Source organism: Suncus etruscus, chromosome 7, assembly GCF_024139225.1.
Source record: "Suncus etruscus isolate mSunEtr1 chromosome 7, mSunEtr1.pri.cur, whole genome shotgun sequence".
NCBI lineage: Eukaryota > Metazoa > Chordata > Mammalia > Eulipotyphla > Soricidae > Suncus > Suncus etruscus.
The window spans coordinates 14,770,726-14,909,889 of record NC_064854.1 but is presented as its reverse complement, the minus strand read 5'-3'; the positions used below and the strand labels follow the sequence as shown (position 1 = coordinate 14,909,889).

The following is a 139,164-nucleotide window of genomic DNA, read 5'->3' as shown; positions in this document are numbered from 1 at the left end:
GGGCCACAAAACACCATAGTCCTCTTACTCAACAAACAGGAACTTAAACCTCCTTTTCCTTCTAGAGAATATGGGATTTCCTAGAGTCCAATTTTCTGGCCATTCTTAATCAGATATTACAGTAACCTGAGCACCCATATCTAGCATACCATCAAAGGGTTGCCCTTCCAAGTGAAGGTTGATCATTGGGTTTTCATCTTTAAATGTAGTAACCAGAGCCACAAGTGGGTTTTGAGCAGCACCCGGATCTGTGCTACCAAAACCTCCAATTCTTTTCTTATCTGTGTTCCCAGGTTTGACATAAGGCATTATCACAATCTGGACAATTGCTTCCCCTTTTTGAAAGATCATGTAACTGTTATGGTAATAACTACAATGATTTCTCTCATTGAATCTGAATCAATGACACCAGTGGTTTTTGATATACCCTTTATGTTGAGGGAACTTCTGACAAGAATCAAACCCATAGTATCTGGGGGTGCTGGGCCCACAATGCCAGTTTCTAACATGTAAGGGCATGCTCCTGGATAAATTGTAATGTCCTCTGGGCATAATATATCTAATCTGGTGCTCCCTAATGTAGCATGAATTAATTCCCTAATCATGATAAATTTTCTTGGGCTGGGCTTGGAAAGATTATGGTTTGAGGAGTTTGCCCCTGTTTTGTTAGGGCCTGGGTGGAGGCCCTGTGGGTGTTTCCCTGCATTGTGTCTGTGTGTGCCCGAGGAGTTGAATTTAAAAGGAGTCTGCAATGTCTTTGGACATGCCCAGGCTTCCCACAATATTAACAGTTGATTTGCCTCCTAGGGTTTGTGCTGAAACCTCTCCTCAGATTATTATCAATGAGGTTTCTGGATCTACAGTGTTTTGTCCAGTGACGGCCTTTTCCACATTTTGGGCAAAACCTTGGTTTACAGAAAGTGCTTTGTCCTCGAGGGGAGTAAGGCATCATTCCCTTGGTAACTGCGAAGGTTTGTACCGAGTAAGTGGGGTAGGGGTAGACATTCCAACAGGCATAAGGGAAATCATTCACATCTGCCTTTTCATTTAATGTATTCAATACTAATCTACAGGCCAAATTTGAATTATAATAAGCCAAAGATTTTACTAGGAAGTTTCTCACCTCCTCATCTTCGATTTGTAACTTCAGAGCATCTTTAAGCTTACCCACAAACTCTACATATGGCTCCTAAGGGCCTTGGGTAATTTTTAAAAAGTTTCCTCTACCAATGCTGTTAGAATCAATTTTTTCCCATGAAGACAATGCAATATCCCTAATTATATTTAGGATTTCTTTAGGTAAAGCAGCTTGTGTCTGAATATTTGCAAATTGATTTTCTGCCATCAATAATTCATACAAGAGGGCCAGAGAGACAGCACAGCGCCATTTGCCTTGCAAGCAGCCAATCCAGGACCTAAGGTGGTTGGTTTGAATCCCGGTGTACCATATGGTCCCCCGTGCCTGCCAGGAGCTATTTCTGAGCAGATAGCCAGGAGTAACCCCTGAGCACCGCCTGGTGTGGCCCAAAAACCAAAAAATAATTAATAATAATAATAATTCATACAAGAGAGTAACCCCTGCCACTTGTTTTTTCGTACCATCCAGGCTATATAATTTGGCTTTTACACCTTCTGAATAGAACATTTCCCATTCAGTTCACTGTTTAGACAACAAGCATATATCAGCAATTGTTTTAAAATCATACAAAGTCCAAGAAGAGTTATGACTCCAAAGTTTTAGTAACTTCACACTGTATGGTGATGTTGGACCATAATCTTTACATGCTTCTCTAAACCTATCTAATTCTTCCATCTGAAAGGGTACATAGTTATAAACATTTACGCCGGGCCCGGAGAGATAGCAAAGCGGTGTTTGCCTTGCAAGCAGCCGATCCAGGACCAAAGGTGGTTGGTTCGAATCCCAGTGTCCCATATGGTCCCCCATGCCTGCCAAGAGCTATTTCTGAGCAGACAGCCAGGAGTAACCCCTGAGCAATGCCAGGTGTGGCCCAAAAACCAAAAAAAAAAAAAAAAAAAAAAAGAAAGAAAGAAACATTTACCCCATGTAAAGGGGATCAGGCTGGATTAGCAAAATTACTCTGAATAGAGCTCTGAGGCCATGTGTGTGGTTCATCCTCTAATCTGCACTGTTGTATGATTCAATTTTGTGAATAGTATCAGGCCTCACTCGTGTAGTTAGCACTGGAGGTTGATCATTGTCTGAGTCACTACTGTCATGTAATTTACTAGAATCAGGCTTCAACTTGTGGAGTTAGGACTGGAGGTTGGTCATTCGTGTTAAGATTTGGATTTGGATCGTGAGTTTCTAAATTATTTTTCCAAGTTGTATTCTTTCCAGAAAAAATTCCTATTGTGTATGTAAACATTTTAAAGGGATTATTATGTTACTGACCCTATCCTAATCGGTGATTGTGCCCTACCCCAGGGTATGACATGGCATTCTGCCCCCACCCTAGGGTGGTACCTGATTCTGCTCCCACCATTGGGTGGTACCTGATCCCACCATTGGGTGGTACCTGATCCCACCATTGGGTGGTACCTGATTCTGGGGCATAAAAACAATGGTCTGTGGAAGGTGAGAGGTTGTTTTCCTGGCCTATTTTTAGGCCTTTTGGCTTTGGCCTCTTCACGAAATAAAGACCTGTTTTCTTCAGAAGCTTGACTGCCTGTTGGCTTTCTTCCTGCCGCATTCACCTCAGAACCGCCGACTGAACAGGGTAACAGAAGTGTCGTCTGAGCTGGAGGAGAAAGGCCTCATCCTCCATCCCTCCATCAGTCAACCTCTTCAGGGGCTGACTTGCAACAAATTCCTACATTTTTGATGGTGGGGATAGATTTGTCAGCCTGCACCTTGGTCTGAATTTTCATTGGATAGATTTCCTTATTATCCATACTGGTTTTAGCCTCACCATTTCTACACTTTCAATTTCCTAAATACCAGCCAATACCTAGGCTCACAATAACATTAGCAAACACAGAAGTTCCACAAACTATGACAGCTGGAGACAATGCAATTTTCATTTGAAATATAGACCACAATCATCCAATGACATTGATTTTCCTTAGATCCAAACCAATTAGTTCAAAACAAGATGGAATAATCCACTTGACTAATATAAAACCAATGTGTATGAAAAAAAAAAGGTGGCAGAATCCACATGACTAACTACAGAAACCATCTAATGGTCAGCAGAGGAAATTTCCAATAAAGCATTCCACTTACAGTTATTGAGGGTCCAGGTTCAGCTTGTTAGAGTATGTTCCACTAAGTGGAGCCAGGCTTGGTCATTGCTCAGCTAAGAGCAGGAGAAAGGGATGGAAAAAAAACTCATAAAGGATGTTGGTAGAGTGGTCTATCTCTGTGGCAGATTCTCCAGGGCCTGGCACTGTGCCCTTCACATAGGCTCTGCCTATGGGGACTAGAATCCCATTTGGAGAAAGGGATGGGCAGAGGTGCAGAACAACCATGCTTCTGCTCTCACTCGTGTAGGAGCTCTGTTGCCTGTGGAGTTCCTGGGGGCACTGGAGATCTGGGACGCTTGTCATAGCAGTAGACTTAGCATACACAGATCCTGTTTGATCCACTTCTTCTTTGTAGATGGTGAAGAAGGCCAAGACGATGATGAAGAAAGCTCAGAGGAAAATGAACCATCTGGGGAAGAAGGGGGAGGCTGACAGGCATGTGTTCGACATGAAGCCCAAAAACCTGCTGTCAGGAAAGAGGAAAGCAGGAAAGAAGGGCCGCAGATAGGGACAGCATGACACAGTGGCTTGGCCAGCTGCAGGAAGAGCTACAGCAGCCAGAACCCCATCACAAGCTGGTGCTAGGCCTTCAGCGAACTAGGACAGACACTTTGAACTCATGCTGTTATCTGCATCTAATAGTTTTAATCAGGTTTATAAAACTGGAAAGATTTGATGATACAGTTGTTTTTAATGGAAAAATTAAAAGCAACACATTGATGGGGTTGGAGTTTTGGCACAGTGGTAGGGCGTTTGCCATGCACATGGCTGACCCAGGACAGAACACGGTTCAATCCCCTGGCGGCCCGTATGGTCCCCTTATCTGCATCTAATAGTTTTAATCAAGATTATAAAACCAGAAAGATTTGATGATACAAGTTTTTTTTTCATGGGAAAATAAAAATATGGTCTCCCAAGCCAGGAATGATTTCTGAGCACATACCCAGGAATAACTCCTAAGTGTTACTGGGTGTGGCCCCCTAAAAACAAAAACAAAAACAACAACAATAACACTTTGACCATGCAAGATTAGACCTTTTGAAAGCAACAACCTAAGGCCAGAGACATCGTATGAGGCATATGGTACTTGACTTGCTTGCAGCAGACACTGGTTCTATCCCTGCCACCCTGTATGGACCCTGAGCACAGAGCCAAGTGTGGCTTCAAAACTCTCCTCTATGGGCTGAAACAATAGCACAATAGTAAGGCTTTTGCCTTTCATATTGCTCACCTGGGACTGATGAGGGTTCAATCCCCTGCAACCCATATGGTCCCCCGAGCCTGCCCGTGAGTGCTGCCAGATGTGAGTCCCTAGGAAAAAAACTTTCCTCCAAACTCAAAAATGTGGGCTGCAGTGTGTGGATGATACTTCTCACTGCTAGTCCAGTCAGCATCAGACTGCTCATGGTCCCCGAACACAGTCAGAAGCTGCCCCTCACTTCCCTGATTCCTATCAGGTGTGGCCAAAAATAAGAGTAAAAACACCTAGGAGGCAGCCTGGCAGTAGACCCCAGACTTCACAACTTACCTGGCATAAGAATAAATGTACTCTGGATAGAGCTTATTTAGCATGCAGCTGACCTGGGTTTGATCCCCAGCACCACATGTGGTCTCCCCCAAGCCTACCAAGAGTGATTCCTGAGTACAGAGTACAGAGCCAGGAGCTTTGCCAGAAGATCCTGAGCTCTGCCAGGTGTGACTCAAACCAAAACAAAACAACACATCTGTTACTCCCATCCTCATTCTTCCTGTGTAACCTTACCTGGTGGTAAGACCTGCCCATTTCTTGGAGGGGTCCTTGGTAGGTAACAAAAGGATTGCCTCAGGGGCAGAAAGGGGATTGATTCAAGGATGGGGAGATTGAGGGAGAAGCAGGATGGAGGAAGAAGAGACCGGTTAAATGCAGGGCTGAATATGAATACCCTGGGCCTATTCTTTCTGTGCATGGAAGTAACTGTGGCCCAGGTATGAGAGGTTTGGGCCATTTGAGGGCAGAAACCATGATGGCCTTCACTGGTCTGTATCTCCCCGATGCTGTCAGGCTGGTCTGGGTGCCTCCAGGGATTCTCCAATCATGGGCTATGCAGAAGCCAGAGTGACACATTCACTGTGCTGAGTCATAGCCCAACTGGAAACTGTCTGCATCTGTTGGCCAAGATCTGCCTATAGGGGTCACTGCCCCTCCTTTCAAGCAGGGCTAGCTGTATTACATAAAACTCAGCTGGCACTGCTGCACCAGGCCTTAGGTGGCCCATCTCAAGTCCCATGGTCTCTGAGGACACAAGTTAGTCCTGCTCCTGTTGCCCTTCTGCCCAGTTTCTATCGGCCTCCACAGCCTCCAGAGAACTGTCTTATGGTATCTATAATGGGGTTGGTCTCTATCCTAAGCTGGGATAACATTTCACCCTTGGCACAGGCTCAGTCAGAAGGTAATTGCTGATGTGTCACAGAGATGCCTGGCCTTCCATCAAGACACACAGCTGTGTTTTTTCACCTCAGATATGTCCTTGTGGTCCCCCAACTTCACCTGGAGTGATAGCCAAGTTTTAAAGGAAAGGGTCTGAATGGACAATACAGTAGTTTCTTTGGCAATGTTGAAGGTAGAGGGATCTCTCCACATTCCTGCACAGCTTTTTCTGTTATTGATACCAGAAGCGAAATCTTCTCACTCTATAGCTCTCTACCTTGGTTTGGTTGATTTGATTTTTTGGGCCATACTGGAAGTGTTCAGGGTTCACTCCTGGTGGACTTAGGGTATCATATGTGGTGCCAGAAGTTGAATCTGGGCTGTACATATACAAGGCAAACTCCCTTCTCATTGTCTTATTACTTCAGCCCAAAAATTTGTGAAGGGTATGGTTAGATTATTTAGGCCGAATTAAACCTCATTCAGCTAATAACTAAATGTTACTAGTATTCCTCAGAAAAAACTTTTCCTGGGATAGATTGATCGCACAGTGTAGGGTATTTGCCTTGCACGTGGCTGACACAGGACAGACCTGGGTTTGATCCCCGGCATCCCAGAGCCAGGAGTGATTTCTGAGAGCATAGCCAGGAGGAGTAACCCCTGAGCGTCAAAGGGTGTGCCCTCTCCTGAAAAAAAAAACCAACATTTTCTTCACAGAGGGCGAAAACACGTACATCATACTGTTTAGCATGGCAGTTGGTATACTCAAGTTTGGGGTCAGTAGAAATGACCACATGCTGGCCATCTCTTTGCCTGCTTGGCCCTGCTGTGAACCCAAAGAACAGCAGAGCCTGGTGCGCTTGATTGGTTTTTATTTTCAAGGAAGCAATTCCATTCATTATAAGTGATAGAAAATTGCGACAAGCATCAAAGCAAAAAAAGTTTCACCCTAGAGTTACTCAGCATGTTTATGAATTAAAATAGTGATTTTTCATTTTCTGGTTAATTGATGTTTGAATCTGAACACAGTTTTAATAATAATCGAGTGTAGATCTTTTAATCATTTTGGTTTTTGGACCATGCCTGCTGGTGCTCGGGTTGCCCCTAGCTCTGCATTCAGGGATCGTTCCTGGGCAACTAGGGACCACATGGGATACTGGGGTTCGCACCTGCCTGCAAGGCAGCTCCCTCTCCACTATACTATCAAAGCCTCTATTTGATGTGACCTGGTCAGTATATCATGGTTAAGTGCTGGCATGAGCTTATAAGCTGTTTTCTAGCTGAGCTGGCATCTGCCACCATCTCCTCACAACCTTCACTGGCTCTGTCTCTTATAGCAGAGCTCCCTAGTGCAGGCAGAGGAGTGTGGGCTGAAGGTCAAGGCACCTGACTGCACGGCATTCCAGAATAGGTTGGGGGGGGCTGGTGACCCCTGTCTAGGCTGGACCCCCACAAGAATACAGTGGGAGAAGAGTTATGAGGACTGAGTTGTAGGGGTGGGAACATGAAGTTGTCAGCTGAGAGACCCCCACCTAGTGCAGAAAAGGCTATTTTGGAGTTGACAGCTGAGCTGTGGTGGGGGAGGCAGGTATAAAGCAGGCTTAGGCTGTGTCAGGGGGCAAGGACCCCACTTTGCCCTCCATCAGGCACTGGCAGAGGCTGCATGTGCCCTTCGGCCTGTGGATGGTGTCAGGCTCCACAAACTGAGACACATCCTTCAGGTGTTCCCACCAACGGAACAGTTAGCCCTCAGCAATGGTACGGAGCCAGGGTGTGACCCGCTCCTGGCCCTTCGCTGCCCTGTTCAGGAGCTTGGCCAGCTGCTCCCTGCTCATGTAGTGGTAGCTCTTGACTTCCCGGGGGTCGGGCTTCACTGTGAGGTTCTTCCTCACCAACAGGAGGTAGCCCACTTCGTGGTCCACCCAGACCTCGTCTGAGGGACTGTGGTGATACATCCGAGACATGAAGATGATGTCCTGCAGGCAGATTTGGGGGGACAGGGTTGTGTGAGCAGGCGAGTGCAGGTGCCAGCGAGAGTTCAGGACAGAATCACCCCATTTCACAAGCACTGCATGCAGGGACAGTGTCCTAGAACCCACAGTCTGGCAGGGCAGGTACCTGGTCAGGGGGAATTCCCAGCTCTGCCAGCAGCTGGTGTAGGGCTGCTCGCCCCACTCCCAGCTTGTCCTTGTCCTCAGACTCTTCTGGGGTGAACAGTGAGTGGCTGGAGCATGAGTCTGAGAAGTGGCCTGTGGAGGGGGTGTTTGCATGAACATGCGCAGAGGTCACCTCTCAGGACTGTCCCATGCCACCCGCTTATCCCACTACCCTGCTCAGGGGCTCTGGCAGCTTCTCTCATCTGAGCCCTGGCGATGGGTGGGTGGTGTGTGGCCTCCCTGTCAGGGCCTCTGGCGACACCCACCTGGGAATGTGTACTTGGCATCCGATCTCTGCTGAACCAGGAGCTCATCAAACATGTTGAAGAGAACCTCAGAGAAGCCTCAGTGCAGCAGTGGCAGAGGGTGGAGGTCACACTCCAGGGCCTGAAAGGACTGACTGCAGGGGGTGTCACCCCCACTGATAATGGAGTGAGTACCCATCCACCCATGCCCAGACTAGTGACTACTGTCCCTGCTGCCAGGGGCAGCGATAGCCTCCTGCTGGGCTCAGTCTACAGATACCACAGTGGGCACTGCCTGAGAGGCCCCCGGAGGCATTCACAGCCCAGTGCCCCCATCAATTCCCTTATCCCGGAGACCCTTGAGGCCATGCCTTTATTGATGTTCTCCCGCAGATGGCAGTTCTTTTTGGTCTCAGCCACAAGGATGTGGTCATTTTCATCAATGACAATGCACATCTCCTCCAGCTGCCGCAACTGCAGCTTGTCCAGGTGGCCAGCAGCTGACATTCCTACAGATGGCGTGGGGTGTGTCCCGGGTGCTGCTGGCAGAGAAGTTGCCCACCTACAAGTGCTACATAATGTTCAGGGAATCCCCAGTCACCACCCATATAGCCAAGTTGGGAGAACCCATGAGACCACTGTTGGTGGCTCCAGTCCCTTCTCTCAGTCCTCATGGCTGAGCCTGTCCAACAGTATCTATGGCCCAGCCAGCTGTGCTGCAGGCTCCCCGGGCTGGGGCCACTGGTTTCGCTTTTTTTTTTTTTTTTTTTTTGTCACATCTAGCCGCACTTGGGTAACTCCTGGCTCTGTACTCGGAAATCACTTCTGCGGGGTCAGGAGACAATATGAGCCGTGGGAAATCAAAGCAGGGTCCCACCTGTGTTGGCCACATGCAAGGCAAATGCCTTACTGCTGTGCTATCACTCCAGCCCATGGGCCACTGATTTTTATGGTCTTGGGAATCCTGGGTAGCTACATGGAGGTGAGCTCTCCAGGTTTGAGCTGGTACCCGGACCCATGTTCTCTGTTCAGAGCAACTCTCATACTCCTGTGGTGACACAGAAGCACAAATGAACTCCCAACCTCCCCCTCACCTCTCCCAGAGCCTCTGACAGGAAAGCAGATCTTCCTGGACAGTACCCACAGATTCACCAAAACCAAGTCCTGAGTGCAGATGCCTTGGTGCAGGACTGGGTTGAGGCTCCCTATTTATGAGCTACAGAAGGTACATACCCACCCATGCCTCCGAGCTCCTTTGGAGTAAATGTTTCCCAATATCTGATATCAGTGGCTTTACCCTAATCCTGTGTGTTCTGAGCCCCACCTCAGGGACAGGGACAGAAATGACAGTTGGGATCCAGTGGCCAATGGATTTCAGTGGTTTTACAAAATGCTGGCCTGGCAGCTCAGAGCAAGGACCCTGCAATATGGGGTGTGACCCAGCCTGCCCCAGGCAGTGCTCAGCGAACCATCTGGTATAAGAACAAATCCAAGTCAGGGGCAGGCAAATGTCATAATCCCTATACCATCCCTATACCCCCAGTGACATACTTGGGGGGTTTAGGTCACATCTGCTAGTTTTCAGGATTTACCCCTGGTTCTATACTCAGGCATCACTTCTGCTGAAGCTTGGACAACTCTGTGATGCTGGGGATCAGGCCCTGGTTGGCCAGGTGCCAGGCCAGCACCCTTCTCTCCACTGTCACTTAAATCAGCCATCACCCCATAAAATTCCCTGGTGGCAGAGGCTGCAGGCTCAAGACCCGTTCAAAGAGCCCACATTGTCCAGAGACCAACTTTAAAACAACATGGGAAAACTCAACTAAAGACAAATGAATGTTTTAGAAAGGGGCTGGAGGGCTGGAGAAATATCACAGCAGTAAGGTGTTTGCCTTGCATGCAGCCTACTTGGGTCCAGGTCTGGGTTTAATTCCCCAAAGGCTGCCAGGAGCGATTTCTGTGTGTGTGTGTGTGTGTGTGTGTGTGTGTGTGTGTGTGTGTGTGTGTGTGTCCAGTTTTATTTTTTAATATATTTATTTAAACACCTTGATTACAAACATGATTGTGGTTGGATTTCAGTCACGTAAAGAACATTCCCCTTCACCAGTGCAACATTCCCATCACCAATGTCCCAGATCTCCCTCTTCCCCATCCCACCCTCGCTTGTACTCTAGACAGGCTTTCTACTTCCCTCATTCATTCAAATTTTTTGTTGGTGGTGGTGGTGGTGGTGTTTTTGGTTTTTGGGTCACACCCGGCAGTGCTCAGGAGTTACTCCTGGCTCTATGCTCAGATCGCTCCTGGCAGGCTCAGGGGACCATATGGGATGCTGGGATTTGAATCATCGACCTTCTTCATAGAAGGCAAACGCCTTACCTCCATGCTATCTCTCCGGCCCCCATTCATTCACATTGTTATGATAGTTCTCAATGTAGTTATTTCTCTAACTGCACTCACCACTCTTTGTGATAAGCTTCATGTAGTATGCTGGAACTTCTAGCCCTCCTCTGCCAGGAGTGATTTCTGACCAAAGAGCTAAGAGTAACCCCTGAGGGGTGCCAGGTATGACCCAAATCCAAAAAAACAGGGGGTGGAAGTGATAGCACAGTGGTAGGGATTTGCCTTGCAGCTGGCCAACCCCGGATGGACCCCGGTTTGATCCCCAGCCTCCCATTTGATCCCTGAGCCTGCCAGAAGTAATTTCTGAGTTTGAGCCAATAGACCTGAACAAAATCACAACAAAAATAATGCTAATGCTTAAAAAAAAATGCAAGTGTGGTACCATGTTGGAGCTGAAAGCTTTCAATTTGATGAAATAAAATTCCATGAAACAGACTTCTATGCAAAACCTGAGGACTGTAACTCAGGCCCACCCTAACACCCACCCTTGGGATTAGGTGGAGAGGTGAGCAGGGTGCAGCAAGTAGGGGCCCTGTGAGGGAGCATGCCTGTGTCTGTGTTTGTACCCCGTGTTCAATGCAGCAGTGTTCACAGATGCTAAAACATGGACCCCACTCATGAGTCCCTCCCTGCTGGAGGAAGGGACTGAGAAAACGTGGTCTCTGTATATGGACAACGCAAGAGCTGTTTAGCCTTAAACTCGAAAGGAAAGGCTGCCACTGGGGATGACATGGGAGGACTCTGAAGCATTCTGCTTCACAGGAAGACAAATATAGTGTGATCTTACTTTCTCTGGGATCTACATGAACACAGGGAGGGCTAGGGAGGAGCAGAGTCAGTGATAGGGCAACCTCCGCATCAGAAGAGAGTTGGGAATCAGAGTGGTCAGGCATTTGCCTTGCACGCAGTCAATCCAGAACAAACAGTGCTTCAAGTCCCAGCATCCCATATGATCCCCGAGCCTGCCGGAGTGATTTCTGAGCTCAGAGGCAAAAGTAACCCCTGAGCACTCCGGGTGTGGCCCAAAAACAAACAAATAAAGAAAGAGTGGGGGCAGAGCAGAGGCCCAAGCGAGAGGGCATCTGCCTTGCACAAGCTAACAATTTAGGAAGGACTGCTGTTCAATCCCCAGGTGTCCTATATGTTCCCCCAAGCCAGGAGTGATTTCTTACTGACTAGCCAGGAATAACCCCTGAGTGTCTCTGGGTGGGGCCCAAAAAAGCAAAAAAAAAAAAAAGAGTTGGGGTGGTCGGAGTGAGGTGTGGGCAGCTCCCAAAATCCCCCACTGAGCTCACTGCTAATTGGTTCTCAGGGGAGGTGGTAGAAGGGCTGGGAGCTGGTTCTGTCCCAGGTTGCAAGATATGGGGATCACTGCTGCCCCAGAGGACACAGCCCAGAACTCTGCTGTTTGCTCCAGGCCCAGAAAAGCATTTCATAACCCTTTGTCTGGACTGAACAGAGGGACTAGGGCACATGAGGCTCCCCAGCTCCTCCTACATGGAGAGGGAAGCCATCTAAGGAAGCCAGGTGTTAGCAAGGCCCAGCCTCATAGCAAAGGGATCATAACTGGGAATGATAGATCTGAGTCTAAATTTCCCAGGTGACAGTGCTGCTTGGGCATATGGAATGACATCGTATAATGTGTAATCTTTTTGGAAGCTGTAGGCCCTGAGCTTGGAGGTTGGCAGTTTGGTTTCTGCCTTGCCTGGATGGCTGCAAATAGTCTCACTGGCTGAGTGCATTAGTTTGAAAGGAGAAGAGAATAGGGTATCTCCTGACAAAGTAAACTGAGGATCCCTTTCCAGAATCTTCCAAAGAGGAATTTCTCTGTGGGTGATGACAGTGCTTGACCCAGGAGTGAGGTAACTTGTACATGCCTGTCTACAGTGGGCTTTGAGAATATGCCTGGAGAAGGACGGAGAGATAGTATAGTGGTAGGGCATTTGCCTTGCAAGCAGCCAACCCAGGACCAATGGTGGTTCGAATCCCAGCATTCCATATGGTTTCTTGTGCCTGCCAGGAGCGATTTCTGAGCAGAGAGCCAGGAGTAACCTCTGAGCACTGCTGGGTGTGGCCCAAAGCAAAGCAAATTAAAAAAAAAAGAAGAACATCCTGAAGCTGCGGTTCATGTGAGGACAGCTGCTCCCAGGAGTGTGACAGTGTGTGTTCCCACTGCTGCCCCAACCACCAGGCCAGCCCACAGGGAGCTGTGTTTCTCCTACCCCCCATCCCACCACCTGGCTTGGCAGAGATGCCTGGGTGTGCCCCATGCTGTGCAGTGCTCACAGAGAGGCTAGAGCTCCCCACACTAAGCCCAGGTCTTACTGATATAGAGATCAAGCAGTTTCCTCCTGGCTCCCAGGCCCTTCCCTGCCTCCTGGTGCTTATTCCTGGGCCCTGTGGGGTGCATGACACACAGGAATACTCTGCCCACCCCATGCTTCACTGTGAGCTTCGTCATCAGCCATGTCACCCAATGAGGAGACTGACGCCTCATGTCCCAGATAAGCAAGTTTTTTCTCGTGAGCTTTGGGGGATATTCCCACCCTTTGTGGGAACAGTGTGACAGTAGGTTCTCATGGATGTTACTTGCGGGGTCACTTTATTTTTGCTCCTGAGTCTTCCTCAACAAGTGTAACTAAGACTATCCCATGCCACATTTAAAAATATTTTTTATTCAATTACAGTGATTTACAAAGTCATCCAAGTTTCAGGCATATAATTTCCCAACACCAATCCTATCACCAGTATCAGGGATCATTCTTGGACAGACTTGGGGGAACATATGTGGTGATGGGGATTGAACCTGGGTCAGCCACATGCAAGGCAAGTGTATCCTTACTGTGCTATCTCTCAGGCTCTGTATACAGCATTTTTCCTGGTGCAGGGGCTGGGGAGGCTTCCCCACAGGCCACTCCTGTGATATCAGCCAGTGGTCTGGCCAGGTGAGTAAGTGCTTGGGCTGGTGAGCGGGGCCTGCCACAGCCCATGCTCTGCTGCAACCACAGTGTGCCTCTTCTTCCGCTCCCAGAGCCTGGGGAACATGGGGAAAAGAGCTCTTATGTTTCCTGGGCTAGGTCTTAGAATACCATGTTCCAGAAGCTCCTTTGAAAAGAGGTTAGACAATAGCACAGCTTGGCTTTATGGGAGTGACCAGCCAGGCCTCCATACCTGACATCTCATATGGTCCTGAGTCCTGCCAGGAATGGTACCCGAGTGCAGGGCTAGGGATAATGCTGACCATTGCTGGGGCTGGTCCACCAGAAATCAGGAGATTCCTTTGGATGGCTGGGAAGGATGCCTGAAAGAATGGGTAGGAGGGACAGATGGAAGGACACTTGGGAGGGACTAATGGAAGAACAATTGGGGGTACTTCCTCCTTGAGGACTTGGGTTGGAGAACATGGACTGGCTTGCAGATGAGCTTGAGCAAGGTTGGGGTGAAGGCATCTTTGAAACGGGGGTTTGGGTTAAAGCAGGAGGCCACAGAGCTGGACAGAGGAGGCCAGCGGGTGGCTAATAGAAGAACCAGAGACTCAGGCTAAAGAGAATGTGACTGAGATGGGGTGAGTTCCAAGTACTGTGACCCAGATGGTCAGAGAGGGTGCCAGGCAGGTGATATAGAGCCCTGACAAAGGAGAAGGGATCAGTGTGGACCTCAAGCCGGGGTACAGTAGGCAGGGGTGTCTCAGCATAGTAGATGTGGTTTCCTGGCATAAAAGATGGAGAAGCCTGTTGGCTGTGCACCCACCAGCTGCCCCTAGATGCCTGTGTGTAACTGAGCTCCAGACCTTTCTGCTTCCAGGGCCCACCAGTCCCTTTGCTGTTTGATGCCACCCTGTATGCCTAGTCCTGGGGGGTTGGATCACTGTGGTCTTCTTGGGCAGTTCTCTGAATTTCCTGATTGACCCACCTTGCTGATATTGGCATGTCTGTCACCACACAGCAGGACAGGCTGATGTGACAGGGAGGTAGCAGAGACCAGCCCATTCCTTGAAAGCTGGCTTCTCCAGGGTACCTGTGATGTGTTTGTTTGTTTAACAAAGAGCAAAGCAGGCCCGGAGAGATAGCACAGCGGCGTTTGCCTTGCAAGCAGCCGATCCAGGACCAAAGGTGGTTGGTTCGAATCCTGGTGTCCCATATGGTCCCCCGTGCCTGCCAGGAGCTATTTCTGAGCAGACAGCCAGGAATAACCCCTGAGCACCGCCGGGTGTGGCCCAAAAAAAAAAAAAAAAAGAGCAAAGCATTAGCAGCTGTCACTGCTCCAATATGAGTACTGGTTTGCCTGGCTCGTCCTTCCCTTCCATGGATTTGGTGTTTCTAAAGTTTTGATATAGTACTATTGTGATATTAATCTTTATAAATTCATGAGAATATATTCACGAATTCTGTGGGGGAAATATTCCCTTTTTTTTTTTTTTTTTTTTTTGGTTTTTGGGCCACACCCTGTGACGCTCAGGGGTTACTCCTGGCTATGCACTCAGAAGTTGCTCCTGGCTTCTTGGGGGACCATATGGGACGCCGGGGGATCGAACCGTGGTCCGTCCTAGGCTAGCGCAGGCAAGGCAGGCACCTTACCTCCAGCGCCACCGCCCGGCCCCCCCTTTTTTTTTTGAGGCAAGGACTATTTGGGGGCCACACCAAGCAATACTCAAGAGTTATTATCGAATCTTCTCTGGGGGAATCACTCCTGTACTTAGGAGACCATATGGGATGCTAAGGATTGAACCCAGCTCAGGTGTATGCAAGGCAAATGCCCACCTTAATGTTTATTGCTTGGGTCCTGGCGGGGGGGGGGGGGAATATTCTAAATGTGAGAATTGGTTACTCTTTAAGACTTCCTTCTCCCTTGAATTTGTACCTGACTTGTTTATTTCTTTGTTACCTGTGTTCTCTGAATATATTTTCTCTATTTATATTCCCACTTTTTTCTAAGTTAATTTCATTCAATAAAAGCTACCTTGCAGGGCTGGAGAGATAGTATGGAGGTAAAGTGTTTGCCTTGCATGCATAAGGTCAGTGGTTTGAAACCTGGCATCCCGTATGGTCCCCTGAGCCTGACAGGAGGGATTTCTGAGTGTAGAGCCAGGAGTAACCTCTGAGCACTCCTGGGTGTGACACGCCCCCCCCCCAAAAAAAAGCTACCTTGCAGGGCTGGAGCAATAGCACAGCGGTAGGGCATTTGCCTTGCATGCAGTCAACAGAGAACGGACCACTGGTTTGATTCCTGGCATCCCATATTGTCCTCTGAGCCTGCAAGGAGTGAAATTTGAGTGCAGTGCCAGAAATCCCCTGAGCACCGCTGGGTGTGACCCAAAACCAAAACAAAGCAAAAAAGCTATACACGAAAACTCTGGGTCACAGATAGGTGAAGTAACATCTTGTACATTTTTTTCAAAATGCCCTTCATTTGATGTGGAGGAGTATTTTCCCTAATTCCTGTCCTGAAGCATGTATTTTCGTGGCCCATGTGCTTAGCAGGACCATCACCCCACTGAGGACCTGACTGACCAGGCCCATTTTTATCTGCTGCTGTGTCCTCAGGACTATTATGCGGTCCCCCAGCTCCACCTGGAGTGATCTTTTAGTCTTTAAAGAAAAGGGTCTCAATGAGGTTTCGCAGCATCACCAGAAAATGAAAAGAATTAATGACCAGCATGGAGAGGAAGTGAGAAGAATCTGTCCCACCATCTTCTATCCCTGCACTAGAAAAAAATAGAGCCAGAGAGGTAGCACAGCAAGGAGAGCACTTGCCTTGCATGTGGCTGACCCAGGTTCAATCCCCATTACCACATATGGTCCCTAGCCTGTCCAAGAATGATCCCTGATACTGGTGATTGGACTGGTGTTAAGAAATTGTGGCGAGTGAGTAAGAAATGGCTGGCTGTGGGGGTTGCCAGGTGGAGTGCTGATTACTCTACCTTCGGAGACTCCGTCGTGCTTTGCTTCTTCTGAGGAAACTGAGGACCTGAAGGGAGCTCTGTCCTGTGCTTCTCTGTCTTTCCTGAATTCTTGAAGCTCTCCTCAGAGCCCTGGGAAGCAAACCCCCAAAAACTGTCACCTAGAGGCCCCAGAAGAGCGGCTCCGCTTCGCTTTGCGGCCACGCACTCTTTCTAACCAATAAATCCCACCACAACACGCAGGAAAAACCACACTACAAGCGTGATAATGGGGAAAACTCGCCGGCAAAAACCATGCACAGAGAATGAAGACAATAGCTTGGTTGACCTAAAAAAATTCCAACCATCTGATTAACCTCTCGAATAAGGAACTTAAAATAGCAATATGGAAGGTGTTTGTAGAACTCAAAGAAAGCATAGATCGATCTGAGCAGAACACAAAAACAGAAATCAGAAAACTCCAAACTGAAATAGCAGATCTAAAAAACACAGTAGCTCAACTGAAAACCTCAGTGGATGGCCTCGACAGCAGGGTAACAGCAGCTGAGGACAGAATCGGAGTACTGGAAGATGAGATGCAAAAAAACTCAACACAGCAGAACAAACTGGAAAAGAACCTTAGGACAAATGATCAGGCAATGGAAAAAGTACTCAAGGAATGTGAACAGATGAAAATAGAAGTCTTTGATAAACACAACAGAATCAACATAAGAATCATCGGAGTCCCAGGTAGGAGATCTCCAGGAAGAATCAACTGTCAAAGACATCATCAAAGAGATACTCCCAGATTTAATCAAATCCTGCATCAATCAAATCCTGCATGCCTGAAGAGTACCAGCTAAAAGAGACCCAAAGAAAAACACCCCAAGACACATCCTCGTTACAATGACAAATCCCACAGATAGAGATAGAATACTAAAAGCAGCAAGATCAAAAAGGAAAATTACATTTAAAGGAGCATCCCTAAGACTTACAGCAGACATGTCACAAGAAACTCTCAAGGCCTGAAGACAGTGGTGGGATATTGTGACAAGACTGAATGAAATGGATGCCTCACTGAGAATACTGCACCCAGCCTGACTCACATTCAGATTTGAAGGAAGGATACATAGCTTCATGGATAAACAACAGCTCAGAAACTTCATAACTCAGATGAAAAACCAGCCTTAAAGGAAAAACTGACAGGTCTACTTTAAGACAAGAGAGATCAACAAACACAGCAAACTTATCTACAAAGATGACATTAAATCCTATGACAATTATCTCCCTCAATGTCAATGGACTAAATTCACCAATTAAAAGACACAGAGTGGCAAAATGGGTCAAAAAGATAAATCCAACCTTCTGCTGCCTACAAGAAACACACCTGAATAGTCAGAACAAACATAGACTCAAAATCAAAGGCTGGAGGAAAATCATCCAAGCAAACAACACCCTTAAAAAAGCTGGGGTGGCCATATTAATAGCTGATGTCACCAACTTTATACTCAGAAAAGTGGTAAGGGACAAAGATGGACACTATGTACTAATCAAGGGATATGTACAACAGGAAGAAATCAGACTATTAAACATATATGCACCCAGTGAGAGACCAGCAAATTATCTAATACAGTTACTGACAACTCTGAAAGAAGACATCAATAACAACACAATAATTATGGGAGACCTCAACACAGCCCTATCAACTCTTGATAGGTCAACTAGACTGAAACCCAACAAAAACATACTAGCCCTGAAAAGACTAATGGAAGAAAGAGGACTAGTAGATATATATAGGACACTCCACCCCAAAAAACCTGGATACACATTCTTCTCCAATGTACATGGGTCATTCTCCAGGATAGACTACATGCTGACACATAAAACATACCTCTATAAAATCAAGAGAATAGAAATCTTGCAGGCTACCTTTGCTGACCACAAGGCTCTGAAATTAGATGTGAACTACAAAGGCACACAAAAGAAAAACTTTAACAATTGAAAATTAAACACCCTGCTACTGAACAACCAGTGGGTCAGAGATGAAATCAAAGAGGAAAACAAAACTTTCCTGGAAACAAATGACAATAAAGACACAAACTGCCAGAATCTATGGGACACAGCAAAAGCGATCCTGAGAGGAAAATTTATAGCTCTACAAGCACACATCAGGAAGAAAGAAGGGGCATACCTGAATAATTTAATGACGCAGCTCATAAAATTAGAAAATGACCAACAAAAGAACCCAAAAATAGGGAGACAGAAGGAAATAACAAAGCTGAAAACAGAAATCAATGAAGTGGAAAACCAAAATGCAATTTGAAAGATCAACAAAAGCAGAAGTTGGTTCTTTGAAAAAATTAACAAGATTGAAAGACCATTGGCAAAACCCACAAAGAGAGAGAAACCTGATAACCCGTATTAGAAATGAAAAGGGGGAGATCACAGCAGATATTGCAGAGATCCAAAGGGTAATCAGAGACTACTTTGAGAAACTTTATGTTACTAAACATGAGAACCTAGAAGAAATGGAAAAATTCTTGGACACTTATAACCTTCCACAGTTAAGTAAGGAGGATGTAGCATATCTAATCACCCCCATCACTATGGAGGAAATTGAAACTGTAATCAAACATCTACCCAAAAAGAAAAGCCCAGGCCCAGATGGATTTCCTAATGAATCTTTCAAATCTTTCAAGAGGAGCTACTACCAATCCTAGCCAGGCTCTTCCATGAAATTGAAAAAATGGGAACACTCCCAAACAGCTTTTATGAAGCCAACATCACCTTGATACCAAAACCAGACAGAGATGCTGCCAAAAAAGAAAATTACAGACCAATATTCCTGATGAATGCAGATGCAAAGATCTTCAACAAAATCCTGGCAAATAGGATCCAATGCATCATCAAGAAGATCATACACTATGACCAAGTAGGTTTCATCCCAGGAATGCAAGGATGGTTTAACATCCGTAAATCTATCAACATCATACACAACATCAACAACAAGAAAATTAAAAATCGGGCCCAGAGAGATAGCACAGTGGTGTTTGCCTTGCAAGCAGCCGATCCAGGACCAAAGGTGGTTGGTTCGAATCCCGGTGTCCCATATGGTCCCCCGTGCCTGCCAAGAGCTATTTCTGAGCAGACAGCCAGGAGTAACCCCTGAGCATCGCCGGGTGTGCCCCCCCCCAAAAAAAAAGAAAATAAAGAAAAATAAAGAAAAATAAAAATCACATGATCATATCAATAGACGCAGAGAAAGCATTTGATAAGGTCCAATACCCATTCTTGATCAAAACTCTCAGCAAGATGGGAATGAAAGGAACCTTTCTCAATCTAGTTGAAGCCATCTACCACAAGCCAATGGCAAATATTATCCTCAATGGAGAAAAACTAAAACCCTTTCCTCTAAATTCGGGTACAAGACAAGGCTGTCTGCTCTCACCACTCCTCTTCAACATAGTACTGGAAGTGCTTGCTATAGTGATCAGGCAAGAAAAAGATATCAAGGGAATCCAGATAGGAAAGGAAGAAGTCAAGCTCTCATTGTTTGCAAATGACATGATACTCTACTTAGAAAACCCCAAAGACTCTACCAAAAAGCTTCTAGAAACAATAGATTCATATAGCAATGTGGCAGGCTACAAAATTAACACACAGAAATCAATGGCCTTTTTATACACCAATAATGATAGGTAAAAGATGGACGTCAAGAAGGCAATCCCATTCACATTAGTGCCACACAAACTCAAATACCTTGGAGTCAACTTGACCAAAGACGTGAAGAACCTCTACAAAGAAAACTATAAAGCCCTGCTCCAAGAAATAAGAGAGGACACACGGAAATGGAAACACATACCCTGTTCATGGATTGGCAAAATTAACATCATTAAAATGGCAATACTCCCCAAAGCATTATACAGATTTAATGAGATCCCCTTAAAAATACTCATGACATTCTTTAAAAAAAGTGGATCAAACACTTATGAAATTCATCTGGAACAATAAACACCTTCAAATAGCTAAAGCACTCCTAGGGAAAAGGAAAATGGGAGACATTACTTTCCCCAACTTTAAACTGTACTACAAAACAATAGTTATCAAAACCGCATGGTATTGGAATAAAGACAGACCCTCAGATCAGTGGCATAGGCTTGAGTTCTCAGACAATGTTCCCCAGACATACAATCACCTAATTTTTGACAAAGGAGCAAGAAATCCTAAATAGAGCAGGGCAAACCTCTTCAACAAGTGGTGCTGGCAGAACTGGTTAGCCATTTGCAAAAAAGCGAACATAGACCCCCAGTTAACATCATGTACGAAGGTAAAATCCAAATGGATTAAAGACCTTGATGTCAGACCTGATACTATAAGGTATATAGAACAACACGTCGGTAAAACACTCCATGACATTGAGACTAAAGGCATCTTCAAGGAGGAAACTGCACTTTCCAAACAAGTGGAAGCAGAGATCAACAGATGGGAATACATTAAGCTGAGAAGCTTCTGTACCTCAAAAGAAATAGTGCCCAGGATACAAGAGCCCCCACCGTGTGGGAGAAACTATTCACCCAACACCCATCAGATAAGGGGCTAATATCCAAAATATTCAGGGCACTGACAGAACTTTACAAGAAAAAAACATCTAATCCCATCAAAAAATGGGGAGAAGAAATGAATAGACACTTTGATAAAAAAAAAAAAAAAAAAGAGGGCCCGGAGAGATAGCACAGCGTGTTTGCCTTGCAAGCAGCCGATCCAGGACCAAAGGTGGTTGGTTCGAATCCCGGTGTCCCATATGGTCCCCCGTGCCTGCCAGGAGCTATTTCTGAGCAGACAGCCAGGAGTAACCCCTGAGCACCGCCGGGTGTGGCCCAAAAAAACCAAAAAAAAAAAAAAAAAAAAAAAAAAAGAAATACAAATGGCCAAATGGCACATGAAAAAATGCTCCTCATCACTAATCATCAGGGAGATGCAAATCAAAATAATGATGAGATACCATCTCACACCACAGAGATTGGCATATATCACAAAGAATGAGAACAATCAGTGCTGGCTGTGATGTGGAGAGAAAGGAACTCTTATCCACTGCTGGTGGGAATGCCATCTAGTCCAACCTCTATGGAAAGTGATATGGAGATTCCTCCAAAATTTGGAAATTGAGCTCCCATTTGACCCAGCTATTCCACTCCTAGGGATAAACCCTAAGAACACAAGAATGAAACACAAAAACTCCTTCCTCACACCTATATTTATTGCAGCACTATTCACAATAGCTAGGCTCTGGGAAAAAACAAGATGCCCTTCAACAGACGAATGGCTAAAGAAACTCTGGTACATATACACAATGGAATATTATGCAGCCTTCAGGAGAGATGAAGTCATGAAATTTTCCTATACATGGATGTACATGGAATCTATCATGCTGAGTGAAGTAAGTCAGAGGGAGAGAGAGAAACGCAGAATAGTCTCACTCATCTACAAGTTTTAAGAAAAATAAAAGTCATTTTTGCAACAATCCTCAGGGACAATGAGAGGAGGGCTGGAACTTCCAGCTCACTTCATGAAGCTCACCACAAAGAGTGGTGAGTGCAGTTATAGAAATAACTACACAGAGAACTACCATAATCATGTGAATGAATGAGGGAACTGGAAAGCCTGTCTGGAGTACAGGTGGGGGTGGGGTGGGATGGAGGTAGATTTGGGACATTGGTGGTGGGAATGTTGCACTGGTGAAGGGAGGTGTTCTTTACATGACTGACACCTAATCACAATCATATTTGTAATCAAGATGTTTAAATAAAGAAAAAAAGAAAAAAAAGAAATTGTATGCCTGAAACATGAATGACTTTGTATATCAGCGTATTTGAATAAAAAATATATTTTTTAAATGTGGCATGAAATAGTCTCAGTTACACTTGCTGAGGAAGACTCAGGAGCAAAAATGAAGCAATCCCATGAGTGACATCCATGAGAACCTACTGTCACACAGTTCCAAAAAGGGTGGGAATATCGCCCAAAGCTCACAAGGAAGAACTTTCTTATCTGGAACATGAGGCGTCCGTCTCCTCAGTGGGTGACATGGCTGATGACGCAGGTCACAGTGAAGTCTGGGGTGTGTCATGCACCCCACCAGGCCCAGGAACAAGCACAGGAGGCAGGGAAGGGCCTGGGAGCCAGGAGGAAACTGCTTGGTCTCTATAACAGTAAGGCCTGGGCTTAGTGTGGGGAGCTCTAGCCTCTCTGTGAGCACTGCATAGCACGGGGCACACCCAGGCCTCTCTCCCTGCCAAGCAAGGTGGAGGGGTGGGGCAGGAGAAATACAGCTCCCTGTGGGCCTGCCTGGGGGTTGGGGCAGCAGTGGGAACACACACTGTCAACTCCTGGGAGCAGCTGTCCTCACATGAACCTCAGCTCCAGGCATGTTCTTGTTTTGTTTCGTATGGGGGCCACACCGACAGCGCTCAGGAGTTACTCCTGGCTCTCTGCTCAGAAATCGCACCTGGCAGGCACGGGGACCATATGAAATACTGGGATTCGAATCACTATTGGTCCTGAATTGGCCGCTTGCAAGGCAAACGCCCTACCACTATGCTATGCTATCTCTCTGGCCTTCTTCAGGCCTGTTCTTTTTTTTTTTTTTTTGGTTTTGGTTTTGGTTTTTAGGCCACGCCCGGCGGTGCTCAGGGGTTACTCCTAGCTGTCTGCTCAGAAATAGCTCCTGGCAGGCACAGAGAACCATATGGGACACCGGGATTCGAATCAACCACCTTTGGTCCTGGATCGGCTGCTTGCAAGGCAAATGCCACTGTGCTATTCTCTCCGGGCCCAGGCCTGTTCTTAAAGCCCCGCTGCAGGCAGGCCTGGTACCAGGTGCCTCACTCCTGGATCAGGCACTGTCATCACCCAACAGAAAAATGCCTCTTTGGAAGATTCTGGAAGGGGATCCTTAGTTTACCTGGTCAGGAGATACTCCATTCTCTTCTCCTTTCAAACTAGCGCACTCAGCCAGTGAGACTATTTGCAACCATCCAGGCAAGGCAAAAACCAAACTGCCAACCTCTAGGCTCAGGACCTACAGCTTTCAAAAAGATTACACATTATCCGATGCTATCCCATATGCCCAGAGCCGCACTGTTCACCTGGAGAGTCTAGACCAGGATCCATCATTCCCAGTTAATCTTTGCAATTAGGCTGGGCCTTGCTAACACCTGGCTTCCTTCCTTAGATGGCTTCCCTCTCCATGCAGGAGGAGCTGGGGAGCCTCACGTGCCCTAGTCCCTCTGCTTAATCCAAACAAAAGGTGACAAAATGCTTTCCTGGGCTTTGGAAGGGCAAACCCAGAGCAACCCAGCAGAGTCCTGGGCTGTGTCCTCTGAGACAGCAGTTGCCCCCACATCCTGCAACCTGGGACAGAGCCAGCTCCCAGTTCTTCTACCACCGCTCCTGAGAACCCATCAGCTGTGAGCTCAGTGGAGGGTCTGGGAGCTGCCCACATCCCACTCCGAGGACCTCAACTCTTTTTTGTTTTTGTTTTTTGCTTTTTGGGCCACACCAGGAGACACTCAGGGGTTATTCCTGGTTATGCACTAAGAAATTGCTCCTGGTTTTGGAGGAACATATGGGACAACTGGGGATCGAACTGCAATCCATCCTAAATTAGCATGTGCAAGGCAGGTGCCCTACGCTTGTGCCACTGCTCTCCCCCCACCCCCACTCTTTTATTGTTTGTTTTTGGGTCACACCCGGAGTGCTCAAGTGTTAATACTGGCTCTGAACTCAGAAATCGTTCCTGGCAGGCTCCGGGAATCATATGGGATGCTGGGATTTGAACCACCTTTTGTTCTGGATTGACTGTATGCAAGGCAAACGCCAGACCACTCTGATTTCCCCAACTCTCTTCTGATGGGGAGGTTGCCCTTTCACTGACTCTGCTCCTCCCCAGCCCTCCCTGTGTTCACGTAGATTCCAGAGAAAGTAAGATCACACTACATTTGTCTTCCCGTGAAGCAGAATGCTTCAGAGTCCTTCCATGTCATCTCCAGTGGCAGCATTTTCTTCCAAGTTTAAGGCCAAACAGCTCTTTCATTGTCCATATACAGAGACCACTTATCAATCCCTTCCTCCAGCAGGGAAGGACTCATGAGTGAGGTCCATGTTTTAGCAGCTGTGGACACTGCTGCATTGAACACGGGTGCAAACACAGACACAGGCGTGCTCCCCCACAGGGCCCCCACTTGCTAAGCCCTGCTCACCTAATCCCACCTAATCATCTCTCCACCTAATCCCAAGAGTGGGTGTTAGGGTGGGCCTGAGTTGCAGTCCTGGGGTTTTGCATAGAAGTCTATTTCATGGAATTTTATTCCATCAAATCAAAAGCTTTCAGCTGACATGTTACCACACTTGAATTAATTTTTTTAGCATTAGCATTCTTTTTGTTGTGTTTCTGGGTCACACCCAGTGTTGCTCAGGTCTACTGGCTCAAACTCAGAAATTACTTCTGGCAGGCTCAGAGATCATATGAGAGGATGGGAATCAAACTGGGGTCCATCCTGGGTTGGCCATTTGCAAGGCAAATGCCCTACCACTGTGATATCACTCTCCCTCCCTTTTTTTGGTTTTTGGGTCACATCCGGCGGCACTCAGGGGTTAGTCCTAGGTCTTCGCTCAGAAATCGCTCCTGGCAGACTACGGGGACTATATGGGATGCCAGGAATTAAACCCAGATCCGGACCCGAGTAGGCTGCATGCAAGGCAAACACCCTACTGCTGTGCTATTTCTCCGGCCCTCAGGCCCCTTTCTAAAACATTCTTTTGCCTTTCGTTGAGTTTTCCCGTGTTGTTTTAAAAGTTGGTCTCTGGACAATGTGGGCTCTTTGAACGGGTCTTGAGTCTGCAACCTCTGCCACTATCTCAGTGCACCTTGTCCAGGGAATTTTTATAAGGTTATGGCTTATTTAAGTGACAGTGGAGAGAAGGGTGCTGGCCTGGCACCTGACCGACCAGGGCCTGATATCCAGCACAACACAGAGTTGTCCAAGCCCCTCCAGAAGTGATGGTGAGTGTAGAACCAGGGGTAAACCCTGAGAACCAGCAGGTGTGACCCAAACCCCCCAAGTATGTCACTGGGGGTTTAGGGATGGTATAGGGATTAGGACACTTGCCTGCCCCTGACTTGGATTTGTCTGACACCACATGGATCCCTGAGCCACTTCTGGGGCACCTGGTTCACCACCCATATTGCAGGGTCAGAGCAGACCATGTCCCTGAGTCCTTGCTCTAACTGCCAAGCTAGCATTTTGTGAAACCACTGAAATCCATTGGCCACTGGATCCCAGCTGTCATTTCTGTCCCTGTCCCTGAGGTGGGGCTCAGAACACACAGGATTAGGGTAAAGCCACTGATATCAGATATTGGGAAACATTTACTTCAAAGGAGCTCGGAGGCATGGGTGGGTATGTACCCTCTGTAGCTCATAAATAGGGAGCCTCAACCCAATCCTGCACCCAGGCATCCGCACTCGGGATTTGGCTTTGGTGAGTCTGTGGGTACTGCCCAGGGAGACCTGTTTTCCCATTAGAGGCTCTGGGAGAGGTGAGGGGGAAGTTGGGAGTGGGGAGCTCATTTGGGCTTCTGTGTCACCACAGGAGTCTGAGAGTTGCTCTGAACAGAGAGCATGGGTCCTGGTACTGCTCAAAGCTGGAGAGCTCACTTCCGTGTAGCTACCTAAGATTCCTGAGTTCTTGAAAACCAGTGGCCCATGGGGCCAGAGCGATAGCACAGCAGTAGGGTGTTTGCCTTGCACATGGCCAACACAGGACAGACTCCTGGTTTGATTCCAGGCATCCCAATTGGTCCCCCAAGCCTGCCAGGAGAGATTTCTGAGTAGAACCAAAAGTAACCTGAGTGCAGCCGGATGTGTCCAATAAATAAATAAATAATACATAAATAAATAAATACTAGTGGCCCAGCCCTGGTGCCTCCAGCACAGATGGCTGGGCCATAGATACTGCTGGACAGACTCAGCCATGGGTACTGAGAGAAGGAACAGGAGCCACCAACTGTGGTCTCATGGGGACTCCCAGCTTGGCTATATGGGTGGTCACTGGGGAGTCCCTGGGCATCATGTAGCACTTGTAGGTTGGCAGCTGCACTGCCAGCAGCACCCAGGACACACCACATGCCATCTGCAGGAATGTCGGCTGCCAGCCACCTGGATGAGCTGCAGTTGCAGCGGCTGGATGAGATGTGCATTGTCATTGATGAAAATGACCGCATCCTCGGGGCTGAGACCAAGAAGAACTGCCATCTTCGGGAGAACATCGACAAAGGCAGGTCCTTGGGGGGCTATGGGTAGCACTGGGCTGTGAGTTCCTTCGGGGGCCTGTCTCAGGCAGTGCCCACTATAGTGTCTGTAGACTGAGCCCAGCAAGAGGTCATCTTGGTTTGAATCCCGGTGTCCCATATGGTCCCCCGTGCCTGCCAGGAGCTATTTCTGAGCAGACAGCCAGGAGTAACCTCTGAGCACTGCCGGGTGTGACCTAAAAAAAAAAAAAAAAGAGGTCATCACTGCCCTGGGCAGCAGAAACAGCAGTCACTAGGCTGGGCGCAGGAAGATGGAGACTCACTCCTGTCCCAGTGGGAATAACACCCTCTGCAGACAGTCCTTCCAGGACTGGAGTGTGACCTCTGATGACCTGGTGACCCTCTGCCACCAGGACTGCTGCACCGAGGCTTCTCCGTGGTTATCTTCAACACAGATGATGAGCTCCTGGTTCAGCAGAGATCGGACGCCAAGTACACGTTCCCAGGTGGGTGTCGCCAGAGGCCCTGACAGGGAGGCCACACACCACCCACCCATCACCAGGGCTCAGGAGATGAGAGAAGCTGCCAGAGCTCCTGAGCAGGGTAGTGGGATACATGGGTAGCATGGGACACTCCTGAGGGATGACCTCTGGGACTGCTCATGCAAACAGCCCCCTCCCATAGGCCACTTCTCCGACTCATGCTCCAGTCACCCACTGTTCACCCCAGAAGAGTGTGAGGACAAGGACAAGCTGGGAGTGCGGCGAGCAGCCCTACGCCGGCTGCTGGCAGAACTGGGAATTCCCCCAGATCAGGTACCTGTTCTGTGGGTTCTAGGACACTGTCCCTGCATGCAGTGCTTGTGAAATGGGGTTATACTGCCCTGAACTCTCGCTGGTACCTGGGTACAGGATAGAAGTGATGGCCTAGCACCTGCCTAGATGGTTCTCACACAGCCCTGTCCCCCCAGATCTGCCTGCAGGACATCATCTTCATGTCTCGGATGTATCACCACAGCCCGTCTGACGAGGTCTGGGGGGACCACGAAGTGGGCTACCTCCTGTTCGTGAGGAAGAACCTCACAGTGAAGCCCGATCCCCGGGAAGTCAAGAGCTACCACTACATGAACAAGGAGCAGCTGGCCGAGCTCCTGGACAGGGCAGCGAAGGGCCAGGAGCGGGTCACACCCTGGTTCCGTACCATTGTTGAGGGCTACCTGTTCCGTTGGTGGGAACACCTGAAGGATGTGTCCCAGTTTGTGGAGCCTGACACCATCCACAGGCCGGAAGGCACACGCAGCCCTGGCCAGCCCCCGATGGAGGGCGGAGTGGGGTCCCTGCCCCCTGACACAGTCTAAGCCTGCTTCACACCTGCCTCCCCCACCACAGCTCAGTCGCCAGCTCCAAAATAGCCTTTTCTGCACTTATTGGGGGTCTTTCAGCTGACAGCTCCATGCTCCTGCCCTTACAGCTTAGCTCTGGCAATTCTCCTCCCACTGTGCTGTTGAGGGATCCAGCCTAAATAGGGATAACCAGGTCCCCCAACCTCTCCCGGGATACTGTACAGTCAGATGCCCTGACCTTGAGCCCCTACTTTCTGCTGCCTCACTAGAGAGATCTGCCATGAAATAACAGCCTGAGAAGGTTGAGAGGAGATGGTGGCAGATGCCAGCTCAGCTAGAAAACAGCTTATAACCTCATGCCAGTACTTAACCAAGATATACCTACCTGGTCACATCAAATAGAGGCTTTGATAGTATAGTGGGGAGGGAGCTGCCTTGCATGCGGCCAAAACCAGTGTGAACTCCAGTATCCCATATGGTCCCGAGTTGCCTAGGTGCAGTCCCTGGACCCAGAGCTAGCACCAGCAGGCATGGTCCAAAAACCAAAATGATTAAAAGATCTACATTCAATTATTATTATTAAAACTGTGTTCAGATTCAAACAGCAATTAACCAGGAAAAGAAAAATCACTATTTTAATTCATGAACATGCTGAGTAACTCTAGGGTGAAACTCTTTTGCTTCAATGCTTGTCTCAATTTTCTATCGTATGTATGAAATTGCTTCCTTGAAAATAAAAACCAATCAAATGCACCAGGCTCAGCCAATCTTTGGGTTCTGGACAGGGCCAAGCAGGCAGGGAGATGGCCAGCACGAGGTCATTTCTACTGACCCCAAACTTGAGTCTTAATACCTACTTCCATGCTAAAGAGCAGGATGAACATGTTTTTGCTGGCTGTGAGGTAAAGTGTTTTCTGAGGAATACTAGTAGCATTTAGTTATTAACAGGATGAGCCCCAATTCAGCCTCAATAATTCCACCATATCTTTCAAAAAATTTTGAGCTGGAGTAATAGGACAGTGAGTAGGGAATTTGCCTTGCACATGTCCAACACAGGTTCAACCCCTGGCACCACATATGCTACCTTTAGCCCACCTGAACATTTCCAGTATGGCCCGAAAATCAAGCCAACCAAATCAAGGTAGAGAACTATAGTGTCAGAAGATTCCGCTTCAGGTACCAATAACGGAAAAAGCTGTGCATGAATGTGGAGAGGTTCCTCTGCCTTCAACACTGCCACAGAAACCAGTGTATTGTCCATTGAGACCCTTTCCTTTAAGGACTTGGGGATCACTCCAGGTGGAGCTGGGGGACCACAGGGATACATCAGCGGTAAACAAAGAAAAGCACAGCTGTGTGTCTTGATGAAAGGCCAGGCATCTCTGTGACAGATCAGCAATTACCTTCTGACTGAGCCTGTGCCAATGGTGAAATGTCGTCCCAGCTCATGATGGAGACTGACTCCATTGTAGATACCATGAGATGGTTCTCTGCAGGCTGTGGAGGCCAATAGAAACTGGGCAGAAGGGCAACAGGAGCTAGTCCTCAGAGACCATAGGACTCGAGATGGGACTCCCAAGGTCTGGTGGAGCAGTGCCAGCTGAGTTTTGTTTCAAGCAGCTAGCCCTGCTTGAAAGGAGGAGCAGCACCCCCTAGAGGCAGATCTTGGCCAACAGGTGCAGACACGGTTTCCGGTGCGGCTACTACTCAGCACCAGAGAATGTGTCACTCTGGCTTCTGCATGAGCCCATGCGTGAAGAACTCCCTAGACTAGAGGCACCCAAGCCAGTCTGACAGCAGCAGGGGAGATGCAGACCAGTGAAGGCCATTGTGGTTTCTGCCCCCAAGTTTCATCGTGGTTTTTGCCCAAGCCTTTCACACCCCAGGCCAGTTACTTCCAGGCACAAAATAGGCCCAGGGTATAGGCAAAACACCTAAACGATAAGGACAAGAGTGACGTCCGCAGTGTTGGAGACATTTTATTTTCTGCCTTAGAAACAACAAATTGGGGGACCGGAGATAGAGCACAATGGCGTTTGCCTTGCAAGCAGCTGATCCAGGACCTAAGGTGGTTGGTTCAAATCCCCGTGTCTCATATGGTTCCCCGTGCCTGCCAGGAGCAATTTCTGAGCAGATAGCCAGGAGTAACCCCTGAGCACCGCCGGGTGTGGCTCAAAAACAAAAAGAAAAAGAAAAAAGAAGAAACAACAAATTATTTTTTCCCAATTACCCAAGCTGACCACAATTTATAACACAAGAGGAAGAAATTGAAAAGAATTAATGACCCTCGTCTTCTAGACTTCTCTTCCATCTAAAGCAGCCCAAGGCAATCACTAGTAAAAGCTCAGGGACAGAAGCTGAAAGCGCCTCTGCGTCCACTCAAGCACATAAACCTTGCTTTTTTATTGCTCACTATTTTCGGGGGGGGGGGCCACACCTGGCAGCACTTGGCAAGATAGGGGACAATATGGAACTCAGGAATCATCCCAGGGGCCAGACAGATAGCATGGAGGTAAGGCGTTTGTCTTGCATGCAGAAGGATGGTGATTCGAATCCCGGCATCCCATATGGACCCCCGAGCCTGCCAGGAGCGATTTCTGAGCGTAGAGCCAGGAGGAACCCCTGAGCACTGCCAGGTGTGACCCAAAAACAAAACAAACAAAAAAAATTTCAGGAATCATACCAATTGGCCATGTGCAAGACAAACACCCTACCTGCTATGCTATTGCTCTGGCCCCAACTATTTCTTCTTTCTCTTAGTTTTGGAGCCAATTTTTAAAGATCTGTTGTTTGGTTTTGGTTTTGAGTTGCACCTGGCAGTGCTCAGGACCTTCTGATCCTTCTAGCGGTGCTCCTGACTCTGGACTCTGGACTCATGAATTACTCTTGGTAGACTTAGGGGACCACATGTAGTGAGACTCAAACCCAGGTCAGCTGCATGCTAAATAAGCTACCCAGAGTGCATTCTTTCTTATGCCAGGGATAAAACCCCAAGCAAGTAGTGAGGCCTGGGGTCTACTGCCAAGCTGCCTTCTCAATGTTTTTACTCTTATTTTTGGCCACACCTAATAGGAATCACGGAATTGAGGGGCAACTTCTGGCTGTGTTCTGGGGACCATGAGCAGTCAGATGTTGACTGGACTAGCAGTGAGAAGTATTATCCATACTTTGCAGCTCACTTTTTTGAGTTTGGAGGAAATTTTTTTTTGGGGGGGGGCCACATCCAGCAGAGCTTAGGGGTTACTCCTGGCTCTGTGCTCAGAAGTCACCTGAAAAGCTTGGGATACCATATGGGTTGCCGGGCATCAAACCCACTTCAGTTCCAGGTTGGTCACATGCAAGGCACAAGCCTTACCATTGTGCTATCACTCTGGCCCATGAAGGGAAGTTTTGAGGCCATACTTGGCTCAGTGCTCAGGCTCCATACAGGATGGCAGGGATAGAAGCAGCGTCTGTTGCAAGCAAGGCAAGTGCTATGCCCTCATATAATGTCTCTGGTCTCAGGTTGTTGCTTTCAAAAGGTCTTATTTTGCATGGTCCAAGTATTGCTTTTTCTTTTCCCATTAAAAAACCTGTATCGCGGGGCCGGGTAGGTGGCGCTGGAGGTAAGGTGTCTGCCTTGCAAGCGCTAGCCAAGGAAGGACCGCGGTTCGATCCCCCGGCGTCCCATATGGTCCCCCCAAGCCAGGGGCAATTTCTGAGCACATAGCCAGGAGTAACCCCTGAGCGTCAAACGGGTGTGGCCCAAAAACCAAAAAAAAAAAAAAAAAACCTGTATCGGGGCCGGGAAGGTGGCGCTAGAGGTAAGGTGTCTGCCTTGCAAGCGCTACCATAGGACTGACAGTGGTTCGATCCCCTGGCATCCCATATGGTCCCTCCAAGCCAGGGGCAATTTCTGAGCGTATAGCCAGGAGTAATCCCTGAGCATCAAAGGGATGTGGCCCAAAAACAAAAAAAAAAAAAAAAAAAAAACCTGTATCAAGTGCTCGCTTCGGCAGCACATATACTAAAATTGGAACAATACAGAGAAGATTAGCATGGCCCCTGAGTCAAAGGTGACAGGCTAATTCGTGAAGCATTCCATATTTAAAAAATAAAAACTGGTTCCAGAGAGATAGCACAGCGGTGTTTGCCTTGCAAGCAGCCGATCCAGGACCAAAGGTGGTTGTTTCGAATCCCGGTGTCCCATATGGTCCCCCGTGCCTGCCAGGAGCTATTTCTGAGCAGACAGCCAGGAGTAACCCCTGAGCACTGCCGGGTGTGGCCCAAAAAAAAAAAAAAACAAAAACAAAAACAAAAAATAAAATAAAAACTGTATCAAGCTGGCTGGAGAGATAGCATGGTGGTAGGGCATTTACCTTGCAGGCAGAAGGTCGGTGGTTCTAATCCCAGCATCCCATATGGTCCCCTGTGCCTGCCAGGAGCAATTTCTGAGCGTAGAGCCAGAAGTAACCCCTGAGTGCTGCTGGGAGTGACCCAAAACCCAAAAGAAAAAAAAAAACAAACCTGTATCATCAAATCTTTCTTGTTTTATAAACCCAATTAGAACTATTAGATGCAAATAACAGCACAGCTTCGAAGTGTCTGTCCTAGTTTGTTGAGGGCCAAGCACCAGCTTGTGACGGGGTTCTGGCTGCTGTAGCTCTTCCTGCAGCTGGTCAAGCCACTGTGTCATGGCAGCCCTATCTGCTGTCATTTTCTCCCGCTTTCCTCTTTCCTGACAGTTAAGTGTTTGGGCTTCATGTGGAACACGTGCCTGTCAGCCTCCCCCTACTTCCCCAAATGGTTCATCTTCCTCTGAGCTTTCTTCATCATTGTCTTGGCCTTCTTCACCATCTACAAAGGACAAGTCAGTCAAACAGGGGTTCTTCTGTTGAGTCAAGTCAACTGCTATGATAAGTGCCCCAGTAGCCTCATTTCCCCCAGGAACTCCAAAGGCAACAGAGATTCTACACCAATGAGAGAAGAAGCATGGTTGTTCTGCACCTTTGCCCATCCCTTCCTTCAAATGGGGTTCTGGCCTCCACCTGGGCACTCAATAGGCAGGGCCTACACTAAGACCACAGAGGGCACGGTTCCAGGCCTGGAGAATCTGCCACAGACCTCTCTATCAACACATTTCTGGTTTCTCCCCATCCCTTTCCTCTGTTCTTAGCTTAATGATGACCAGGGATGGTCCCACTTAGTAGAACACACTGCAAAGCTCTCCTAGACTTCCCTTTTCACAAGGTCTTTATAAACTAAGTTTCAGCAAGGGAGTGTGCCCATCCAAATGACAGGGAGAAGCCGCCAACATGAGAACACTCGCTGACTACATAACAGCCTCACCTAGACGTCTTGAAGACCTGACACGTCCCATAGAGTTCGAGAGCTACTTTGGCTTCGGGCCAAAGAAGAGGGTGGGATAGATTCTTCTCGATTCCTCTTCCTAGTGGTGCTGCAAGACCTCCTGGCCTGGACCATATAATAGGCCTGGGAACACAGCAGCAGATGAAAATGGGCCCGGTCAGTTAGGTCTCCAGTGGGGTGATGGTCCTACCTACCAGGACAGGCTGATAGCTCCTCCCACCACGTACAGCAGCAGCTTTCCCTGACCAAAAGGCTCCCTCTATACTTAGAGGACTCTCTCCCACCAACAATTCGAGGTCAAAACACACTGACAAAAAATAAAATAAACACACACACACACACACACACTGACAACCACTACAAGTTCAAACTCGAGGCTCAGACACAGACTGAAGGACAAACACAATAAGAGGCCTTCACCATCTGGAGAGGAGCACTGCCAGAAAGGATGGCTGAAAGAGAAGATGCTCGCCCACCCTAACAGGAAGTACAGTCGAGGGATGGGGAGAACACAGTGGGAAGACACTGGTCTTGCACACAGCCTCCCCGAGTTTGAACTCCAGCACCCTTGGTCCCTGAACCCACCAAAAGTGATTCCTCAGTACAGTCAGGAGTAAGCCTTGAGTATTGCCAGGTATGGTCGAACAAAGAAAGAAAAAGAAGGGTTGGAGCCTTCACACCGTCAACCTGGGACAATCACAAGTTCAATCCTGGCAACCCACATGGTCACCAGAGCCTGCCAAGAGCAATTTCTGAGTGCAGAGTCAGGAGTAACAATCCCTGAACACTGACAGGTGTGGCCCAAAAACAAAAACAAAAGCAAAAATAAAAGAAGGGCTAGAGAGATAAGACCAGCTGTAAGCCACTTGCCTTGCTACGTAGTTTGAACCCCCAAAACCACATGTGGGTCCCTGAGCACAGAATCAGTATTAGTTCTGAGTTCCACTGGTGGCCCCCAAAACAACAAAAGAAGATCAAAGTATTCAGAGTACATGAAAGGCTCCTACATTGTGTCCTTTTTGCTAGAAACACAACTTTTCTTTTCTTTAGTCTTTGGTATTTCACTAACTTCCTTTTCTTTAGTCTTTGGTATTTTCACTAACTTCTTCACCTGAAAAGAGATGTTTCCATCATAATATGCAATAAGCAAATAGACAAAACATACAGGGAACCAGAACCAGAGAGATAGCATGGCAGTAGGGTGTTTGCCTTGCATGCAGAAGGACGGCATCCCATATGGTCCCCTGAGCCTGCTAGGAGGGATTTCTGAGCATAGAGCCAGAAGTAATCCCTGAGTTCTGCCGGGTGTGAAAACTACCCGGAACTTGTAGTGAAAACTACAAGGAACCTTGACAAGCCCAAAGAGTCACAGGACACAGAGTGCAGCCCACAGCTCCCTGATGGGTAAAGAGAAGACAGTGTGTGGCTCCGGAGCTGCTCAAGTTCTGAGGACCAACACTCAAAGGTGCTCCCACCAGCTGCATCAAGTTCAAGCCTGATTTTGAAGCCCCAGCTCTGCAGCCCACAGGGTCTGGACCAGACATCCCTGACCACTCACATTATCCTTGTCATCCATGTCAACGCCAAGGAGATGCATCTCACTCTCCATGACGTTTTGCTTGACATGGAAGGGGCAAGAAAATCTGCTGTGAGCAAGTGAATCTTGTAAGACATGACAGTCAGTACTGAGCCAAACAGGTCTACCATGACCCAGACCAGCACCAAAGTTCACCTGGTCACATGCTCACAGGTCTACACAGCTCACTTGATCCCATAAAGAATACACGCTTCCTGTATGTCTACCATCTCATTGAGGAGCCTTCCCAGCCTCTGGGGAGCTTGTGGGTGCAATAGACAGTGTGGACAGGGAGGGCTCAGCGATCCAGGGACCCAGAGCAAAGCTTTGACAGTCTGCAGGGCTCCCTGCTCCCCTGTGGCCAACACAGCTTCCTTACCTTTCACCTGGAGGTGATCATAGGACTGTCCTGTGACAGTGGGAGTGTGGCCAAGGACAGACAGAATCAGGGAGTCAGACCAAAGGGGAAGGTACTTTCTGTGTGCAAAGCCAATCCTAGCACCATGTATGCCCCTGCCCCCACACCACCAGGAATGAGCCCTAATCCCAAACAAAACAAAAGCAACTGAGGAGAGAAGCTGCCAGAGCTGAAGCTGATGGCTGAAGACCCACCAATGCAGGGGTCAGGTTCAGCCCTGATCACATCTCGATGCTCCACATCCACTAACTTGATATACTATTAGGAACCTGCAGCTCTGCAGCATAGCAGAACCCAACAGAGAGGACACAGAGAGACCCCAGAGAGACCCAGCTAGAGAGGACACAGAAGCCACAAGAGGCCAGCATGACACTGCAGCGGGAAAGGCATCTACCTGTCTTGTACATGGCTGACCCAGGTTTGAGCACTGGCATCCTATAAGGTCCCCTATCACTGTCAGGAGCAGTGATTCCTTAACACTGCTGGGTGTTGGGGAGCTCTCCAAAAAAGGAGTAACTCCTGAGGGCAAAGCCAGGGTTAAGTGCTGAGTACTGCTAGGTATGTCTCAAAACTAAAACCACAAGGATCCCAGCTGACCAGCAGGAGCTCAACTCGTGCCGTTTTCGGCATCAGTGGCCTTTGCATGTTCTTCTCCTTAGACTCCAAGATTTTTAGCTTCCTCTTCTCTTGGATCTACTTGGCCAGCTGCCAGATATTTGCAGTCTCCTTGTCGTCACTCTCAGACTCACTGCAGTCACTCACTCTGGGCTCTTCTTCCTTCTTCAGCTCTTCCCATTTCTTTAAGTCACAATGGAACCAAGACAAGCCCAGCTCTTGAGGGACTGGAGCTCCCTGCAGCCTGGCAGGATGTGGTGTGGGGTGGGCTCACTGTCAGTGCTCATTCCTGGACATGGTCTGAGAGGACAGGCATGGAGGAGCCAGCATAGCAAGCTCACTTGCACCCGGCAAGTGCCACAGATCCAGGGCTCCTTAGAACTTATTGCAGATGAGTCGGACTCAGAGGGCCACCACCATTTCACACCCCAGTCTTCTGAACTGTCCCACCCCACAGAGAGCCCAGAACACAAAAAAAAAAAGCATGCACAGAGCAGCATATCCAAAACAAGAAGCCCAATAGGGACTACCAATGAGGGACAGTGGGAGTCTGAGGAAAGGGAGAAGCAATAAAAAGGCAGAGGGTGCCTAGACAGACGAACTCCAAAAAGGAACAAAAGCGAAGGACAGCCAAGTAAACAGACCCCATACAAGAAGCAAGGCATGGAGTAGGAGTGATAGCACAGCAATAGGGCATTTGGCTTGCACATAGCCAATGCAGGACAAAACCAGGTTTTATCCCCAGCTTTCCCAGAGCCTGCCACAAGTGTTTTCTCAGTGTAGAGCCAGGAGTAACCTGAGTGCCTGAGGGTGTACCTCCTCCAAAAAAGATGCCAGGCATGGGGGCCTGAGAGATAGCATGGAAGTAGGGCATTTGCATTGCATGCAGAAGGACAGTGGTTTGAATCCCGACACTCTATATGGTCCCCTGAGCCTGCCAGGAGCGATTTATGAGCATAGAGCCAGGAGTAACCTCTGAGCACTGCCGGGTGTAACACAAAAACAAAAACAAAAACAAAAAGATGCAAGGCAAATGATGCCTAGAGAGATGGACCCCATGAAAAGGGAGGGTGCCCAGACAGACAGACTAAACCCAATAAAGGAGCACACACACAGGAGTGATGGGCCCTCAAGGACAAGACCTGACACTGGCAGGAGACCTGAGGTAAGACTTACACATCAGGGTCCATGCCAACGGCTAGTGCCTACCCCAGGAAACCCTCTTCATGAAGGTTAGCCCAACAAGACTCAGAGGCTCGAAACTGCATGATGTCTGAATCAATGTAGTCAGCCACATTGTGCCTTTCCCAGACCTCAGGTATCTTGTCGTGCTTCTCAGAGGAATTCAAGAAGTCCCAGTACTCTGCAGGGGAAGATACAGCACTGTCAGTGCTACATGTCCTCAAAGGCCCTCAGAGGCCACCCTGGATCTCTCACACAACAGAGCACATGTGCCAGTCAACAGGATTCAAGCAACACACATGGAGCTTGTGTCTCTGGAGGGCGAGAGCACTCACAAGAGATCCACCTCAGGAGCAGGAGGCTGTGTAGCCTGCCTAGCTTGGTGGCCCCACCATGTCCCACTCCTCCAGTACTTACTCTGGAGACCCAAAATGTAATGTAATGTAATATAATGTAATGTGTTATATATGAAAACATTTCCATAAGATTGTTATCTCGAGCCCGGAGAGATAGCACAGCGGTGTTTGCCTTGCAAGCAGCCAATCCAGGACCTAGGGTGGTTGGTTCGAATCCGGGCGTCCCATATGGTTCCCCGTGCCTGCCAGGAGCTATTTCTGAACAGACAGCCAGGAGTAACCCCTGAGCACCGCCAAGTGTGGCCCAAAAACCAAAAAAAAAAAAAAAAAAAAGATTGTTATCTCACTGATCTTACCCTAATCAATTCTTGTACCCACCTTAGGGTGTGACCTGGTGATAGAAAATTGGATTGTTCCTTGCTTGATATTCGGCTCCCACCCTGGAGTGATACCTGAGTCTTGTCTATTTAAACAAGGGTGAGGAAGGTGGGGGTGGGGGCTTTCCCCCCCCCACCCCCGCTTTAGCCTTATTCACTGAATAAAGCTGATAGCTCCTGAAGCCTAACATCCTGTGAGTTTTCTACCCACCGCTATCACCTCAGAACTGCAGGCTGAACAAGATAGCAGATGCAAGGTCTGAGCTGGAGGAGAAAAATCTCATCCTCCATCCCACCATCATCCAGCCCCATCCAGGGCTGATTTGCAACAGTAATGTTTTGTGGGGTTTTTTAGTTGCTGTTTGTTTTGGGTTTTTTTTTTTGAGGGGGTCACACCCGGCAGCGCTCAGGAGCTACTCCTGGTTCTGCGCTCAGAAATCGCTCCTGGCAGGCTCGGGGGACCATATGGGATGCCCAGATTCGAACCACCATCCTTCTGCATGCAAGGCAAACGCCTTACCTCCATGCTGTCTCTCCAGCCCACTGATTTGTAACAGTAATGTAATGTAATGTAATGTAATGTAATGTAATCCAGAATGTAATCTCCACTTACAGATCCCGTTCCTGCAGGAACAGACAGACTGTGGTCAGTCGCCCAAGCACACCAGGCACCCTCCCAGGACCACAGCAGTGCCCTTTCTGCCCCGTGCTCCATCAGGAGAACCTACCCTTTCCCTTTTGGGCTCTCCAGTATCCATTTTCCTCCTGCGTGCCACCACCCCTTTTGGGATGAAGAGGGGCCTCTCCTGAAAGGAAGATGGAGGACAGGTAAGAAATGCCTGTTCAACGGACAACTCTCCTCCTCTCCAGATCACAGCTGGACCATCCCAACCCCTCAAGACCCTAGCAGGAAGGAAGTAAGAAGCTAGGAAGACCTCAAACACAAGGCCTAAGTGAACATTAAAAGTAGTGAGGAAGGCAATAGCAGCCATCAGTAAGCCAAGATGGGCACTTTCTTTTTTTTTTTTTTTTTTTTTGTGGTTTTTGGGTCACACCCGGCAGTGCTCAGGGGTTATTCCTGGCTCCAGGCTCAGAAATCGCTCCTGGCAGGCACGGGGACCATATGGGACGCCGGGATTCGAACCGATGACCTCCTGCATGAAAGGCAAACGCCTTACCTCCATGCTATCTCTCCGGCCCCAAGATGGGCACTTTCAAGTACATTCAGGAGCTCTGGAGGAAGAAGCAGTCTGATGTGATGTGATTTCTCTTATGCATGTGCTGCTGGCAGAACTGCCAGCTCTCAGCTTTGCAATTGGCTCCATGGCCCACCTGGCTGGATAAAGCACACAGAGTAGGATACAAGGCCAAGCAAGTTTGTTATCTACCATATTGGGTGCGCTGTGGTGACTGCAAACGTCTAGCAGGGGTCTCAAACTCGAGGCCCGTGGTCCGTTTGCAGCCCTCCGTACAACATTTTGTGGCCCTGCCCCAGAGGAATCTTTTTTTTGTTTTGTTTTGTTTTGTTTTGTTTTAGTTGTTTGGGTCACACACCCCAATGTTCAAGGCGTACTACTGACTTTGCACTCAAGTATCACCCCGACTTTGCCTCCTGTGGCCCCCAGGAAATTGAGTTTGAGACCTCTGGTCTAGTGCCTAAGGGAGCAACCTATGGCTGGTGTTAGCCAGCTCAAGTTTGCCTGAAGTCTTCAGTCTGTGGCTGAGGAAAGAGCTGGACCTACTGTGGGGCTCTGAGAGTACTCAATTCTCACTGGGTGGTGAAGATTTCACATATAAATTCCTTGATGTTATCTTCATCAACCCATTCCATAAAGCTATTAGAAGAAATCCTGATATCCAGTGGATTACAAAACCAATCCACAAGCACAGGGAGATGTGAGGGCTGACATTTGCAGGCTGCAAGAGCTGTATTCTCAGAAAGGGTCACAAGTTCCAGCACACTATTGACTCTCGCCATGCAGCTTGGAGAAGGTACCACTAATAAGTAATATTTGTAAAATTCTGTTCTAATAAATACCTTAGGACAGACATGTCTGCTTACAGATTCTTTGTTAATTAGTCTTCAGATTATTTCTTGAATGTAATGTCAAATTAGGAAAGTTAAGAGCAATAATTTTTTTATTTAAACAACTTTATTACATACATGATTGTGTTTGGGTTTCAGTCATGTAAAGAACACCACCCATCACCAGTGCAACATTCCCATCACCAATGTCCCAAATCTCCCTCCTCCCCACCCAAATCCCGCCTGTACTCTAGACAGGCTTTCTATTTCCCGCGTAAGAACAATAATTTTTGAAGACTATGTGATTTGTATATGTAGTTTCCAATAAAATAAATGCTTTAGTCTTTGCTTTATCTAATTAGGGAGATATTGTTAAGGTCGGGAATTCCACACGCACTCCTCTAATGACTCCAAGAGGCAGAGACCATGCAAAAGCAAGGGGTTTTATTCAGCATATGCCAGGCTCCCAACTTGGCTTAGCAGAAGCCAGAGGATGAGCACCCCGAACCAGATTTAACAAACCTTTATATAACTTTTCAGTGGAAAGTTACAGTAGGGTAGTTGGGTGGTACACTTGACATTTGCTCAGTTACATTTTTGCAAGATTTAGATAACCATGGGTCATAAGGTTTGCAGCAGTTAAAATGTCAAGGGCAAGTCCTTGGAATTTAGGAAGGGGTAGGGTCCTCGTGAAGCTCAACAATTAAAATGTATCTTTTGGTTAAGGGCAAGGTTTTTAGGATTTAGGAAGGGGTGGGGTCTAGGGTGTTAAGGGCGAGTCCTCAGTGAGCTGTGGAGAAAAAAATTAATATTTCTTTTACCTTTCAGTATATCTATTTAAAATGTTGTTTGGGGCCAGAAAGATAGCATGGAGGTAGGGTAAGTGAAGGACGGTGTTTCAAACCCCAGTATCCAATATGATCCGGTAGCCTGCAAGGAGGGATTTCTGAGCGCTGCCTGGTGTGACCCAAAAAAAAAAATTTTTTTTTGGTAAGGTTGAAGCGGTGGCACGAGCAGTAGGGCATTTGCCTTGCATGCACTAACCTAAGACAGACCACAGTTCCATCCCCCAGCGTCCCATATGTCCCCCAAGCCAGGAATGATTTCTGAGCACATAGCCAAGAGGAGCCTGAGTGTCACCGGATATGACCCAAACACACACACACACACACACACACACACACACACACACACACACAAGATAGACACTCCTGGAGCCTCTAAAGCAGCAACATTGGTGACTGCTAAACTCACAGCCATGAAAATATATGCTTCAGAACAGGAATTTGGGACAATATTCCTCCACATCAAATGAAGGGCATTTTGATAAAATGTACAAGATGTTACTTGCACCTATCTGTGACCCAGAGTTTTCATGTGTGTGTGTGTGTGTGTGTGTGTGTGTGTGTGTGTGTGTGTGTGTGTGTGTGTGTGTGTGTGTGTGAAGGGAGAAGGCAAACTTGAAGAATAACCAATTCTCACATTTAGAATTATCCTCCCACAACCCAAGCCATAAGCATTGGGAGGGCATTTGCCTTGCACATAGCTGACCTGGGTTCAATTCCTAGCATCCGATATGGTCTCCTAAGTATAGGAGTGATTCCCTAGTGCAGAGTCAGGAATAACGCTTGAGTATTTCTTGTGGCCTCAAAATAGGACCCAGAATAGTCTTTGTCTCAAAAATAGGAATATTTCTTCCACAGAATTCATGAATGTATTCTCTTGAGTTTATAAAGATTAATATCGGGCCCGGAGAGATAGCACAGCGGTGTTTGCCTTGCAATCGGCTGATCCAGGACCAAAGGTGGTTGGTTCGAATCCCGGTGTCCCATATGGTCCCCCGTGCCTGCCAGGAGCTATTTCTGAGTAGACAGCCAGGAGTAACCCCTGAGCACTGCCGGGTGTGACCCAAAAACCAAAATAAAATAAAATAAAATAAAAATTAAAGATTAATATTACAATTATACTACATCCAAACTTTAGAAACACCAATTCTACCATGGAAGGGAAGGACTAGCCAGGCAAACCAGCACTCACATACTGGAGCAGTGACAGTTGCTAATGTTTTGCTCTTTGTTAAACACACAAACACATTCCAGGTACCCTGGAGAAGCCAGCTTTCAAGGAATGGGTGGGTCTCTACCACCTCCCTCCATTATCCTGTCCTGATGTGTAGTGACAGACATGCCAATATAAGCAAGGTGAGTCAATAAGGAAATTCAGAGAACTGCCCAAGAAGACCACAGTAATCCAACCCCCCAGGACTAGGCATAAAGGGTGGCAGCAAACTGCAGAGGGACTGGTGGGCCCTGGAAGCAGAGAGGTCTGGAGCTCAGTGACACACAGGCATCTAGGAGCAGCTGGTGGGTGCACAACCAACAGGCTTCTCCATCTTTCATGCCAGAAAACCACATCTCCTATGCTGAGACACACCTGCCTACTGTACCCCGGCTTAAGGTCCACACTGATCCCTTCTCCTTTGTCAGGGCTCTATATTTCACCTGCCTGGCACACTCTCTTATCATCTGAGCCACAGTACTGGGAACTCACCCCAGCTCAGTCACATTCTCTTCAGCCTGAGTCTATGGTTCTTTAATCAGTTACCCACTGGACTCCTCTGTCCAGCTCTGTGGCTTCCTGCTGTAGCCCAGACCCCCATTTCAAGACGCCTTCACCCTAAACTTGCTCAAGTTCCTCTGCAAGCCAGGCAATATTCTCCAAACCATGACCTCAAGGATGTTCTTCAATTAGTCCCTCCCAAGTGCCCTTTCATCCGTCCCTCCTAGCCATCCTTCAGGCTTCCTTTACAGCCATCCAAAAAATCAATTATTGGTCAGCATTATTCCTAGCCCTGCACTCAGGTACCATTCCTGGCAAGACTCGGAACCACATGGATGTCATGGATGGAGGCCTGCCTGGTTACTCCCATAAAGCCAACAGTCTTATTAGCTGTGCTATTGTCTAACCTCCTCCCAAAGGAGCTTTTGGAACTTGGTATTAATAAGACAAAGCCCAGGAAACATAAGAGCTCTTTCCCCATGTCCCCCAGATTCTGGGAGAGAAAGACGATGCACACTGTGGCTGCAACAGAACATGGGCTATGGCAGGCCCCATTCACCAGCCTGAGCACTCACTCACTGGGCCAGACCAGTGGCTGATATCACAGGAGTGGCCTGTGGGAAAGCCGTCCCTGCCCCTGCACAGAAATAATGCTATATATGGAGCCAGAGAGAAAACACAGCAAGGATACACTTGTCTTCATGTGGCTAACCCAGGTTCAGTCCCGTTACCACATATGATCCCCCGAGCCTGTCCAAGAATGATCGCTGATACTGATAGGATTGATGATGCAAAATTATATGTCTGAAATTTGGATGACTTTCTAAATCACTGTCTTTGAATAAAAAAAAAAAACGTTTTAAATGTGGCATAGGATAGTCTCAGCTACATTTGCTGAGAAAGACTCAGAGCAAAAATAAAGAGACCTCGCGAGTGACATCCATGAGAACCTATGGTCACACTGTTCCCACAAAGGGTGGGAATATCCCCCAAAGCTCATGAGAAAGAACCAGCTTTTCTGGGACATGAGGCATCACCCTCCTGAATGGGTGACATGGCTGATGACGCAGGTCACAGTGAAGCATGGGGTGGGGTAGAACACTCCTGTGTGTCTTGCACCCCACCAGGCTGAGGGACAGACACCAGGAGGCAGGGAAGGGCCTGGGAGCCAGGAGGAAACTGCTTGGCCTCTATGGCAGTGAGGCCAGGGCTGGGCTTCGGGGAGCTCTAGCCTCTCTGTGAGCACTGCACAGCATGAGGCACACCCAAGCCTCCCTGCCAAGCCAGGTGGAGGGGTGGGGGCAGGAGAAAATCAGCCCCCTGTGGGCGGGCGTGGTGGTTCAGGCAGCAGTAGGAACACACACTGTCACACTTCTGGGAACAGCTGTCCTCACAGGAGCCGCAGCTCCAGGCATGTTCTCAGAGCTCGGCTTTGGGCAGGCCTGATACAAGGTGCCTCACTCCTGGGTCAGGCACTGTCATCACCCAACAGAGAACTGCCTCTTTGGAAGATTCTGGAAGGGGATCCTTAGTTTACCTGGTCAGGAGATATTCTATTTTCTTCTCCCTTCAAACTAGCGCATTCAGCCAGTGAGACTATTTGCAACCATCTAGGCAAGGCAGAAACCAAACTGCCAACCTCCAGGCTCAGGGCCCACAGCTTCCAAAAATATTACACATTGTTGAATGTTATCCCATATGCCCAGAGCTACACTGTTCATCTGGAGAGTCTAGACGAGGACATTATTCCCAGTCATGATTCCTTTGCGATCAGGCTGGGCCTTGATAATACCTTGTGGAAATAGAATTTGCAATATGTGTGTGTGTGTGTGTGTGTGTGTGTGTGTGTGTGTGTGTGTGTAAAATTACGGCCCGGAGAGATATCACAGCGAGTTTGCCTTGCAAGCAGCCGATCCAGGACCAAAGGTGGTTGGTTCGAATCCCGGTGACCCATATGGTCCCCCGTGCGTGCCAGGAACTATTACTGAGCAGACAGCCAGGAGTAACCCCTGAGCACCGCTGAGTGTGACCCAAAAAAACAAAAATAAATAAATAAATAAAGTTAGGTAAAAGTATGTTTAGAATATAGTAATTAAGGCCTAGCAATAATGTAATGGTTGATCCAAACTCCTGTTCAACTTAAACTTTTGCTAAACTTTTGCTTAAGTCAAACTTTTGCTAAACTCTTGCTAAAGTTCTGTTATTTGTCAAAGCCCCCTAAGGTGTGTGATGTGCCAACAGAATGTTCCTGGCACGGGGTGCAGATGAGCCAACAGGATGTTCCTAACACAAGATGGTTCTCCTTTATCATAAGATGTCTGATGTGCCAACAAAATATTCCTGACACAAGGTGGTTCACACCCCAATCAGCCGATCATCAAACGTCTGGCAGGATGGGTAAACCTACGTCAGCAAAGTCAGAATGTGCGATAACGAACTTGCTTCACAGCTCGCTGCCCCCCACCCTGAACCCTGAACCCTGAGCCGTAATTGGAGAAGAAAGCTAAATTGAACTCTTCATTGGACATTGCCTACCCCATGCCCTATAGGCTTTAACCCTACAGCCTAAACCCTATACAAACCATTTTGGTGGGCTGTTGGGGGCTCGGGTCCTCTGTCTTTTGACATGATTCGCAGCCCTGGCTAGTCAGTCAATAAACCTGCCCTTGCTAATGGCATTCTTGTAGTTGTTGTGGTCTCTAATTGAGTAGCGAACAGCCCCTTTCAACCTGACTTCCTTAGATGGCTTCCTTCCTCATGCAAGAGGAGCTGGGGAGCCTCAAGTGTCCTATCCCTTGGTTCAGTCCAGACATAGGGTCACAAATTGCTTTCCTGGGCCTTGGGAGGGCAAGGACCATTCCTGGAGCAGACCCAGCAGACTTCTGGGCTGTGTTCTTTGGGGCAGCAGTGGCCCCGAAAGCCTGCAACCTGGGACAGATCCAGCTCCCAGCCCTTCTACTGCCTACCCTGAGGACTGGCCTCATCCACACCAGCTGTGAGCTCAGGGGGGGGGGGGGGCTTTGGGGACTGCCCACACCCCACTCCAATGATCCCAACTCTTTTTTTGTTTGGTTTTTGCTTTTGGGCCACACCTGGGTACTTCTGGCTATGTGCTCAGAAATCACTCCTGGCTTGGGAGACTATATAGGACACCCAGGAATCAAACCTCAGTCCATCCTAAGTTAGTTAGCGTGTGCACTGCCTGGGGCAGCCTGGGTCACCCCCCATACTGCAGGGACTGAGCAGCACATGTCCTTGTTCTAAGCAGCCAAATGCTAGCATTTTGCGAAATCACTGAAATCCAATGGCCCCTGAATCCCAGCTGTCATTTCTGTCCCTGTTCCTGAGGTGGGGCTCAGAACACACAGGATTAGGGTAAAGCCACTGATCTCAGATATTGGGAAACCTTTACTCCAAAGGCGCTCGGAGGCATGGGTGGGTATGTACCCTTTCTACCTCATAAATAGGAGCCTCAACCCAGTCTTGTACCCAGGCATACACACTCGGGACTTGGATTTGATGAGTCTGTGAGTACTGCCCAGAGAGAACTGTTTTCCTGTCACAGGCTCTGGGAGAGTTGGTGGGTGGGGGAGCTTTTGTGTCATCACAGGATTATGTAAGTTGCTCTGAACAAAAAAAAAAAAAAAAAAAAAAAACATGGGTCCGGTACCAGCTCAAAGCTGGGGAGCTCACCTCCACGTAGTTACCCAAGATTCTCAAGATCATGAAAACCAGTGGCAATGGGGCCGAAGTGATAGCACAGCAGGAGGGCATTTGCCTTGCACGTGGCCAACACAGGAGGGACCCTGCTTTGATTTCAGGGATCCCACATGGTCCCCCGAGCCTGCCAGGAGTGATTTCTGAGCACAGAGCCAAAAGTAACCCTAGAACAGCTAGATATAAAAAAAGTAAAGACAAAGAAAAAAAACAGTGGCCTCTAGCACAGGTGGATGAGACATAGACACTGCTGAAAAGGCTCAGCAATGGGGATCGAGAGAAGGGACAGAATCCACCAACAGTGGTCTCATGGATCCTCCCAGCTTGGCTATATGGGTGGTCACTGAGGAGTCCATGGGCATCACGTAGCACTTATAGGTGGGCAGCTGCTCTGCCAGTAGCACCAGGACACACCCCATGTCATCTGCAGAAATGTCGGCTGCCGGCCACCTGGATGAGCTGCAGGTGCAGCGGTTAGAGGAGATGTGCATTGTCATTGATGAAAATGACCGCATCCTCGGGGCTGAGACCAAGAAGAACTGCCATCTTCGGGAGAACATCGACAAAGGCAGGACCTGGGGGTGGGGGTGGGGGGCTCCGGGCTAGGGGGGCTGATGGTGGCACTGGGCTGTGAGTTCCTCCGGGGAGCTATCTCGGCGCCCACAGTGGTGTCTGTAGACTGAGCCCAGCAGGAGGCCATCCCTTCCCTGGGCAGTAGGGACAGCAGTCATTAGGCTGGGCATGGATAGATGGATGCTCAGTCCTGTCCCAGTAGCGGTCACACCCCCTACACACAGTCCTTCTGGGCCCTGGAGTGTGACCTCCACCCTCTGCCACCAGGACTGCTACACCGAGGCTTCTCCGTGCTTATCTTCAACACGGATGATGAGCTCCTGGTTCAGCAGAGATCGGATGCCAAGTACACGTTCCCAGGTGGGTGTCGCCAGAGGCCCTGACAGGGAGGCCACATACCACCCACCATCGCCAGGGCTCAGATGAGAGAAGCTGCCAGAGCTCCTGAGCAGGGCAGTGGGATACATGGGTAGCATGGGACACTCCCCAGGGATGACCTCTGGGATTGCTCATGCAAACAGCCCCCTCCCATAGGCCACTTCTCAGACTCATGCTCCAGCCACCCATTGTTCACCCCAGAAGAGTGTGAGGACAAGGACAAGCTGGGAGTGCGGCGAGCAGCCCTACGCCGGCTGCTGGCAGAGCTGGGAATTCCCCCTGACCAGGTACCTGCCCTGCCAGACTGTGGGTTCTAGGACACTGTCCCTGCATGCAGTGCTTGTGAAATGGGCTCATACTGCCCTGAACTCTCTCTGGCACCTGGGCACAGGGCAGAAGTGATGCCCTGCACCTGCGTGCTCACACAGCCTTGTCCCCCCAGATCTGCCTGCAGGACATCATCTTCATGACTCGATTTACCACCACAGCCCGTCTGACGAGGTCTGGGGGGACCACGAAGTGGGCTACCTCCTGTTGGTGAGGAAGAACCTCACAGTGAAGCCCGACCCCCGGGAAGTCAAGAGCTACCACTACATGAGCAGGGAGAAGCTGGCCGAGCTCCTGAACAGGGCGACAAGGGGCCAGGAGCGGGTCACACCCTGGTTCCGTACCATTGTTGAGGGCTTTCTGTTTCGTTGGTGGGAACACCTGAAGGATGTGTCCCAGTTTGTGGAGCCTGACACCATCCACAGGCCGGAGGGCACACGCAGCCCTGGCAGCCCCCAATGGAGGGTGGAGTGGGGTCCCTGCCCCCTGACACAGCCTAAGCCTGCTTCACACCTGCTTCCCCAACCACAGCTCAGCCGCCATTCCAAAATAGCCTTTTCTGCACTAGGTGGGGGGTCTCTCAGCTGACAGCTTCATATCCCTACCTCTAGAGCTCAGCCCTGGGAACTCTTCTCCCACTGTGCTCTTATGGGGATTCAGCCTAGACAGGGGTAACCAGGCCCCCGAACTCTTCCGGGATACCATATAGTCAGGTGCCTTTACCCCCAGCCCCTCACTTCTGCTGCCTACACTAGGGAGCTCTGCTTTGAGGGACAGGGCCTGTGAAGGCTGTGAGGAGACAGTGGCAGGTGGCAGCTCAGCTAGAAAACACCTTATAACCTCATGCCAGCACTTAGATATTCCTACTTGGTCACATAAAATAGAGGCTTTGATAGTATAGTGGGGAGGGAGCTTGCCTTGCACGTGGCCAAACAGGGTGTGAACCCCAGTATCCCATATGATCCCAAGTAGCCCAGGAGCAACCCTAGTACCAGCAGGGATGGTCCAAAAACCAACATGGTTAAAAGATCTACACTCTATTATTATTAAAACTGTATTCAGATTCAAACATCAGTTAAGCAGGAAATGAAAAATCACTATTTTAATTCATGAACATGCTGAGTAACTTAGGGTGAAACTCTCTTGCTTCAATGCTGTCCCAATTTTCTATCGCTAGTAATGTATGAAAATGCTTCCTGGAAAATAAAAGCCAATCAAACGCACCAGTCTCAGCCATTCTTTGGGTCACGACAGGGCCAAGCAGGCAGGGAGAATGCCAGCACGAGGTCATTTCTACTGACTCCAAACTTGAGTCTTAATACCAACTTAATACGAACTTTCATGCGGTTCTGAGGTAAATGCGGTGGGTATAAACCTAACAGCCAGTCAGGCTTCTAAAGGTGACAGCTTTAGGGGCCAGGAAGGTGGCACTAGAGGTAAGGTGTCTGCCTTGCAAGCGCTAGCCTAGTACAGACTTCGGATCGATCCCCCGGTGTCCCATATGTTTCTCCCAAGCCAGGAGTAAACCCTGAGCGTTAAATGGTTGTGGCCCAAAAACCAAAAAAAAAGGGTAACAGCTTTATTCCGTGCATCAGGCTGAAGCCAAAAGCCTCAGAATCAGCCCCTGGTAAAAAGCCCTTTCCTTCCACAGACCCTTCCTTTTATACATCATAGTCAGGTACCACCCTATGGTGGGAGCAGAATCAGGTCACACCTCGGGTAAGTCAAAATCACCGATCAGGATAGGATCAGTAACATAATAATCCCATAGAAATGTTTACATACATAACAATTCCCCTGTTTTTAGTAAACAAACAATAATATACTCAAGTAATATTGTCTATAATTTTAAAGGAAAAACTACACAATAATAAAAGAGCACCTGTTTGCATAAGCAAACAAAAAATGTAAAGAAAAAATTCTAACTTAAGTACAGGGTGTCTAAAACCAGAAACATGTGTCTAGGAATCAACTACAAGCTCCAGAGATGATAAATATACGATGTAAAAGATGAAGAATTCCAAGTAAGTTCTTCCTTGGAAAAGCAGATGGAGAATCTGAAATTCAGTGATCAAGGATCTAGTAGGCAATGGGGAGCTCCCAGGGCAATCAGAAAGCCCAGATGTAATCCGTAGACAGAGATCCTTCATAGAGATGCTAGAAAGGCTGAGTAGCAGGCAAATGAAGCACATTTGTTGTTGTTGTTGTTGTTGTTGTTGTTGTTGTTGTTGTTGTTGCTGGTGGTGGTGGTGGTGGTGGGTTTTGGGTCACACCTGGCAGCTCTCAAAGGTTACTCCTGGCTCTATGCTCAGAAATAGCTCCTGGCAAGCTCAGGGAATCATATGGGATGTGAACCACCAACCTTCTGCATGAAAGGCAAACGCCTTACCTCCATGCTATCTCTTCGTCCTCGAAGCACATTTTCCATTCAAGTCCAGGTAGACCAGAAAGCCCATCTTTGAGGACAGTAAATTAGGCCCTTATTTTGCTGGAAGAGGCACATACAGGGGCCTTGTAATGATGATCAATAGGTACCTGAACTTAATCCAAGTTCTTAGTCCAGGCAAAAGTCCATATGAGGTCCGAAATTGATATGCCAAGTATGGCCGATTTTTTATAGATGGGAGCTTAAGTCACAAACCAAAACAAAATGTTTAAGGCAGAGAACCTCCCTGTGTAAATAAACAAATTGAGGGTCCATCCTAAACAGATAGAACCTCCTTTTAAACCTAGTATTTTTGTAAGGGTTTATCACTACTGTCAGTCTCACTCAAAGTATGGTGTGTGAAAGCTAAATCCTTGTTCCCTGCCCCAGAGACCTCAGCAATATTACTGTTGTTAGTGTCTTGAGTATTTTGTTTTTGATCTGAAGGGGAGTTTATACTCTGAACATGATCATTTGTGCTAGCCTGATATCTAACAAGGTGTAATGAGACCCAAAATTTCTTGGGAGGGTTGTCATTTATAGAAACATAGGCATAACCCCTTCCTCTTAGGAGAAGATATCCAGCTATCCATTTTTCATCCTCCTTGATCCAAATGGGTATATGAATTGTCTCTTGTCTCTGAATATCTTCTTTAAAATGTCTTTCCCCTGCTGTGTAACTTTCCCCTTGGGGTAAGTTTAAGTAATTTAATGTGATGAGAGTCAAAGATAGCAACTCAGTTGGCGATAAGCCTCTTTTTCTATTTTTTTGTAATTGAGTTTTTAAGGTTCTGTGAGCCCTTTCTACAATGGCCTGTCCCAGACAATTGTGAGGAATTCCCTTCAAATGTCTTATCTGCCATTCTTTACAAAAAATTCAAAAGTTTTGCTAATATAGGCTGGCCCATTATCAGTTTTTATAGAACACGGAATACCCATCACAGAAAAACATTGTAAAAGAAAACTACAAACAGCCTTAGACAGATTGAGAAGACATAAGAATTGCCCACAGAAACCGAGAATAAGGGTCCACCACAACATAGAAGATAAGGTTTTCTTGGAAATAAATCTGTTTGAGTTATATCCGTTTGCAAAAGTTCGTTAGACTGTAAGCCTCTTGGGTTTGCTCCTGCTATGTGAGTCTTTTTGTTAACGGTGCACATATGTTGCAGTTCTCTACAATTTCTCTAGCTTGCCTCCATGGAATTTGGTAATTCACATGTAAACGATGTACATTTGTGTATAGGGCAGAATGTTCCTATACAGGTGATTCAAATATAGGCAATGCTAACAAGTCAGCAGTTTTATTTCCCTGAGCCATTGGTCCTGGAGGACCTCAGTAGGCTCTAATATGCATGATGAAGATGGGCTCAGTTTGTTTTTGAAGAAGCTGTTGTAATCGTTTAAGTAAGTGGCTATTACAGGACATAAATTTACCACATACAAAGAATCAGAAACTATATTCATGGCTTCAGATACATTTTCTAATAGGTAAATTAACGTTGCTATTTCAACTTTCTGTGCAGATTTATATTTGGTATCTATGGTCATATTAATGTTGTCTCTGGTTATTCCTCCTTTTCCATTTTGGGATCCATCAATGTAAAAAACCTTGGCATTGGGAATAGGGGAATCCCAAACCATTGAAGAAATAACAAACTAAGTTTTCTTTTAAAAGTCCCAAGTTTTTCATGATGGATAATGGGAGGATATTTCTCCTATGAAATCTGAGAGGGCCCTTTGTAGAGATTGGTTAAGATGCAATATTGACTCAATTACTTTCTTGGTATTGGCAAAACTATTATATATGGGTCTAAACCTAGTAGAAATATACCATATTTTCCAGCATATAAGACGACTTTTGAAACAAAAAAGTCAACCGAAAATCGGGAGTCATCTTATACGCCGAGTATATCTCAAAAAATGTTTCAATATGCCGCTAAATGAAAATTGTCTGAATATTGCCACAAAATAAATTTTCCAACTCAATTCTGCACCAATCACTGCCAGGCTGCTCGGACCACTTCTCTAACTCAGCCAATCCGAGCAGGCTTTTATGCATGAAAATTAGACAATGTTCTGTACCGAATCTACACAGTAAAAAGCCTGCTCAGATTGGCCAGTCAGAGAGGAAGTCTATGACAGTATAACCTTTGAACCTTTGCTTGTTGTGATTGGCTCACTGTGGTACATGAGAACAGGAACACATGCAGCACAGGAACAATCTGTCTGATACAGTGAATATAGGCCTAAACCAATATTTTAACTGCAAAATTAGGGGGTCGTCTTATACGACGGCAAATACGGTAGATCTGAGTCTCACTTTGATAATCAGTTTTGAAATCAGTTCCAAGTAAGAGACTACAGAGCGAGGATGTTTTTTATGTAAATACACCCATTCCAATTAGGTAATTGTATGTCTGGGGAATGTTCTCTGAGAACTCAAGCCTATTCCACTGATCTGAGGGTCTGTCTTTATTCCAATACCATGCTGTTTTGATAACTATTGCTTTGTAGTACAGTTTAAAGTTGGGGAAAGTAATGCCTCCCATTTTCCTTTTCCCTAGGAGTGCTTTAGCTATTTGAGGGTGTTTCTTGTTCCAGATGAACTTCCTAAGTGTTTGATCCACTTCTTTGAAAAATGTCATGGGTATTTTTAAGGGGATCGCATTAAATCTGTATAATGCTTTGGGGAGTATTGCCATTTTAATGATGTTAATCAGGCCAAACCATGAGCAGGGCAATTGTTTCCATTTCCGTGTGTCCTCTCTTATTTCTTGGAGCAGGGCTTTATAGTTTTCTTTGTATAGGTCCTTCACATCTTTGGTCAAGTTGACTCCAAGATATTTGAGTTTGTGTGGCACTATTGTGAATGGGATTGCCTTCCTGACTTCCATCTCTTCCCTGTCATTATTGGTGTATAAAAAGGCCATTGATTTCTGTAGGTTGATTTTGTAGCCTACTACCTTGCTATATGAATCTATTGTTTCTAGAAGCTTTTTGGGAGAGTCTTTAGGGTTTTCTAAGTAGAGTATCATGTCATCTGCAAACAATAAGAGCTTGACTTCTTCCTTTCCTATCTGGATTCCCTTGATATCTTTTTCTTGCCTGATCGCTATAGCAAGAACTTCCAGTACTATGTTGAAGAGGAGTGGTGAGAGAGGACAGCCTTGTCTTGTACCAGAATTTAGAGGAAAGGCTTTTAGTTTTTCTTCATTGAGGATAATATTTGCCATTGGCTTGTGGTACATGGCTTCAACTAGATTGAGAAAGGTTCCTTCCATTCCCATCTTGCTGAGAGTTTTGATGAAGAATGGGTGTTGGACCTTATCAAATGCTTTCTCTGCATCTATTGATATGATCATGTGATTTTTATTTTTCTTGTTGTTGATGTTGTGTATGATGTTGATAGATTTACAGATGTTAAACCATCCTTGCATTCCTGGGATGAAACCTACTTGGTCGTAGTGTATGATCTTCTTGATGATGCATTGGATCCTATTTGCCAGGATTTTGTTGAAGATCTTTGCATCAGCATTCATCAGGGATATTGGTCTGTAATTTTCTTTTTTGGCAGCGTCTCTGTCTGGTTTTGGTATCAAGGTGATGTTGGCTTCATAAAAGCTGTTTGGGAGTGTTCCCGTTTTTTCAATTTCATGGAAGAGCTTGGCTAGGATTGGTAGTAGGTCCTCTTGAAAGATTTTAAAAAATTCATTAGGAAAACCATCTGGGCCTGGGCTTTTCTTTTGGGGCAGATGTTTGATTACAGTTTCGATTTCCTCCATAGTGGTGGGGGTGTTTAAATATGCTACATCCTCCTTACTTAAATGTGGAAGGTTATAAGTGTCCAAGAATTTTTCCATTTCTTTTAGATTCTCATTTTTTGTAGCATAAAGTTTCTCAAAGTAGTCTCTGATTATCCTTTGGATCTCTGCAATTTCTGTCATGATCTCCCCCTTTTCATTTCTAATACGGGTTATCAGATTTCTCTCTCTTTCTTTGTGAGTTTTGCCAATGGTCTATCAATCTTGTTTATTTTTTCAAAAAACCAGCTTCTGCTTTCGTTGATTTTTCGAATTGCTTTTTGGTTTTTCACTTCATTGAGTTCTACTTTCAGCTTTGTTATTTCCTTCTGTCTCCCTATTATTGGTTCCTTTTGTTGGTCATTTTCTAATTTTTTAAGCTGCGCCATTAAGTTATTCAGGTAAGCTCCTTCTTCCTTCCTGATGTGTACTTGTAGAGCTATAAATTTTCCTCTCAGGATCGCTTTTGCTGTGTCCCATAGATTCTGGCAGTTTGTGTCTTCATTATCATTTGTTTCCAGGAAAGTTTTGATTTCCTTTTTGATTTCATCTCTGACCCACTGGTTGTTCAGTGGCAGAGTGTTTAATTTCCAATTGTTAAAGTTTTTCTTCTGTGTGGCTTTGTAGTTCACATCTAATTTCAGAGCCTTGTGGTCAGCAAAGGTAGCCTGCAAGATTTCTATCCTCTTGATTTTATGCAGGTATGTTTTATGTGTCAGCATGTAATCTATTCTGGAGAATGACCCACGTACATTGGAAAAGAATGTGTATCCAGGTTTTTTGGGATGGAGTGTCCTGTATATATCTACTAGTCCTCTTTCTTCCATAACTCTTTTCAGGGCTAGTATGTTTTTGTTGGGTTTCAGTGTGGTTGAACTATCAAGTGTTGATAGGGCTGTGTTGAAGTCTCCCACAATGATTGTTTTATTATTGATTTCTTCTTTCAGATTTGTCAGGAACTGTATTAGATAATTTGCTGGTCTCTCATTGGGTGCATATATGTTTAATAGTCTGATTTCTTCCTGTTGCACATATCTCTTGATTAGTACATAGTGTCCATCTTTGTCCCTTACCACTTTTCTGAGTATAAAGTTGGTGTCATCAGATATTAATATTGCCACCCCAGCTTTTTTGAGGGTGTTGTTTGCTTGGATAATTTTCTTCCAGCCTTTGATTTTTGAGTCTATGTTTCTTCTGACTATTGAGATGTGTTTCTTGGAGGCAGCAGAAGGTTGAATTCATCTTTTTGACCCATTTTGCCACTCTGTGTCTTTTAATTGGTGAATTTAGTCCATTGACATTGAGGGAGATGATTGTCGTAGGATTTAATGTTATCTTTGTAGATAAGTTTGCTGTGTTTGTTAGTCTCTCTTGTCTTAGAGTAGACCTGTCAGTTTTTCCTTTAAGGCTGGTTTTTCATCTGTGAAGTTTCTGAGCTGTTGTTTATCCATGAAGCTGTGTATTCTTCCTCCAAACCTGAACGTGAGTCAGGCTGGGTGCAGTATTCTCAGTGAGGCATTCATTTCATTCAGTCTTGTCACAATATCCCACCACTGTCTTCTGGCCTTGAGAGTTTCTTGTGAAATGTCTGCTGTAAGTCTTAGGGATTCTCCTTTGAATGTAATTTCCCTTTTTGATCTTGCTGCTTTCAGTATTCTATCCCTATCTATGGGATTTGTCACTGTAACGAGGATATGTCTTGGAGTGTTTTTCTTTAGGTCTCTTTTAGCTGGTATTCTTCGGGCATGCAGGATTTGATTGCATATAGTCTTTAACTCTGGGTGTATCTCTTTGATGATGTCTTTGACAGTTGATTCTTCTTGGAGATCTCCTTCCTAGTTTCTGGGACTCCAATGATTCTTATGTTGTTTCTGTTGAGTTTATCAAAGACTTCTATTTTCATCTGTTCACATTCCTTGAGTACATTTTCCATTGCCTGTTCGTTTGTCTTAAGGTTCTTTTTTTTGTTTTTGTTTTTTGTTTTTTGTTTTTGGGCCACACCCTGTGACGCTCAGGGGTTACTCCTGGCTATGTGCTCAGAAGTTGCTCCTGGCTTCTTGGGGGACCATATGGGATGCCGGAGGATCGAACCGCGGTCCGTCCTAGGCTAGCGCAGGCAAGGCAGGCACCTTACCTCCAGCGCCACCGCCCGGCCTCTTAAGGTTCTTTTTCAATTTTTTCTGTTGTGGAGTTTTTCTGCATCACATCTTCCAGTACTCCAATTCTCTCCTCAGCTGCTGATATCCTGTTGGCGAGGCTATCCATTGTGGTTTTCAGTTGAGCAACCGTATTATTCAAATCTGTTATTTCAGTTTGGAGTTTTCTGATTTCTGTCTTTGTGTTCTCTTCAGATAGATCTATGCTCTTTTTGAGTTCTACAAACATATTCCATATTTCTATTCTAAACTCCTTATCTGAAAGGTTAATCAGGTGGTTGGAATTTATTAGGTCAACTAAGCTTTCATCTTCATTCTCTATAGATGGTCTTTGCCTGCGAGGTTTTCCCATTGTCACGCTGGTAGTGTGGTTTATCCTGCATGTTGTAGTGGGGTTCATTAATTAGAAAGATTGCACGGTGGCTGCGCTCTTCTGCTGCTTCTAGTTGACAGTCCTCAGAGTGAACAAAGGCACAGCAGGGCAGAGCAATCCCGCAGCCACAGAATGTAGGCACTCACCAGCTTCAAAATGCAGTTTTTTGGGGGTGTGCTCTTTAGGCCTCTGAGGAAACCTTCAGGAGATTCAGAAGCACAGTTTCAGGCAGACAGAGATAGGAGTTTCTTCTGAAGTCCTCAGAGTGAACAAAGGCATAGCAGGGCAGAGCGATCCCGCAACCCAGAATGTAGGCACTCACCAGCTTCAAAAAATCAAATTTAAGATTTCTTTAGGTAAAGCCACTTGTGTCTGAATATTTGCAAATTGATTTTCTGCCATCAATAATTCATACAAGAGAGTAACCCCTGCCACTTGTTTTTTTTGTACCATCCGGGCTATATAATTTGGCTTTTACACCTTCTGAATAGAACATTTCCCATTTAGTTTGCTGTTTAGACGACAGGCATATATCAACGATTGTTTTAAAATCATACAAAGTCCAAGATGAGTTATGACTCCAAAGTTTTAGTAACTCCACACTGTGGCGTGATGTTGGGCCATAATCTTTACACACTTTTCTAAACCGATCTAATTCCTCCATCTGAAAGGTTACATACTTAGAAACATTTACCCCGTGTAAAGGGAATGAGGCCAGATTAGCAAAATTACTCTGAATAGAGCTCTGAGGCCATGCGCATGGTTCATCGTCTGAATCTGCACTGTTGTGCAATTCAGTTTTGTGAATAGAATCAGGCCTCATCGTGGATTTAGCACCAGAGGTAGATTATTGACTGAGTCACTACTGTCATGCAATTCACTAAAATCAGGCTTAACTTGTGGAGTTAGCACTGGAGGTTGGTCATTCGTGTTAATATTTGGATTCAGATTATTATTCCGAGTTGTTTTTCTTCCAGAAAAAAATGCCTATATTTTTGATGGTGGGGCTGGGTTCGTCAGCCTGCACTTTGTTCTGAATTTTCATTGGATAGATTTTCTTATTATTTATACTGGTTTTAGCCTCACTATTTCTATACTTTCTATTTCCTAAACACCAGCCAATAACGATGCTCACAATAAAAATATTAGCCAACACAGAAATTCCACAAACTATGGCTAGTAGTGACAATGCAGGAGAGGCAAGTATTGGAGTATAAATTTTCATTTGAAATATAGACCACAACCATCCAACAGCAATGATTTTTCTTTTTTTTTTCTTTTTTTTTTATTTAAACACCTTGATTACATACTGTGTTTGGGTTTCAGTCATGTAAAGAACACCACCCATCTTTACACACCATCCATCACCACCCATCACCAGTGCATCATTCCCATCACCAATGTCCCAAGTCTCCCTCCTCCCCCACTCGACCCCCGCCTGTACTCTAAACAGGCTCTCCATTTCCCTCATACATTCTCATTATTAGGACAGTTCAAAATGTAGTTATTTCTCTGACTAAACCCACCCATCACCAGTGCAACATTCCCATCACCAATGTCCCAAGTCTCCCTCCTCCCCCACTCGACCCCCGCCTGTACTCTAAACAGGCTCTCCATTTCCCTCATACATTCTCATTATTAGGACAGTTCAAAATGTAGTTATTTCTCTGACTAAACTCATCACTCTTTGTGGTGAGCTTCCTGAGGTGAGCTGGAACTTCCAGCTCTTTTCTCTTTTGTGTCTGAAAATTATTATTGCAAGAATGTCTTTCATTTTTCTTAAAACCCATAGATGAGTGAGACCATTCTATGTTTTTCTTTCTCTCTCTCTGACTTATTTCACTCAGCATAATAGATTTCGTGTACATCCATGTATAGGAAAATTTCATGACTTCATCTCTCCTGACAGCTGCATAATATTCCATTGTGTATATGTACCACAGTTTCTTTAGCCATTCGTCTGTTGAAGGGCATCTTGGTTGTTTCCATAGTCTTGCTATGGTAAATAGTGTTGCAATGAATATAGGTGTAAGGAAGGGGTTTTTGTATTGTATTTTTGTGTTCCTAGGGTATATTCCTAGGAGTGGTATAGCTGGGTCATATGGGAGCTCGATTTCCAGTTTTTGGAGGAATCTCCATATTGCTTTCCATAAAGGTTGTACTAGATGGCATTCCCACCAGCAGAGAATAAGAGTTCCTTTCTCTCCACATCCCCACCAACACTGTTTATTCTCATTCTTTGTGATGTGTGCCATTCTCTGTGGTGTGAGGTGGTATCTCATCATTGTTTTGATTTTCATGTCCCTGATGATTAGTGATGTGGAGCATTTTTTCATGTGTCTTTTGGCCATTTGTATTTCTTCTTTGTCAAAGTGTCTGTTCATTTCTTCTCCCCATTTTTTGATGGGACTAGATGTTTTTTTCTTGTAAAGTTCTGTCAGTGCCTTGCATATTTTGGAGATTAGCCCCTTAGCTGATGGGTATTGGGTGAATAGTTTCTCCCACTCAGTGGGTGGCTCTTGTATCTTGGGCACTATTTCCTTTGAGGTGCAGAAGCTTCTCAGCTTAATATATTCCCATCTGTTAATCTCTGCTTTCACTTGCTTGGAAGCAATGATTTTTTTCTTAGATCCAAAACAATTAGTTCAAAACAAGACAGAATAATCCACTTGACTAATATAGAACCAATGTGTATGCAAAAGGGTGGCAGAGTTTACATGAGTAACCACAAAAACCATCTAATGGTCAGCAGAACAAATTTTGGGGGGCCACACTCGGCAGTGCTCAGGGGTTACTCCTGGCTGTCTGCTCAGAAATAGCTCCTGGCAGGCTCGGGGAACCATATGGGACATCGGGATTCGAACCAACCACCTTTGGTCCTGAATCGGCTACTTGCAAGGCAAACGCCGCTGTGCTATCTCTCCGGGCCCAGCAGAACAAATTATCAATAAAGCATTTCACTTACAGTTATTGAGGGTCCAGGTTCAGCTTGTTCAGGCTCCATTATGTTGCAGAACAACCCTTAATGGGGTTGACTGATGGAGGGATGGAGAATGAGGTCTTTCTCCTCCAGCTAGACCACAGGTCTGCTACCCTGTTCCCTGTTCAGCCGGCAGTTCTCAGGTGAATGCGCCTGGTATAAAGCTAACAGGCAGTCAGGCTTCTGAAGGTAACAGCTTTATTCAGTGCATAAGGCTGAAGCCAAAGGCCTCAGAATTAGCCCCTGAAAAAAAGCCCTTTCCTTCCACAGACCCTTGCTTTTATACATCCTAATCAGGTACCATCCTACGGTGGGAGCAGAATCAGGTCACAGTCTAGGGTAGGGCACAATCACCATTCAGGATAGTATCAGTAACATATATCCCATGAAAATGTTTACCTACACATCAATAGAACAGTGAGTAGGGAATTTGCATTGCACATGTCCAACCCAGGTTCAACCCTGGCACCACAACCCACCAGGAGTGATCCTGAACACCTCTAGTTTGGCCCAAAAATCAAACCAACCAAATCAAGGTAGAGCTATAACATGAGAAGATCCTGCTTCAGGTACCAATAACAGAAAAGGCCATGCAGGAACGTGGAGAGCTTCCTCCAACCTTCAAAAAGCTGCCATAGAAACCACTGTATTGTCCATTAAGACCCTTTCCTTTAATGACTTGGGGATCATCCAGTGGAGCTGGGGGACTACAGGGACACGTCAGAGGTGAAAAATCACAGCTGTGTGTCTTGATGAAAGTCAAGGCATCTCTGTGACACATCAGCAATTACCTTCTGACTGACCCCTGCCAATGATGAAATGTCATCCCAGCTCAGGATAGTGTAGATCGGCCCCATGGCCCCAGATGCCATGAGAAAGTTCTCTGCAGGCTGTGGAGGCCGATAGAAACTGGGCAGGAGGGCAACAGGAGCAGGACTAGCCTGTGTCCTCAGAGACCACGGAACTCGAGATGGGACACCCAAAGCCTGGTGCTGCAGTGCCAGCTGAGTTTTGGGTAATGCAGCTAGTCCTGCTTGAAAGGAGGGATAGCGACCCCTAGAGGCAGACCTTGGCCAACAGATGCAGACACAGTTTCCGGTGCAGCTACCACTTAGCACCATGATTGTGTCACTCTGGCCTCCGCATGAGCTCATGCGTGGAGAACCCCTGGAGTCACCCAGGCTGTCTGACACAGCAGGGGAGATGCAAACCTGTAAAGGCCATTATGGTTTCTCCCCTCAAGTGGCCCAAAGCTCTCATACCCAAGGCCAGATTACTTCCAGGCACAGGAAGAATAGGCCCATGGTATGAGCAAAACATCAGCAATGCTAAGGACAAGAATGACATCTTGGGGCCGGTGAGGTGGTGCTAGAGGTAAAGTGTCTGCCTTGCAAGCGCTAGCTAAGGAAGGACCGCAGTTTGATTCACCCGCATCCCATATGGTCCCCCCAAGCCAGGGGCAATTTCTGAGCGCTTAGCCAGAAGTAACCCCTGAGCATCTAACGGGTGTGGCCCAAACCAAAAAAAAAAAAAAAAGAATGACATCTTGAGTGTTGGAGACATTTTATTTTATGCTTTAAAAATAACAAATTATCAGGGTTTTTTGTTTTTGTTTGTTTGTTTATTTGTTTACTATTACCCAAGCTGATCACTATTATAACATAGGAAGAAAATGACAAGAACTGGGGCTGGAGAGATAGCATGGAGGTAGTTCGATTGCCTTGTATGTAGAAGGATGGTGGTTAGAATCCCAGCATCTGATAAGGTCCCCCGAGCCTGCCAGGAGTGATTTCTGATTGTAGAGCCAGGAGTAATTGCTGAGCGCTGCTGGGTGTGACCAAAAAAATAATTAAAAAAACAAAGAAAAAGAAGGACTGGGGTTGGAGTCAGTAGGGCATTTGCCTTGGACATGGCCAACCTGGGACTGGTCAAGCTCAGCTCTTGATGGACTGGAGCTCCCTGAAGCCTGGCAGGATGTGGTGTGGGGTGGGCTCACTGTCAGTGCTCATTCCTGGACATAGTCTGAGAGGATAGGCATGGAGGAGCCAGCATCGCAGGCTCACTTGCACCCAGCAGGTGCCACAGATCCAGGGCTCCTGAGAACTTACTACAGATGAGTCGGACACATGGGATCACCACAATTTCACACCTCAGTCTTCTGGTTTTTCTTTGTGGCTTTTTTTTTTTTTTTGGCCCTAAAGAAAAATGACAATTCAAAAATATTAAAAAAAAAAAACACAACAACCAATAGTAAAGGATATATGGAGCACCCAGTCTTCTGACTGTCCCACCCCACAGCAAGCCCAGAGCACAGAAAAGCATGCACAGAGCAGCATATTCAACACAAGAAGCCCAACAGGGACCGCCAATGAGGGACAGTGAAGGAAAGGGAGAAACAATAAAAAGGCAGAGGGTGACTAGACAGAAGGATCTCATAAAGGAACCAAAGCAGAGGTCACCCAAAGAGACAGACCCCATAAAAGAAGCAAGGCATAGGACCAGAGTGATAGCACAGCAATAGGGCACTTGCCTTGCACACTGCCAATGAGAGACGGAACCAGGTTCGATCCTCAGCTTCCCCTGATCCTGCCTGGAATGATTTCTCAGTGCAGAGCCAAGAGTAACCCAAGTGCCACAGGTTGTGCCCCCCCCAAAAAAAAAGAAAAAATGCAAAGATGTCTAGAAAGATGGACCCCATAAAGGGGGCATGCCCAGAGAGACAGATCAAAACCAATAAAGGAGCACGCGCACAAGAGTGATGGGCCCTACAGGGACAAGATCCGACTCTGGCAGGACCTGGGGTAAGGCTCACACATAAGAGGCTGAGCCAGCGGCTGGTGCCTGCCCCAGGAAACCCTCTTCATGAACAATATCCCAACGGGACTCAGAATCTCGCACCTGTATGATGTCTGGATCAATGTAGTCAGCCACTTTGTGCCCTTTCCAAACCTCAGGAATCTTGTCATGCTCCTCAGAGGAATTCATAAGGTCCCAGTACTCTACACTGTCCACGGCCCTCAGAGAGGCCAAACTGGGTCCCACACCCCTCACACAACAGAGCACATGTGCCAGTCAACAGGATTCAACCAACGCACATGGAGCTTGTGTCTCCGGAGGGCGAGAGCATTGATGAGAGCCCCATGCAAAAACCAGCTTGCGAGCGGCAGACACCCACCTCAGGAGCAAGAGGCCTGTAGCAGGAATGGCTTGGTGGCTCCACTTGTCCAATTCCTCCAGCACTTACCCTGGAGATCCAAAATGTAATCATCCCCCATCTCCCCTTCCAGATCGCGTTCCTGCAGGGCTTCAAGAGCTGTAGTCTTGGAAAGGGTCACAAGTTCCAGCACACTATTGGCTCTTGCCATGCAGCTTGGAGAAGCTGCTAAACTCTCCAGCTCCACCGGTACCACTAATAAGTAACATTTGTCAAATTCTGTTCTAATAAACATCTTAGGACAGTCATTTCTGCTTACAGATTCTTTGTTAATAGTCTGCAGATTATTTCTTGAATGCATTGTCAAATTAGGAAAGTTAGGTGCAATACTATTTGAAGACTATGTGATTGGTATATGTAGTTTCCAGTAAGATAAGTGCTTTTGTCTTTGCTTTATCTTATTAGGGAGATATGCCTGTTTAAAATGTTGTTTGGTGGGGCTGGAGTGGTGGCACAAGCAGTAGGGCATTTGCCTTGCACATGCTAGCCTAGGACAAACCACTGTTCAATCCCCCGGCGTCCCATATGGTCCTCCAAGCCAAGAGCGATTTCTGAAAGCATAGCCAGGAGCATTACCCGATGTGGCCCAAACACAAACAAACAAAAAAAAGATAAACACTCCTGGAGCCTCTAAAGCAGAAACATTGGTCACTGCTAACCACCCAGGCCATGAAAATACATGCTTCACAACAGGAATTTGGGAAAATACTTCTCCACATTAAATAAAGGGCATTTTGATGAAATGTAAAAGATGTTACTTACACCTCTCTGTGGCCCAGATTTTTCGAGTCTGTGTGTGTGTGTGTGTGTGTGTGTGTGTGTGTGTGTGTGTGTGTGTAAAGCTAGAAACAAGATAGCTTTTTGTTTGGTTTTGGTTTTGGGGTCACATCCAGCAGCTCTCAGAGGTTACTCCTGGCACTGCACTCAAAAATCATTCCTGGCAGGCTCAGGGTACCATACGGGATGCCGGGAATCAAACCAGAGTCTGTATGTGTTGGCTACAATGCAGTGTAAGCAAATGCCCTATTGGAGCTATTGCTCCAACCTGCGAGGTAGCTTTTATTGAATGAAATTTACTTAGAAAAAAGTGAGAACATAAATAGAGGAAATATATTCAGAGAACACAGTAGCAAAGAAACAAGCAAGTCAGGTACAAAGTCAAGGGAGAAGGAAGACTTGAAGAGCAATCAATTCTCACATTTAGAATATTCCCCCACAGCCCGAACAATAAACATTAGGGAGAGCGTTTGCCTTGCACACACCTGAGCTGGGTTCGATTGCTAGCATCCCATATGGTCTCCTAAGTACAGGAGTGATTCCCAAGAGAATATTCAATAATAACCCTTGAGTATTGCTTGGTGTGGCCCCAAAATAGGCCTGGCCTCAAAAAAGGGAATATTTCCCCACACAGAATTCAAGAATGTACCCTAATGAATTTATAAAGATTAATATCACTGGGGCCGGCGAGGTGGCGCTAGAGGTAAGGTCCTTCCAAGGAAGGACCGCAGTTCAACTCCCTGGCGTCCCATATGGTCCCCCCAAGCCAGGGGCAATTTTGAGTGCTTAGCCAGGAGTAACCCCTGAGCATCAAACGGTGTGGCCCAAAAAAACAAAAAAACAAAACAAAAAAAAAGGATTAATATCACAATTGTACTACATCCAAACTTTAGAAACACCAAATCTTCCATGGAAAGGAAGGACTAGACAGGCAAACCAGCAGTCACATATTGGAGCAGTGACAGCTCCTAATGCTTTTGCTCTTTGTTAAACACACAAACACATTCTAGGTACCCTGGAGAAGCCAGGTTGCAAGGAATGGGCGGGTCTCTGCCACCTCCTCTATCAGCCTGTCCTGCTGTGTGGTGACAGACATGCCCCCTCAGCAAGGTATGTCACTCAGGGAATTCAGAGAACTGCCCAAGAAGGCCACAGTGATGCAAGCCACCAGGACTAAGCACATAGGGTGGCAGCCAACTGCAGAGGAGCAGAGAAGAGGAGGGGAGCTCAGTGACACACAAGCGTCTAGGGGCAGCTGGTGGGTGCACAACCAACAGCTTCTCCATGTTTCATGCCAGGAATCTCCATCAACTATGCTACCTGTCTACTGTACCCCAACTTGAGGTCCACGCTGATCCCCTCTCCTTTGTCAGGGCTCTATATTTCACCTGCCTGGCACCCTCTGTTATCATCTGGGCCACAGCACTGGGAACTCACCCCAGCTCAGTCACATTCTTTTCAGCCTGAGTCTATGGTTCTTCAATCAGCTATCCGCTGAACTCCTCTGTATATCTCTGCAGTCTCCTGCTTTAACCCAGACCCCCATTTCAAAGACGCCTTCACCCCAACCTTGCTCAAGTTCCTCTGCAAGCCAGTCCATGTTCTCCAACCTAAGACCTCAAGGAGGAAGCACCTCCCAAATGTTCTTCCATTAGTTCCTCCCAAGTGCCCTTTCATCCGTCCCTCCTAGCCATCCTTTCAGGCATCCTTTCCAGCCATCCAAAAAATCAATTATTGGTCAACATTATCCCTAACCCTGCACTCAGGCACCATTCCTGGCAAGACTCGGAACCACATGGATATCAGGGATGGAGTCCTGGCTGGTTACTCCCATAAAGCCAATAGTCTTACCAGCTGTGGTATTGTCTAACCTCCTCCCAAAGGAGCTTTTGGAACTTGGTATTCTTAGACAAAGCCCAGGAAACATAAGAGCTCTTTCCCCATGTCCCCAGGCTCTGGGAGAGGAAGAAGATGCACACTGTGGTTGCAACAGAGCATGGGCTGTGGCAGGCCCCATTCACCAGCCTGAGCACTCACTCACCAGGCCAGACCAGTGGCTGCTATCACAGGAGTGGCCTGTGGGGAAGCCTTCCCTGCCCCTGCACATATATAATGCTATATATGGAGCCAGAGAGAAAACACAGCAAGGATACACTTGCCTTGCATGTGGCTATCCCAGGTTCAATCCCATTACCACATATGATCCCCCAAGCCTGTCCAAGAATGATTGCTGATACTAATAGGATTGATGTTGCAAAATTGTATGCCTGAAATTTGGATGACTTTCTAAATCACTGTATTTGAATAAAAAAAAAAAAACATTTTAAATGTGGCATAGGATAGTCTCAGCTACATTTGCTGAGAAAGACTCAGAGCAAAAATAAAGTGACCTCGCGAGTGACATCCGTGAGAACCTATGGTCACACTGTTCCCACAAAGGGTGGGAATATCCCCCAAAGCTCATGAGAAAGAACCAGCTTTTCTGGGACATGAGGTGTCACCCTCCTCAGTGGGTGACATGGCTGATGACGCAGGTCACAGTGAAGCATGGGGTGGGGTAGAACACTCCTGTGTGTCTTGCACCCCACCAGGCTGAGGGACAGACACCAGGAGGCAGGGAAGGGCCTGTGAGCCAGGAGGAAACTGCTTGGCCTCTATGGCAGTGAGGCCAGGGCTGGGCTTCGGGGAGCTCTAGCCTCTCTGTGAGCACTGCACAGCATGAGGCACACCCAAGCCTCCCTGCCAAGCCAGGTGGAGGGGTGGGGGCAGGAGAAAATCAGCCCCCTGTGGGCGGGCGTGGTGGTTCAGGCAGCAGTAGGAACACACACTGTCACACTTCTGGGAACAGCTGTCCTCACAGGAGCCGCAGCTCCAGGCATGTTCTCAGAGCTCCGCTTTGGGCAGGCCTGATACAAGATGCCTCATTCCTGGGACAGGCACTGTCATCACCCAACAGAGAACTGCCTCTTTGGAAGATTCTGGAAGGAGATCCTTAGTTTACCTGGTCAGGAGATATTCTATTATCTTCTCCCTTCAAACTAGCGCATTCAGCCAGTGAGACTATTTGCAACCATCCAGGCAAGGCAGAAACCAAACTGCCAACCTCCAGGCTCAGGGCCCACAGCTTCCAAAAATATTACACATTATCAAATGTTATCCCATATGCCCAGAGCCACACTGTTCACCTGGAGAGTCTAGACCAGGACATCATTCCCAGTCATGATTCCTTTGCGATCAGGCTGGGCGTTAATAATACCTTGTGGAAATAGAATTTGCAATATATATATATATATATATATATATATGTGTGTGTGTGTGTGTGTGTGTGTGTGTGTGTGTGTGTGTGTATGTATGTATGTGTGTATGTATGTATGTATAAAGTTAAAGGCCCGGAGAGATAGCACATTGGTGTTTGCCTTGCAAGCAGCCGATCCAGGACCAAAGGTGGTTGATTTCGAATCCCAGTGTCCCATATGGTTCCCCGTGCCTGCCAGGAGCTATTTCTGAGCACACAGCCAGGAGTAACCCCTGAGCAACGCCGGGTGTGACCCAAAAACCAAAAAAAATAAATAAATAAAGTTAGGTAAAAGCATGTTTAGAATATAGTAATTAAGGCCTAGCAATAATTTGTAATGCTTGATCAAGACTCCTGATCAATTTAAAATTTTGCTAAACTTTTGCTTAAGTCAAACTTTTGCTAAACTCTTGCTAAAGTTCTGTTATTTGTCAAAGCCCCCTGAGGTGTGTGATGTGCCAACAGAATGTTCCTGCCACGGGGTGCAGATGAGCCAACAGGATGTTCCTAACACAAGATGGTTCTCCTTTATCATAAGATGTCTGATGTGCCAACAAAATATTCCTGACACAGGTGGTTCACACCCCAATCAGCCGATCATCAAATGTCTGGCAGGATGGGTAAACCTACGTCAGCAAAGTCAGAATGTGCGATAATGAAGTTGCTTCACAGCCCGCCGCCCCCCACCCCGAACCCTGAACCCTGAGCCGTAATTGGAGAAGAAAGCTAAATTGAACTCTTCATTGAACATTGCCTACCCCCCTGCCCTATAGGCTTTAACCCTACGGCCTAAACCCTATACAAACCCTCTTGGTGGGCTGTTGGGGGCTCAGGTCCTCTGTCTTTTGACATGATTCGCAGCCCTGGCTAGTCAGTCAATAAACCTGCCCTTGCTAATTGCATTCTTGTAGTTGTCATGGTCTCTAATTGAGTAGCAGAACAGCCCCCTTTCAACCTGACTTCCTTGGATGGCTTCCCTCCTCATGCAAGAGGAGCTGGGGACCCTCAAGTGTCCTATCCCTTGGTTCAGTCCAGATAAAGGGTCACAAATTGCTTTCCTGGGCCTTGGGAGGGCAAGGACCATTCCTGGAGCAGACCCAGCAGACTTCTGGGCTGTGTTCTTTGGGGCAGCAGTGGCCCTAAACCCTGCAACCTGGGACAGATCCAGCTCCCAACCCTTCTGCCTACCCTGAGGACTGGCCTCATCCACACCAGCTGTGAGCTCAGTGGGGGCGGGGGGCTTTGGGGACTGCCCACACCCCACTCCAATGATCCCAACTTTTTTTGTTTTGTTTTTGCTTTTAAACCACACCCGGGTACTTCTGGTTATGCACTCAGAAATCGCTCCTGGCTTGGGAGACTATATAGGACACCCAGGAATCGAACCTCAGTCCGTCCTAAGTTAGTTAGCATGTGCACTGCCTGGGGCAGCCTGGGTCACCCCCCATACTGCAGGGTCTGAGCAGCACATGTCCCTGTTCTAAGCAGCCAAATGCTAGCATTTTGCGAAATCACTGAAATCCAATGGCCCCTGAATCCCAGCTGTCATTTCTGTCCCTGTTCCTGAGGTGGGGCTCAGAACACACAGGATTAGGGTAAAGCCACTGATCTCAGATATTGGGAAACCTTTACTCCAAAGGTGCTCGGAGGCATGGGTGGGTATGTACCCTTTCTACCTCATAAATAGGAGCCTCAACCCAGTCTTGTACCCAGGCATACACACTCGGGACTTGGATTTGGTGAGTCTGTGGGTACTGCCCAGAGAGACCTGTTTTCCAGTCAGAGTCTCTGGGAGAGTTGGTGGGTGGGGGAGCTTCTGTGTCACCACAGGATTCTGTAAGTTGCTCTGAACAAAAAAAAACATGGGTCCGGGTACCAGCTCAAAGTTGGGGAGCTCACCTCCATGTAGTTACCCAAGATTCTCAAGATCATGAAAACCAGTGGCAATGGGGCCGAAGTGATAGCACAGCATGAGGGCATTAGCCTTGCACGTGGCCAACACAGGAGGGACCCTGCTTTGATTTCAGGGATCCCACATGGTCCCCCGAGCCTGCCAGGAGTGATTTCTTTGCACAGAGCCAAAAGTAACCCTAGAACAGCTAGATATAAAAAAAAAAAAGTAAAGAAAAAGAAAAAAACAGTGGCCTCTAGCACAGGTGGATGAGACAGACACTGCTGAAAAGGCTCAGCAATGGGGACCGAGAGAAGGGAAAGAATCCACCAACAGTGGTCTCATGGATCCTCCCAGCTTGGCTATATGGGTGGTCACTGAGGAGTCCATGGGCATCACGTAGCACTTGTACGTGGGCAGCTGCTCTGCCAGTAGCACCAGGACACACCCCATGTCATCTGCAGAAATGTCGGCTGCCGGCCACCTGGATGAGCTGCAGGTGCAGCGGTTAGAGGAGATGTGCATTGTCATTGATGAAAATGACCGCATCCTCGGGGCTGAGACCAAGAAGAACTGCCATCTTCGGGAGAACATCGACAAAGGCAGGACCTGGGGGTGGGGGTGGGGGGCTCCGGGCTAGGGGGGCTGATGGGGGCACTGGGCTGTGAGTTCCTCCGGGGAGCTATCTCAGCGCCCACAGTGGTGTCTGTAGACTGAGCCCAGCAGGAGGCCATCCCTTCCCTGGGCAGTAGGGACAGCAGTCATTAGGCTGGGCATGGATAGATGGATGCTCACTCCTGTCCCAGTAGCGGTGACATCCCCTACACACAGTCCTTCTGGGCCCTGGGGTGTGACCTCCACCCTCTGCCACCAGGACTGCTGCACCGAGGCTTCTCCGTGCTTATCTTCAACACAGATGATGAGCTCCTGGTTCAGCAGAGATCGGACGCCAAGTACACGTTCCCAGGTGGGTGTCCCCACAGGCCCTGACAGGGAGGCCACACACCACCCACCCATCGCCAGGGCTCAGATGAGAGAAGCTGCCAGAGCTCCTCAGCAAGGCCGTGGGATACGTGGGTAGCATGAGACACTCCTGAGGGATGACCTCTGGGATTGCTCATGCAAACAGCCCCCTCCCATAGGCCACTTCTCCGACTCATGCTCCAGCCACCCACTGTTCACCCCAGAAGAGTGTGAGGACAAGGACAAGCTGGGAGTGCGGCGAGCAGCCCTACGCCGGCTGCTGGCAGAGCTGGGAATTCCCCCTGACCAGGTACCTGCCCTGCCAGACTGTGGGTTCTAGGACACTGTCCCTGCATGCAGTGCTTGTGAAATGGGGTCATACTGCCCTGAACTCTCTCTGGCACCTGGGCACAGGGCATAAGTGATGCCCTGCACCTGCCTGCTCACACAGCCTTGTCCCCCCAGATCTGCCTGCAGGACATCATCTTCATGACTCGGATTTACCACCACAGCCCGTCTGACGAGGTCTGGGGGGACCACGAAGTGGGCTACCTCCTGTTGGTGAGGAAGAACCTCACAGTGAAGCCCGACCCCCGGGAAGTCAAGAGCTACCACTACATGAGCAGGGAGAAGCTGGCCGAGCTCCTGAACAGGGCGACAAGGGGCCAGGAGCGGGTCACACCCTGGTTCCGTACCATTGTTGAGGGCTTTCTGTTTCGTTGGTGGGAACACCTGAAGGATGTGTCCCAGTTTGTGGAGCCTGACACCATCCACAGGCCGGAGGGCACACGCAGTCCTGGCCAGCCCCCGATGGAGGGTGGAGTGGGGTCCCTGCCCCCTGACACAGCCTAAGCCTGCTTCACACCTGCTTCCCCAACCACAGCTCAGCTGCCATTCCAAAATAGCCTTTTCTGCACTAGGTGGGGGGTCTCTCAGCTGACAGCTTCATATCCCTACCTCTAGAGCTCAGCCCTGGGAACTCTTCTCCCACTGTGCTCTTATGGGGATTCAGCCTAGACAGGGGTAACCAGGCCCCCGAACTCTTCCGGGATACCATATAGTCAGGTGCCTTTACCCCCAGCCCCTCACTCCTGCTGCCTGCACTAGGGAGCTCTGCTTTGAGGGACAGGGCCTGTGAAGGCTGTGAGGAGACAGTGGCAGGTGGCAGCTCAGCTAGAAAACACCTTATAACCTCATGCCAGCACTTAGATATTCCTACTTGGTCACAGCAAATAGAGGCTTTGATAGTATAGTGGGGAGGGAGCTTGCCTTGCACGTGGGCAAACAGGGTGTGAACCCCAGTATCCCATATGATCCCAAGTAGCCCAGGAGCAACCCTAGTACCAGCAGGGATGGTCCAAAAACCAACATGGTTAAAAGATCTACACTCTATTATTAAAACTGTATTCAGATTCAAACATCAGTTAAGCAGGAAATGAAAAATCACTATTTTAATTCATGAACATGCTGAGTAACTTAGGGTGAAACTCTCTTGCTTCAATGCTGTCCCAATTTTCTATCGCTAGTAATGTATGAAAATGCTTCCTGGAAAATAAAAGCCAATCAAACGCACCAGTCTCAGCCATTCTTTGGGTCACGACAGGGCCAAGCAGGCAGGGAGAATGCCAGCACGAGGTCATTTCTACTGACTCCAAACTTGAGTCTTAATACCAACTTAATACGAACTTTCATGCGGTTCTGAGGTAAATGCGGTGGGTATAAACCTAACAGCCAGTCAGGCTTCTAAAGGTGACAGCTTTAGGGGCCAGGAAGGTGGCACTAGAGGTAAGGTGTCTGCCTTGCAAGCGCTAGCCTAGTACAGACTTCGGATCGATCCCCCGGTGTCCCATATGTTTCTCCCAAGCCAGGAGTAAACCCTGAGCGTTAAATGGTTGTGGCCCAAAAACCAAAAAAAAAGGGTAACAGCTTTATTCCGTGCATCAGGCTGAAGCCAAAAGCCTCAGAATCAGCCCCTGGTAAAAAGCCCTTTCCTTCCACAGACCCTTCCTTTTATACATCATAGTCAGGTACCACCCTATGGTGGGAGCAGAATCAGGTCACACCTCGGGTAAGTCAAAATCACCGATCAGGATAGGATCAGTAACATAATAATCCCATAGAAATGTTTACATACATAACAATTCCCCTGTTTTTAGTAAACAAACAATAATATACTCAAGTAATATTGTCTATAATTTTAAAGGAAAAACTACACAATAATAAAAGAGCACCTGTTTGCATAAGCAAACAAAAAATGTAAAGAAAAAATTCTAACTTAAGTACAGGGTGTCTAAAACCAGAAACATGTGTCTAGGAATCAACTACAAGCTCCAGAGATGATAAATATACGATGTAAAAGATGAAGAATTCCAAGTAAGTTCTTCCTTGGAAAAGCAGATGGAGAATCTGAAATTCAGTGATCAAGGATCTAGTAGGCAATGGGGAGCTCCCAGGGCAATCAGAAAGCCCAGATGTAATCCGTAGACAGAGATCCTTCATAGAGATGCTAGAAAGGCTGAGTAGCAGGCAAATGAAGCACATTTGTTGTTGTTGTTGTTGTTGTTGTTGTTGTTGTTGTTGTTGCTGGTGGTGGTGGTGGTGGTGGGTTTTGGGTCACACCTGGCAGCTCTCAAAGGTTACTCCTGGCTCTATGCTCAGAAATAGCTCCTGGCAAGCTCAGGGAATCATATGGGATGTGAACCACCAACCTTCTGCATGAAAGGCAAACGCCTTACCTCCATGCTATCTCTTCGTCCTCGAAGCACATTTTCCATTCAAGTCCAGGTAGACCAGAAAGCCCATCTTTGAGGACAGTAAATTAGGCCCTTATTTTGCTGGAAGAGGCACATACAGGGGCCTTGTAATGATGATCAATAGGTACCTGAACTTAATCCAAGTTCTTAGTCCAGGCAAAAGTCCATATGAGGTCCGAAATTGATATGCCAAGTATGGCCGATTTTTTATAGATGGGAGCTTAAGTCACAAACCAAAACAAAATGTTTAAGGCAGAGAACCTCCCTGTGTAAATAAACAAATTGAGGGTCCATCCTAAACAGATAGAACCTCCTTTTAAACCTAGTATTTTTGTAAGGGTTTATCACTACTGTCAGTCTCACTCAAAGTATGGTGTGTGAAAGCTAAATCCTTGTTCCCTGCCCCAGAGACCTCAGCAATATTACTGTTGTTAGTGTCTTGAGTATTTTGTTTTTGATCTGAAGGGGAGTTTATACTCTGAACATGATCATTTGTGCTAGCCTGATATCTAACAAGGTGTAATGAGACCCAAAATTTCTTGGGAGGGTTGTCATTTATAGAAACATAGGCATAACCCCTTCCTCTTAGGAGAAGATATCCAGCTATCCATTTTTCATCCTCCTTGATCCAAATGGGTATATGAATTGTCTCTTGTCTCTGAATATCTTCTTTAAAATGTCTTTCCCCTGCTGTGTAACTTTCCCCTTGGGGTAAGTTTAAGTAATTTAATGTGATGAGAGTCAAAGATAGCAACTCAGTTGGCGATAAGCCTCTTTTTCTATTTTTTTGTAATTGAGTTTTTAAGGTTCTGTGAGCCCTTTCTACAATGGCCTGTCCCAGACAATTGTGAGGAATTCCCTTCAAATGTCTTATCTGCCATTCTTTACAAAAAATTCAAAAGTTTTGCTAATATAGGCTGGCCCATTATCAGTTTTTATAGAACACGGAATACCCATCACAGAAAAACATTGTAAAAGAAAACTACAAACAGCCTTAGACAGATTGAGAAGACATAAGAATTGCCCACAGAAACCGAGAATAAGGGTCCACCACAACATAGAAGATAAGGTTTTCTTGGAAATAAATCTGTTTGAGTTATATCCGTTTGCAAAAGTTCGTTAGACTGTAAGCCTCTTGGGTTTGCTCCTGCTATGTGAGTCTTTTTGTTAACGGTGCACATATGTTGCAGTTCTCTACAATTTCTCTAGCTTGCCTCCATGGAATTTGGTAATTCACATGTAAACGATGTACATTTGTGTATAGGGCAGAATGTTCCTATACAGGTGATTCAAATATAGGCAATGCTAACAAGTCAGCAGTTTTATTTCCTTGAGCCATTGGTCCTGGAAGACCTCAGTAGGCTCTAATATGCATGATGAAGATGGGCTCAGTTTGTTTTTGAAGAAGCTGTTGTAATCGTTTAAGTAAGTGGTTATTACAGGACATAAATTTACCACATACAAAGAATCAGAAACTATATTCATGGCTTCAGATACATTTTCTAATAGGTAAATTAACGTTGCTATTTCAACTTTCTGTGCAGATTTATATTTGGTATCTATGGTCATATTAATGTTGTCTCTGGTTATTCCTCCTTTTCCATTTTGGGATCCATCAATGTAAAAAACCTTGGCATTGGGAATAGGGGAATCCCAAACCATTGAAGAAATAACAAACTAAGTTTTCTTTTAAAAGTCCCAAGTTTTTCATGATGGATAATGGGAGGATATTTCTCCTATGAAATCTGAGAGGGCCCTTTGTAGAGATTGGTTAAGATGCAATATTGACTCAATTACTTTCTTGGTATTGGCAAAACTATTATATATGGGTCTAAACCTAGTAGAAATATACCATATTTTCCAGCATATAAGACGACTTTTGAAACAAAAAAGTCAACCGAAAATCGGGAGTCATCTTATACGCCGAGTATATCTCAAAAAATGTTTCAATATGCCGCTAAATGAAAATTGTCTGAATATTGCCACAAAATAAATTTTCCAACTCAATTCTGCACCAATCACTGCCAGGCTGCTCGGACCACTTCTCTAACTCAGCCAATCCGAGCAGGCTTTTATGCATGAAAATTAGACAATGTTCTGTACCGAATCTACACAGTAAAAAGCCTGCTCAGATTGGCCAGTCAGAGAGGAAGTCTATGACAGTATAACCTTTGAACCTTTGCTTGTTGTGATTGGCTCACTGTGGTACATGAGAACAGGAACACATGCAGCACAGGAACAATCTGTCTGATACAGTGAATATAGGCCTAAACCAATATTTTAACTGCAAAATTAGGGGGTCGTCTTATACGACGGCAAATACGGTAGATCTGAGTCTCACTTTGATAATCAGTTTTGAAATCAGTTCCAAGTAAGAGACTACAGAGCGAGGATGTTTTTTATGTAAATACACCCATTCCAATTAGGTAATTGTATGTCTGGGGAATGTTCTCTGAGAACTCAAGCCTATTCCACTGATCTGAGGGTCTGTCTTTATTCCAATACCATGCTGTTTTGATAACTATTGCTTTGTAGTACAGTTTAAAGTTGGGGAAAGTAATGCCTCCCATTTTCCTTTTCCCTAGGAGTGCTTTAGCTATTTGAGGGTGTTTCTTGTTCCAGATGAACTTCCTAAGTGTTTGATCCACTTCTTTGAAAAATGTCATGGGTATTTTTAAGGGGATCGCATTAAATCTGTATAATGCTTTGGGGAGTATTGCCATTTTAATGATGTTAATCCTGCCAAACCATGAGCAGGGCATGTGTTTCCATTTCCGTGTGTCCTCTCTTATTTCTTGGAGCAGGGCTTTATAGTTTTCTTTGTATAGGTCCTTCACATCTTTGGTCAAGTTGACTCCAAGATATTTGAGTTTGTGTGGCACTATTGTGAATGGGATTGCCTTCCTGACTTCCATCTCTTCCCTGTCATTATTGGTGTATAAAAAGGCCATTGATTTCTGTAGGTTGATTTTGTAGCCTGCCACCTTGCTATATGAATCTATTGTTTCTAGAAGCTTTTTGGTAGAGTCTTTAGGGTTTTCTCAGTACAGTATCATGTCATCTGCAAACAATAAGAGCTTGACTTCTTCCTTTCCTATCTGGATTCCCTTGATATCTTTTTCTTGCCTGATCGCTATAGCAAGAACTTCCAGTACTATGTTGAAGAGGAGTGGTGAGAGAGGACAGCCTTGTCTTGTACCAGAATTTAGAGGAAAGGCTTTTAGTTTTTCTTCATTGAGGATAATATTTGCCATTGGCTTGTAGTACATGGCTTCAACTAGATTGAGAAAGGTTCCTTCCATTCCCATCTTGCTGAGAGTTTTTATCAAGAATGGGTGTTGGACCTTATCAAATGCTTTTTCTGCATCTATTGATATGATCATGTGATTTTTATTTTTCTTGTTGTTGATGTTGTGTATGATGTTAATAGATTTATGGATGTTAAACCATCCTTGCTTTCCTGGGATGAAACCTACTTGGTCGTAGTGTATGATCTTCTTGATGATGCATTAGATCCTATTTGCCAGGATTTTGTTGAAGATCTTTGCATCAGCATTCATCAGGGATATTGGTCTGTAATTTTCTTTTTTTGGCAGCGTCTCTGTCTGGTTTTGGTATCAAGGTGATGTTGGCTTCATAAAAAGCTGTTTGGGAATGTTCCCGTTTTTTCAATTTCATGGAGCAGCCTTGGCTAGGATTGGTAGTAGGTCCTCTTGAAAGATTTGAAAAAATTCATTAGGAAAACCATCTGAGCCTGGGCTTTTCTTTTTGGGCAGATGTTTGATTACAGTTTCAATTTCCTCCATAGTGATGGGGGTGTTAAGATATGCTACATTCTCCTTATTTAAATGTGGAAGGTTATGTGTCCAAGAATTTTTCCATTTCTTTTAGATTCTCATGTTTTGTAGCATAAAGTTTCTCAAAGTAGTCTCTGATTACCCTCTGGATCTCTGCAATTTCTGTCATGATCTCCCCCTTTTCATTTCTAATATGGATTATCAGATTCCTCTCTCTTTCTTTGTGAGTTTTGCCAATGGTCTATCAATCCTGTTTATTTTTTCAAAAAACCAGCTTCTGCTTTCGTTGATCTTTCAAATTACTTTTTAGTTTTCCACTTCATTGAGTTCTGCTTTCAGCTTTGTTATTTCCTTCTGTCTCCCTATTTTTGGTTCCTTTTGTTTGTCATTTTCTAATTTTTTAAGCTGTGCCATTAAGTTATTCAGGTATGCTCCTTCTTCCTTTCTGATGTATGCTTGTAGAGCTATAAATTTTCCTCTCAGGATCGCTTTTGCTGTGTCCCATAGATTCTGGCAGTTTGTGTCTTCATTATCATTTGTTTCCAGGAAAGTTTTGATTTCCTTTTTGATTTCATCTCAGACCCACTGGTTATTCAGTGGCAGGGTGTTTAATTTCCAATTGTTAAAATTTTTCTTCTGTGTGGCTTTGTAGTTCACATCTAATTTCAGAGCCTTGTGGTCAGCAAAGGTAGCCTGCAAGATTTCTATTCTCTTGATTTTATGGAGGTATGTTTTTTGTGTCAGCATGCAGTCTATTCTGGAGAATGACCCACGTACATTGGAAAAGAATGTGTATCCAGGTTTTTTGGGATGGAGTGTCCTGTATATATATACTAGTCCTCTTTCTTCCATAACTCTTTTCAGGGCTAGTATGTTTTTGTTGGGTTTCAGTCTGGTTGATCTATCAAGTGTTGATAGGGCTGTGTTGAAGTCTCCCACAATGATTGTGTTATTATTGATTTCTTCTTTCAGATTTGTCAGGAACTGTATTAGATAATTTGCTGGTCTCTCATTGGGTGCATATATGTTTAATAGTCTGATTTCTTCCTGTTGCACATATCCCTTGATTAGTACATAGTGTCCATCTTTGTCCCTTACCACTTTTCTGAGTATAAAGTTGGTGTCATCAGCTATTAATATGACCACCCCAGCTTTTTTGAGGGTGTTGTTTGCTTGGATAATTTTCTTCCAGCCTTTGATTTTGAGTCTATGTTTGTTCTGACTATTCAGATGTGTTTCTTGTAGGCAGCAGAAGGTTGGATTTATCTTTTTTTTTTTTTTTTTTTTTGTGGTTTTTTTTGGGTCACACCCGGCAGTGCTCAGAGATTATTCCTGGCTCCAGGCTCAGAAATTGTTCCTGGCAGGCACGGGGGACCATATGGGACGCCGGGATTCGAACCGATGACCTCCTGCATGAAAGGCAAATGCCTTACCTCCATGCTATCTCTCCGGCCCTGGATTTATCTTTTTGACCCATTTTGCCACTCTGTGTCTTTTAATTGGTGAATTTAGTCCATTGACATTGAGGGAGATGATTGTCATAGGATTTAATGTCATATTTGTAGACAACTTTGCTGTGTTTGTTGATCTCTCTTGTCTTAAAGTAGACCTGTCAGTTTTTCCTTTAAGGCTGGTTTTTCATCTGTGAAGTTTCTGAGCTGTTGTTTATCCATGAAGCTGTGTATTTTTCCTCCAAACCTGAACGTGAGTCGGGCTAGGTGCAGTATTCTCGGTGAGGCATTCATTTCATTCAGTCTTGTCACAATAACCCACCACTGTCTTCTGGCCTTGAGAGTTTCTTGTGACATGTCTGCTGTCTTAGGGGTGCTCCTTTGAATGTAATTTCCCTTTTTCATCTTGCTGATTTCAGTATTCTATCTCTATCTATGGGATTTGTCATTGTAACAAAGATATGTCTTGGGGTGTTTTTCTTTGGGTCTCTTTTAGCTGGTATTCTTTGGGCATGCAGGATTTGATTACATGTAGTTTTTAATTCTGGGAGTATCTCTTTGATGATGTCTTTGACAGTTGATTCTTCTTGGAGATCTCCTTCCTGGGTTTCTGGGACTCCAATGATTCTTATGTTGATTCTGTTGAGTTTATCAAAGCCTTCCATTTTCATCTGTTCGCATTCCTTGAGTAGTTTTTCCATTGCCTGTTCGTTTGTCTTAAGGTTCTTTTCCAATTTTTTCTGTTGTGTTGAGTTTTTCTGCAGCACATCTTCCAGTACTCCGATTCTCTCCTCAGCTGCTGATATCCTGTTGGCGAGGCTATCCATTGTGGTTTTCAGTTGAGCAACCGTATTTTTCAAATCTGTTATTTCAGTTTGGAATTTTCTGATTTCTGTCTTTGCGTTCTCTTCAGATCGATCTATGCTCTTTTTGAGTTCTACGAACATATTCCATATTTCTATTCTAAACTCGTTATCTGAAATGTTAATCAGGTGTTTGGAATTTATTAGGTCCACTGAGCTTTCATCTTCATTCTCAATGGATGGTGTTTGCCTGCGAGGTTTCCCCATTGTCACGCTGGTAGTGTGGTTTTTCCTGCGTGTTGTTGTGGGGTTCATTGATTAGAAAGAGTGCGCAGCAGCCGCGCTCTTCTGCTGCCTTTAGTTGACAGTCCTCAGAGTGAACAAAGGCACAGCAGGGCAGAGCAATCCCGCAGCCCCAGAATGTAGGCACTCACCAGCTTCACAATGCAGTTTTTTGGAGGTGCGCTCCTTAGGCCTCTGAGGAAACCAGCTTCAAAATGCAGTTTTTTGGGGGGTGCACTCCTTAGGCCTCTGAGGAAACCTTCGGGGGATTCAGAAGCACAGTTTCAGGCAGACAGAGATAGGAGTTTCCCCTGAAGTCCTCAGAGTGAACAAAGGCACAGCAGGGCAGAGTGATCCCGCAGCCCCAGAATGTAGGCACTCACCAGCTTCAAAAAATCAAATTTAAGGGGCCGGGCGGTGGCGCTGGAGGTAAGGTTCCTGCCTTGCCTGCGCTAGCCTAGGACGGACCGCGGTTCGATCCCCCGGCGTCCCATATGGTCCCCCAAGAAGCCAGGAGCAACTTCTGAGCGCATAGCCAGGAGTAACCCCTGAGCGTCACAGGGTGTGGCCCAAAAACCAAAAAAAAAAAAATCAAATTTAAGATTTCTTTAGGTAAAGCCACTTGTGTCTGAATATTTGCAAATTGATTTTCTGCCATCAATAATTCATACAAGAGAGTAACCCCTGCCACTTGTTTTTTTGTACCATCCTGGCTATATAATTTGGCTTTTACACCTTCTGAATAGAATATTTCCCATTTAGTTTGCTGTTTAGACGACAGGCATATATCAACAATTGTTTTAAAATCATACAAAGTCCAAGATGAGTTATGACTCCAAAGTTTTAGTAACTCCACACTGTGTCGTGATGTTGGGCCATAATCTTTACACACTTTTCTAAACTGATCTAATTCCTCCATCTGAAAGGTTACATACTTAGAAACATTTACCCCGTGTAAAGGGAATGAGGCCAGATTAGCAAAATTACTCTGAATAGAGCTCTGAGGCCATGCGCGTGGTTAATAGTCTGAATCTGCACTGTTGTGTGATTCAATTTTGTGAATAGAATCAGGCCTCACTCGTGGATTTAGCACCAGAGGTTGATCACTGACTGAGTCACTACTGTCATGCAATTCACTAGAATCAGGCTTAACTTGTGGAGTTAGCACTGGAGGTTGGTCATTCGTGTTACTATTTGGATTTGGATTATTATTCCGAGTTGTTTTTCTTCCAGGAAAAATGTCTATATTTTTGATTGTGGGGCTGGGTTCGTCAGCCTGCAACTTGTTCTGAATTTTCGTTGGATAGATTTTCTTATTATTTATACTGGTTTTAGCCTCACTATTTCTACACTTTCTATTTTCTAAACACCAGCCAATAACTGTGCACACAATAAAAATATTAGCCAACACAGATATTCCACAAATTATGGCTAGTAGTGACAATGCAGGAGAGGCAAGTATTGGAGTATAATTTTTCATTTGAAATATAGACCACAATGATCCAACAGCAATGATTTTTCTTTCTCTTTTCTTTTTTTTTTTACTTAAACACCTTGATTACATACATGATTGTGTTTGGGTTTCAGAAATGTAAAGAACACCACCCATCACCAGTGCAACATTCCCATCACCAATGTCCCAAGTCTCCCTCCTCCCCCACTCGACCCCCGCCTGTACTCTAAACAGGCTCTCCATTTCCCTCATACATTCTCATTATTAGGACAGTTCAAAATGTAGTTATTTCTCTGACTAAACTCATCACTCTTTGTTGTGAGCTTCCTGAGGTGAGCTGGAACTTCCAGCTCTTTTCTCTTTTGTGTCTGAAAATTATTATTGCAAGAATGTCTTTCATTTTTCTTAAAACCCATAGATGAGTGAGACCATTCTATGTTTTTCTTTCTCTCTCTCTGACGTATTTCACTCAGCATAATAGATTTCGTGTACATCCATGTATAGGAAAATTTCATGACTTCATCTCTCCTGACAGCTACATGATATTCCATTGTGTATATGTACCACAGTTTCTTTAGCCATTCGTCTGTTGAAGGGCATCTTGGTTGTTTCCATAGTCTTGCTATGGTAAATAGTGTTGCAATGAATATAGGTGTAAGGAAGGGGTTTTTGTATTGTATTTTTGTGTTCCTAGGGTATATTCCTAGGAATGGTATACCTGGATTGTATGGGAGCTCGATTTCCAGTTTTTGGAGGAATCTCCATATCGCTTTCCATAAAGGTTGAACTAGATGGCATTCCCACTAGCAGTGGATAAGAGTTCCTTTCTCTCCACATCCCCACCAACACTGTTTATTCTCATTCTTTGTGATGTGTGCCATTCTCTGTGGTGTGAGGTGGTATCTCATCGTTGTTTTGATTTTCATGTCCCTGATGATTAGTGATGTGGAGCATTTTTTCATGTGTCTTTTGGCCATTTGTATTTCTTCTTTGTCAAAGTGTCTGTTCATTTCTTCTCCCCATTTTTTGATGGGACTAGATGTTTTTTTCTTGTAAAGTTCTGTCAGTGCCTTGCATATTTTGGAGATTAGCCCCTTAGCTGATGGGTATTGGGTGAATAGTTTCTCCCACTCAGTGGGTGGCTCTTGTATCTTGGGCACTATTTCCTTTGAGTTGCAGAAGCTTCTCAGCTTAATATATTCCCATCTGTTAATATCTGCTTTCACTTGCTTGGAAGCAATGATTTTTTCTTAGATCCAAAACAATTAGTTCAAAATAAGACAGAATAATCCACTTGAGTAATATAGAACCAATGCGTAAGCAAAAGGGTGGCTGACTTTACATGAATAACCACAAAAACCATCTAATGGTCAGCAGAACAAATTTTGGGGGGCCACACCCGACAGTGCTCAGGGGTTACTCCTGGCTGTCTGCTCAGAAATAGCTCCTGGCAGGCTCGGGGGACCATATGGGACATCGGGATTCGAACCAACCACCTTTGGTCCTGAATCGGCTACTTGCAAGGCAAACGCCGCTGTGCTATCTCTCCGGGCCCAGCAGAACAAATTATCAATAAAGCATTTCACTTACAGTTATTGAGGGTCCAGGTTCAGCTTGTTCAGGCTCCATTATGTTGCAGAACAACCCTTAATGGGGTTGACTGATGGAGGGATGGAGAATGAGGTCTTTCTCCTCCAGCTCAGACCACAGGTCTGCTACCCTGTTCCCTGTTCAGCCAGCACTTCTGAGGTGAATGTGCCTGATATAAAGCTAACAGGCAACCCAAAAACAAAAAAAAAAACAAAAAAAACAAAAAAAAATTCAGACTGCAAGTGTATTTTGGGCCCGGGCGGTGGCGCTTGAGGTAAGGTGCCTGCCTTGCCTGCGCTATCCTTGGACGGACCGCGGTTCTATCCCCCGGTGTCCCATATGGTCCCCCAAGCCAGGAGCGACTTCTGAGCGCATAGCCAGGAGTAACCCCTGAGCGTCACGGGTGTGGCCCAAAAAAAAAAAAAAAAAAAAAAAAAGCTAACAGGCAGTCAGGCTTCTGAAGGTAACAGCTTTATTCCGTGCATAAGGCTGAAGCCAAAGGTCTCAGAATTAGCCCCTGAAAAAAAGCCCTTTCCTTCCACAGACCCTTGCTTTTATACATCCTAATCAGGTACCATCCTAGGGTGGGAGCAGAATCAGGTCACAGTTTAGGGTAGGGCACAATCACCGATCAGGATAGTATCAGTAACATATATCCCATGGAAATGTTTACATACACATCAATAGAACAGTGAGTAGGGAATTTGCATTGCACATGTCCAACCCAGGTTCAACCCTGGCACCACAACCCACCAGGAGTGATCCTGAACACCTCTAGTTTGGCCCAAAAATCAAACCAACCAAATCAAGGTAGAGCTATAACATGAGAAGATCCTGCTTCAGGTACCAATAACAGAAAAGGCCATGCAGGAACGTGGAGAGCTTCCTCCAACCTTCAAAAAGCTGCCATAGAAACCACTGTATTGTCCATTAAGACCCTTTCCTTGAATGACTTGGGGATCACTCCAGTGGAGCTGGGGGACTACAGGGACACGTCAGAGGTGAAAAATCACAGCTGTGTGTCTTGATGAAAGGCAAGGCATCTCTGTGACACATCAGCAATTACCTTCTGACTGACCCCTGCCAATGGTGAAATGTCATCCCAGCTCAGGATGGTGTAGATCGGCCCCATGGCCCCAGATGCCATGAGAAAGTTCTCTGCAGGCTGTGGAGGCCGATAGAAACTGGGCAGGAGGGCAACAGGAGCAGGACTAGCCTGTGTCCTCAGAGACCACGGAACTCGAGATGGGACACCCAAAGCCTGGTGCTGCAGTGCCAGCTGAGTTTTGGGTAATGCAGCTAGTCCTGCTTGAAAGGAGGGACAGCGACCCCTAGAGGCAGACCTTGGCCAACAGATGCAGACACAGTTTCCGGTGCAGCTACCACTTAGCACCATGATTGTGTCACTCTGGCCTCCGCATGAGCTCATGCGTGGAGAACCCCTGGAGGCACCCAGGCTGTCTGACACAGCAGGGGAGATGCAAACCTGTAAAGGTCATTATGGTTTCTCCCCTCAAGTGGCCCAAAGCTCTCACACCCAAGGCCACATTACTTCCAGGCACAGGAAGAATAGGCCCAGGGTATGAGCAAAACACCAGCAAAGCTAAGGACAAGAATGACATCTTGGGGCCGGTGAGGTGGTGCTAGAGGTAAAGTGTCTGCCTTGCAAGCGCTAGCTAAGGAAGGACCGCAGTTTGATTCACTGGCATCCCATATGGTCCACCCAACCCAGGGGCAATTTCTGAGCGCTTAGCCAGAAGTAACCCCTGAGCATCTAACGGGTGTGGCCCAAACCAAAAAATAAATAAATAAAAGAATGACATCTTGAGTGTTGGAGACATTTTATTTTACGCTTTAAAAACAAGAAATTATCAGGGTTTTTTGGTTTTTTGTTTTTTTGTTTTTCCTATTACCCAAGCTGATCACTATTATAACATAGGAAGAAAATGAAAAGAACTGGGGCTGGAGAGATAGCATGGAGGTAGTTCGTTTGCCTTGTATGTAGAAGGATGGTGGTTAGAATCCCAGCATCCCATAAGGTCCCCCGAGCCTGCCAGGAGTGATTTCTGAGTGTAGAGCCAGGAGTAATTGCTGAGCGCTGCTGGGTGTGACCAAAAAAAAAAATGAAAAAGCAAAGAAAAAGAAGGACTGGGGTTGGAGTCAGTAGGGCATTTGCCTTGGACACGGCCAACCTGGGACAAACACAGGTTCAATCCCCGGCAACTCACATGGTCCAAAAAATCAATTATTGGTCAGCATTATCCCTAGCCCTGCACTCAGGTACCATTCCTGGAGAGACTCGGAACCACATGGATGTCAGGGATGGAGGCCTGGCTGGTTACTCCCATAAAGCCAACAGTCTTATTAGCTGTGCTATTGTCTAACCTCCTCCCAAAGGAGCTTTTGGAACTTGGTATTAATAAGACAAAGCCCAGGAAACATAAGAGCTCTTTCCCCATGTCCCCCAGATTCTGGGAGAGAAAGACGATGCACACTGTGGTTGCAACAGAACATGGGCTATGGCAGGCCCTATTCACCAGCCTGAGCACTCACTCACTGGGCCAGACCAGTGGCTGCTATCACAGGAGTGGCCTGTGGGAAAGCCTTCCCTGCCCCTGCACAGAAATCATGCTATATATGGAGCCAGAGAGAAAACACAGCAAGGATACACTTGCCTTGCATGTGGCTAACCCAGGTTCAATCCCGTTACCACATATGATCCCCCGAGCCTGTCCAAGAATGATCGCTGATACTGATAGGATTGATGATGCAAAATTATATGTCTGAAATTTGGATGACTTTCTAAATCACTGTCTTTGAATAAAAAAAAAAAACATTTTAAATGTGGCATAGGATAGTCTCAGCTACATTTGCTGAGAAAGACTCAGAGCAAAAATAAAGAGACCTCGCGAGTGACATCCATGAGAACCTATGGTCACACTGTTCCCACAAAGGGTGGGAATATCCCCCAAAGCTCATGAGAAAGAACCAGCTTTTCTGGGACATGAGGTGTCACCCTCCTCAGTGGGTGACATGGCTGATGACGCAGGTCACAGTGAAGCATGGGGTGGGGTAGAACACTCCTGTGTGTCTTGCACCCCACCAGGCTGAGGGACAGACACCAGGAGGCAGGGAAGGGCCTGGGAGCCAGGAGGAAACTGCTTGGCCTCTATGGCAGTGAGGCCAGGGCTGGGCTTCGGGGAGCTCTAGCCTCTCTGTGAGCACTGCACAGCATGAGGCACACCCAAGCCTCCCTGCCAAGCCAGGTGGAGGGGTGGGGGCAGGAGAAAATCAGCCCCCTGTGGGCGGGCGTGGTGGTTCAGGCAGCAGTAGGAACACACACTGTCACACTTCTGGGAACAGCTGTCCTCACAGGAGCCGCAGCTCCAGGCATGTTCTCAGAGCTTGGCTTTGGGCAGGCCTGATACAAGGTGCCTCACTCCTGGGTCAGGCACTGTCATCACCCAACAGAGAACTGCCTCTTTGGAAGATTCTGGAAGGGGATCCTTAGTTTACCTGGTCAGGAGATATTCTATTTTCTTCTCCCTTCAAACTAGCCAGTGAGACTATTTGCAACCATCCAGGCAAGGCAGAAACCAAACTGCCAACCTCCAGGCTCAGGGCCCACAGCTTCCAAAAATATTACACATTATCGAATGTTATCCCATATGCCCAGAGCCGCACTGTTCACCTGGAGAGTCTAGACGAGGACATTATTCCCAGTCATGATTCCTTTGCGATCAGGCTGGGCCTTGATAATACCTTGTGGAAATAGAATTTGCAATATGTGTGTGTGTGTGTGTGTGTGTGTGTGTGTGTGTGTGTGTGTGTGTGTGTGTGTGTGTGTAAAATTAAGGGCCCGGAGAGATAGCACAGCGAGTTTGCCTTGCAAGCAGCTTATCCAGGACCAAAGGTGGTTGGTTCGAATCCCGGTGACCCATATGGTCCCCCGTGCCTGCCAGGAACTATTACTGAGCAGACAGCCAGGAGTAACCCCTGAGCACCGCTGAGTGTGACCCAAAAAAACAAAAATAAATAAATAAATAAAGTTAGGTAAAAGTATGTTTAGAATATAGTAATTAAGGCCTAGCAATAATGTAATGGTTGATCCAAACTCCTGTTCAACTTATACTTTTATTAAACTTTTGCTTAAGTCAAACTTTTGCTAAACTCTTGCTAAAGTTCTGTTATTTGTCAAAGCCCCCTAAGGTGTGTGATGTGCCAACAGAATGTTCCTGGCACGGGGTGCAGATGAGCCAACAGGATGTTCCTAACACAAGATGGTTCTCCTTTATCATAAGATGTCTGATGTGCCAACAAAATATTCCTGACACGGGGCCGGGCGGTGGCGCTGGAGGTAAGGTGCCTGCCTTGCCTGCGCTAGCCTAGGACGGACCGCGGTTCGATCCCCCGGCGTCCCATATGGTCCCCCAAGAAGCCAGGAGCAACTTCTGAGCGCATAGCCAGGAGTAACCCCTGAGCGTCACAGGGTGTGGCCCAAAAACCAAAAAAAAAAAAAAAAAATATTCCTGACACAAGGTGGTTCACACCCCAATCAGCCGATCATCAAACGTCTGGCAGGATGGGTAAACCTATGTCAGCAAAATCAGGATTTGCGATAACGAAGTTGCTTCACAGCTCGCCGCCCCCCACCCTGAACCCTGAACCCTGAGCCGTAATTGGAGAAGAAAGCTAAATTGAACTCTTCATTGGACATTGCCTACCCCCCTGCCCTATAGGCTTTAACCCTACAGCCTAAACCCTATACAAACCCTCTTGGTGGGCTGTTGGGGGCTCAGGTCCTCTGTCTTTTGACATGATTCGCAGCCCTGGCTAGTCAGTCAATAAACCTGCCCTTGCTAATTATATTCTTGTACTTGTCCTGGTCTCTAATTGAGTAGCAGAACAGCCCCCTTTCAACCTGACTTCCTTAGATGGCTTCCTTCCTCATGCAAGAGGAGCTGGGGAGCCTCAAGTGTCCTATCCCTTTGTTCAGTCCAGACAAAGGGTCACAAATTGCTTTCCTGGGCCTTGGGAGGGCAAGGACCATTCCTGGAGCAGACCCAGCAGACTTCTGGGCTGTGTTCTTTGGGGCAACAGTGGCCCCGAAACCCTGCAACCTGGGGCAGATCCAGCTCCCAGCCCTTCTACTGCCTACCATGAGGACTGGCCTCATCCACACCAGCTGTGAGCTCAGTGGGGGTGGGGGGGCTTTGGGGACTGCCCACACCCCACTCCAATGATCCCAACTCTTTTATTGTTTGGTTTTTGCTTTTGGGCCACACCCGGGTACTTCTGGTTATGCACTCAGAAATCGCTCCTGGCTTGGGAGACTATATAGGACACCCAGGAATCGAACCTCAGTCCCTCCTAAGTTAGTTAGCGTGTGCACTGCCTGGGGCAGCCTGGGTCACCCCCCATACTGCAGGGTCTAAGCAGCACATGTCCTTGTTCTAAGCAGCCAAATGCTAGCATTTTGCGAAATCACTGAAATCCAATGGCCACTGAATCCCAGCTGTCATTTCTGTCCCTGTTCCTGAGGTGGGGCTCAGAACACACAGGATTAGGGTAAAGCCACTGATCTCAGATATTGGGAAACCTTTACTCCAAAGGCGCTCGGAGGCATGGGTGGGTATGTACCCTTTCTACCTCATAAATAGGAGCCTCAACCCAGTCTTGTACCCAGGCATACGCACTCGGGACTTGGATTTGGTGAGTCTGTGGGTACTGCCGAGAGAGACCTGTTTTCCAGTCAGAGGCTCTGGGAGAGTTGGTGGGTGGGGGAGCTTCTGTGTCACCACAGGATTCTGTAAGTTGCTCTGAACAAAAAAAAACATGGGTCTGGGTACCAGCTCAAAGCTGGGGAGCTCACCTCCATATAGTTACCCAAGATTCTCGAGATCATGAAAACCAGTGGCAATGGGGCCGAAGTGATAGCACAGCAGGAGGGCATTTGCCTTGCACGTGGCCAACACAGGAGGGACCCTGCTTTGATTTCAGGGATCCCACATGGTCCCCCGAGCCTGCCAGGAGTGATTTCTGAGCACAGAGCCAAAAGTAATCCTAGAACAGCTAGATATAAAAAAAAGAAAAGAAAAAAAAAAATAACAGTGGCCTCTAGCACAGGTGGATGAGACATAGACACTGCTGAAAAGGCTCAGCAATGGGGACCGAGAGAAGGGACAGAATCCACCAACAGTGGTCTCGTGGTTCCTCCCAGCTTGGCTATATGGGTGGTCACTGAGGAGTCCATGGGCATCACGTAGCAGTTGTACGTGAGCAGCTGCTCTGCCAGTAGCACCAGGACATACCCCATGTCATCTGCAGAAATGTCGGCTGCCGGCCACCTGGATGAGCTGCAGGTGCAGCGGTTAGAGGAGATGTGCATTGTCATTGATGAAAATGACCGCATCCTCGGGGCTGAGACCAAGAAGAACTGCCATCTTCGGGAGAACATCGACAAAGGCAGGACCTTGGGGAGGGGGTGGGGGCTCCAGGCTATGGGGGCTGACGGGGGCACTGGGCTGTGAGATCCTCCGGGGAGCTATCTCAGCGCCCACAGTGGTGTATGTAGACTGAGCCCAGCAGGAGGCCATCCCTTCCCTGGGCAGTAGGGACAGCAGTCATTAGGCTGGGCATGGATAGATGGATGCTCACTCCTGTCCCAATTGCGGTGACACCCCCTACACACAGACCTGGGCCCTGGAGTGTGACCTCCACCCTCTGCCTCCAGGACTGCTGCACCGAGGCTTCTCCGTGCTTATCTTCAACACGGATGATGAGCTCCTGGTTCAGCAGAGATCGGATGCCAAGTACACGTTCCCAGGTGGGTGTCGCCAGAGGCCCTGACAGGGAGGCCACACACCACCCACCCATCACCAGGGCTCAGATGAGAGAAGCTGCCAGAGCTCCTGAGCAGGGCCGTGGGATACGTGGGTAGCATGGGACACTCCTGAGGGATGACCTCTGGGATTGCTCATGCCAACAGCCCCCTCCCATAGGCCACTTCTCCGACTCATGCTCCAGCCACCCACTGTTCACCCCAGAAGAGTGTGAGGACAAGGACAAGCTGGGAGTGCGGCGAGCAGCCCTACGCCGGCTGCTGGCAGAGTTGGGAATTCCCCCTGACCAGGTACCTGCCCTGCCAGACTGTGGGTTCTAGGACACTGTCCCTGCATGCAGTGCTTGTGAAATGGGGTCATACTGCCCTGAACTCTCTCTGGCACCTGGGCACAGGGCAGAAGTGATGCCCTGCACCTGCCTGCTCACACAGCCTTGTCCCCCCAGATCTGCCTGCAGGACATCATCTTCATGACTCGGATTTACCACCACAGCCCATCTGACGAGGTCTGGGGGGACCACGAAGTGGGCTACCTCCTGTTGGTGAGGAAGAACCTCACAGTGAAGCCCGACCCCCGGGAAGTCAAGAGCTACCACTACATGAGCAGGGAGAAGCTGGCCGAGCTCCTGAACAGGGCGACAAGGGGCCAGGAGCGGGTCACACCCTGGTTCCGTACCATTGTTGAGGGCTTCCTGTTTCGTTGGTGGCAACACCTGAAGGATGTTTCCCAGTTTGTGGAGCCTGACACCATCCACAGGCCGGAGGGCACACGCAGCCCTGGCCAGCCCCCGATGGAGGGCGGAGTGGGGTCCCTGCCCCCTGACACAGCCTAAGCCTGCTTCACACCTGCTTCCCCAACCACAGCTCAGCCGCCAGCTTCAAAATAGCCTTTTCTGCACTAGGTGGGGGTCTCTCCGCTGACAGCTCCATGCTCCTGCCCTTACAGCTCAGCCCTGGTACCTCCTCACTGTGCTGTTGTGGGGTCCAGCCTAGACAGGGGTAACCCGGTCCCCTGATCTCTCCTGGGATACCATACTGTCAGGTGCATTGACTCCCAGCCCCCACTTCTGCTGCCTGCACTAGGTAGCTCTGCTTTGAGGGACAGAGCCCTTGAAGGCTGTGAGGAGACGGTGGCAGATGGCAGCTTAGCCAGAAAACAGCTTATAACCCCATGCCAGCACTTAGATATAACTACCTGGTCTCATCAAATAGAGGCTCATCAAATAGTGGGGAGGGAGCTGCCTCGCATGCGGCCAAACACGATGTGAACCCCAGTATCCCATATGGTCCCGAGTTGCCCAAGATAGATCCCTGAACACAGAGCCAAGGGCAACCCAAGCACCAGCTGGCATGGTCCAAAAACCAAAATGATTAAAAGATCTACACTCGATTATTATTAAAACTGTGTTCAGATTCAAACATCAATTAACCAGAAAATGAAAAATCACTATTTTAATTCATAAACATGCTGAGTAACTCTAGGGTGAAAATCTTTTGCTTCTATGCTTGTCGCAATTTTCTATCACCTATAATGTATGAAATTGCTTACTTGAAAATAAAAACCAATCAAACACTCCAGGCTCAGCTGTTCTTTGGGTTCCCGACAGGGAGATGGCAGGCAGGGAGATGGCCAGCACGAGGTCATTTCTACTGACCCCAAACTTGAGTCTTAATACCAACTTCCATGCTAAAGAGTAGGATGGAGATGTTTTTGCTGGCTGTGAGAAAAAGTGTTTTCTGAGGAATACTAATAACATTTATTTATTACCAGGATGAGATCCAATTCAGCCTCAATAATCCCACCATACCCTTCAAATTTTTTTGAACTGAATAATAGGGCTGTGAGTAGGGAATTTGCCTTGCATATGTCCAACCCAGGTTCAAACCCTGGCACCACATATGATACCCTCAGCCCAACAGGAATGATCCCTGAACACCTCTGGTTTGACCCGAAAATCAAGCCAAGGTAGAGCTATAACATGAGAAGATCTTGCTTCAGGTACCAATAACAGAAAAGGCCATGTAGGTTCGTGGAGAGGTTCCTCCAACCTTCAAAAAGCTGCCATAGAAACCACTGTATTGTTCATTAAGGCCCTTTCCTTTATGAACTTGGCGATCACTCCGGTGGAGCTGGGGGACCACAGGGACATGTCAGAGGTGAAAAAGCACAGCTGTCTTGATGTAAGGCAAGGCATCTCTGTGACAGATCAGCAACTACCTTCTGACTGAGCCTGTGCCAAAGGTGAAATGTCGTCCCAGCTCAGAATGGAGACCGATTCCATTGTAGATACCATGAGACAGTTCTCTGCAGGCTGTGGAGGCCGATGGAAACTGGGCAGGAGGGCAACAGGAGCAGGACTAGCCTGTGTCCTCAGAGACCATGGGACTCAAGATGGGACACCCAAAGCCTGGTGCAGCAGTGCCAGCTGAGTTTTGTTTCAAGCAGCTAGCCCTGCTTGAAAGGAGGAGCAGCACCCCCTAGAGGCAGTCCTTGGCCAACAAGTGCAGACACGGTTTCTGGTGCAGCTACCACTGAGCACCAGAGAATGTCACTCTGACTTCTCAACATGAGCCTATTCGTGGAGAACCCCTGGAGGCACCCAGGCCAGTCTGACAGCAGCAGGGCAGATGCAGACCAGTGAAGGCTATAGTGGTTTCTGCCCTTAAGTGTCCCAAAGCTCTGATACCCAAGGCCACAGTTACTTCCAGGCACAGGAAGAATAGGTCCAGGGTATGAGCAAAACACCTGCAAAATTAAGGACAAGAATGAACATGTCTTAGGCCACGGGAATTCCCTTTCTTCCCCAATGCTTACTGTGCCTATGCAAAAGAAAAAAAAAGTGGGGGGAATGCCAAACCCTGCCACTCCGGCACCCATATTTTTTCTTGTTTTGTTTTGTTAGTTTTTTACTTTGTTTTCCTTCTCCTTTTTTTTCCCACATTTCTCTTTCTTTTTCACTCTTGTGGTTATTATTTAGAGATTTATTTTTATTTGCCGGGTCCATTTTTTTCTTCCATTTTTCTTTTTTTTTTTCTCTCTCCTTTCTTTTTTTTGGTATTTGTCACCAAATTTTTTTTCTCCCTTTTTTCTTATCCTTTTTATCTCCATTGACAGTGGAATGGATGCTCAATCTACAACAAGCTGTAAAGTGGAGACCAGTTGCACTAGCATTCTGGAGGGGAGGGGTAAAGGAGGGAGATATGGGATGCATACTGAGAACAGGGGCTGAAGGAGGACAGCACTGGTGGTGGGAATGTCCCTCATTCATTGTCACTAAGTACCATAAATGATGTAATGCACTTTGGTCACAATAAAAATTAAAAATAAATGACATCTTGAATGTTGGAGACATTTTATTTTATGCTTTAATTTAAAAACAACAAAATAGCATTTTTCTCCCAAATACCCAAGCTGACCACAATTTATAACATAAGAGAAAGAAAATGAAAAGAATTAATGGGGCCTGGAGAGATAGCACAGCAGTGTTTGCCTTGCAAGCAGTCAATCCAGGACCAAAGGTGGTTGGTTCGAATCCCGGTGTCCCATATGGTCCCCCGTGCCTGCCAGGAGCTATTTCTGAGCAGACAGCCAGGAGTAACCCCTGAGCTCTGCCGGGTGTGGCCCAAAAAAAAAAAAAAAAAAAGAAAAGAAAAGAATTAATGACCCTCTTCTAGACTTCTCTTCCGTCTAAAGCAGCCCAGGGCAGATCCACTAGTAAAGGCTCAGGGACTTGTGTCTACAGCTGAAAGCACCTCCGCATCCACTCAAGTACATAAACCTTGCTTTTCTATTGCTTATTCTGGGGGGGTCACACCTGGCAGCACTTGGCAAACTAGGGGACCATATGGGACTCGGGAATCAGACTGGTTGACCGTGTGCAAGACCTGCTGTGCTACTGCTCCAGCCCCAACCTTTTACTTTTATTTTTGGAGCCAATTTTTAAAGATGTGTTTGGTTTTGAATCACAGCGAGTGGTGCTCAGGATCCTCTGTACCTTCAGAACCTCTGGCAAAGCTCCTGGCTCTGTACTCTGTACTCAGGAATCACTCCTGGTAGGCTTGGGGGAGACCACACGTGGTGCTGGGGATCAAACCCAGGTCAGCTGCATGCTAAATAAGCTCTATCCAGAGTACATTTATTCTTATGCCAGGTAAGTTGTGAAGTCTGGGGTCTACTGCCAAGCTGCCTCCTAGATGTTTTTACTCTTATTTTTGGCCACACCTGATAGGAATCAGGGAAGTGAGGGGACCATGAGCAGTTTGACACTGACAGGAACTAGCAGTGAAGAGTATTATCCGGAGGAAAATTTTTTTTTTTTTTTTTTTTTTTGGTTTTTGGGCCACACCCGTTTGACGCTCAGGGGTTACTCCTGGCTATGTGCTCAGAAATCGCCCCTGGCTTGGGGGGACCATATGGGACGCCGGGGGATCGAACCTCGGTCCTTCCTTGGCTAGCGCTTGCAAGGCAGACACCTTACCTCCAGCGCCACCTACCCGGCCCCCCGGAGGAAAATTTTATAGACCACTCTGATGGCTGCCTGATCTGTTTTGCATCATCCTCATACCTTCCAGCTATATGCTAAAGATTTTAAAAAACTTGCCCTAAAAATAAAAAAAATATTATCCACACGCTGTAGCCCACTTTTTTTGAGTTTGGAGGAATGTCTTTTTGGGGGGCCACATCCACCAATGCTCAGGGGTTACTCCTGGCTCTGAGCTCAAAAATCACCTGGCAATACGGTGATACTGGCAATACAGGGAACAATACGGGTTTGCTGGGGATGGAACCCGAGTCCGTCCCAGGTCAGCCACATGCAAGGCAAAAGCCTTTGTTCTATTGCTCCAGCCTATAGAGAAGATTTTTGAGGCCACACTTGGCTCAGTGCTCAGGGTCCATACAGGGTGGCAGGGATAGAACCACTGTCTGTTGCAAGCAAGGCAAGTACTACGTCCTCATACAATCTCTCTGGTCTCAGGTTGTTGCTTTCAAAAGGTCTGATCTTGTGTGGTCAATGTGTTGTTTTTAATTTTCCCATTAAAAACAACTGTATCATCAAATCTTTCCGGTTTTATAAACCCGATTAAAACTATTAGATACAGATAACAGCACGGGTTCAAAGTGGCTGTTCTAGTTCGCTGAGGGCCCAGCACCAGCTTGTGATGGGTTCTGGCTGCTGTAGCTCTTCCTGCAGCTGGCCAAGCCACTGTGGCATGCCGGCCCTATCTGCGGTCCTTCTTCCCCGCTTTCCTCTTCCCTGACAGTAGGTGTTTGGGCTTCATGTCAAACACGTGCCTGTCAGCCTCCCCCTTCTTCCCCAAACGGTTCATCTTCTTCTGAGCTTTCTTCATCATTGTCTTGGCCTTCTTCACCATCTACAAAAAAGTGGGTCAAACAGGATCTCTGCTAAGTCTACTGCTATGACAAGCGTCCCAGATCTCCAGTGCCCCCAGGAACTCCACAGGCAACAGAGCTCCTATACCAGTGAGAGCAGAAGCAAGGTTGTTCTGCGCCTCTGCCCATCCCTTCCTCACACTGGGATTCTAGTCCCTACCTGGGCTCCCCAACAGGCAGAGCCTATGCGGAGACCACAGAGGGCACGGTGTCAGCCTGGAGAATCTGCCAGACATACCTCTCTACCAACATCATTTTCGAGTTTCTCCCCATCCCTTTCCTCTGCTCTCAGATGAGCAATGACCAGGGGTGGCTCCCCTTAGAGACGTGGTCCTCAAACTATGGCCCGTGGGCCACATACTGTATTTGTATCTGTTTTGTTTCTTCATTGCAAAATAAGATATATGCAGTGTGCATAAGAATTCATTCATAAATTTTGTTTTTACTATAGTCAGACCCTCCAATGGTCTGAGGAACAGTGAACTGGCCCCGTTTAAAAAGTTTAAGGACCCCTGCCTTAGAGGAACATACTGTCAAGCTCTCGCAGACTTCCCTTTTCACAAGGTCTTTATAAACTAAGTTTCAGCAGGGAGTGTGTCCATCCAAATAATGGGCAGAAGCCAAAACAGGAGAACACTCGCTGACCACATAACAGCTCACCTTGACGTCTCGAAGACCTGACACATCCCGTGGAGTTCGAGAGCAACTGCGGCTGCGGGCCACGGAAGAGGGTGGGACAGATTCTTCTCGCTTCCTCTTCCTGGTGGTGCTGCGAGACCTCCTGGCCTGGACCGCATAATAGGCCTGGGAACACAGCAGCAGCCCAGTCAGTCAAGTCCCCAGTAGGGTGTCAGTCCTCCCACTATGTACTGCAGCAGCCTTCCTTCCCTGACCATGAGACTCTAACTGTACTTTGATGCCTCTCCCCCAGCAGCAACTCAGAATCTAAACACACTGACAACCACTATAAATTCAATCTCGAGGCTCAGACACAGACTGAAGGACAAGCACAATAAGAGGCCTTCTACATCTGGCGAGAAACAGTGCCAGAAAAGATAACTGAAACTCTAATAGGAAGTACAGTCGAGGGCTGAGAGAGCACAGTAGAAGGGAGCTGATCTTGCACACAGCTCACCCAAGTTTGAACTCCAGTACCCTTAGATCCCTGAGCCCACCTCAGTACAGTCAGGAGTAAGCCTTGAGCTTTGCCAGGTGTGGTCGAAAACAAAAGAAAAAGAAGAGCTGGGGCCAGAGTCATAGCACAGTGCTAGGGCATTTGCTTTGCACGGGGCCAATAGACCCACGTTTGATTCCTGGCATCCCGTATGGTCCCCCAAACCTACCAGGAGTGATTTCTGAGCTCAAAGACAGGAATAACCCCTGAGCATAGCCCCAAAAAGGGCTGGAGAGATAAGACAGGCTATAAGCCAGCTGCCTTGTTATGATACAGTTTGAACTCCCTGAGCATAGATTCAATATTAGTTCTGAGTCCCACTGGTTGACTCTAAAACAACAAAGGAAGATCAAAGTACTCAGAGGTATATGAAGGCTCCTACACTGTGGCCTTTATACTAAAAACACAACTTTCTCTTTTCTCTCTAGTCTTTGGTATTTCCCAAACTTCTTCACCTGAAAATAGACGTTCCTTCATAATATGCAATAAGCAAACAGACAAAACACACAGGGAACCTTGACAGACCCAAAGAGTCACAGGACACAGAGTGCAGCTCACAGCCAGTGGTCCCAAGAGCTCTCAAATCCTGAGGACCAACTCTCAAAGGTGCTGCTGCCACTTGCAGCAGGTTTCAGCCTGGTTTTGGAGACCCCAGATCTGCAGCCCACTGGGTCTGGACCAACATCCCTGACCACTCACATTGTCCTTGTTGTCCATGTCAACGCCAAGGAGACGCATCTCACTCTCCATGACGTTTCGCTGGACCTGGAAGGGGCAAGAGAATCTGCTGTGAGCAAGTGAATCTTGCAAGACATGAGTCAGTCGTGGGCAAACAGCTCTACCATGACCCAAACCGGCACTGACATTCACCTGGTCATGTGCTCACAGGTCTACACAGCTCACTTGATCCCAAGGATACATGCTTCCTGCATGGCTACCAACTCATTGAAGAGACTTCTCAGCCCCTAGGGAGCTTCTGGGTGCAGTGGACAGTGTGGACAGGAAGGGTTCGACAGGCCAGGACCCTGGGACACAGCTTTGACAAATCTGCAGGGCCTCCTGCTCCTCTGTTGCTATCACAGCTGCCCTACCCATTACCTGGTGGTGACCACAGGACTGCCCTGTGAGAGTGAGAGTGTGGCCGAGGACAGACAGAATTCAGGGAGTCAGGACAGACAAGAATCCAGGGAGTCAGACCAATGGGGAAGATACTTTCTGTGTGCAGAGCCAATCCTGGCACCATGTATGCCGCCACCACCACCAGAAATGAGCCCCAATACCAAATAAAGCAGCTGATGAGAGAAGCCGCTAGAGCTCAAGCTGATGGCTGAAGATCCACCATTGCAGGGGTTGGATTCAGCCCTGATCACATCTCGATGTTCCACATCCACTAACTTTACATACCAGTTGGAACATGCAGCCTTGCAGGACCCAGCAGTGTCAAGGAGACACAGAAGCCACAAGAGGTCAGCATGACACTGCTGCGGGAAGGGCACCTGCCTTGTGAATGGCCAACCCAGGTTTGAGTACCAGTAACCTCTACAGTCCCCTAGCACTGACAGGAGGAGTGATTCCTGAACATTGCTGGGTATTGGGGGGCTCCCAAAAAGGAATTAGCTCCTGAGTGCAGAGTCAGGATTAAGTGCCAAGTACTGCCAGTTATGTCTCAAAACTAAATACAGAAAGAGTCCAGCTGACCAGCAGGAGCCCCACCTACCTTCTTGGCCGTTCGCGGCATCCTCGGCCCTTGTGTGTTCTTCTCCTTCGACTCCAGGATCTTCAGCTTCCTCTTCTCTCGGATCTGCTTGGCCAGCTGCCGGATCTCCGCCATCTCCTCGTCGTCACTCTCAGACTCGCTGTCGTACTCCCCAGCAGCCACTCTGAGCTCCTCTTCCTTCTCCAGCTCTTCCAATTTCTTTAAGTCACAATGGAAACAGGTCAAGCCAAGCTCTTGAGGGACTGGAGCTCCCTGCAGCCTGGCTGGATGTGGTGTGGGGTGGGCTCCCTGTCAGTGCTCACTCCTGAACATGGTCTGAGAGGACAAGCATGGAGGAGCCACCATGGCAAGCTCACTTGTGCCCAGCAGGTAACACAGACCAAGGCTCCTGAGAACTAACTGCAGATGAGCAGCACATCCAACACAAGGAGCCCAACAGGGTCAGACAATGAGGGACAGTGGGAGTTGGAGGAGCGGGAGAAGCAATAACAAGGCAGAAGGTGCCTAGACACCTAAAGGAACCCTAAAGGAACCAAAGTGGAAGTCACCCAGAGAGACAGACACCATAAAATAAGCAAGGCCTGGGCCGGAGTGATAGCACAGCAATAGGGCATTTGCCTTGCACATGGCTGCTGCAGGGCAAAACCTGGTTCGATCCCATCATTCCCGATCCTGCCAGGAGTGATTTCTCAGTGCAGAGCCAGAAGGTAACCCAAGTGCCACAGGGTGTGCCCCCTCCCAAAAAAGAAGCAAGGCAAAAGATGCCTAGAGAGATAGACCCCATAAAGGGGGAGGGTGCCCAGACAGATTAAACCCAATGAAGGAGCATAGGCACAGGAGAGATGGGCCCTCAAGGACAAGACCCGACACTGGCAGGAGATCTGGGGTAACGCTCATACGTCAAGGGCTGTGCCAGCACCTGGTGCCTACCCCAGGAAACCCTCTTCATGAAGGTTAGCCCAACAGGACTCAGAAGCTCTCACCTGCATGATGTCTGGGTCGATGTAGTCGGCCACATTGTGCCCTTGCCAGACCTCAGGAATCTTGTCATGCTTCTCGGAGGAATTCATGAGGTCCCAGTACTCTGCAGGGGGAAGATACAGCACTGTCAGTGCTAGGTCCCTCACTCAACAAAGCTCATGTGCCACTCAACAGGGTTCAACCAACGCACTTGGATCATGTGTCTCCAGAGGGCGAGAGCACTCATTAAAGCCCCATGCACAAACCAGCTCGAGAGTGGCAGAGACCTGCCTCAGGAGCAGCAAGCCTGTAGCTGGCCTGGCTTGGTGGCCCCACCATGCCCCACTCCTCCAACACTTACTCTGGAGATCCAGAATGTAATCATCTCCCATCTCCACTTCCAGATCACGTTCCTGCAGAGATAGATAGACTGTGGCCAATGGCCCAAACACACCAGACACCCTCCATGGACAGCATCTGCAGCAGTGCCATTCCCACCCAGTGCTCTGTCAGGACAACCTACCCTTTTCTTCTTGGGCTCTCCAGTATCCATTTTCCTCCTGCGTGCCACCACCCCTTCTGGGATGAAGGGGGGCCTCTCCTGAAAGGAAGGTGGAGGACAGGTGAGAAATGCCTGTTCAACGGACAACTTTTCTCCTGTCCAGATCACAGCTGGACCATCCCAACCCCTCAAGACCCGAGCACGGAGGGAGTAAGAAGCTAGGAAGATCTCACACACAAGACCTAAGTGAACATTACAAGTAGTGAGGAAGGCAGTGGCAGCCATCAGTAAGCCAAGATGGGCACTTTCAAGTACATTCAGGAGCTCTGGAGGAAGAAGCAGTCTGATATGATGTAATTTCTCTTATGAATGCGCTGCTGGCAGAAATGCCAGCTCTCAGCTTTGCAATGGGCTCCGTGGCCCACCTGGCTGGATAAAGCACGCATACTAGGATACAAGGCCAAGCAAGGTTATGTTATCTACCGTACTGGGTGCGCCGTGGTGGCTGCAAACGTCCAGTCCCTAAGAGAGCAACCTATGCCTGATGTTAACCAGCTCAAGTTTGCTAGAAGACTTCAGGTCTGTGGCCGAGGAACGAACTGGACCTACTGTGTGCTCTGAGAGTCCTGAATTCTCATTGGGTGATGAAGATTCCACACACAAATTCTTTGAGGTTATCCTCTTTGATCCATTCCATAAAGCTATCAGAAGAAATCCTAATACTCAGTGGATCACAAAACCAGACCACAAGCACAGGGAGATGTGAGGGCTGATATCTGCAGGCTGCAAGAGCGGTAGTCTTGGAAAGGGTCACAAGTTACACCACACTATTGCTTTGAAATTTTTTGCCATCCATGAACCAGTTTTTTTTGTTTTTTGTTTTTTTTTTTTTTGTGGTTTTTGGGTCACACCCGGCAGTGCTCAGGGGTTACTCCTGGCTCCATGCTAAGAAATTGCTCCTGGCAGGCACGGGGGACCATATGGGACGCCAGGATTCGAACCGATGACCTTCTGCATGAAAGGCAAACGCCTTACCTCCATGCTATCTCTCCGGCCCCGAACCAGTTTTTTTTGTTTAGGTGTCTTGAATAGCACAGCTCCAGAAACATGTAAACTCAAAACTTTGAGGCCTATATTACTTTTCATCTAAAAATCCCAAGTTTCTGTGATTTCAACTAAAGGAATAAATGTCTATTGAACAAACAGACAGAAAAAGTAGTAGGAAGCTGGAGAAGTGGCGCAAGCGGTGGTGTTTGCCTTGCATGCAGCTGACCCACGACAGCAGATTTCCAGTAGCCCATATTGTCCCCAGAGCCTGCCAGGAGCAATTTCTGAACACAGAGCCATGACTAACCCCTGAGCACCGCTAGGTGTGGCCCAAAAAAACAAAAACAAAAAATGTGGCAAGGAAAAGAGATAGCATGGCAGGTAGAGCGCTTGCCTTGCACACAGCTGACCTGAGTTGAATCCCCAACATCCCCTGAGCCCACCAGGAGTGATTCCTGAGCACAGAACCAGGAGTAACCCTTGAACTCCACCTATTTGGGGCCAGGTTAGCCAAAAAGAAACTCAAAACAGCAACAAAACCATCAAGGAAGAGAGCAGATGAGAAAATGCAGAGTGATGAGGAAAGGGACCCCAGATGCAGGATGGAGCCACCTGCAACTGTTCTAAGACAAGCAGAAAACAGAGCTGGGACCACCCTCCATTCTTCCTAGGGCGAAGGCAGGAGACAAAGGGATAGTTCACAAGAAAAGAGAGGATAGTCCACAGGGAAGTACAATCACAGGGGGTGCGGGGGGGAGAATTCTTCCATCCTAGCCAGGCAGTGAATCTCAACAATGTACCTCTGAATGCCTTCAGAGAAGAACATTAGTTTAACTAAAACTAAAACCAGGAAGGGTTTTCTTTTTTTGTTTTGTTTTGTTTTCAAGTCACACAAGGCAATGGTCAGGTGTTATTCCTGGCTCTGCTCTAGGGAATCACTCATGGCAGGCACAGGAAGCCATATGGAATACTGGGGATTTAACCTGGTAAGCCACATGCAAAGCAAATGCCCTATCTGCTGTGCTATCACTCCGGCCCACAAGAAAGATTTTCTTTGAATAATAAAATCCTAAGCTGGGGCCCAGAGAGATAGTACAGCGGTGTTTGCCTTGCAAGCAGCCGATCCAGGACCAAAGGTGGTTGGTTCGAGTCCCGGTGTCCCATATGGTCCCCCGTGCCTGCCAGGAGCTATTTCTGAGCAGATAGCCAGGAGTAACCCCTGAGTACCGCCGGATGTGGCCCAAAAACCAAAAAAAAAAAAAAAAAAAAAAAAATCCTAGGCTGGAACAACAGCACAATAAAGAGGTGCATGCCTTGTGCAAAGCCAACCCAGGTTTGATCCTCAATATACCATATGGTCCCCAAATCCCAGAGTCAGGAATAAGCCCTGAGCACTGCCACATGTGGCTAGAATAAAAGGGAGGATTGCCTTGCATACATGCGGACCTACTAGCATCAAGCCACTGTCCATGCAGTTTCACATCGCAGGGTGACCCCCCAAGGGAAGGCAGACAGAGAAGGCTTCTTCCTGGGGCTGAGGTAGCCCTAGTACTGGGTCTTCCAATGCCCCCTGAGTGCTTCACATTCAACCCTCTGCTCTGAGGAGGCTGGAGAACACCCCACCCACAAAGGCAAAATCTCCCTCTAGCCCTCCAGAAGCATGCGGGGCCCACCTTGTCATCACGCTTGTTGGGCACAGCAAGATGCAATCGGTTCAACACATCATTCACCTTGTTCCCTTTCATTTTGGCTTCAACTCGGTGAGCCAAAAGCCGGTCACAAGCCTTAAGTGAAGAAAAATGAAGTCAAAGGGGCCCAACAGCACTGGGTCTGCCCTCCCCTTCCATGCTGAGAATCCATCTCAGACTGCACCGAGGCCAGCATGGTGGCCAGGCCAGGGGCCTGAGTGCAGTGCCAGCCATGAATACTGGTGAAGGGACAGGAGGTTCAAAGGGGACCAACACAGAATGAACGAAGTAGGAGAGCCGCCCTGCTCTGCCACAGTCAGGGGCCAGAGCCAGGGTGAGGCTCCCCACTGTGCTGGAGGGTCTGGTCCCCCGAAGCACTGGGAAGCCAACGTCCACCTCCCATCCTTGGCAGGGGGAGAAGGCAGAGCTCTGAGGCCTGCTGGCAGGAGATATTCACCTCTGTCTTCACCTTCATCACACCTTCCTCAGTCAGGGTGCTGGTCTCCACCACGGCAAACCCCTGTGCCTGCAGCTCTGCGAAGATTTTCTGGAAATAAAGGGCTTAAGATGAATGACCCCACCTCACCCCCTGCAGTCTCCCAACTCAGGCCTGCATGACAGCTGCCACCCAGAACCCTCTAACATGACACAGGTGACTTTCCCCCCACTCCTGTAGCTCATGGTGGGGCACAGCTTCACGTGCTAGAGGCACCTGGTCAATCTCTGGCATTCTGGTCCCCCAAACACTAATCAGGTGTGGCCCCAAATCCAAAAAGGGAAATGTGAGTGGGTGAGCAGCCTGAGAACTACCTCTCAGAGATGACTCGGGTAGGGTGGAGACAGATGCCATAGTCCTACAGGCCCCAACACCAGGTAGACAACCTCACCACAGCACCTACTCCCTCTGAGGACCCAGAAGTGCTGCTTCACGGACCCCTGGTGACCCTTGCTCCTGTATCAACCAGTGACAAACAGCCAGGCTGTCTATGCCAAACAGACAGAATTTCAGAGTGGGGCTGTCCTGCGAAGACTAAGATGCCTTTCCACCGAAGGGCATGTAGGGAGCTGTACCTGGTCATCCTCAGCCAGCTCAGCGATCCTCCTCACATCACATTTGTTGGCAACGACCAGCAGAGGCTTGTTGACAAACAGGGGCCGGATGTTCTGGAAGAGCGCCAGCTGCTCCCTTAACCCATGGCCACACTGCTCCGATAGATCCATCACATAGAGCACAGCAGCGCGCAGATGGGCCAGAGCTGTGATGGCCTGCATCTCAATGGTGTTCCGGTCCTCCAGGGGGTGGTCAAGGATCCCAGGCGTATCCACCACCTGGGGGTAGGGAGCACTCACATCACCAAAGAGCAGCAGCAAAGCTCATCACCACTAGAGCCAGCCCAGAGCCTAGTGCACCTTGGCATGCAGAGACCCCATCTCCATTCCTGGCAGAGCTGAGCACAGCTACCACCTGTGATCTACAAACAAGGGCGTGGGGGGGCCCAATGTGGAGTGTCCAACTCCCACATGAGAAGCCTTCAGTTAGCAAGAAATGGGCTACCAGTCTCTCATCTATGATAGCACTCAACAAGAAAACTGGGGAGCATCTAAAAAGTTAGGGGCCCTGTCAGCTGGAAGTGAAACTGACCATGCAGACAGGACTGAGAATTGGTTGTTAGCGCATATTGCTCCCTGCTTCTCGAGGCTCCAGCACTGACCAAACAGCAACTTCTGTTCCCCAGGGATCCCTGAAGCAAGCCCCACCTAAGAGGGCTGGACCTGACACACCTTGTGATCTATAGGCCTGGTATGACAGGTCACTGGACCCACAGCCTCACCTGCCAACGTAGATACTTGTAGTCCATGTGGCCCACGAACAGAGATTTGGTAGTGAATGCATATGGCTGCACGTCCACATCTGCTCTCGTCACCTGCAAGACACCAGCGCCACCATCAGACTCTTCCCTGGCTCTGAGAGACCACAAATGAGGAGTGCTAGGAACAGCAGCACCATCTCCGGAGCTGGATGGATGACGGGTGCGCAAGGCAGAAAAGCCCCTTTGCCCAGCACTGTCTCTGGGCCCTCAGGAAAGGCAAGGTCCAAGAACTCCGAAAGTGACTGTGCAACAGAAGAGCCAAACCTCATGTTCCAAAAGACACTACAGGGAGCCAGAGCAGTGGCGCTAGAGGTAAGGCATCTGCCTTGCAAGCGCTAGCCTAGGATAGACTGTGGTTTGCTCCCCCAGCATCCTATATGTTCCCCCAAGCCAGGAGCAATTTCTGAGTGCATAGCCAGGAGTAACCCCTGAGCATCAACGGGTGTGGCCCAAAAAACAAAAACAAAAAGCCAAAAGACACTACTGGTCATTCTCATGACAGATACAAGAAACAAAAACCTCTAACCCTGGGGCCGGAGTGGTGGTGCAGCAGTAGGGTGTTTGCCTTACACTGGCTGATCTAGGAAGGACTGAGGTTCAATCCCCTGGCATTCCATATGTTCCCCCAGCCCAGGAGCGACTTCTGAGTGCATAATCAGGAGTAAACCCTGAGCATCTCTGGATGTGGCCCAAAAACAAAACAAAACAAAAATCTCTAACCCAGGCCAGAGAGATAGCACAGCAGTAGGGCATTTGCCTTGCACACAGCCAACCCAGGACAGGCAGTGGTTCAAATCCCAGCATCCCGTATGGTCCGCCGTGCTTGCCAGAATCGATTTCTGAGCACAGAGCCAGGAGTAACCCCTGAGCGCCATCGGGGGTGTGACCCAAAACAAAACAAAAAACCACCTCTAACCCACTGAAAGCACAGGCAAACCCAAGTCTCACTGCTGCTATGAGCTCAGCCCAACTTCCCTGAAACCCAGAACTTATCAGTATACTGAAGTCCCGAGTGTGGGTAGACATATATCAGAGGAAACATCATGGTTTCTGCAGCAAATTCAGTACTTGGGAGGAGCCAGTCTGACCTCAGCATGGGGGGGGGGGGGGGGACAGCCCGATCCTCAGGTAATATCCAGAATTGTAAAGGTGACAAAGGTACTGGGACTCAAACTTGGGGCCTTGCGCACTCCGACCAGTTGACTATATCCCGACCTGAGACCAACCTTATTGATGAAGCTGGACTTGCCAACATTAGGGTAGCCACACAGGAGCAGGGTCCGAGTGTTGGGGTCAATGGTTGGCAGACGGGACAGATGCTGCCTCACTGTGAGAAAACAGAGTTAATGAAGCTGGAGTGACAGCACAGCGGTTGGTTAGAGCCTTGCACATGTCTGACAGGGGTTTGATCCTCAATAATCCACTTGGTTCCTGAGTCCCACCAAAACTGACCCCTGAGCAGAATCAGAAGTAATCCCTGAACATCACTGAATATGGCCCAAAATACCAAAATACTCTAGTTAGAGCAGGGGTCTCAAACTCTCGGGCCGCAAACGACCCTCCGTACAACATTTTGTGGCCCTGCCCTAGAGGAATCTTTTTTTGTTTTGTTTTGTTTTAGTTGTTTGGGTCACACCCCCCAATGTTCAAGGCTTACTACTGACTTTGCACTCAAGGATCACCCTGACTTTGCCTCCTGTGGCCCCCAGGTAAATTGAGTTTGAGACCCCTGAGGGAGAGAATTAGAAAGCCTGTCTCGAATACAGGCATGGAGGGGTGTGGGGAAGGAGGGAGATGGGGACGCTGGTGGTAGGAAGGTTGCACTGGTGAAGGGGGTGTTCTTTTTATGACTGAAACCCAACTACAAGCATGTATGTAATCATAATGCTTAAAGAAAAATAAATTAAAAAAATAAAAAGAACTTTTTTCCTTTTGTTTTTTTTTTTGTTTTTGTTTTTCAGGCCACACCCGTTTGATGCTCAGGGGTTACTCCTGGCTAAGGGCTCAGAAATTGCCCCTGGCTTGGAGGGACCATATGGGACGCCAGGGGATCAAACCGTGGTCCTTCCTTGGCTAGCACTTGCAAGGCAGACACTTTACCTCTAGCGCCACCTCACCGGCCCCAACTTTTTTCCTTTTTTTCCTAAGAGCATTGAGAATTTGAGCTAGGAAATGGTTTAAGGGGCTAGATTTAATTCCTAGCACCTCATACACCCACGATAAATCTAGAAGAGGGCCACCAGTGCCATAATAAATAATAAATAAATTTAAGAACTGACACGCAAAACTGAAGTTATAAGCTGCTTTGTCAAAAACCACCCAAAAGAACTCTAATGGCCAGGTAAGGAAAGATAACTGGTCATGTCACCTCTAAAATAAAGCACAACTACAACTTCAAAACTCTATGCACCCAACATCTTAAGGAGAACATGCAGGGACCAGGCTCCGGCCTGCAGCACCTTGTTCCAAATACTCCAGACTCTGCTTCTGCCGCCGGACGATAGTGCACATACGGCCGAGGGCAGCGCGTTTGAGCTGCTTGCAGCGGTATAGAGAGTCCCCGTACTTTAGGAGCCGCACGTAGTCCTTGGCAACACTAAAAAGAGACAAGTGTGAGACCATGCTCTTCAGAATCTCTCAAAAATCAATTAGGAAGAAACAGATAGCACAGCGGGCACAGCACTTGGTATATACATGGCCAATCCAAGTTTGATTTCCCAGCACCCTATTTGTCCCCCAAAACCCCACCAGAAGTTATACTTTTGCTTCAGTTTGGTTTTGGGGCCACACTTGGCAGCACTCAGGGGTTCCTCCTGGCTCTGGACTCAGAAATCACTCCTGGCAGGCTCAGGGGACCATACAGGATGTTGGGGATTGAACCTGGGTTGATGCATGCAAGGCAAATGCCCTACCCACTGTGCTATTACTCTGGACCCCAGGAAGGACACTTGAGCATAGAGCCAGGAGTAACCCTAAGCACCACATGTGTAGGCCACACACATCTTTCCACAGAAACCAAAACGCATTTTAAAAAAGTCGTCTTGGGCCCAGAGAGATAGCACAGCGGCATTTGCCTTGCAAGCAGCCGATCCAGGACCAAAGGTGGTTGGTTCGAATCCCGGTGTCCCATATGGTCCCCTGTGCCTGCCAGGAGCTATTTCTGAGCAGACAGCCAGGAGTAACCCCTGAGCACTGCCGGGTGTGGCCCAAAAACCAAAAAAAAAAAAAAAAAAAAAAAAGTCGTCTTACTTGTCCACTAAGTTTTTGGCAATATTTATTTGTCCCAGAGCCAACTTGTAATGGTCCTTGTCATAGAGAATATTCATCAGATCAGCATAGAAGGGATGGATGTCCTAGAACGACAGAGAAAAGGGCTGTCAGTTGTTACCTGGGACCTCACTGTTCCAGAAGTGATTCTCAGGATTCACTACAGGAAGCAGCAGCCATCCTGAATTCCTGTACCCCAGGAATCCCAGCATCAGACCCTACAGACCCAGTCCCAGGTTCATCTTCACCCCAGGCACCCATACATTAGAAGTAAACCCATGGCCTCAACCTTCTCAACTCCCTGCATCCCCGAGAGAAGTACTCCAGTGAATCCCCATCCCAGGGGCCTGGTTGTGCCTCAGATTGCTCAGACTGGGGTCGGAGAGATAGCACGGAGGTAAGGCGTGTGCCTTGCAATCAGAAGGACAGTGGTATGAATCCCGGCATCCCATATGGTCCCCCAAGCCTGCCAGGAACGATTTCTGAGACAGAGCCAAGAGTAACCAGAGTGCTGCCGAGTGTGATCCAAACACACACACACACACACACACACACACACACACAAGATTGCTCAGACTGCCCAGGTTACGTGATCCCATAGGCCAGGGTACCCAGCAGTCATCCTTACAGCTGACTAGGCTCAAATCCCTGGATGTCCCTAGACAATCTCCGCACGGAGCTGCCCCATGACCCTGCTCATACAAACAGGAGAGTAGGGCCTCTCCCAAGGACGCCACACTCCCCACTAGCCCAGGCACATCCTGGGGTCTGTCCTAAACTGGGGAATCCAGGCTCACGCTGACTTCCACTCACTTGTTTTTAGAAGGTTCCATTAAAAAAGCAAGCAGTAGGGGCTGGAGTGATAGATAGCACAGCAAGTAGGGTATTTGCCTTGCACATGGCTGACCTGGGTTTGATCACCAGCATCCCAAAGGGTCCCCCAAGCTTGCCAGAGGCAGTAGTAACCCCTGATAACCACTGGGTATGGCCCAGAAACCAAAACAAATAAATAGAACAGAATAGAACTGAAAAAAAAAAAAGCAATAGTACAGGCAAAGGAAATGCTCAAAGGACAGGAACACATACACTGTAAGTAGGAGCCCCAGGTCCAGCAGGGCACAGGTATGGCCTCTGAGACCAGATGAGGCCCATAACAAAGAAATAAAATAAAGAAAAACAACACTCACAAACTTGGGCCCCTGATTTTTTTTTTGGGAGGGGCCACACCCGGTGATGCTCAGGGGTTACTCCTGGCTATGAATCACTCCTGGCTTGGGGAACCATATGGGATGCCAGGGTAACAAACTTTGGTCCATCCTAGTTAGCACACACCTTATGCACCTTACGCCCTGTGCCACCACTCCAGCTCCTGGGCCCCTATTTTTTTTTTGGGGGGGGGGCCCACACCCAGCAGCGCTCAAGGTTACTCCTGGCTCTAAGCTCAGAAATCGCTCCTGGTATATGGGAAGCCAGGATTCAAACCACTATCCTTCTGCATGCAAGGCAAACACTCTACCTCCATGCTATCTCTCTGGCCCCTGAGCCCCTGATTTAAAAAGAAAGAAAGAACAAAATGAGCAGCCAGAGAAATAGTAAGAGTAGGTAGGGTGCTTGCCTTCCTCACAGCCAACCCGGGATCAATCCTTTGGCATCCGAAAGATCCCAAGCCTGCCAGGAGTGATCCCTGAGTACAGCTGGGTAAGGCCAAAACACACACCTCCAAGACCCAAAGGTGAAACAGCTTCCACCATGCAACACCATACAGTAATCCACACTAATCCTTATCAAGCACTCATGGCTGACCAGCTCTCTCACAGTTCCTTCTCCTAAGCATGCATCAGGGAATGGGTTTGTATCTTAAGGAGCTCTGCCAGACACTAGAGCCAGTGTGACCACTGGCTCAAAGTGACCACTCCTCAAAATCAGGAATACGTGTCCCTCAGAGAACTCTGCTGGGGAATAGGATGAGTCCCCTGAATGCCTGCTGGAGCAACGTGCACACAATCTCAAAAGCTGGGAAGACCATTTTTTTCTCTTGCTCGATGCAGACTCCTCTCCCCCACCATCTATCTATTCCGGAGTCTGAACTGGCCACTGAGGATGTGACCACCAAAAGCTCATGAAGCAGGTGAGAGACCTGAAGCCAGAAAGGGGTCCTGGTGCCCAACGAGCCCCAGTTACCGAGAGGTAGAATTCCAGGAATGTCTCTCTAGGGTCTGTAGCTGGGGAACGAGAGGAAGAGAAATGGGGAAAAGTAATCGAAGCTAGGTCAACAGTTACAGACCAGTCACTCCATTTTTTCACTTCTTGTCTAAAGAGCCAGTGGCTCAAAGACCTGAACCTGATTCCCTGAAGGATCCCACCCACAGAACACAGATCAGACACTTACGTCCAACTTAGGGAAATCCGTGAGGATCTGGGTGAGTCTGTCATGGTAGTTCTGCTGAGTGAACTTGACTTTTCTCATGTAGAAATGCCGAATGCGGTGAATCTGGTAATGCTTATGAATCACAGTCGGAGTCTTGCGTTGAGTCTTGGACAGCGTCAGGTCAATGAAGTCCTGTGATAGGAAGAGATGAGTTCAGTGATATCAAAAACCTCCCTCCCTGCCCTGGCTGAATTGGGGAAGAGAGTGGGTGGGGTCTTTCTTGTTCACTTGTGGATCACATATGGGATCATCAGGGGTTCCTCTGGCTCTGCATCAAGAAATTAGTCCTAGGGCCTGAGAGATAGCATGGAGGTAAGGCATTTGCCATGCATGCAGAAGGTCGGTGGTTTGAATCCCAGCATCCCATATGGTCTCCCGAGCCTGCCAGGAGCGATTTCTGAGCACATAGCCAGGAGTAACCCCTGAGTGCTGCCGGGTGTGACCCAAAACCAAAAAAAGAAATCAGCCCTAAAAGAGAGGAGAGCTGGAAGGTACAGCTCACAACATGAAGCTCACCACAAAGAGTGATGAGTGCAGGTAGAGATATAACTACATTGAGAACTCTCATAACAATGTGAATGAATGGAGCCGGCGAGGTGGCGCTAGAGGTAAGGAGTCTGCCTTGCAAGCGCTCGCGACCGCGGTTTGATCCCCCGGTGTCCCATATGGTCCCCCCCAAGCCAGGGGCAATTTCTGAGCACTTAGCCAGGAGTAACCCCTGAGCATCAAATGGGTGTGGCCTGAAAAATAAAAAAAACAAAAACAATGTGAATGAATGAGGGAAGTAGAAAGCCTGTCTGGAGTACAGGCGGGGGTGGGATAGGGAGGAGGGAGATAGGGGGCATTGGTGATGGAAATGTTGTACTGGTGAAGGGGGGTGTTCTTCACAAGACTGAAACCCAATTACAATCATATTTGTAATCAAGGTGTTTAAATAAAGATGTTAATTTAAAAAAAAGAAAAAAAAAAAAAGAAACTAGTCCTGGAACTGTTCTGGGGACCATATGGGATGGCCAGGGATTGAACCCAGGCAACAAACAGGTGGCAAAGCAAGCAACCCTCCTTGCTATACTATCACTCCACACCTATCTAAAGCTTTTTTTGGGGGTTTTGGGTCACAGCGACAGCACCCAGGGTTTCCTCCTGGCTCTACACTCAGAAATCGCTCCTGGCAGGCTCAGGGGACCATATGGGATGCCGGGATTCGAACCATCATCCTTCTGCATGCAAGGCAAACTCCCTGCCTCCATACTATCTCTCTGGACACCCCCCCACCCCGTCTCAAGCTTTTTTTTGTTTTTTGTTTTTCTGTGTGTGTCTAAAGCTTTTTTTTCTGTGGTTTTTGGGTCACACCCGGCAGCACTCAGGGGTTATTCCTGGCTCCAGGCTCAGAAATTGCTCCTGGCAGGCTCGGGGGACCATGACCTCCTGCATGAAAGGCAAACGCCTTACCTTCATGCTATCTCTCCGGCCCCATGTCTAAAGCTTTTTAAACCCCACTTCCTACCTCAACCTTCCATCTTCAAACACAACCCATTCCTCTTTACAGTTCCTGGCCTTTCATGAAAAGCCTTCACGAGCAGTAACTTAAGGAAATAACTTTGATATCCTATTTCACATGCATACATATTTCACATGCATACATATTTCACATGCATACATACATATATGTATATATGTGTGTATATGTATATGTGTGTATGTATGTATATGAAATAGGGCATCAAAATTATATACATTTGGTTTTGGGGTCACATCCGGTGGCGCCCAGGGTTCCTCCTGGCTCTACGCTCAGAAATCGCTCTTGGCAGGCTTGGGGGACCATATGGGATGCCGGGATTCGAACCCCCGTCCTTCCGCATGCGCGGCAAACGCCCAGCCTCCGTGCTCCCTCTCCGGCCCCAACTTAAGGAAACAATCCTGACGCCCTATTCCTGCCTGTTGCCACCTGCAAATACCCCCCAGCACCGCCGATGTGGGGCTGCGGGGGAGGCTCAGCAGAGCCCTAGTCCCTGACTCCTAGGTCCAAGCCCCACGCGTGATCCTGAGCCCAGGCTCGGGCAAGTGGTAAGAAGCCAGAACCCGAGAGAACTCCGCCCAAGGCCGGGCCGGCCCCAAGAGAAGCCGGAGGGCCCCGGCGCCACACCCGAAACCGCTCAGGGTCGCGACTCCCAGCGGCGGCGGCGCTCACCTTGGCGGACGGCACCACCGTGATCTTCTTGAAGTTGTAGTGCGCCATGTTGAAGTCGGACACGAGGGCCGTGGGCGGGACTTCCGCCCTCGAGCCCTTCCTTGATGGGCGGGACTTCCGCCGGCGAATTCTCCTTGGTGAGCGGAACTTCCGCTGTCTGTCGTCACTTCCGGTATTTACAACCCTTTTTCCTCCCCTGCACGTTTTGCGCTTCTGCAGCGCCCCCGCGCGGCCTGGAGGTCTCCGCGCTCTAGGCCCTGGAAGGTTGCGGCGGGGCGGAGTCGCGCAGTCCCTTTCCAGCTGTGGTTCCTAAGGGCCCCCAAGTTCCAGCCCTGGCCGCCCCTGTTTCTGGTTCTTGCCCTCTTGCAGTCTCAGACGCCCCTGTCTGCCTTCAGCGTCCTCCCTGCCACCTTACCCGTGGCCACCCAGTAGACCAAGACTGGGTCTGACAGTGCAACCAGTTCATAGGCTTGATTTTTGCAACCAGGCCATAGGCGTGATTTTCTTGGGGCGCCCTGCTGGAGGGTCAGGGGTGACTTGCTGGTGTTGGGGAGAGGAGGCTGGAGAAGTCGGGGTCTCTGTACACAATCCCTTGGGATTGTGGGGGTCTGTGCATGTTCACCGGGTTTGGGGTCCTCAGCCTCAGGTGCTCCCAGAAACACAGGCCCCTGCTGCCTGCCCAGCAAAGGGCTGGCCGGGCACTGCCCCACTGTCCTGGGCTAGGCTGGGCAGTCGCTTTGTGTCCAGTGTGAAAGGCCCACCAGGCCCCCTGCACCACGTCCGGCTGCTCCACCAGACTCCACAACTGGGGCCTCGACAGCCAAGGGAGTGAGCCTACGCCCAGCAGGAGGGTGGAGGTAGGACCCGGGCGGAGCACCTTGGCACCAGGCTGCTGAAAGCCGGTTTTTCAGACTCAGGAACTCTGTCTCCTCCACTTTGTTTGTGTGTGTGTGTGTGTGTGTGTGTGTGTGTGTGTGTGACTTTAATTCCGATCAATCAAAAGTACATTGTGTGGCAGAGCCTGTGCCAGGGACGTGTGACTTAGTCTCCCTAAAAGGGGCCTTTGTGAGGGGATTAGTCTTTGGCCACGGTAGGGCAGCCGGTTCCTTCTCCTGCAAGGTGCTCAGTCTGCTGTCCTGGGCCCCAGGATGCACGTCACCACTTGTCCCCACGGCGACCTTGGCTTCCTCCCTATTTCCACTGCCTTCAATCCTGCTTATGTTCGGGTCACTGGTGAGCTGACTGTGAGCCTTAGCTTCTGCCGCCCCACCTGTGATGCAGGACAGAAACCAGAAGAATTGAACGTCTTGCTCTGCCTTCTCAGGACAAGGACCCTAATGCACCCGACTGCAGCCCGAATAGCCCTGGAACCAGTCTCCTGAGCTCCTTTCCTCCTTGGTGTGTGCCTTGCCCTGTCATGGGTTCTCCTTCATCCCCCCCACCCCCGCACCTTGAGGTATTTCCCACGCACACCCCACACCCAGGTGTGTTCTCTGCCCTTGCCACCACACTCACACCCTGGTCTCACAGGGCTGCCCAGTGCCCTGAATGGAGAATGGAGCCACAGGGATTGAATCATCTCTTATTCCTCAAGCCAGGGTGTTTCAGCAGGGGTTCAACCCTCATGAGAGCAAGGATGCAAAGCTTTTCAAAACTTTTTTGTCTTTTGGGCTTTGGTTTTGGTTTTGGTTTTTGGGCCACACCCGGCAGCACTCAGAGGTTACTCCTGGCTCCTTGCTCAGAAATCGCTCCTGGCAGGCTTGAGTGACTATATGGGATACCAGGAATCAAACCTGGGCCCGTCCCTGGTTGGCCGCATTGGCTGCTGTCTTATCACTCCAGTCCCGTCAAAACTTTGTTTTAAGGGGCCAGAGCTGTGGCACAAGTGGTAGGGTGTTTGCCATGCACATGCTAACCTAGGGCGGACCGCAGTTCAATCCCCCAGCCAGGAGCAATTTCTGAGCACATAGCCAGGAGTAACCCCTGAACTTCGCCTGGTATGGCCCAAAACAAACCAAATAAACAAAACAACTTTGTTTTTTGTTTTTGTTTTGTTTTGTTTTTGGGCCACACCCGGCAGCGCTCAGAGGTTACTCCTGGCTCTCTGCTCAGAAGTCACCCCTGGCAGGCACGAGGGATCATTTGGGATGCCAGGATTCAAACCACCGTTGGTCCTAGGTAGGCTGCTTGCAAGGCAAACTCCCTACCGCTGCGCTATCTCTCTGACCACAAACCAACTATTTTTTTACATATAATTTTTATTTAAACCATATTGGCTTACATATCTTTCACAGTAGTAGCAAACCAACTTTTTTTTGTTTGTTTGTTTTTTGTTTTTGGGCCACACCCGGCGGTGCTCAGGGGTTACTCCTGGCTGTCTGCTCAGAAATAGCTCCTGGGGGGCCGGGCGGTGGCGCTGGAGGTAAGGTTCCTGCCTTGCCTGCGCTAACCTAGGACGGACCGCGGTTCGATCCCCCGGCGTCCCATATGGTCCCCCAAGAAGCCAGGAGCAACTTCTGAGCACATAGCCAGGAGTAACCCCTGAGCGTCACAGGGTGTGGCCCAAAAACCAAAAAAAAAAAAAAAAAAAAAAAAAGAAATAGCTCCTGGCAGGCACAGGGGGCCATATGGGACACCGGAATTCGAGCCAACCACCTTTAGTCCTGGATCGATCGGCTGCTTGCAAGGCAAACACCGCTGTGCTATCTCTCCAGGCCCGCAAACCAGCTTTTTTAAAAGAAATTAATTTTGGGGTTGAAGAGATAGCACAGCGGTAGGGCATTTGCCTTAGACGCAGAAAGAGGGTGGTTTGAATCCCGGCATCCCATATGGTCCCCCGAGCCTGCCAGAAGCAATTTCTGAGTTTAGAGCCAGGAGTAACCCCTGAGCGCTGCTGGGTGTGACCCAAAAACAAAAAAAATAAATTTTGGGGGCCTGGGTGGTAGCACAGCAGGTAGGGCATTTGCCTTGCATGCAGCTGACATAGGAGGACGGATAGGGGTTTAATCCACAGTGTCCCATATAGTCCCTTGATATAGTCCCCTGTGCCTGCCAGGAGCAATTTCTGAGTGCAGAGCCAGGAGTAATCCTGCCCAGGTGTGACATAAAAAGAAGGAAGGAAGGAAGGAAGGAAGGAAGGAAGGAAGGAAGGAAGGAAGGAAGGAAGGAAGGAAGGAAGGAAGGAAGGAAGGAAGGAAGGAGGGAAGGAGGGAAGGAAGGAAGGAAGGAAGGAAATACATTTTGGGCCAGAGTGATAGCATAGCAGAGGGCTGTTTGCTTTGCACATGGCAGAACCTACGTTCAAATTCCGTTTTTCTAATTTTTATCTTTTTTCTACTTTGTTATGTTTGGCTCGGGGCTACATCTTCAATGCTCTGGGTTTTCTCCTGTCTTTGTGCTCAGAGGTCACTCCTATCAGGATTCAAGGGAATATCTTCTGAGTGCTGGAAATCAAACAGAGGTTAACCTTACCTGTGCACTATCACTCTTGTTTTTGTTTTGTTTTGTTTTTGTCATGCCCAGTGGCGATCAGATATCGCTCCTGGCAGGCTGAGGGACCAAATGGGATGCCGGAATTTGAACCACCATCTATCCTGGATACCTATGGCTGTGCTATCTCTCCAGCCCTGCACTATCATTCTTGCCCCTAGATTTCTTTTATTTTTTTTTTATTTATGGGCCACACCCGCCGATGCTCAGTAGTTACTCCTAGCTATGCACTCAGAAATTTCTCCTGGTTTGGGGGCCCATATGGGATGCTGAGGAATCAAAACTCCTGGGTCAGCCACGTGCAATGCCCTACCGCTGCACCATCACTCTAGCCCCAGATTTTTTTCTGATATATTCTCAGTAATGTCTAATTTTAGGGACCAGAGAGATAGTATGGAGGTAGAGTGTTTGCCTTTCATGCAGAAGGTCATTGGTTCAAATCCTAGCATCCCATATGGTCCCCTGAGCCTGCCAGGAGCGATTTCTGAGCCTGGAGTAACCCCTGAGTGCTGCCACGTGTGACCCAAAAAAACAAAAACAAAACAAAACAAAAAAATGTCTGACTTCTAGACCTATGTACTAGGACTATAGCTCAGTTCAACCATGAGTAGACAAAGTGAAGAAGCCCTGCTCTGAGGGACAGAGTTCTGGTTCGCCCTTTGCTTTACACTTAACAGCATTTCCAAGCAAGGCACCCTCCTCTTTCTTCCCAAGGAGATGCTCTTGTGAGGCCATCTAGCCTCTGAGGTGCAGGGAGAATCCTGAGGGCTGGCCCAGGCCTTCTGAGCAGGATCCTAAAGTATCCAGTTCAGCCCCTCCATGTGACTGACTGATGGTCATGTCCTGGCCATCAGCAGAACTGGCCATGACTCCCTTGGTCTCTGAGGCTGTGGGGTTTCCAGAACAGGCTTTCCATCCCCAGGGCAATTGGAACTGCACGGACACAGTCATCAGGGCTCCAGTTATGGGCATCACTGCAAACTGGGTGCTTGGAGCGAGCAGGACACAGCAGCAGGCAGGGAGGGGGCTGGCTATGCTGCAGAGACAGGGGTGTGAGAGGCAAGAGATGGAGGAAGCAACTTGTGCCCCTGGAGGCTGGCATGTGCCTGGGGGCTTTCCCTATAGCCCCAATAACAGGCCAACATGAAGTTGAGGGGAGAGCTAAGCCCTCAAACAGTAGCTCCAAGGCCTATGTGCAACCTGCCAGCACTGGCACCTTTAAATGTGGCCCCACAACAAGAGAAAAGGAAATAGACTTCTTCCTCCTGACTCCCGGCCAGGAACCCAGCTGTACTGGGATGTTGGCCTTATGGACTAACAGGTCTGACAGCTACCCAGGCTGAGAACATGGTGATCCTCCTGGCCCTGATATGGCAGGGACATTGCTTTCCTGTGAGCACAGCTGTCATGTGTCAGCTCATGATTCTAAGTCACTGTCCTAGTCCTTGAGCTGCCCAGCCTCAACAGTGGCATGGTCCAGTACCAGGCCTTCACGTGCCGACTGCGACTGCAAGATCCCATGGCTGGTGTTGCGTGGAAGAAAGGGACTGGACAGCTGGAAGCTTATCCAGCAAATGCACAGGCTCACCTCCATGCCACCCTAGCCTGTGAGTGCAGCTGGGCACCAGGCAAAGACTTGAGAATGGGCAGGGCTGCTGCTGTGAAGGGAAGGGACATTCCTTTGTTTTTTGTTTTTTGTTTTTTTGTTGTTTTTTTTTTTGGGGGGGGGTCACACCCGGCGATGCTCAGGGGTTACTCCAGGCTGTCAGCTCAGAAATAGATCCTGGCAGGCACGGGGGACCATATGGGACACCGGGATTCAAACCAACCACCTTTGGTCCTGGATCGGCTGCTTGCAAGGCAAACGCCGCTGTCCTATCTCTCCGGGCCCGGGATATTCCTTTGTAATCTCTGCAGTAAGGGAGACAGAAGTCAACAGATTCAGAGATGGAAGTGGGGGCAAGAGGCAGAGATCACCCAGGAGATTTATAGGTGTGGGGAGGGAAGGAAAGGAAGGAAGGAAGGAAGGAAGGAAGGAAGGAAGGAAGGAAGGAAGGAAGGAAGGAAGGAAGGAAGGAAGGAGGGAGGGAGGGAGGGAGGGAGGGAGGGAGGGAGGGAGGGAGGGAGGGAGGGAGCAAGGAAAATAAGGAAGGAAGAAAGGAAGGATGATGTGGTATTGAGGATGGAGCCTATGCCCAACTCACTAGCCAGGATTCAGGTCTCAGTGCTGTTAGGATCTGTGGGTGTTTTACTCCCTGCACCAAAGAGGCAAAGCACCAAATCAGCTGCAGATCAGAGGGAAAGTCGGGATCCTGGAAGCTCCTAGCTCTGCTTTCAGTATTTGTCCATGCTGCTGCCATGCTGGGCCCAAGGGACTGCATCCTGGGACTGTCAATTCCCAAGGCTGATAGAAACCTGCTCAGTACTTGCTTTGTCATTGGGGCCCTGAAACAATTAGCTAGAGGTGTTAGGAGGGGTGGAGCCTGCAGTGCCTGTCAGATGTAGGTGTAGCCCCAGGCACTGGTGCCTTGTAGGTGGTAATTTGGGGGGCATGAGCCAGCGCCAAGCAGCCATTAGGGCAGCTGAAGCTGTGCCTTATAATTTGGTGCAGTCAGCCGGCTTCCTGCGCCCAGCAGTTTGGGATCAAAAAGCAGCTGAGCCAGCTCCCAGGGCAGCTGCAGAGAAAGTGTCAGCTGGGCTGGGACACCAGGAAGCTGGCTGGAGCCAGAACCCTGCACACAGGGCATACTCCTCTGTGTAGAAACGGGACACATGCTGGGCAGAGAGCAGGATGGATCAGAGCAGAGAGAGGCTAGGAGAGCGAGGCCCGACCCTGGAGCGGGCAGCACCTACAGGGTTTCAGAGAACTCTACACTCTAGTCCCCCAGGTTTCAGAGAACCCTCCACTTCAAATCCCTTTGCTGTTGTTTTGGGTTTTAGGGTAACAATTGGCATGCTCAGGCGACTATGTGGTGCAGGAGATCAAACCCAGTTTCTTTCTCTTTTTTGTTTGTTTGTTTATTTGTTTGTTTTTGGGCCACACCCAGTGGCACTCGGGTTACTCCTGGCTATCTACTCAGAAATAGCTCCTGGCCGGCACTGGAGACCATATGGGATGCCGAGATTTGAACCAACCACCGTAGGTCCTGGGTCGGCTGCTTGCAAGGCAAATGCCACTGTGCTATCTCTCCGGCCCCTGTTTTTGTTTTCATTTTGTTTTGTTTTTGTGCCACACACAGCGGCGTTCAGGGGTTACTCCTGGCTCCATGCTCAGAAATCGCTCTTGGCAGGCTCAATGGACCATATGGGATGCTAGGATTTGAACCACCGTTTGTCCTGGGTCGGCTGTGTACAAGGCAAACACCTAATGCTGTGCTATATCTCTCTGCTCCCCCTCTTTTTTTTTAAGTAAAATAATCAGGTTTTTATTTAGAATTCTGAAGGAGAGAGAGAGTGATCTTCTCAAGAGAGAGTGCAGGTTTCTCCAAAGGAGAAGAGCCCCAGCTCACATCCCAGTAATAATGTCAGAAAGTGCACATGTCCAGAGGAGAGATGCAGGCAATATGTGCTCAGATAACACATGTGCATACCAGCAACACTTAGGCCTGGGGAGCACATGACTGCAGAGGGTCCGGGAATCACAGGTGTGTAACACCAACTCTTTTTTTTTTTTTTTTTTTTTTGGTTTTTCAGTTACACCAGCAGCGCTCAGGGGTCACTCCTGGCTCTATGCTCAGAAATCACTCCTGGCAGGCACAGGGGACCATATGGGATCCCGGGATTCAAACCACCATCCTGCATGAAAGGCAAACGCCTTACCTCCATGCTATCTCTCCAGCCCCGTAACCCCAAGTCTTGTGCACAAAACACTCACTCAGCTCTTGAACCTGGAGGGTACTTGTTACTCCTAATCCTAACCTCAACCTTAACCCCCCAAAGTGCTGGCTTGGGGCTTGGCAGAGAGAGTACATGGCAGAGAGAGGCCATGAAGTAAAAGCAGACTAAATCCAATGACTTTCCTCACTGGCTTGGTATTATTCTCTGCCATTACCCTACTTCATCAGACCCGTTCAGCTAATGAGTTAAGAAACATGGCATGTGGGGTGGTCTCACCCACTTGTGGATATTTGGGGTGGGGGTTGGGGCCACACTCCGTGACGCTCAGGGGTTACTTCTGACTATATGCTCAGAAATCGCTCCTGGCTTTGGGGACTATATGGGACACCGGGGATCAAACTGTGGTCTGTCCTAGGTGTGTGCAAGGCAGATGCCCTACAGCTTGTGCCACCGCTCCTGCCCTTTTTGTTTGTTTGTTTGTTTTTAGGCCGCACCTGGGTCTGCTCTCAGAAATTGCTCCTGGCTTGTGGGGACCATATGAGATGCCAGGAATTGAATCTAGGTCCATCCTTTGGTCAGCCGAGTATACAAGGCAAACACCCTACCACTGTGCTGTCTCTCCAGCCCACTCGTAGATATTTTATTTTACAACTCCTGACTCTCAATCCCCAACACTTAATGCTCACAGCTCACTCCTAACCCCCAACCCTAATCCCTAATTCCTAGCCCTGAACAACTAACTCCTAACTCTATAGTGCTGGGTCCGAGCTTCTCAGGAGAGGCACCATCATGGGAGTAGACATCAGGTAATTCCCACAGTAGTGTGGAAGCTTCCAGGCAGGACATCACCAAACAGCTGGTCTCAGCACTGAACAGTCAAGGAGGGGAGCAGTGGGTGACCTCTGCAGTCTCAGTCCCTCTATACACAGCCAGGTACCAGCCAGGATCCTGTACACTATTTTTTTTTTAACTTGATTGATCAATTGGTTGTTGGGCCACACCCAGCAGTGCTCAGGGGTTACTCCTGGATCTGCACTCAGAAATCACCTCGGCAGCCTGAGGGACCATATGGGTGCCGGAATCGAACTGGATCCCTCCTGGGTCAGCTACATGTAAGGGAAAAGCCCTACCGCTGTGCTATCTCTTTGGCCTGATCCTGCATACAATGGAGATGCTCAGGCTCAGGTAAAGACACTGGGGATGCAGAGAGGGAGAGGCTGCCAGTGTGGCCTCTCCCATTGGCCAACTGTCCTTTATAGGAAGAGTTCAGTCTATCATCTGTGCTGTTACACCTCACTTCTACCCTTTAATCACTAGGGAGCACAGCTCTCCTTAGGCTGGCTCAGGGACAAGGGACATAAACAGATGGGGACTTCATCACACAGAAGATGGCCTTTTGCAAAGGTGCCCTTCAGAGAGGATGGACAGAGTCAGGAACTTAGGGGGAAGCAGGGTTCAGGGGGCTATGCTGGCACCAGACTGGGGCCCCTGAGGAAGCTCAGGTCCCAGAAGCAGTGTAGAGCCAGTAGAACTCAGCAGCATTCAGGAGGCCCAGTGAGAAGGCACCCAAAGGAAGCTGGCAGAGTGGTCAAGGCTGTGGACCAAAAGAGCAGTACAGTTCTTCAGGGAAGGCTGACATCTGGTGTGGACATGCAGACAGTGTAAACTGGCGACTGTGGAAGGCACGTAGATGTGTACCAAAGTTCTTAGAAAGTGGGCAAGCAGGGAGACCTCAGGGCCCTGGAGCCACTCCCCATTAGGCCAGTTCTTTCAGTACTTGCTCCCCGAGTGAGCAGGATCCAGCCCACCACTGAAAGACTCCAAAGGGGGGCAGCAGAGAAGCACTGCAGAGGGGAGGAAAGTGCTGCACTGGGGCAGGGCAAATAGACCAGATGTCTGCTGGGGGCTGGGGATGAAGGCTTGGAGAGCTGTTGCCTAGAACTAGGAGCCAGAGATCAATCAAGGCAATGCTCTGTGTGTGGTTCCTGAGAACAGGTTGAAACAGGAGCAAGATGTAAGGAGTGAGGGCAGTCATGGGGATGCGGGACGCATTTACATGCCAGAAGCCTGTATGTGACATGTCAGGCATCCAGTTACCAGACAAATGACTATCTGCACTCTGGGACCTGGTCCCCTAAGGTAAGTTACCAACTCACGGGGCACCTATGAGAAGACAGATGATTTGTGGGGCCCCCTGTGTCACAGATAGCGAGGCACAGCAAAGAACTGGAGTTTCCAGCCACATAAAGCAAGCTTTGGAACAAGGTAGCTGTGAGAGAGTCCTCCAACATGAAACATAGTCTGCAAAGGAATGCCCACACCTGGAAAAGTGCTCACAGAGTCTTCCAGCACAAAGTGTACTCAGCAACAGAGTACCCATACCTGGAAAAGTACTGAATCCACCAGCATAATGAGTACTCTGCAACCAGGTTTCCACACTGAGAAAAATACTGAGTCCTCTAGCATGAAGTGTACTGTGCAACAGAGTACCCATGGTAAGAAAAGTATTCTGGTAAAGTCCCCCAGCATGAAGAGTACTCAGCATTCCAGCTATAGAACATTCTTGAATGACCTTATCAAAGGAGTGCAGCTAGTGTGTGACAGGATAACCAGGGAGGGTGTGGCCCAGGCAGCAGGAGCCACCCTGCCCAGCTGCCTGGCAGCTCTCAGAAGTTGCCCTGGCTTTTTGTTTTTGTTTTCAGGCCATATCAGGCAGTGCTCAAGGGTTACTTCTGCTCTGAAGTAAGGAATCATCCCTGTAGTGCTCAGGGGACTGCTGGGGATTGAAACTGGGTTGGCTGCTTGCTTGCAAAGCAAACACCTTCCCATTGTACTAAGTCTCAGGCCTGCCCTTGAGAGTTCTGAGCCCTGACTGAATCCCTCCGTCAGTGGGGGTTCTGAGCCGTGACTGTACTTTTTACGAGTATGACTCCACATGAGTGTCCATGACCCTGGTGAAGTCTCAACTCTGACACATGAGAGACTCAGGTGACTGCTGGCATGGCTCTGTGCAAGGCTGGGTGATGTCTGACTCTGTGGCTTCTCCTGAAACTCCCATAACTGAGGCCGGGGTGGTGGCATCCAGCATGCAGCCCAGGGGACACTGCGTCAGGCACACAGGAATCCAGAGGCTGGTTGTCCCTTCCTGTCCTGCTTAGACTACACCAGTCTTAAGTCATACATTTGAGGAACCAATTAAAAACACACTCTAAGGAAATGGGCTGCCCCGTGTCCCAAGACATGCTCTATAGTCTGGCTCTGCCTGCTTTCTTGCCAGCCCAGACTCTGCCCTGCAGAATCTCAGATATGGGCCCCTGCTCACTCTCCAGGCTTTCAGGGGACTTCAGACCCTGTTATCCCGGCCAGAGCAACTGAGTCATTTTTTTGCATGCTTTGACAGAAGCAGTAAAAACTTTATTTTTTTACATCAGAAGGGTAATGTGCCAACGTCATAACAAAATTTAAAGGAGGCAGAAATCACACAAATATGTGAAAACCCACTCATCATGCTTATGAACCAGAAAAGATCCAGAAGCAGGACAAACTTTTGTCTGTTTGTTGGCAAGAGCTGGCAAGACAGATGGATTTGATGACGAAACACCGGTTCTCACTCCCCTTGCACCCCAAAAGGGCTTGGCATCTGCAGAGGTCAGATAAAAGTGTTTACAGAAGTGTTTGCATTCCCAGGCCCAGCTAGCTCTGTTAAACCCTGGTTCAGGCAGTTTCTGAGAAGAAAGAGGGTTGTTCCCCAGGTTTCCTTGTCAAATACAGCTGCTCTCTTCAGTCAAGGGCAACTACTCCTTAACCCTCTGGTTCCACAGGTGCTGCCCGAGAAACTGAAGAACAGAGGGACCCATACAGGAGAGACCCATGTTCTCTAGGCAAAGGCAAGGGACTTGCAATGTCGCTCTCCCTCTGCTCTGAGAAGTCCTCAGTGCTAGGCCTTGGAGAAGCAATCTCCTCCCTTTCCTCCACCCTTTATAATGTGTGGCTATCAGGAGCTAGGGTGATAGTACAATGGATAGGGTGCTTACCTTTCTTACAATTGACCTATGACCTCCAATATTCCATTGAGTACAGCCAAGAATAATTCCTAAGGACAGAGCCAGCAACAACACTGAGCTGCTGTGGCCCAAAAGACAAATAAACAAAAGTAAAATGTGTGCTTATTTATAAAAATTGAACTTATTGGGTCAGAGAGGTAGAACAGCAGTAGGGCATTTGTCTTGCATGCAGTTGATTCAAGACTGATGGTGGTTCAAATCCCAGCATCCCATATGGTCCCCCTGCCTGCCAGGAACAACTTCTGAGTGCAGAGCCAGGAGGAACCCCTGAGCACCACTGGGTGTGACTAAAATAAAAAAAAAAATTGAAGTTATTCTTGGATATGGAAAGATAACTCAAGATGTTTGCCTTGCATTAACCAACCCTAGTTTGACCCTGGCACTCCATATAGTCCCTGAGAACTACTTTTGCTTGTTTATTTTTTGGGCCACACCCAGCAGCACTCAGGGGTTACTGTTAGCTCTGCACATAGAAGTTGCTCCTGGAAGGCTCTGGGGACCATATGGGATGCTGGGGATGGAACCCGGATTTGTCCTGGGTTGGCCGCATGCAAGGTAAAGGCCCTACTGCTGTACTATCACCATATGGGATGCTGGGATTCGAACAACCAACCTTCTGCATGCAAGGCAAACACTTTACCTCCATGCTATCTATCTGGCCTCATCTATGTACTACTCTTAATAAGAATTTAGTAAGGGGCCGGGCGGTGGCGCTGGAGGTAAGGTGCCTGCCTTGCCTGCGCTAGCCTAGGATGGACCGCGGTTCGATCCCCCGGTGTCCCATATGGTCCCCCAAGAAGCCAGGAGCAACTTCTGAGCGCATAGCCAGGAGTAACCCCTGAGCGTCACAGGGTGTGGCCCAAAAACCAAAAAAAAAAAAAAAAAAAAAAAAAAAAGAATTTAGGGGCCCGGAGAGATAGCACAGCGGTCGTTTGCCTTGCAAGCAGCCGATCCAGAACCAAAGGTGGTCGGTTCGAATCCCGGTGTCCCATATGGTCCCCCGTGCCTGCCAGGAGCTATTTCTGAGCAGACAGCCAGGAGTAACCCCTGAGCACCGCGGGGTGTGGCCCCCCCCCAAAAAAAAAAACCAAAAAAAAAAAAAAAAAAAAAAAAGAATTTAGTAAGGTGGGCCCGGAGAGATAGCACAGCGGCATTTGCCTTGCAAGCAGCTGATCCAGGACTAAAGGTGGTTGGTTCGAATCCCGGTGTCCCATATGGTCCCCCGTGCCTGCCACGAGCTATTTCTGAGCAGACAGCCAGGAGTAACCCCTGAGCAACACTGGGTGTGGCCCAAAAACCAAAAACCAAAAAAAAAAAGAATTTAATAAGGTGACAATCTCTATGATTTTTTATATTTCATTAGTATTTGGGTTTTTTGGGACATATTTGGCAATGCTCAGGCATTACTTCTGGCTCTGCATTCAGGACACTATATAGGGTGCTCCAGAGGAAATCTGTGTTGGCTTTGAGCAAGGCAAATACCCTTCCTGCTGTCCTATTGCTCTAATCCATATTTTATCATTACTTTATTTTATTTTATTTTATTTTAATTTTTATCACTATTTTAAATTGTAGTTTCTAAACTATAGCTGGTGATGCTCAGAGGTTACACTGGTTCTGCATTCAGGATCATTCCTGGAAGTGTGCAGGGAACCATTTGGGATGCTAGGGATTGAACACAGGTTGGTAGGCAGAGTGCAAGGTAAGAGCCCTACCCACTATACTCTCTCTCCAGTCCCCAGGTTTTATTTTGAAACAAACCTAGTAGAGAGTCAGAGAGATACTGTAGCAGGTAGGGCACTTGCTTGCATGCAGCCTACCCAGGTTCAATGTCCAGGGCCACATATGGTTCCAGAAATCCCACCAGGATGGATGCCTGAGTAGAAGTAAGCCCTGAGCATGTTAGGTATGCCTCCCATACCAAACAAATTAAAACAATCCATGTACTTACCGGTAACAGTTAATATCTATATATGTATATATAATATATATAGTAAATTATATATATATTATAATTTGGTTTTTGGGCCACAGCTGGAGGCACTAAGAGGTTACTCCTGGATCTGTACTCAGAAATTGCTCCTGGCAGGCACGGGGGACCATATGGGATGCCGGGATTCAAACCACCGTTGGTCCTGGGTCAGCTGCTTGCAAGGCAAACGCCCTACCGCTGTGCTATCTCTCCAGCCCCAACAGCTGATATTAAAGATTGTAAAATCACCCCACACACCTTATCTTCAAGTCCAGGTTAACAAGTCTGAATCAGGATCATACAAGAAATAATCTGGGGGGCAGAGAGATAGCATGGAGGTAGGGTGTTTGCCTTGCATGCAGAAGAACGGTGGTTCGAATCCTGGCGTCCCAAATTGTCCCCTGAGCCTACTAGGAGTGATTCCTTTTTTTTTTTTTTTTGGGGGGTCATACCCGGCAGAGCTCAGGGGTTACTCCTGGCTCTATGCTCAGAAATCACTCCTGTCAGGCTCGGGGGACCATATGGGATGCCTGGATTTGAACCACAATCCTTCGGCATGTAAGGCAAACACTCTACCTCATGCTATCTCTCCAGCCCCCAGGAGTGATTTCTGAGTGTAGAGCCAGGAGTAACCCCTGAGTACTGTTGGGTGTGACCCTTCCCCCAAAAAAGAAATAATCCGGACCACGCTGAAACATGTGGCAGTCTTCTACCTAGTATGGAGTTCACTGCCTGCCAGAACTACACTTGTTTTGTTTTTGTTTTTGTTCTTTTTGGTGGAGGGGGCCACACTGAGTGAAGCTCAGGGGTTACTTTTGGCTATGCACTCCGAAATCGCTCCTGGCTTGGGGACCATATGAGACGCCAGGGGATCAAACGAAAGTCTGTCCTAGGTTACCGCATGCAAGGCAAACGCCACTGCTCTGGCCCCAAGAACTACCGTTTTTGGGTTTTTTTTTTTTATTATTAAGTACAGAGATCACCCCTGGGTGTGGCAGTAAACCCATCCAGGTTTACAAATAAGACAATCTTTGTTTTAGGTGAAAAAATTGTAAACAAACAGATACAAAGAAACCAGGGATAAACTTTGTTTTAGGTAAAATAAGGTGTAACCCAACAAAAGATGATCTGTAAGAAGAGTAAGAGCTGTGTAGACCTTTCTGGAATTTTCAGACAAAATGTGGAAATTAATTTTTTGTTTGTTTGACTTTAATATTTATTCAATAAATAAAAAAGAACAGGAGCTGCAGAAATAGTGCATTAGGTAGGGTGCTTGCCTTGCATGCAGCCAAATTGGAGTTTGACTTCAGGCATTCTAAGTGGCTCCCTGAATAAGGAGCCTGGAGTAACCTCTGAGCATCACCAGGTATAGCATCCAAACAAACAATTTATAAAAAGGAAGAGGCACTCTCACAGTGGACCAGAGAGCTAAGGGAAGTATCTCCAACATTTGAGGTAAAAAAAATGTGTTTACTGGGGTCGAAGCAATAGTACAGAGGTAAGGCGTTTACCTTGCATGGGGCCAACCCAGGACGGACACTGGTTCTTTTCCTGGTATTCTATATGGTCCCCCAAGCCTGCCAGGAGCGATTTCTGAGTGCAGAGTCAGGAGTGGCCCCTGAGCACCACTGGGTGTGACCCCCCCAAAAAAAAATAGTTTACTTTTCAGAATTCTATAATATGGAGGTATCTGTGAGGAGAAAAATTTAGAAGGAACTGCAAAACTTGGGTACAAATAAGGCCAGCTTCTCCCCAAGAACCCTCCTGGTGCTGGGTAGGGCTCTACATCAGGGTGCCTTCCTGAAAACTCTTCTGACTTCTAGCTCAGCAGGGCCTCTCTAGTGAGGTCTGCACTTCTGTAGGGCATCCCCAACACTGCTGTGAACCCCATCTCCACACAGACTGGATGGAGCTCAGGCTGGAGACAATGGGAGAGAGGAGGCACTCGCCTAAGGACAGCTGAAGCCGGTTCTTTCTCCACACCAGCAGGGGTCACTCCTGAGCACAAAGCCAAGAGCAGCGCCTGAGCACTGCTGGGTGTGGTCTCTTTGCCCCAAAGAAACTAAAACCTGAAACTAATCAAACACCCCGGTCCTGGAGCTGGAGCAATTGTGGGAAGGCATTTGACTTGCTCAGGGCTGACCGGAGTTCAATCCCCAAGATCCTATATGGTCCCGAGCACTGTTAGGAGTAAATCCTGAGTGCAGATCAAGAGAGACCCCTGAGTTCGGCCAGCTGTGGCCCCCAAACCAAAAACTAAACCCAACCAAACCAAAAACAACCTTGGGGCCTGAGCAATAGCACAGCAGTAGGGCATTAACCTTGCATGCAGACTACCCAGGACAGACCCGGATTCTATCCCTGGTATCCCATATGGTATCCCCAAACCTGCCAGGAGCAATTTCTTATTTGTTGTTGTTGTTGTTTGTTTGTTTTTACTTTTTGGGCTACACCCGGTGACGCTCATGAGTTACTCCTAGCTATGTGCTCAGAAATCGCTCCTGGCTTGGGGGACTATATGGGACGCTGGGAGATCGAACCGAGATCTGTCCTAGGCTAGCACAGACACATTAGCGCTCTGTGCCACTGCTCCAGCCCCAGGAGCGATTTCTAAGCACAGAGCTAGGGGTAACCCCTGAGTGCTGCCAGGTGTGATCCAAAAAACAAACAAAAACAAAACTTCAAACCAAAATAACACCCAAATAACAATGTTAAGGCCTCTTTCCTTTTTTGGGGAGTGGTGGGGGTGTTAGGCCACACCCTGCTGTTCTTAGGATTTACTCCTGATTCTCCTGGTGGTGCTCAGGGGACCCACTGGGTGCTGGGGATCAAACCTGGTTTGAGCCATGTGCAAGGCAAGTGCCCTTCTTCCTAAACTATCTTTCCAGCCCCAGTTTTGCTCTTCCCTTTTTTTTGGGGGGGGGGGGTTTGGGTCATACCCGGCGGCGCTCAGGGGTTACTCCTGGCTCTGTGTTCAGAAATAGCACCTGGCAGGCACGGGGACCATATGGGATGCCGGGATTTGAACCACTGTCTGTCCTGTGTTGGTTGCGTGTAAGGCAAATGCCTTACTGTTGTGCCATCACTCTGGCCCCAGAGTAATTTTTTTTTCTTTTTGGTTTTTGGACCACACCCGGTGATGCTCAGGGGTTACTCCTGGGTATGTGCTCAGAAATCACTCACTCCTGGCTTGGGGTACCATAAGGGACACCGGGGGAATTGAACCTCGGTCCATCCTAGGCTAGCACGGGCAAGGCAGACGCTTTACCACTTGCACCACCACTCCGGCCCCAGAGTAATTTTTTTCCTTTTTATTTCTTTTTGGTTTTTGGATCACAACTGGGGTACTCAGGGGTTACACCTGGCTCTGCACTCAGAAATTGCTTCTGGAAGGCTCAGGGAACTATATGGGATGCCGGGAATCAAACCCAGGTCCTTCCTGTGTTGGCCTCGTGCAAGGCAAAAGCCCTACTGCTGTGCTATCATTTCAGCCCCTGCTATTCTCTTTCTGTTGAAAAGTGCCACCGAACTCTTTATTTATGAGAAACTTGACCCTATGCTCTAAATATCGCAGTTTTTTATCTCCCTGGTCCAAAACATTCTTTTATCTAATCACAAAATAACTTATATGTAAATCAAACCAGGAGACTTTTTTTTGGCGGGGGGAGGTCACAACCAGCAGCACTCAGGGCTGTATGCTCAGAAATTGCTCCTGGCAGGCTTAGGGGACCATATGGAATGCCGGGATTCAAACCGCCATCCTTCTGCATACAAGGCAAACGCCTTATCTCCATGGTAATCTCTCTGGTCCCTAGGATACTTTTTGTATTGGGGCCATACTGGCAGTGTTCAGTGATTACTCCTGTTTGGCACTCAGGAATTACTCCTGGTGGGGCTTGAGGTACCATATGGGATGCTGGTGATAGAACCTGAGTTGGCAGCATGCAAGGAAAACATGCTACCCCTCGCACTATAGCTTTGGTCTCTGCAAATATCTCAAGTCTGATTATTTGGTAACTCCCAGGGTTAAAGTCTGCACTCTGGGTAGGGCTATCATGAAAAGGGGTCAGAGTTTCTGAAAACACCAACTTCATGCCATGTTGAGACAGATCAACTGTCCAGCTGTCAGATACTGACTAGAGGAGAGAGCACCGAAATCCAGCAGTGAGAGCACTGTGTTTGGCTTACCAGCCTCTCCTGCACAGCTGGGTGTACCCTGCCTCTGAGGCCTTGGCCTAGCATCGCTCTGTCCAGTTTCTTCCCAGCTGGACTGTGCCCTGTCCCCTGCCTACTCCCTATCTGGCTGGCAGTAACCTGCCACTCCTCGTCTCTTCCCAGGTAGCACTACTCCTAATAGGTATGGAAATTCAGTGGGTTAATGAATAGTCCTGAATCATTATGAACAAATTTTGAGTAATGTGATCAAACTAAAAATGTTTACTAACAAACAGCAAAGTTAAATTAGAGTTCTACTTTTTTTTGTTTGTTTGTTTTTGGGCCACACTCAGTGATGCTCAGGGGTTACTCCTGGCTATGCGCTCAGAAGTCGCTCCTGGATTGGGGGACTGTTGAATTAAATAGGTACACTACAGGGGACTATATGGGACGCCTGGGGATCGAACCGCAGTCCGTCCTAGACTAGTGCAGTCAAGGCAGGCACCTTACCTCTAGCGCCACCGCGCCGGCCCCAGAGTTCTACTTTTTTTTTTTTTTTTTGGTTTTTGGGCCACACCCGGCAGTGCTCAGGGGTTACTCCTGGCTGTCTGCTCAGAAATAACTCCTGGCAGGCACGGGGGACCATGTGGGACACCGGGATTCGAACCAACCACCTTTGGTCCTGGATCGGCTGCTTGCAAGGCAAATGCCGCTGTGCTATCTCTCCGGGCCCCAGAGTTCTACTTTTTTTTTTTTTTTCCGTGGTTTTTGGGTCACACACGGCAGTGCTCAGGGGTTATTCCTGGCTCCAGGCTCAGAAATTGCTCCTGGCAGGCACGGGGGACCATATGAGGCGCCGGGAGTCGAACCGATGACCTCCTGCATGAAAGGCAAACGCCTTACCTCCATGCTATCTCTCCGGCCCCCAGAGTTCTACTTTTAATTTTTTTTTTTATTTTTTGCATTTGGGCCACACCTGGTGCTGCTCAGGGGATTATTCTGTGCTTAGGGATCACTGAAGGAAACATATGGGCTCAGGGGACCATGTAGAATGCCAGGGATCAAACCTAAATTTATATGGTAATTCACATACATATATATGTATATATGTGGTAGTGGGAAAATGTGGGTTTTTTTTTTTTTTTTGGTTTTTGATGCTCAGGGGTTACTATTGGTATTCAGATACTATATGTATCTGAGTACTATACTCAATACTATATGCACTCAGAAATCGCCCCTGGCTCAAGGGACCATATGGTATGCTGGGGGATGGAACCACGGTCCTCCTATGTTAGTGCGTGCAAGGCAAACACCCTACCGCTTGCGCACCAATCCGGCCCGAAAATGTGTTAAAAAAAATCGCTCCTGGCAGGTTCAGGGGATCATATGGAATGCCGGGAATCGAACCCAGGTCCATCCTGGGTCGACTGCATACAAGGCAAACGCCCTACCACTGTGCTATCTCTCCTGATCCCAGAAGTAACCCAAGTATTGGGAGTAACCCCAGTGCTGTGGGGTGTGGCCCAAAAACCAAACACTAAGAGCAAAGCATCTTCACTGGTTGATTCAACAGATGCTTATTAGGGTTTTCTGCTATGTGCCCATCCTCTTCTCCCAACCTGCTCCTCAGTCCTTTGTCCCTGACAGGGATGAAGGTCTGGCAGAGCCACAGGCAATTGGGGGCAACTGTAATAGAGTTGTGAACGAGCTGTGAGGAAAATCACAGCTTAGAGACTGAGGGGCTGGGGAGAGAGCACTACAGGTGAGGTTCCTGCCTTGCATGCAGCCAACTCTGTTTTTTTTTTTTTTTTTTTTTTTTTTTTAGTTTTTGGGCCACACCCGGCATTGCTCAGGGGTTACTCCTAGCCAGGAGCTATTTCTGCTCAGAAATAGCTCCTGGCAGGCACGGGGGACCATATGGGACACCGGGATTCGAACCAACCACCTTTGGTCCTGCATCGGCTGCTTGCAAGACAAACAACGCTGTGCTATCTCTCCGGGCCCCCAACTCTGTTTTGATCCCAGCACCATAAAAGATCCTCTGAGCTATGCCAAGAGAGATCCTAGAGCACAGAGTCAGGAGGCTGATTAGGTTTTGATCCCATGTGGTCTCTGAGCCTGCCAGGAGTGTTTCTGAGTGTAGTGGCAGGAGTCAGCCCACGAGCACAGTCGTGTGCGATTTCCACTCTCCAAAAAAAGAGACAAATATGGGACAAATGGTGGACAAATTATCTGGGTTCTGACTTGACAATTAAATTTTACATCATTTGCTTTGGTGCAAAGCATCAAAGGCGGCTAACCCCCAGCCTTGACTCAGGGAAGGGGCATCCTGTGGAGGGCAGAGTCATAGCTCCCCTAAACCCTAAATCTCCCTTCTCTGCACCCAGTGGGCAGAGTGGGCTGGAGAGTGCTGGCATGAGGAGGCCCAGACCTAGTCTCCCCACTGTCACAGCAGGTGTCAGAAACTGCTTAGGGAGCCAGGGAAGGCGTAGAGGATGTGCCCTGGACATACTCCTGGTTCCCTTCAGGCCCAGACAAGGGCGGGAGAGCCTCAGCGCCTTGGATGGCAGTGTCCTGGCACCATCAGGGGTTCCTGGGAATCAAGGACTTGGGGGAGGGGGTCAGGGGACACAAGAATCTGGAGAGGCCTGCGGGTCTCAGGGCAGGGAGGTGAGATCTACGTGGCCTGGGCTTTCAGGGGGAAACTGAGATTGCCCATAAGGGGCTCTTGGGCACATGGAGGACGTCAGTCCTGAGGGGCATCGAGTCTCAGGGGGGCATGGAGGGTGGACAGGGAGGGAGGGCCTCCAGGCCCGAAGGTCCCAGATCTTGGGCCTGAAAGTCGTCCGAAACCCAGAGAAGAGATTGGGTTGTGGTCCAGGAAGAGGAGGAAGGGGTGCAAAGGGGCAAAGGAGAAAAGGGTCAGGACCCATCCAGGCCTCGGCCTCCTTCCCTGGCTTCGTGCAGCGACCAGAGCCAGACAGCGCCCGCCGTGGGGGCGGGGGAGGACTGCGGGGTCGCTGGGCGTGGCTACGTGAAAGATGAAAGAGAGAGAGAGAGGGCGGCTCGCGCGGGGTGGGACTACCTGAGCCTCCTATCCAATCAACAGTGCCACCAGAAAAAAGGGCAGCGCGCGCGCTGAGTGGTCAGCGCTCATCAGGAGGAGGCGGGCGGAAAGCCGCGCGTGGCCAATCAGCGCGCCGAACCGCCGTGACGCGAGGCACCGCCCCAGACAGAGCCGGGGGTGGGGGTGGGGCGCTGCGCGGGGTGGGCGCCCGCCGGGAAGGCCGCGAGGCTAAGGGCGAGGGCGAAGGCGCGAGCGCGCGTGCGCGTGCGCGTGCGCGCCGGCGCGGGGCGGGACTTCCGCGGGGCCCCGGAAGTGGGAGCTGTGTGTGTGCTCATGCGAACGGGAAGGAGCGTTGGGGCGCCGGAGGCTCGAGGCTGAGGCATTTCGGGCCCGAAGGGGGAAGGAAGCGCCGCCGCCGCCGCCGCCGCCGCCGCCGAGGCCGCTGCCCGTCCGCCCGCCCGTCCACCCGCCGCGCCCGCCGCCCGCCGCGCCCGCCAGCCGCCTCCCGCCGGGCCGCCGCCGCGCGCGTCTCCCGCCCCTCCTCAGGCCCGTCCGCGTGCGGCGCGGTCGCCGGGCACCGGGCTGCGGCGGCGGCGGCGGCGGCGCTGACAGGTGAGCCGGCGGGGCGGGGGCGGCGGCGCGGCGGCTCGGCCGGCCCGGACCCGCCTCTCGGCCCCGCCGCGCCCGTCTGGCGCGGGCCGCCATCTTCCCGGAGGCCGGGCGGGCGGGCGGGCGGGCGGGCAGGGCCGGGGTCGCGGTCGCAGTCGCAGTCGCAGTCTCGCGCCGGGCCGGGTCGGGTCGCAGCGGGCCGGGCCCGTCCAGGCCGGGTCGCGCCGGGTCGGTCCGCTGTGCGCCGCCCTGGGCCGACTCGGAGCTGTCAGAGCCCGGCGCGGCCGTGCTGGCGCCGGCGTGCGGAGCCCCGAGGCCCGATCGCGGCCTGCCGGTGCCGGGTCAGGGCCCGGCCCGCACTGCGGCGCCTCGCCCGGCTGCTGGGACCAGGAAGCGGGAAGTGGGGCCGGGGTGTGGGGCGCCCCGCAGGCCTGGGCAGGGCAGGGCCGGGCCGGGCCGCCTCGCCTCCGCACCGGGGGCCCCGCACTCCCGACGCCGCGCTGCTGCGAGACCCTCCGGCGGGGTGGCGGCCGGCTCCCCGGCTCCAGGACTCGGCCCCGCCAGGCCCCCTCCGCCGCCGCCCGTCCCCGGAGCTTCGTGACCACCTTGCTTCCGAGTTGCCCCAGCGCCACTTTTCCGTGCTTGTTTCTCGTTGGCCTTTTTACGTATTTATTTTTTTTTAATCATTTCCCCCTTCCCCCTCCCCAAGACCCCCACAGCCACAGCCGACGGTTCCAGGGACTGATCCAAGCCTCACCTTGGCTTGGCCGGGGAGGAGGGAAGCCCTACCCAGCCCTGCCTAGAACTGTCGCCGGCTTTCCTCCGTGACAGGTTCCCAAAGGCGTGAGCCAGAGCCAGTTTCTTCCTCTGGCCCCCTCGGGTTCGACTGCTCTTCTCCACCGTGGGAACTTGGGCCGACTCGATCGCACAGACATTTCTTTCATTCGGTGGTCGGGAATGTTGGAAGGGACCAGCGCAGGATAAGGACACCTGGGTTCGATGCTCTTCCCGTACGATCGGATCCTCCCTGAGCCTCGTCCCGGCAATTACTGCGTGCAGAGTCAAGTGGGAGACACCCCCGTCCCTCCCTACCCCCCAAGAAAAAAGTCCTTAAAGTTTATTTGATAGTTTGAGGGTTTTTTTTGAGGGGGCCACACCCAGCGATGCTCAGAGCTGACTTACTCCACTGTGCTCTGCGCTTAGGGATCACTCACTCCTGGTTTGCGCCCCGCAACCCTATATGGGATTGAACCCGGGTTGGTTGCATATGGAAGGCAAGTAAGTGCTCTCCCTACCCGCTGTCGTTTGAAAAGTTGAAGCTGGGAAAGAAAGTTGGCTTGCCTCGTTGATTAAAATTCTCCTCTTACTTCCTCCAGAAGTATGGTCATATGTCTATGGTGACTGTTTTCATTATTACTGTTTTCAATGTTTTTGTGACTTTTTAGCTGCCCATTTTGGGGGGGGGGGGTTACACCTGGCAGCGCTCTGTCTTTGAGCTCAGAAATCGCCCCTGGCAGGCTCCAGGGAACCATATGGGATGCCTGGGATCAAACCCAGGTCTGTCCTGAGTCGGCTGCAAGCAAGGCAAACGCCCTACCGCTGTGCTATCTTTCCCTCCGGCCTCCTTGTTAGCTGATTATTATGTATTTATTTATTTATTTTTATTTTTATTTTTTTTTTGGTTTTTGGGCCACACCCGGCGGTGCTCAGGGGTTACTCCTGGCTGTCTGCTCAGAAATAGCTCCTGGCAGGCACGGGGGACCATATGGGACACCGGGATTCAAACCAACCACCTTACACCTTAGGTCCTGGATCAGCTGCTTGCAAGGCTAGCACCGCCGTGCTATCTCTCCGGGCCCTATGTATTTATTTATTGCTTGATCACCTATGTCAGGAAAAAACTGGTTTTGAGGACCATGTATTGAAGAAAATAGTTATGTTATATTTGATTGGAGCCAGAGAGGAAATAGATGATAATGTGGGATTGAAACTTTCATAGTATTTATTTTAGCATGCTGTATAGAAGAAAAGTTGAAATAATATGTCAACGCAGTCAAGGAGAAAATTTTTTGGTAAGGAATGGTGACACCACACTGTCCATGATTTTTTATGGACCTGTGCCCAGGACACCGCATGTGGTGCTATAGATCAAACCAGATCCAGCTGCTTGCTTGCAAGGCTAACACCTTAACTCCTATGCTCTCCTTCAGGCGTTAAACTTTTTTTATATAGTGTACTGGTTTAGCAATGGAAAGAAATGAACTTTGCAGCTTTTATTGAGTTGGCAGTAATGCATACAATCAAGTACAAAATTTGACAAATAGTATTTAGCTGTGGGAATAGTTTGGTCACCGATTATCATAAACCACTTTTTTTTTTTTTTTTTTTTGGCTTATTGTCTTTTGGGCCCCAAACCTGGCAGTGCTCAGGGATTACTTCAAACCTGGCAGTGCTCAGGGATTACTTCTAACTCTGCTCTCAGGAATTACTCCTCGTGATGCTCAGGAGACCATATGGGATGTTGGGGTTGAATGCAGTTTGAGTGCAAGGCAAGCGCCCTACCATCTGTATAATGCTACTGCACCATAAACCATTCTACAGTATTCCGGGGCAAGTGGAAACATCAGGATGTCAATGCCAGTCAGGAAATAGTTCATTCAAGTAGCCCTGGTGCTTTAGAGTTGAAACAGTACTTAAAAGTTTTAGTGGGGCCGGGAAGGTGGCGCTAGAGATAAGGTGTCTGCCTTGTAAGTGCTAGCCAAGGAACGGACCGCGGTTCGATCCCCCGGCGTCCCATATGGTCCCCCCAAGCCAGGGGCAATTTCTGAGCACTTAGCCAGGAGTAACCCCTGAGCATCAAACGGGTGTGGCCCAAAAACCAAAAAAAAAAAAAAAATTACAAAAAAAAAAAAAGTTTTAGTGATTGTTGGCATGGAGAAGTAACTGACAAGCTCTTTGATGGTGTCTCACTGGAGTTCTTGCTTGAAGGAGGGTGATAGCTGTAGGGGTAATATTAAAATTAATTAAAAGTTAATTAATTAAAGTTAGACTCATTAAGGTAAGCTTAATAATTAAAAGTTAAAATTGATACAATCTAGCTCTTATTAATTTTAGTTATGTTTATGATGGCCTGTATAACTCTTGAAATTTTATTTGTTAAGTATCCTAATGTTTAAAGACACAAGTTTTAGATATGATTTCATAATACATGCTTGCACTTTGGCAGAGTTATGCCACATTTTAGGGTTTTCTTTCCAGGTTGGTAAATTCCAGGGAAATTCTAGTATCTAGTCTTCTAAATAGTGGGCTCAACCCTTTTTCCTAATGAAGAGGAAAAAATCACAGGCTAAGTCATCCTCATGGAAACACATGGTTATAAACAAGATTGTGGGTTTTGGTGCTTTTTTTTTGGTTTTTGGTTTTTGAGTTACTCCCGGCAGCACTTCAGGGGTTACCTCTGGCTCCATGCTCAGAAATCGCCCCCAGCAGGTTCAGAGGACCTTATGGGATGCTGACTACCGTCCTTCTCCATGTAAGGCAAACGCCTTATTGCTGTGCTCTCTCTCCAGCCCCTTGGTGCTTTTTTTTTTTTTTTTTTTTTATAAAATTTGATTCCCGGTAAAGCTTCTCTTTTTCTCCAAGAGCAGACTTTAGCATACACAGTACATGCGGCACTGCCTTCAGAGGGGGTTAAACTCACCAGACCAATATCAAGCTCATTTAGTTCAATTTGGGCATTGCTCTTTGAGTTTTTGATGAGGTGGGTGTTGTGGGTCCCTCCAAATCTTCTTCATTTGTTCTGCCAAGTCTTTTTCTCTTCTTTATTGTGCATGTTGAGTTTTCTGGGCTTAGCTTATTAAGAAAATAAATGTTCTTGAGGATGGAGAGATAACACAGGTGTTCAGATGTTTGCCTTGCATGTGATTAGTTCCAGTTATATCCTCAGCACTGCATATGGTTCCCCTAGTATGCCAACAGTGGCCCAAAACCAAGAAAGGAAAAATAAAAATGTCATCAATGTCCAAAAACAAAGCAGAAGCCTCCAGGTTCTCTTACTCAAGGAAGGAAGGTGATGCCACTGTGGAGATAGATTGCCATCTCCCATTTCTCCCCCATAAATTTCTTTAGAAACAGAAAAAGGATTCTCAGTCTATAGTCCTTTTTTGGAAGGGGCATATGTAACTGTGTTCCAGACTTACTCCTGCCTCTGCAACTCAGGAGTTACTCCTGGTCTGCTAAGGGTACCATATGGGATGCTGGGATTCAAATCCCAAGTGGACCTCATGCAAGGCCTGCAGCCTCCTGCTGTCTAATCACTCTGGCCCCTATAATCCTTCTGGAACACTCCCCAGTGCCTTTACACATTTCTTTCTGTCCTGCTCTTTCTTGCAGAAGGAAACGGATTCTGAGGTTGTGGGTTCTTCTCCCGATGTTGTCCCTATGTCCCTTTCCTGAGTCCTGCCACACTACATATGCCAAACAGCAGGATTCTTAACTCACAGTTGATTTGGTCTCAGATGTGGCTTGCTTTTTTTGAGGGAGCCCCACCTAGGTCTGCCGTGCAGGGTTAGTGCCCTAGTCTCCCCATTGTACTTTATCTCATCCTTGTTTATTTCTACAGGAATTTGGTAGTCTTGGACAGGAAAGTCTTCACGAATATAGCCATTTTTTTCTTTTGGTTTTTGGTTTTGGGGTCACACCCAGCATTGCTCAGGGTTTACTCCTGGTTCTGCACTCAAATCACTCCAGCCAGGCTCTGGGGACCATATGGGATGCTGGGATTCAAACCACAGTTTGTCCTGGGTTGGCTGTGTGCAAGGCAAACGCCCTACCACTGTGCTATCTCTCCGGCCCCACAAACAGTCTTGATGAAATTGAATATACCGAAGTTAGACCAGAGAGATAGCACAGCTGTTTGGGCGTTTGCTTTGCATGCAGGACGGTGGTTCGAATTGCAGCATCTTATATGGTCCCTGAGTCTGCTGGGGGCGATTTCTGAGCGTAGAGCCAGGAGTAGCCTGAGTGCTGCCAGGTGTGACCCAAAAACCAAAAAAAAAAAAAAAAAAAAAAGAAAGAAAAGGAAAACAAAAAGAATATGCCGAAGTTTATAAAACTTTGAGTGGCATTTGTGAGTAAAATCAAAATGCCTAGAGTAGGGGAGCAATAGTACCAACCCAGCTAGGCATCCTATATGATTCCCTAGCCCCTCCAGGAGTGATTCCTGAGCACGGAGCCAGGAGTAAGTAGCCTCTGAGCACTGCCCCATGTAGCTCCAAAACAAAACGGCTGACCCAGTTTTGATCTCAGCATCTCATCATACTCTGAGCATCACCAGGAGTAATTCAGGAGTGCAGAGCAAAGAGTAAACTTCTGAGCATTGTTTAGTGTAGCCCAAATAAATCCCTTGCCTCCAAAAGTTACTTCAAGGGGCGGCAGAGAGCTTAATGGGCTGAGCTGAGCATCTGCAGTGCTTGTAGGAGTTGCTGGTTTGATTCCTGGTACTGCATGGTTCTCTGAGCACTGCAGGGTGGGTGACCCCCCCCAAAAAAAAAACAAACAAAATTTGTGTGCTGGGCCTACTCACTGTATTATCTCTCTGTTCCCCTCCTCCCCCATTCTGAGAACAGGAAAATAGTTGGAGGCCATTAAGCAGGAAACTTATATTTCTAGAGTAGATTTTCTTTTTTGGCGGGGGTACACTTGGCAGTACTCAGGCTTACTCCTGTGTCTAACCAGGTATCAATCCTGGCAGGATTGGGAGACCTTCAGGAGTCTGGGATTGAACCTGGGTTGGCCCTGTGCAAAACAAAGGCCCTACTCTGTACTATCTCTTGGCCCATAGAGCACTTGCTTAGTCACTGAAAACATGCCTCGTGTTGATAACAATGTAAATTTCTTGGTTTTTTAATTTTGCTTTAAAATTAAAACAAATCAGACACTAGCAATGCAAATATGAGTGATGCCAAAACTTTTCAAAGTCTGTGAACTAGAAGGAATTAGAAAAGTGAATTATTTTTGCTTTTGGTTAAGTAGGCTGGTTTTTAGAATTGGGGGCACTCAGTGCTGTTTAGGATTTGCCCCTGGCTCTGTACTTAAGGAATTACTTTTTTTTTTGCTGTTTTTTGGGCCATATCTGGTGACACTCAGGGTTACTCCTGGCTATGTGCTCAGTAATTGCTCCTTGCTTGGGGGACCATATGGGACGTGTGGTCCGTCCTAGGCTAGCACTTGCAAGGCAAACAGATGCCTTATCTCTAGCACCACCACTCCAGCCCCAGGAATTACTTTTTCTTGGGGGGGGGGGTCACACCTGGCAGCTCTCAGAGGTTACTTCTGGCTCTATGCTCAGAAATCGCTCCTGGCAGGCTCAGGGGACCACGTGGGATGCCGGGATTCGAACCACCGACCTTCTGCATGAAAGGCAAACAAACGCCTTACCTCCATGCTATATCTCTCCGGCCCTCTTTTTTTCCCCCAGGAATTACTTTTTTTTTTTTGGTTCAGGAATTACTTTTAATAGTGCTTGAGGGACCATATGAAATGCTGGAAATCAAACCTGTGTTGGTTGTGTGCTAAAGCAAGCGCCCTACCCTCTGTGTTATCTCCAGTGTCAGTTTTTAGAATCTTGAAGCTTATGTACATGAAACTTGTCGACTCATTTTGCACATTCTAGTCTCCTGATGACAGTCACTTATTATCACTTCTCCTGTGGCATGCCCCCATTTCTCTTTCCTGCTTCATTTTTGTTTTCTAAGCACTTAATGGTATTATGATGAGCCATGTAATTTGTCTGATCCATCTTCCCGAGTTGAGGAAATTGATTTTCTTTCTTATTTATGCATTCATAAGAGCACAAATGTACATAACACTAATACTAATACTAACATGATACTCTAACAGTACATTCCTGAATAATCATAACCTTTGGAAGAGGCAACATTGCGCCCCCTTTTGGAGTTCTGTGTAAACTCAGATGACTGGAGGGTCTGAGGGGTCTGGAGAAGGGTGGGGAATGTATAAGAGATATCTTTGTGGGGTCAGTGAGGTGGCGCTAGAGGTAAGGTGTTTGCCTTGCAAGCGTTAGCCAAGGAACGATCGTGGTTCAATCCCCCGGTGTCCCATATGGTTCCCCCAAGCCAGGAGCAGTTTCTGAGCCCTTAGCCAGGAGTGACCCCTGAGCATCAAATGGGTGCGGCCCGAACAAAATAAAAACAAAAACAAACAAAAAAAAAGATATCTTTGTGAGTCAGATATGTAGATAGGAAGTGGCTGAAGGCTCTTGCCTTCCCTGCGAGATGAGCTATGCTCCATCCTCTTGTATCTCTTTTCTCCTCAGTACTACTCAGTGGCCTGCTGCTTTGTCCAGCCCAGCACCCAGGCTCCTCTGGCTATCACCTCAACCCCCCCTTCCCCAGAAAAGGAGTCTTTAGGTTA

General features: G+C 48.1%; 5 protein-coding genes, 2 non-coding genes and 2 pseudogenes across 7 annotated transcripts; 6 read left to right on the top strand and 3 right to left on the bottom strand.

Moving 5' to 3' along the window:
* Window positions 1–7,272: 7,272 nt before the first annotated feature.
* On the bottom strand, window positions 7,273–8,771 carry LOC126014196 (isopentenyl-diphosphate delta-isomerase 2-like; annotated as a pseudogene).
* A 17,777-nt stretch (window positions 8,772–26,548) lies between these two features.
* Window positions 26,549–28,444, top strand: LOC126014195 (isopentenyl-diphosphate delta-isomerase 2-like). Its single transcript, XM_049777521.1, has 4 exons — window positions 26,549–26,684; window positions 27,072–27,127; window positions 27,282–27,473; window positions 27,629–28,444. Exons 1-4 carry the CDS (start codon window positions 26,549–26,551, stop codon window positions 28,013–28,015), a joined length of 771 nt encoding a protein of 256 aa, XP_049633478.1. The 3' UTR covers window positions 28,016–28,444.
* A 3,538-nt stretch (window positions 28,445–31,982) lies between these two features.
* LOC126015283 (U6 spliceosomal RNA) lies at window positions 31,983–32,090 on the top strand. The gene has a single exon (XR_007498163.1). It is a non-coding gene; the product is annotated as a U6 spliceosomal RNA (small nuclear RNA).
* A 6,987-nt stretch (window positions 32,091–39,077) lies between these two features.
* On the top strand, window positions 39,078–39,875 carry LOC126014194 (60S ribosomal protein L15-like; annotated as a pseudogene).
* A 6,720-nt stretch (window positions 39,876–46,595) lies between these two features.
* On the top strand, window positions 46,596–48,239 carry LOC126014193 (isopentenyl-diphosphate delta-isomerase 2-like). Its single transcript, XM_049777520.1, is given in 6 exon segments — window positions 46,596–46,743; window positions 47,016–47,108; window positions 47,283–47,413; window positions 47,569–47,598; window positions 47,601–47,923; window positions 48,209–48,239. Coding segments are annotated over 6 exon segments (744 nt in total). The 5' UTR covers window positions 46,596–46,607.
* A 20,594-nt stretch (window positions 48,240–68,833) lies between these two features.
* On the top strand, window positions 68,834–70,199 carry LOC126014192 (isopentenyl-diphosphate delta-isomerase 2-like). The gene is made up of 4 exons (XM_049777519.1): window positions 68,834–68,969; window positions 69,242–69,334; window positions 69,510–69,640; window positions 69,796–70,199. The coding sequence occupies exons 1-4, from the start codon at window positions 68,834–68,836 to the stop codon at window positions 70,180–70,182; spliced, it is 747 nt and encodes a 248-aa protein (XP_049633476.1). The 3' UTR covers window positions 70,183–70,199.
* Window positions 70,200–88,104: 17,905 nt separating this feature from the next.
* LOC126014190 (isopentenyl-diphosphate delta-isomerase 2-like) lies at window positions 88,105–89,169 on the top strand. Its single transcript, XM_049777517.1, has 3 exons — window positions 88,105–88,285; window positions 88,461–88,591; window positions 88,747–89,169. Exons 1-3 carry the CDS (start codon window positions 88,105–88,107, stop codon window positions 89,131–89,133), a joined length of 699 nt encoding a protein of 232 aa, XP_049633474.1. The 3' UTR covers window positions 89,134–89,169.
* Window positions 89,170–92,966: 3,797 nt separating this feature from the next.
* GTPBP4 (GTP binding protein 4) lies at window positions 92,967–110,616 on the bottom strand. Its single transcript, XM_049776233.1, has 16 exons — window positions 110,538–110,616; window positions 108,308–108,478; window positions 105,901–106,004; window positions 105,111–105,247; window positions 103,878–103,978; window positions 102,613–102,705; window positions 101,852–102,109; window positions 101,238–101,327; window positions 100,766–100,876; window positions 98,067–98,144; window positions 97,905–97,956; window positions 97,567–97,667; window positions 96,584–96,781; window positions 95,566–95,631; window positions 94,353–94,496; window positions 92,967–93,673 (listed from the first exon to the last, which is right to left on the bottom strand). The coding sequence occupies exons 1-16, from the start codon at window positions 110,583–110,585 to the stop codon at window positions 93,521–93,523; spliced, it is 1,905 nt and encodes a 634-aa protein (XP_049632190.1). The 5' UTR covers window positions 110,586–110,616; the 3' UTR covers window positions 92,967–93,520.
* A 10,672-nt stretch (window positions 110,617–121,288) lies between these two features.
* LOC126014872 (small nucleolar RNA U13) lies at window positions 121,289–121,391 on the bottom strand. Its single transcript, XR_007497834.1, has one exon. It is a non-coding gene; the product is annotated as a small nucleolar RNA U13 (small nucleolar RNA).
* Between the last annotated feature and the right edge of the window lie 17,773 nt (window positions 121,392–139,164).

Excerpts from the sequence above, each read along its gene's own strand:
- LOC126014192 (XM_049777519.1), top strand. The coding sequence starts at position 68,834 with ATGTCGGCTGCCGGCCACCTGGATGAGCTGCAGGTGCAGCGGTTAGAG. Across the intron at positions 68,970-69,241 it reads TCGGGAGAACATCGACAAAG|GACTGCTGCACCGAGGCTTC; the intron begins GCAGGACCTGGG and ends CTCTGCCACCAG. Across the intron at positions 69,335-69,509 it reads CGCCAAGTACACGTTCCCAG|GCCACTTCTCCGACTCATGC; the intron begins GTGGGTGTCCCC and ends CCCCTCCCATAG.
- LOC126014190 (XM_049777517.1), top strand. The coding sequence starts at position 88,105 with ATGGATGCTCACTCCTGTCCCAATTGCGGTGACACCCCCTACACACAG. Across the intron at positions 88,286-88,460 it reads TGCCAAGTACACGTTCCCAG|GCCACTTCTCCGACTCATGC; the intron begins GTGGGTGTCGCC and ends CCCCTCCCATAG. Across the intron at positions 88,592-88,746 it reads TGGGAATTCCCCCTGACCAG|ATCTGCCTGCAGGACATCAT; the intron begins GTACCTGCCCTG and ends TTGTCCCCCCAG.
- LOC126014195 (XM_049777521.1), top strand. The coding sequence starts at position 26,549 with ATGTCGGCTGCCAGCCACCTGGATGAGCTGCAGTTGCAGCGGCTGGAT. Across the intron at positions 26,685-27,071 it reads TCGGGAGAACATCGACAAAG|GACTGCTGCACCGAGGCTTC; the intron begins GCAGGTCCTTGG and ends CTCTGCCACCAG. Across the intron at positions 27,128-27,281 it reads ACACAGATGATGAGCTCCTG|CATGGGACACTCCTGAGGGA; the intron begins GTTCAGCAGAGA and ends ATACATGGGTAG.
- GTPBP4 (XM_049776233.1), bottom strand. The coding sequence starts at position 110,585 with ATGGCGCACTACAACTTCAAGAAGATCACGGTGGTGCCGTCCGCCAAG. Across the intron at positions 100,877-101,237 it reads TGATGAAGGTGAAGACAGAG|GCTTGTGACCGGCTTTTGGC; the intron begins GTGAATATCTCC and ends TCTTCACTTAAG. Across the intron at positions 93,674-94,352 it reads CAGGTCTTCGAGACGTCAAG|ATGGTGAAGAAGGCCAAGAC; the intron begins GTGAGCTGTTAT and ends ACTTTTTTGTAG.